Raw genomic sequence first — 144,179 nt, forward strand, 5'->3', positions numbered from 1 at the left:
GGGTTATGGGGAGAAGGCAGGAGAATGGGGATGAGAAAAATATCAGCCATGATTGAATGGCGGAGCAGACTCGATGGGCCGAGTGGCCTGATTCTGCTCCTCCGTCTTATGGTCTTATCAGGGGTCACAGACACTTTGTGGCGTACAGAGTTCAATTCTGGTCACCAGGCTACCAGAAGGATGTGGAGGCTTTAGAGAGGGTGCAGAAGAGATTTACCAGGATGTTGCCTGGTATGGAGGGCATTAGCTATGAGGAGCGGTTGAATAAACTCGGTTTGTTCTCACTGGAACGACGGAGGTTGAGGGGCGACCTGATAGAGGTCTACAAAATTATGAGGGGCATAGACAGAGTGGATAGTCAGAGGCTTTTCCCCGGGGTAGGGGGGTCAAATACTAGGGGGCATAGGTTTAAGGTGCAAGGGGCAAGGTTTAGAGTAGATGTACGAGGCAAGTTTTTTACGCAGAGGGTAGTGGGTGCCTGGAACTCACTACCGGAGGAGGTGGTGGAAGCAGGGACGATAGTGACGTTTAAGGGGCATCTTGACAAATACGTGAATGGGATGGGAATAGAGGGATACGGACCCCGGAAGTGTAGAAGATTTTTGTTTAGACGGGCAGCATGGTCGGCACGGGCTTGGAGGGCCGAAGGGCCTGTTCCTGCTCCTATTCTCTATGTTTCTATTCTCAAGAGAAGAAATCCTTCCTCATCGCAGAGTCAAAGGAAAAATAAATGTTAGGTGGAGCAGGAGGAAGTCATTTTGCCCCTGTTATGGGCCAGGGTTTAGAGAACCCCCAAAGTGTATCATGGAATTCCCCTGACCCACAACGTTTAATAGATTGTGGTACGGGGAGCACACGGCCCACTCTACAGGTGTGGGACAGCAGAAATGGAAAAGTATTTTTTAAAAGCAAAACAATGTTTATTCCATGAACTCAAGTTAACCTTTTTTAAAACAAACAGTGAACATCTTAGCAACCATCAATTCAAATACAACCCCCAAAGAATACAACACTAAGTAATCCTTTAAGCTTCCCTTTTAACATCCACAAGACTTAAAACACCTTTTACCAGAAGCACATCAGGTTAAAGTCACGACTGTTATCAGTTCTAAATCACCAAGATTGATTTACAGTCTTTAGATTACAGAGAGGGATTCATACCCCTTCTGGCTGTGACTGCAGCTATCCAGCTCTGAAAACTAAACTAAAACACACCCTGCAGCAGTGTGGATGAGCAGAGAGATCTCGGTGTCCATGTACATAGATCCCTGAAAGTTGCCACTCAGGTTGAGAGGGTTGTTAAGAAGGCGTACGGTGTGTTAGCTTTTATTGGTAGAGGGATTGAGTTTAGGAGCCATGAGGTCATGTTGCAGCTGTACCAAACTCTGGTGCGGCCGCATTTGGAGTATTGCGTGCAATTCTGGTCGCCGCATTATGGGAAGGATGTGGAAGCATTGGAAAGGGTGCAGAGGAGATTGACCAGAATGTTGCCTGGTATGGAGGGAAGATCTCATGAGGAAAGGGTGAGGGACGTGAGGCTGTTTTCATTAGAGAGAAGAAGGTTAAGAGGTGACTTAATAGAGGCATACAAGATGATCAGAGGATTGGATAGGGTGGACAGTGAGACCCTTTTTCCTCGGATGGTGATGTCTAGCACGAGGGGACATAGCTTTAAATTGAGGGGAGATAGATATAAGGCAGATGTCAGAGGTAGATTCTTTACTCAGAGAGTAGTAAGGGCGTGGAATGCCCTGCCTGCAACAGTAGTGGACTCGCCAACACTCAGGGTATTCAAATGGTCATTGGATAGACATATGGACGATAAGGGAATAGTGTAGATGGGCTTTCAAGTGGTTTCACAGGTCGGCGCAACATCGAGGGCCGAAGGGCCTGTACTGCGCTGGAATGTTCTATGTTCTAAAAGTAAAAAGCTGACAGAGAACCCAGCTCCACCCACTCTCTGACATCACTGCAGTAGCAAACACCCATTTCTTAAAGGTACTCTCACTACAGATATTTATATACACACCCATTTATAAACACTCATTTCTTAACGGTCCTCTCACATGACAGGCCTTCGAGCCTGCTCCGCCAAGATCGTCATGGCTCATCATCTACCTCGGCGTCACATTCCCAGCGCTCTCCCCGCACCCTTTAGAGTCTAGAAATGTATCTCGGGCCGAAGTCTTGCACACTGGTGAGTTTTCAAGTGCTCATTTAGACGCCTCGCCCACCCTCTGAGGCAGCGGGTCCCCGATTCCCACCACCCCTCTGGGTGGAAAAATGTGCCCTCAAATCCTCCGCTAATCCTCCTGCCCCCTGACCGTAAATCTACAGCCGCTGGGTTGTTCACCTGTCCACTAGGCGTCCACGCTATCTAGGTCCCTCATAATTTTGTGCATCTCAATCAGGTTCCCCCCCCCCCCACCCCCACCCCCACCCCCACCCCCCCCCCACCCCCACCCACCCCCACCCCCCACCCCCCCTCAGCCTTCTCCGCTACAACGCCAGCCTAGCCAGCCTCTCTTCACAGCTGAAACGTTCCAGTCCTGGAAACAATCTGGTGAATCTCCTCTGCACCCTCTTTCTCTCTCTCGTACACCCTCGAAGCACCTACAGAATCTCCCTTTCTCTTTCTCGCTGTCCTAAAAAGGGCTCGTATCCAGAGAATGTGACCCCCCCCCCCCACCCCACCCCCCACAACCTCGTTCTGGGGGGGGCCACTGTAGCACAGTGGTTAGCACCGTTCCTTCACAGCTCCAGGGTCCCAGGTTCGATTCCCGGCTCGGATCACTGTCTGGTGCGGAGTCTGCACGTCCTCCCCGTGTCTGTGCGTGGGTTTCCTCCGGGTGCTCCGGTTTCCTCCCACAGTCCAAAGATGTGCAGGTTAGGTGGATTGGCCGCGCTAAATTGCCCTTTAAGTGTCCAAAACAGGTCGGGTGGGGCGACTGGGGTACGGGGATAGGGAGGGTGGGCTTTCGGTAGGGCACCCTTTCCAAGGGCCGGTGCAGACTCGATGGGCCGAATGGCCTCCTTCTGCACTGTAAATTCTATTCTATGATTCTAGTTGCCCCCCCCCCCCCCCCCCCCGCTTCCACCTACCCCAGTCAGAGGAAGCAACTGTCCCTGCATCCGGCCCTTGTTAAGAATGAAAAATGAAAATGGCTTGTCACAAGTAGGCTGCAATGAAGTTACTGCGAAAAGCCCCTAGTCGCCACATTCCGGCGCCTGTTCGGGGAGGCTGGTACGGGAATTGAACCGTGCTGCTGGCCTGCCTTGGTCTGCTTTCAAAGCCAGCGATTTAGCAGTGTGCTAAACCAGCCCGTCGTAGAGTCCCTACAGCCCATCGAGTGTGCGCTGACCCTCTGAAAGAGCGCGCTATCTCTCCGCACTATCCATTCAATTTGCAACCCCCACCCCAAGATACTCACGTGAGAGAAGAAGTGATGGGGATAGAGAGACTGGTGGTGGGTGGGGTGGAGGCTTGTTCCTGTTGCCTTCCTCTGCAAAGTTAAAGAGAGACACACACAGAGAGGTCAGGCAGTGTTGCTTTTGGGACAGCAATGCATGTCAACTGGGCAAAAGCAGCCTGGTGCATGGGGGTTGCATGGTGGGGTTAGTCCCCTGCACCATTTGCAGGATTGCAAGAGCCTTACCTGCACCCAGCCCCCCTCCCTCTGCGGCTGGCACCCTCTCAGGGACAATGCAGGCAGGGGCCTCTGCAAAACTGGCCTGCAAAATTGGGCTGCTTTGCTACACAGCTGCAGCCCCGCCCCCCCCTCCCTGAATGGCTGGAGGACTACCCGGTCCTCCAAAACGCCTCATTGGCGGGGAGGCCTGTCAATCAGGCAGAAGTGGGAGGCGGGTAACGATGGGAACAATGGGCTCGACGCTGATTGGCCAGAGGACCGGGTGGTCCTCTCAGCTCCCGGGTCCTCCCGCCGATCCGATTGGTCGGGTGACAACAATCGGGTCGATGGCGATTGGTGGGATGACCGCGTGGTCCTCCGGCCGCGCCCCCAACCCGTGTCACCCCTGGGTTCAGATTGGTCGCGGCCCACGTCAGTCGCGTCCATGGGGGAGGAGGCCAACAATGGGCTCGACGCTGATTGATAGGAGGACCCTGTGGTCCTCCAGGCCCGCCCCCTCAGCTGGGTCCTCCGATTGGCGCTGGCCGCCCGTCAATCAAATGCCCCCCTATGACGGGCACACAAACACAACAACAACAATTTAGGCCAACCTTTGATCGTCCAGGAAGCGACCGCCCGCACGATTTGAAAAGTTCACCCGCAGGTAATTTTATGCAAGGAAAAAAAAAACCGCTCGCGCATTCTTTCGAATGGAATTAAAAACCGTTTGGAGGGAGAAGCGCGCCTGCGCGTTGGGGTCCACCCCTCCCCCCCCCGGGGGCGCATGCGCCGGACCCGGTGCGTCAACTGTCAAAGGCGCGCGGCGTCCGCCCTCCCGTTTCCCCGCCCCGCCTCTCCCATTGTTCCCTCCGCCAATCGCGGCGCGGAGGAGAGGCCATCGGGCCCCGCCCATTGTCAGCGGTTCCCGCCCCCTGATCCGCGCGCATGCGCGATGGGCGGCCCATCAGTATGTCTGCTAAATCTGTAATTAAGGCGTCGTAAATGTAAGTTCATCGTTGATTTTCTTTTTAAACCCATTGACTGGTTTACAGAGAAATGGCTGCTGGGATGGGCGTTGTTGCTTCACTCCCCAGGTTCGATACCCGGCTTATAGAATCGTAGAATTTACAGTGCAGAAGGCCATTCGGCCCATCGAGCCCTTGGAAAGAGCGCCCTATCTAAGCCCACACGTCTACTCTATCCCAGTAACCCCACCCAACCTTTTTTTGGACACTAAGGGGGCAATTTATCATGGCCAATCCACCTAACCTGCACATCTTTGGACTTGTGGGAGCACCCCCCCGGAGGAAACCCACGCAGACACGGGGAGAACGTGCAGGCTCTCCGCGCAGGCGGTGACAGACAGTGGCTTGGGTCACTGTCTGTGCGGAGTCTGCACGTTCTCCACGTGTCTGCTTGGGTTTCCTCCGGGTGCTCCGGTTTCCTCCCACAAGTCCCGAAAGACGTGCTTGTTAGGTGAATTGGACTTTCTGAATTCTCCGTCCGTGTACCCGAACAGGCGCCGGAGTATGGCGACTAGGGGCTTTTCACAGTAACTTCATTGCAGTGTTAATGTAAGCCTACTTGTGACAATAATAAAGATTATGCTCCGGTTGCGGCGATGACCAGCTAAGCCGCACGTTTCGGCGGCTCCAGCTTAGACGGATCTTTTAAGAGCCCCAACGGGAATTTTTTTTCCGATGAAACCCGGTGTGGGATGAGGCAACAGGGAGTCGTCCCCCCCCCCCCCCCCCCCCAGTGGAAAAGAAAAATATCGGCGGCGGTGGCCAGATCTCGGAGAATCCTCGAGGACAGCGGCAGAAGAAAGAAAGAAGCAAGATGGCGTCGGAGGGCGCCCAGGCGACATGGGGACCGGACCAGGACGAATTTTTAAGACGGTGTGTGGAGCTGCTAAAAAAGGAGGTGCTGGCCCTGATGCTACAGGCAATCGAGGGGCTTAAAGAGGCTAAAAGGCCCAGGAGATAGAGCTCCGTGTGGTGGAGCAGAAGGTAAGGGACAACGAGAACGAGATCCTGGGCCTAGCGGTCAAAATGCAGACGCACGAGGCGCTCCATAAGAAGCGCATCGAATGGATTGAAGTCCTGGAAAATAGATCAAGGAGAAAGAACCTCCGGATCCTGGGTCTCCCCGAGGGAGTGGAAGGAGCTGACGGCGGGGCTTACGCGAGCACGATGCTACGCTCGCTAATGGGAGCTGAGGCCCCCCTCGGGCCCCTTGGAAGTGGAAGGGGCCCACCGGGTCCCTGAGAGGAGACGAAAGGCTGGAGAACCACCTAGGGCGATGGTCGTGCGATTTCACCGCTTCAATGACAGAGAGGTGGTTCTGAGATGGGCCAAGAAGGTACGAAGTAGCAGATGGGAGAATGCGGTGATACGAGTGTATCAGGATTGGAGTGCGGAGGTGGCGAGAAGGAGGGCGAGTTTCAATCGAGCCAAGGAGGTGCTGCATAAGAAGAAAGTGAAGTTCGGGATGTTGCAGCCGGCGCGATTGTGGGTCACGCACCAGGATAGACATTACTATTTTGAAACGGCGGAAGAAGCATGGACCTTCATTCAAAAAGAGAAACTCGACCAGAACTGAGGGACTGATGTTGGAGGGGAACCGACAATGCTGATGTATAGAGGTGTAAATAGGGGAGGGGGGGACACTGAGAAATGTGGGCGCCGGTGGGGGGGAAGAAGAGACACAGGCGGGGGATGGGGAACGGGGCGGTAGGGGGAGCTGCGCCATGGGGGGGCGGGATGGTTCTAGAAAGTGCGGGGTTTCTTTTTCTTTTCCCGCTCCAGAGAGATGATGGCGGGAAGGTAGGCGCAAGGAGGATGGGAGTTCCTCACACGGGGGGGGGTCAAGGAGAGAGCGGGAGAAGCCGGGGTCAGTTGACGTCAGCTGACTTTCGGAAGCAATATGGGGGGAGTAACCATGCTAGATGGGGATCTAGCGGGGTGGGGGGGGGGGGAGAGGGAGGTGGGGGACAACTGGGTTGCTGCTGCGGAGATCGAAAGGGAGCTGATAAGAGAAAAGGTGGTCGAGGCGGGAATGCGCCGACTGGGGGACGGGTGGGTGCCCGGAACCGGGACGTGGGACTGGCCCAGAGAGGGTGATGGCTAGTCGACAGGGGAGGGGGGCGGGCAGCCCCCCCAGTCCGGCTGATCACGTGGAACGTGAGAGGCTTAAATGGGCCGATTAAGAGGGCCCGAGTGTTCGCGCACTTAAAGGGACTGAAGGCAGAGGTGGCCATGCTTCAAGAGACGCATCTGAAGGTGGCGGACCAGGTTAGGTTAAGGAAAGGATGGGTGGGACAGGTGTTCCACTCAGGGCTGGACGCAAAGAATAGAGGGGTGGCCATATTGGTGGGGAAACGGGTGTCGTTCGAGGCTAGGAACATTGTAGCGGACAGCGGTGGCAGATATGTGATGGTGAGTGGCAGACTGCAGGGAATGGAGGTTGTGCTGGTCAATGTATATGCCCCGAACTGGGGTGATGCGGGATTTATGAAGCGGATGCTGGGACGCATCCCGGACCTGGAGGTAGGAAACCTGGTAATGGGGGGGGGGACTTCAACACCGTGCTAGACCCAGGGTTAGATAGATCTAGATCCAGGACCGGAAGAAGGCCGGCAGCGGCCAAGGTGCTTAGGGGGTTTATGGACCAGATGGGGGGAGTGGATCCGTGGAGATTTGCTAGGCCGCTGGCCAAAGAGTTCTCCTTTTTCTCCCATGTCCATAAGGTATACTCCCGGATGGATTTCTTCGTTTTGGGAAGGTCACTGATTTCGAGGGTGGAAGGAACGGAGTACTCAGCCATAGCTGTTTCAGATCATGCCCCACACTGGGTGGATCTGGAACTAGGAGAGGAGAGGGAGCAGCGCCCACTCTGGCGACTGGATGTGGGATTATTGGCGGATGAGGGAGTCTGCGGAAGAGTGCGGGGATGTATCGAAAGGTACCTGGAGGCCAACGATGATGGGGAGGTCCGAGTGGGGTTAGTATGGGAAGCGCTGAAGGCGGTGGTCAGGGGAGAGTTGATCTCCATCAGGGCTCACAAGGGGAAAACAGAGGCCAAAGGAAGGGAAAGATTACTGGGGGAGATTTTGAGTGTGGATAAAAAATATGCGGAGGCCCCGGACGAAGGACTATACAGGGAGAGGCGACGCCTCCAGACGGAGTTCGACCTGCTGACCACAGGGAGGGCAGAGGCACAGTGGAGGAAGGCACAGGGGATGAGATATGAATATGGGGAAAAGGCGAGTCGCCTGTTGGCCCACCAGCTTCGAAAGAGGACAGCGGCGAGGGAAATAGGGGGAGTTAGGGATGAAACGGGAGCCACGGTGCGGAGAGCAGGGAAGGTAAATGAGGTGAGAGGTTATATGGGTCCCAACCCCCGGAGGGAAAAGAGGGGATGCAGCAGTTTCTGGACCAACTAAGGTTCCCGAGGGTGGAGGAGCAGGAGGTGGCAGGCCTGGGGGCGCCAATTGGGGTGGACGAGGTTACCAAAGGGCTGGGGAACATGCAGGCAGGGAAGGTCCCGGGACCTGACGGGTTCCCGTTGGAATTTTATAGGAAATATGTGGACTTGTTGGCCCCGCTGCTGGTAAGAACCTTTAACGAGGCCAGAGAAGGGGGGACCCTACCCCCGACAATGTCGGAGGCGACGATATCACTAATTCTGAAGCGAGATAAAGACCCGCTGCAATGCGGGTCTTATAGGCCTATCTCACTCCTAAATGTGGACGCCAAGTTGCTGGCAAAAGTGCTGGCGATGAGGATCGAGGTATGTGTCCCAGGGGTGGTGCACGAAGATCAGACAGGGTTCGTAAAGGGGAGACAATTGAATGTCAACGTGCGACGGCTATTGGGGGTGATAATGATGCCCCCAGCAGAGGGGGAGGCAGAGATAGTGGCGGCAATGGATGCAGAGAAGGCATTTGATAGGTAGAGTGGGAGTATCTATGGGAGGTGCTGAGGAGGTTCGGGTTCGCGGAGGGGTTTGTCAGCTGGGTTAAACTCCTCTATGGGGCCCCAATGGCAAGTGTAGTCACAAATCGGCAAAGGTCGGAGTATTTTCGACTACAAAGGGGAACAAGACAGGGGTGCCCTCTGTCCCCATTACTGTTCGCGCTGGCAATTGAACCACTGACCATAGCACTGAGAGACTCTAAGAAATGGCGAGGGGTGGTTAGAGGGGGAGAGGAACACCGAGTGTCACTCTACGCAGATGACCTACTGCTGTATGTGGCGGATCCAGTGGGGGGGGGAATGACAGAGGTTATGCAGATATTGAGGGAGTTTGGAGATTTCTCGGGATATAGGCTTAACATGGGGAAGAGTGAGCTTTTCGTAATACACCCTGGGGACCAGAGGAGAGGGATAGGTGGCCTGCCGCTAAGGAGAGTGGAAAGAAACTTCCGATACCTGGGGATTCAGATAGCCAGGAGCTGGGGAACCTTACACAGACTCAATCTGACTCGGCTGGTGGAGCAAATGGAAGAGGATTTCAAAAGGTGGGATATGCAGCCGCTGTCACTGGCGGGCAGAGTGCAGGCAATTAAGATGATGGTCCTCCCGAGGTTCCTATTTGTGTTTCAATGTCTCCCTATACTGATCACTAAGGCCTTTTTCAAAAAAATAGATAGGAGCATCATGAGCTTTGTGTCGGCAGGGAAGGCCCCGAGGGTAAGGAGGGGGTTCCTGCAACGTAGCAGAGACAGAGGGGGACTGGCGTTGCCGAATTTGGGCAACTATTACTGGGCCGCCAACGTGGCGATGATCCGTAAGTGGATGATAGAGGGAGAGGGGGAGGCGTGGAAAAGGCTGGAGATGGCGTCCTGTAAAGGAACGAGCTTAAAAGCGCTGGTGACGGCGCCACTACCGCTCTCCCCGAAAAGGTTTACCACGAACCCAGTGGTGGCGGCAACATTAAGTATCTGGGGGCAATGGAGGCGACAGAGGGGTGTGTTGGGAGCCTCGGTGTGGTCCCCGATCAGGAACAACCATAGGTTGATTAGTAAGTTTGCAGACGACACAAAGGTTGCCTGATTAGTAACTTTGCAGACGACACAAAGGTTGGTGGAATTGTGGATAGCGATGAGGACTGTCAGAGGATACAGCAGGATTTAGATTGTTTGGAGACTTGGGCGGAGAGATGGCAGATGTAGTTTAATCCGGACAAATGTGAGGTAACGCATTTTGGAAGGTCTAATGCAGGTAGGGAATATACAGTGAATGGTAGAACCCTCAAGAGTATTGACAGTCAGAGACATCTAGGTGTACAGGTCCACAGGTCACTGAAAGGGGCAACACAGGTGGAGAAGGTAGTCAAGAAGGCATACGGCATGCTTGCCTTCATTGGCTGGGGCATTGAGTATAAGAATTGGCAAGTCATGTTGCAGCTGCATAGAACCTTAGTTAGGCCACACTTGGAGTATAGTGTTCAATTCTGGTCGCCACACTACCAGAAGGATGTGGAGGCTTTAGAGAGGGTGCAGAAGAGATTTACCAGAATGTTGCCTGGTATGGAGGGCATTAGCTATGAGGAGCGGTTGAATAAACTCGGTTTGTTCTCACTGGAACGAAGGAGGTTGAGGGGCGACCTGATAAGAGGTCTACAAAATTATGAGGTGCATAGACAGAGTGGATAGTCAGAGGCTTTTCCCCAGGGTAGAGGGGTCAATTACTAGGGGGCTTAGGTTTAAGGTGAGAGGGGCAAGGTTTAGAGTAGATGTACGAGGCAAGTTTTTTACGCAGAGGGTAGTGGGTGCCTGGAACTCGCTGCCGGAGGAGGTGGTGGAAGCAGGGACGATAGTGACATTTAAGGGGCATCTTGACAAATATATGAATAGGATGGGAATAGAGGGATACGGACCCAGGAAGTGTAGAAGATTGTAGTTCAGACGGGCAGCATGGTCGGCACGGGCTTGGAGGGCCGAAGGGCCTGTTCCTGTGCTGTACATTTCTTTGTTCTTTGTTTGCCCCAGGGAGGTTGGACGGAGGGTTCCAGAGCTGGCACCGGGCAGGAATTAGGAGAGTGGGAGACTTATTTATAGATGGGACGTTTGCGAGCTTGGGAGCGCTAGAGGAAAAGTATGAGCTGCCCCCGGGGAATATCTTTAGGTATATGCAGGTGAGGGCGTTCACGAGACAACAGGTGAGGGAATTTCCACTGCTCCCGACACAAGGGATCCAGGATAGAGTGCTTTCGGGGGGGGGGGGGGGGGGGGGGGGTCGGGGGGGGCAAAGTGTCCGAAATATACCGGGAGATGAGAGAAGAGGGGGAGGAGCTGGTAGAAGAACTGAAGGGAAAATGGGAAGAAGAGCTCGGGGAGGAGATTGAGGAAGTTTGTGGGCTGATGCCCTAAGTAGGGTAAATTTGTCTTCCTCGTGCGCCAGGCTTAGCCTGATCCAATTTAAGGTGCTACATAGAGCACCCATAACGGGAGCGAGGTTGAGCAGGTTCTTCGGAGTGGAGGACAAGTGCGGGAGGTGCGGGGGAAGCCCGGCGAACCACACACATATGTTTTGGTTGTGCCTGGCACTGGAGGAGTATTGGAGGGAAGTGGCGGGAGTGATCTCGAAGGTGGTGAAGGTCCGGGTCAAGCCAAGCTGGGGGTTAGCTTTATTTGGGGTAGCGGATGAGCCGGGAGTGCAGGAGGCGAAAGAGGCCGACATTGTGGCCTTTGCGTCCCTAGTAGCCCGGCGCAGGATCCTACTCATGTGGAAGGAAGCGAAACCCCCCGGCGTGGAGGCCTGGATAAACGATATGGCAGGGTTCATAAAACTGGAGCGGATGAAGTTTGCGCTGAGAGGATTGGCTCAAGGGTTCACCAGGCGGTGGCAACCGTTCCTCGACTATCTAGCGGAACGTTAGGGGGGGGGGGAAATAGATAGCCAGCAGCAGCAGCCCAGAGGGGAGGGGGGGGAGGGAGGGAGGGAAGGGGGGGGTAAATTGTTTGTTTTCTAGATGGGGTGAGGGGCCGGGGGGGGGGGGGAGCACTATTTTGTGTTATTTTGTTAGTTCACTATTTTATTTAATCAATGTTATCTACCAGTTATCATGTTACCGTTTTTGTTGATTTGTAAGGGGGAAAAATTGTGTTTGAAAACTTTAATAAAATATATTTAAAAAGAAAAAAATAATAAAGATTATCATTCTATTGTTAATGGAAAGGAAGTTCACCGGAGGGTAGATCATTAATGAGGGATGGTGTTTAGTTATGGCTGAGCAGGTTAAGGGACATCTTAGTGGGATACAGATGATTATTGGGAGGAGCCAGGTTTGTCTGTATGTTTTGGCAGTTTTGCCATAGACAAGACAGGCGGATTTTCAGATTATTTCTGAATGGGTTTCTCTCTGAAATGAAATGAAAATTGCTTATTGTCACAAGTAGGCTTCAAATGAAGTGAAAAGCCCCTAGTCGCCACATTCCGGTGCCTGTTCGGGGAGGCTGGTACGGGAATTGAACCGTGCTGCTGGCCTGCCTTGGTCTGCTTTCAAAGCCAGTGATTTAGCCCTGTGCTAAACAGCCCCTGAAGGACCTCTGAAGGTCTGCACAGAGTGCACCAAGTAACCCCGACTGCTAACTTTATTCACGAGTGCATTTTGAACAGTATCGGGGGTTGCTTTGTTGGAATGTATATTGTGGTACGCTGATAGATCTACCACGCGGTTTCAGTAGCACTTTGCGATTACTGGAACTCAGTAGAAATTTAAGTTAAAACTTCTCAGGTGCAAATAAGTATTGTTTTATTTGTCTTCCATTGGTTGCAATTAAAAGCCATTTAAAAGGCAATTCGTAGACAATTTGAAGCTGTCAAAGAATCACTGAAATGATCTTCTTGCTTCGGCAAACACCTCGCAGTAACTTTAGAAGTCAAAGTCTGAAAATGAAATGTGAAGACAGGGAGACAGTGAATAGTTCAGATCAAAGTATAGATGATTCATGAATAAAGTTGGCCGTACGGACCCGCACAGTTATACTAAATCATATCAGTCTTTCGTCATCTATCTACACCTCTAAGTCATCCTAATTGGTTTGGGTTAGAATCAAATGAGTTTGATTTGACGGGTAGCCGTCCATCTTTAACATGCAACATTAGTTCTAATTGTTACATGTCAGCATACTTGTGTATGTTAAGGAATGCGATATTGTGCTGTTCTCAAGACCAGTTTGAACTGGCCTTTTGCTGACTTAGCTGTTATAACAATAGAGCCTTCATGTTACTGTGTCGTTGCTCTGCTGTTGCTATGGAGCCTGCCCTGTCCTTGGACACGGTCTTGAAAAATGTATTCATTAGTTCAGTTAAAGTGTTTGTTTTAATCTAGACTGCTTTTGCATGTATCAGGTTCCTTTTGTGTTTCTGTTGTTTTTTTATGTTGTTCTGTCTTGCTAGAATAATGGAACTTAGTAAAGTGAATTATGCTGTGTTATGCTGTTTTGTAAGCTGTTATGTTTTGAGATGACCTGAGGCTATGAGAGTGTTGAAATCCTTAATTTAAAATGTGTAAAACTGGGGCTTAATATTTATCCGAAATAGCTATCTTTTACCGATCAGGTGCGTTGGGAAATAGTTGACTTCTACATACGTGTAGACAGTGAGATGAAGTTTATCTTTTTCTGCTTGAGAGCTGTTTTATTGTCAATTGCAAAGTGGTTCAGAGGTGGTTTACTGGATCGATACCGCGACTGAGCGGGGTGTCTTACGAAGAAAGGTTGGACATACTGGGCTTGTCTCCGCTGGAGTTCGGGAGAGTGAGGAAGGCGGGGGTGGGTTGGGGGTGGGGGGTGGACTCTGCCTCAGGAGGGCGGTGGAGGCCAGGAAGAGGGGGGGGGGGGGGATGGTGGCGGTCACTGAATATTTCAGGTGGGAGACGATAGATTCTCGTTCGGCAGGTCAGGGGGGAGGTTTGAAGGTCATTGGGGGGGGGGGGAGGGGGTGTAGATGGGGAACGAAGAATTTGAAATGGAAACGGAACGGCCGTGATCTTATCGACATGGTGGAGGCGAACAGAGGGGCTGAATGGCCTCCTCCTGCTCGTATTCTTTGTCGGAATGGAACAAAAGTGTGAGGGGGGAGGGGTGTCTTCTCCACGGCAATGTATCGACCCTCTTGCTGTGCTGTCTTTCACTTTGTCTTTTCTGTGGCTCTGTTCCAATTATGGCAATCAGTGAATTGGCCCTTCTTTCTGTGTCATCTATATTCTAATGCTCAGAGTCGCCAGGTAGCAAACGATACCACCACAAGGTTCAACCGGCTATCGATCAAAGGGCCAAACACCAGTTAGTTAGTTCAAGGTCAAGGGTACTTTATTTACACACAATTAGTCATGCAACATAAACACAACTAGTTAACTACACCTATCGACTAAGACAAGCTGTTTTTGAATCTGTTCGTGCGTGATCTCAGACTTCTGTATCTCCTGCCCGATGGAAGAAGTTGGAAGAGTGAGTAAGCCGGGTGGGGAGAGGCTCTTTGACTATGCTGCCCGCTTTCCCCAGGCAGCGGGAGGTGTCGACGGAGTCAATGGGTGGGAGGCGGGTTCGTGTGTCGGGACTGGGCGGTGTTCACGACTCGCTGAAGTTCTGAAGGAACTTCTGAATTCACCCGCTGGATCCACTGGTGACACTGGAAAGCTTCACGATCCTGGACCTCTCTCCCTAACAGCACGGCGGGTGTACCTACACCACACGGGACAGCGGCGGGTTCAGGATGGAGGCTCGGCCACCGCCTCCTCGTGGGGCAATTAGGGATGGGTGTCAATGACTCCCATCCCAGGAACAAACAAAACAAATAAAGCAGTAGGCATTCGCTCTTTCCAAGAGCCGGTGCAGACTCGATGGGCCGAATGGCCTCCTTCTGCACTGTAAATTCAATGATAATCTATGATTAATCGAGGACAAAGGTTCGGCACAACATCGTGGGCCGAAGGGCCTGTTCTGTGCTGTATTTTTCTATGTTCTATATTCTGTTCGGCTACCAGGGCAGGTCAGAGGCTGGGAATCCTGCGGAGAGCAACTCACCTCCTGACCCCGCTCCCAAAGCCTGTCCACCATCACCAAGGAGACAAGTCAGGAGTGCGATGGGAGACTCTCCACTTGCCTGGATGGGCGCGGCTCCCAACAACACTCGGGAAGCTCGACACCATCCAGGACAAAGCAGCCCCGCTCGATCGACACGCTGGCCACCGACATTCACCCCTCCACCCCCTGACGCACAGCCGTGTGTGCACCGTCTACAAGACGCCCCGCGGGAACTCGCCGAGGTGCCTTCGGCAGAGCGCAACACACAGGAGCAGAAGTAGGCCATTCGGCCCATTGAGCCCAGTCCCGCCTCATTCCCCCATTGCGGTAAAATGGTCAACAGCCTGAAACTTAGGCCCGATACCAAATTGGACATTTTAAATTGAGAATGGGAGGTTTTAAGTTGCAAGCGCAGGCAGGCCTGAGGGGGACGTCAAGCAGCCAAACCCGAATCCAGTGGAAAGAGAAGACTTAATGGCGGACCAGAGGGCAAATGGAAGAGATGTGCGAGACACAGCTTCGCCAAAGAGGGCCCTGGGACATTAAAGGCTCAGTCGATTGGACACAGAGCTCATTCAAGTTTATCGGCAAGGCTGGTTTGAGAATCTTGAGCAGAGAATATTTGGGAGAATAAATGTTTCATTGTCTTTGTGAATAAATTTTGGAGTGAATTTGTCTTGTGTAAAATGTTTTAAAAATAGCCTGGTTGAACCGTCTGATAATTTACAGAGGCCCTCGATCCACTCACTGACCAAACATGTCCCTCGGCCTTGAACAGACTTAACGGCCCAGCCTCTACAGCTGTCTGCGGGAAGGGGTTCCACAGATTCACTCACCTCTGAGAGAGGAAATTCCTCCTCATCTCTGTCTGAAATGGCTGACTCCTCACTCTGAGATTGCGCCCTCTGGGCCTAGACTCTCCCACGCGGGGAAACATCCTGTCTGCATCGACCCTGTCCAAGCCCCTGAGAATCGGATACGTCTCAGAATCTGAGGGAGCTCCACACTGTCAAAGGGTCATACTGAGGGAGTGCCGCACTGTCGGAGGGTCAGTACTGAGGGAGTGCTGCACTGTCAGTGGGTCAGTACTGAGGGAGTGCGCACTGTCAGAGAGTCAGTACTGAGGGAGTGCCGCACTGTCAGAGGGTCAGTACCGAGGGAGTGCCGCACTGTCAGAGGGTCAGTACTGAGGGAGCGCTGCACTGTCAGTGGGTCAGTACTGAGGGAGTGCTGCTCTGTCAAAGGGTCATACTGAGGGAGTGCCGCACTGTCGGAGGGTCAGTACTGAGGGAGTGCCGCACTGTCAGAGGGTCAGTACTGAGGGAGTGCCGCACTGTCAGAGGGTCAGTACTGAGGGAGTGCCGCACTGTCGGAGGGTCAGTACTGAGGGAGTGCCGCACTGTCAGAGGGTCAGTACTGAGGGAGCGCCGCACTGTCAGAGGGACAGTACTGAGGGAGTGTCGCACTGTCGGAGGGTCAGTACTGAGGGAGTGCCGCACTGTTAGAGGGTCAGTACTGAGGGAGTGCCGCACTGTCCGAGGGTCAGTACTGAGGGAGCACCGCACCGTCAGAGGGTCAGTACTGAGGGAGCGCCGCACTGTCAGAGAGTCAGTACTGAGGGAGTGCCACACTGTCAGAGGGTCAGTACTGAGCGAATGTCGCACTGTCAGAGCGTCAGTACTGAGGGAGCGCCGCACTGTCAGAGGGTCAGTACTGAGGGAGTGCCACACTGTCAGATGGTCAGTACTGAGGGAGTGCTGCACTGTCAGAGGGTCAGTACTGAGGGAGTGCCGCACTGTCAGAGGGTCAGTACTGAGGGAGTGCCGCACTGTCAGAGGGTCAGTACTGAGGGAGTGCCACACTGTCAGAGGGTCAGTACTGAGGGAGTGCTGCACTGTCAGAGGGTCAGTACTGAGGGAGTGCCGCACTGTCAGAGGGTCAGTACTGAGGTAGCGCCGCACTGTCAGAGGGTCAGTACTGAGGGAGTGCCGCACTGTCAGAGGGTCAGTACTGAGCGAATGTCGCACTGTCAGAGCGTCAGTACTGAGGGAGTGCCGCACTGTCAGAGGGTCAGTACTGAGGGAGTGCCGCACTGTCAGAGGGTCAGTACTGAGTTTAGCTGGTTTACACACACAATAGTTGTGGCCAGGCCAGGATGGTGAACAGCCTTATCTGGTGTGAGCTCCCTGAGCTTTGGAGCGTGAAGAGTGAGCGATGGACGTAACCCTTGACTGATGGAGAAGGTGTGTTCTCTGCTTGGCTATCGAAATGAAATGAAATTAAAATCGCTTATTGTCGCAAGTAGGCTTCGAATGAAGTTACTGTGAAAAGCCCCTAGTCGCCACATTCCGGCGCCTGTTCGGGGAGGCCGGTACGGGAATTGAACCCTGCTGCTGGCCTGCCTTGGTCTTGTTTTTCAAAGCCAGCGATTTAGCCCAGTGTGCTAAACCGGCCCCTATTGCAAGGGTGTATGGGTGCATGTGTTGACCCTCAGGTTAAACCGCTGTCTGACATCACTCCGCCTCAACGTGCAAAGCATCCTCGAGGACTATGGTGACTCACCTTGCCTTAAGTTTAAGGTAAGGGAAGTGGGGGGAACGGGACGTAAGGGGAGGGGGGGTGTGACATGAGATTCAGAGGGAGTTTGACTAAAACCCTTTTGACCCAGCAGGCGGTGCGGACGCGGAATTCGCTGTCTGGAAGGAGCAGGAACTCTCACAACAATTGATAGGTGTGTGCATGAGTACTGGGAGCGCACGACGACGCACCAAGCTCCCACACACACACACAGTGTCCCTGCTGGGAAACGCCCCCTTCCCCCCACACCCAGTACCCCTGCTGGGAAACGCCCCCCTCCCCCCACACACCCAGTACCCCTGTTGGGAAACGTCCCCCCTCCCCAATGTAGCCACCTAAAATGGCTGATTCCCGATTAATTTGGCCAAAACCCGATATAAAATGGCTAACCGAAAAGGCTGATGGGAAAAGCAGCCAACAGGACACAAACGGACAGCTGCAGACAGAATAGCGTATTCAGCTCTGGGGAAGTCGGCCCAGATCGATACTCAAGACTATTAGCAGCACATCAACCCAGACATCTGCAGTTTAATCGGCTATCCCCGGGAACAATTGCAACATATCAGCAATTGAATGCCGGGCCAGACCTCTCGGCGCCAGCAGTGGCCGAGACAAAGAAAGGTGAACGACCATCCCCCGATCAAGGAATCGCCCCATTATTGGACGTATCGAACCCAGTGATTGGGAACAAGTCCAATCACTTGGGACTCAGGTTCAAGGTCCGCCCAGAGAGGCGGGAAGCCCCTGGGTCCTATAAAGATAGGGGCCAAGTTCAGATCGACCCTTCTCTCCCTTCTTCTCCTGCTCGCAACCATCGCAAGAACCATCGACAAGAAACCGTAAGTTTGACTCCAGCGATCGCTACCCGATAGAGACTCCTAGCCATCGACCCGTATCAGCCTTTTGAATCCCGCAGGCAATTCGATAAACCATTCGTTTCCCTGACCTGGTGGGCCATCCCCAAAAGTTAAGTATTGGCCGGTAGTGGTAGGTAGTGATATAGAAAGTAGGATTATTGTGGAAGTATTTATTGATTTATTGCTGTACATAATAAATGACCGTTGATTTCAATCTTACTAAGCGGTGTGCTGACTTATTAATCATAACTCGAGCTTGAACCACGTGGCGGTATCAGAAAGATACCTGGCGACTCGTGAGCAAAGGTGACAGAATTAGAGCTAATAAAACTAAGGCTAATAAGAGCAACACCTCACACACCCAGTACCCCTGCTGGGAAACACTCCCCTCCCCCCACACACCCAGTACCCCTGCTGGTAAACGCCCCCTTCCCCCCACAACCCAGTACCCCTGCTGGTAAACGCCCCCTTCCCCCCCACACACCCAGTATTCCTGCTGGGAAACGCCCCTCACCCCCAGTACCCCTGCTGGGAAACATCCCCCTCCCCCCACACACCCAGTACGCCTGCTGGGAAACGTCCCCCCTCCCCCCACACACCCAGTATCCCTGCTGGGAAAGTCCTCCCCTCTCCCACACACCCAGTATCCCTGCTGGGAAACACCCCCACTCCCCCTGCTGGGAGAGTCCTCCCCTCCCGAGGTGCGAGGTGATGCATTTTGAAAGATTTAATTCAAGAGCGGACTATACGGTCAGTGGAAGAGTCCTGGGGAAGATTGATGTACCGAGAGATCTGGGAGTTCAGGTCCATTGTACCCTGAAGGTGGCAACGCAGGTCGATAGAGTGGTCAAGAAGGCATACGGCATGCTTGCCTTCATCGGACGGGGTATTGAGTACAAGAGTCGGCAGGTCATGTTACAGTTGTATAGGACTTCGGTTCGGCCACATTTGGAATACTGCGTGCAGTTCTGGTCGCCACATTACCAGAAGGATGTGGATGCTTTCGAGAGGGTGCAGAGGAGGTTCACCAGGATGTTGCCTGGTATGGAGGGTGCTAGCTATGAAGAGAGGTTGAGTAGATTAGGATTGTTTTCGTTGGAAAGACGGAGGTTGAGGGGGGGACCTGATTGAGGTCGACAAAATTGAGAGGTATGGACAGGGTGGATAGCAACAAGCTTTTTCCAAGAGTGGGGGTGTCAATTACAAGGGGTCACGATTTCAATGTGAGAGGGGGAAAGTTTAAGGGAGATGTGCGTGGAAAGTTTTTTACGCAGAGGGTGGTGGGTGCCTGGAACGCTTTGCCAGCGGACGTGGCAGAGGTGGGCACAATAGCGTCATTTAAGATGCATCTAGACAGATCTATGAACGGGCAGGGAACAGAGGGAAGTAGATCCTTGGAAAATAGGCGACAGGTTTAGATAAAGGATCTGGATCGGCGCAGGCTTGGAGGGCCGAAGGGCCTGTTCCTGTGCTGTCATTTTCTTTGTTCTTTCCCCCCCACACACACAGTACCCCTGCTGGGAAACGGCCCCCTTCCTGCACACACACAGTACCCCTGCTGGGAAGCACCTCCCCCTCCCCCCCACACACACACACACAGTACCCCTGCTGGGAAAGTCCCACCCAGTCTCCCTTCTGGGAAAGTCCTCCGCTCCCCCCCACACACCCAGTACCCCTGCTGGGAAAGTCCCCCCTCTCCCACACACCCAGTACCCCTGCTGGGAAACACCTTCCCTCGCTTCCCCACACCCAGTACCCCTGCTGGGAAAGTCCCCCTCTCCCCCAAACACCCAGAACCCCTGCTGGGAAACACCTCCCCCTCTCCCCCACACCCAGTACCTCTGCTGGGAAAGTCCCCCCTCCCCCACACACCTAGTACCCCTGCTGGGAAACACCATCGCTCACTCCCCAAACCCAGTACCCCTGCTGGGAAACCTTCCCCCCTCTCCCACACACCCAGTACCTCTGCTGGGAAACCTTCCCCCCTCCCCCACACACCCAGTACCCCTGCTGGGAAAGTCCTCCCCTCCCCCACACACCCAGTACCCCTGCTGGGAAAGTCCTCCCCTCCCCCCACACACCCAGTTCCCCTGCTGGGAAAGTCCTCCCCTCCCCCCCCCCCCCAACAAACGCTCCTATCAATCACAGGCCCAGCCCCGCCCCCCATTGTCCGAGGATGACGCGCCCCGCCGAGCCTTCGGCCCCGCCCCCTCCCTGTCAGTCACACATCACCGGCCCCGCCCTCCATTGTCTTCGGACGACGCGTCCCGCCGAGCGGCCCGCTCGGGGCCCCGCCCCCCCCTTTGTCCTGGGATGACGTGTCCAGCCGAGCGGCCCGCCCCCTCGGATGACGTGCTCGGCCGAGCGTCCCCGCCCCCTCGCATGACGTGTCCGGCCGAGCGGCCCCGCCCTGTCCCGCTCAGGTCACGTGTGTTGCCGAAGCAAAAGCGGGCGGCCGGCCTCCGAGGAGCGCTTTTTTTAAACTCACGCTCCCTACGCCGGGACTCCACTGGCAGGTTGGTCATTTTTATTTTTCCTTTTTGCATCTCTCCTTCCCGGGCCAAAAACTCACTCACTTCCCGTCCACCGTTATCGACCCACGACCGTTATCGGGCCCCACGGCGGGGGCGATCACTGCGCAGACGCACCGGCTGCCGGCGCCCGGCCGTTACGCTCCGAGCATGCGCGGTAGGGCGGCCGGCACCCGAGACGCTTGCGTGTCGGGCATGCGTAATGGAGGCGGTCACCCCGGGCATGCGCAGTGGCAGATGGTACCTCGAGCATGCGCAGTGGCAGATGGTACCTCGAGCATGCGCAGTTTGTATCCCAGGCAGTGTTGACCCAGGGACAGTCAGACAGGATGTTTTTTTTTAAAAAACAAACACCTCAGAGCGAGGCCCTTCGGCGGTCCCTGCCGGCCACCAAGTACCTATCCGCACCCATCCCGCTTTCCAGCCCTCCGTCTGCAGCCTTTGGGCACTGCGGCGTTTCCAGTGCTGATCCAGACACTACTTAATTGTTGTGAGAGATCCCGTCTTTCCGGCAACGAGTTCCAGATTCCCCGCCACCCTCTTGGGGTAGGGTTTCCTCAAGTCCCCTCCAAATCAGCTGACCCATCCATCCCGGCAACATCCTGGTGAATCTCCTCTGCACCCCCTCCAGTGCAATCACATCCTTCCTACAATGTGGCGACGAGAACTGCACTCAGTACGCTAGCTGCGGCCTAACCAACATTTTAGACAGCTCCATCATAACCTCCCCGCTCTTATATTCTATCCCTCGGCTCATAAAGACCAACCACCTTATCTCCCTGTCATAGAATAGAATCATAAAAGTTTACAGCATGGAAACAGGCCCTTCGGCCCAACCAGTCCATGCCCAGTTTTTACCATTAAGCTAGTCCCAGTTGCCCGCACTTGGCCCATAACCCTCTATACCCATCTTACCCATGTAACTATCTAAATGCTTTTTAAAAGACACAATTGTACCCGCCTCTACTACTACCTCTGGCAGCCCATTCCAGACACTCACTACCCTCTGAGTGAAGAAATTGCCCCTCTGGGCCCTTCTGAATCTCTCCCCTCTCACCTTAAACCTATGCCCTCTAGTTTTAGACTCCCCTACCTTTGGGAAAAGATGTTGACTATCTACCTTATCTATGCCCCTCATTATTTTATAGACCTCTATAAGATCACCCCTAAGCCTCCTACGCTCCAGGGAAAAAAGTCCCAGTCTATCCAGCCTCTCCTTATAACAAGAACCATCAAGTCCCGGTAACATCCTAGTAAATCTTTTCTGCACTCTTTCTAGTTTAATAATATCCTTTCTATAATAGGGTGACCAGAACTGCACACAGTATTCCAAGTGTGGCCGTACCAATGTCTTGTACAACTTCAACAAGACATCCCAACTCCTGTATTCAATGTTCTGACCAATGAAACCAAGCATGCCGAATGCCTTCTTCACCACCCTGTCCACCTGCGACTCCACCTTCAAGGAGCTATGAACCTGTACTCCTAGATCTCTTTGTTCTATAACTCTCCCCAACGCCATACCATTAACTGAGTAGGTCCTGGCCTGATTCGATCTGCCAAAATGCATCACCTCACATTTATCTAAATTAAACTCCATCTGCCATTCGTCGGCCCACTGGCCTAATTGATCAAGATCCTGTTGCAATCCTAGATAACCTTCTTCACTATCCACTGTGCCACCAATCTTGGTGTCATCTGCAAACTGTCTTCAGGCAGCTTTGTTATGGACCAGGGTTTAGAGACCCCCAAAGTGTATCATGGAGTTCCCCTGACCCACAACTTTTAATAGATTGTGGTATGGGGAGCACACGGCCCACTCCACAGGTGTGGTACAGCAGAAATGGAAAAGTATTTTCTAAAGCAAAACAATGTTTATTCTATGAATTCAAGTTAACCTTTTTAAAACATCCAGTGAACATCTTAGCAACCATCAATTCAAATACAACCCCCAAAGAATCCAACACTAAGTAAACCTTTAAACTTTCCTTCTTAACACCCATACGACTTAAAAACAAAACCTTTATCAGAAGCACATCAGGTTAAAGTCATGACTGAAAAGATTTATAATTCTGAATTCGCCAAATGATCAAGAGATAGTCTTTTGATGGCAGAGAGAACAGCAGTACACCGGCTCTGTCTGGCTTCAGCTCCAACACGGAAAACAAAACGAAAAACACACCCTGCAGCCTGCTCAAAAACGAAAGTAAAAAGCTGACAGAGAACCCAGCTCCACCCACTCTCTGACATCACTGCAGTAGTAAAGACCCATTTCTTAAAGGTACTCTCACTACAGATAGTTATAGACACACCCAGTGTTGTTAAGAAGGCGTACGGTGTGTCAGCTTTTATTGGTAGAGGGACTGAGTTTCGGAGCCATGAGGTCCTATTGCAGCTGTACAAAACTCTGGTGCGGCCGCATTTGGAGTATTACGTGCAATTCTGGTCGCCGCATTATAGGAAGGGATGTGGAAGCATTGGAAAGGGTGCAGAGGAGATTTACCAGAATGTTGCCTGGTAGGGAGGGAAGATCTCATGAGGAAAGGCTGAGGGACTTGAGGCTGTTTTCGTTAAGAGAGAAGAAGGTTAAGAGGTGACTTAATTGAAGCATACAAGATGATCAGAGGATTGGATAGGGTGGACAGTGAGAGCCTTTTTCCTCGGATGGTGATGTCTAGCCCGAGGGGACATAGCTTTAAATTGAGGGGAGATAGATATAGGACAGATGTCAGAGGTAGGTTCTTTACTCAGAGAGTAGTAAGGGCGTGGAATGCTCTGCCTGCAACAGTAGTGGACTCGCCAACACTAAGGGCATTCAAATGGTCATTGGATAGACATATGGACGATAAGGGAATAGTGTAGATGGGCTTTAGAGTGGTTTCACAGGTCGGCGCAACATCGAGGGCCGAAGGGCCTGTACTGCGCTGGAATGTTCTATGTATAAACACCCATTTCTTAAAGGACTCTCACATGACACTATGAACATGCACCCTGAGGTTCCTCCGGTCTCTGTACTTCCGAGCGTCCTACTATTCATTGTGTATCCCCCTTTGCCTTGTTAGTCCTCCCGAATTGCGTCACCTCACAGTTGTCTGGGCTAAATTCTATTTGCCAGTCATCTGCCCATCTGAGCAGCCCAGTCAATATCCTCCTGTAATCTGACTGAGGCTTTCCTTCCTCCCTCGCTATTTACCACGCCGCCGATGCCCGTGGCGCCTGCGAACGTCCCGATCGCCCCGCCCCCCCCTCGCCGGCAGGATCACTAATCTGGCAGGCAGGTCCCTCCAAAAAAAAACCCCCATAAACGTCTGGAAATCTAAATTCGCCAACTCCCTTCTCCCAAGGAGTGAGAGGCGGGCGAGGGGGGGGGGGGTGTCTCCCGTTGAAGAGGGAGATGAATTTGCCGTGATCAGCCACGGTGCTATTGAATGGCGACAGAGGCCTCGAAGGGCCGAATGGCCTCCTCCTGCCCCTAGTCTCTAAATGAGGAGGAATTTCTTCTCTTGGGGGAGGGGGGGGGGAGGGTTAATCTGTGCTTTGTGTGTGGGGGGGGGGAGGGGGGAGGAGAGGGTTAGTCTGTGCTTTGTGTGTGTGTGGGTGGGGGGGGGGGGGTGAATCCCTAATGGGGCGTCCCAGCAATATCCCCGCTCCCTGTTCCTGCCAGCCGCAAATTCAAACCCCCTCCGGGTGCCCAGTAACGTGGGGTGGTGCGTGGGTAAGAAATCTCCCCCTTACCCGCTCTGGGCTAATTCTACAGGGTTTAAAATAATAAAGAGGAAGATCTGATAGGACAGCAGGAGGCGTCGCACAGAAGGCCTGGCCAATCAAACGCGAGGGAGTCTTCTCCACTGGTGACTGCCCCCCACCCCCCCCATGTTCCTTATCCCCCCCCCCAACCACAGGATCCCAGAGGATCGGTGGCCTCTTGCACATGGAAGGAGGGAGCGGCGGCGGCGAGGAAGGACCGCCGCCCACGTCCTGGGTGTGCGGCCAGCGGTTCAGCCGAGCGTCCGGCCTGCAGAGCCACATGGGCCGCCACAGCGGGGAGCGGCGCCACGCGTGCCAGGACTGCGGCGAGGTCTACATGTCCAGGCACCGGCTTGACCACGCCACCGAGCGCCCGCGCCGGGACTGCGGCAAGCGCTTCGCCTACCCCCACCAGCTGGGGGGCGCGCCCACGCCGGCCAGCTGCCGCACCGCTGCCCGGACTGTGCCAAGTGCTTCGCCTACCCGTCGCAGCTGGCGGCGCGCCGGGGGTGGGGGGGGGGGAGTGGCGCTACGAGTAAAGCTCCCTCGACACTGTCCCCATCAAACGCTCCCAGGACAGGTACAGCACGGGGTTAGATACAGAGTAAAGCTCCCTCTACACTGTCCCCCATCAAACACTCCCAGGACAGGTACAGCACGGGGTTAGATACAGAGTAAAGCTCCCTCTACACTGTCCCCATCAAACACTCCCAGGACAGGTACAGCACGGGGTTAGATACAGAGTAAAGCTCCCTCTACACTGTCCCCATCAAACACTCCCAGGGCAGGTACAGCACAGGGTTAGATACAGAGTAAAGCTCCCTCTACACAGTCCCCATCAAACACTCCTAGGACAGGTACAGCACGGGGTTAGATACAGAGTAAAGCTCCCTCTACACTGTCCCCATCAAACACTCCCAGGACAGGTACAGCACGGGGTTAGATACAGAGTAAAGCTCCCTCTAGACTGTCCCCATCAAACACTCCCAGGACAGGTACAGCATGGGGTTAGATACAGAGTAATGCTCCCTCTACACTGTCCCCATCAAACACTCCCAGGACAGGTACAGCACGGGGTTAGATACAGAGTAAAGCTCCCTCTACACTGTCCCCATCAAACACTCCCAGGACAGGTACAGCACGGGGTTAGATACAGAGTAAAGCTCCCTCTGCACTGTCCCCATCAAACACTCCCAGGACAGGTACAGCACGGGGTTAGATACAGAGTAATGCTCCCTCTACACTGTCCCCATCAAACACTCCCAGGACATGTACAGCACGGGGTTAGATACAGAGTAAAGCTCCCTCTGCACTGTCCCCATCAAACACTCCCAGGACAGGTACAGCACGGGGTTAGATACAGAGTAAAGCTCCCTCTACACTGTCCCCATCAAACTCTCCCAGGACAGGTACAGCACGGGGTTAGATACAGAGTAAAGCTCCCTCTGCACTGTCCCCATCAAACACTCCCAGGACAGGTACAGCACGGGGTTAGATACAGAGTAAAGCTCCCTCTGCACTGTCCCCATCAAACACTCCCAGGACAGGTACAGCACAGGGTTAGATACAGAGTAAAGCTCCCTCTACACTGTCCCCATCAAACACTCCCAGGACAGGTACAGCATGGGGTTCGATACAGAGTAAAGCTCCCTCTACACTGTTCCCATCAAACACTCCCAGGACAGGTACAGCACGGGGTTAGATACAGAGTAAAGCCCCCTCTCGAGTCGGGATTACGGGGACATGGCTGCAGGGTGACCAGGGATGGGAACTGAATGTCTCGGGATATTCAATATTTATGAGGGACAGACAATAAGGGAAAGGTTGTGGAGAAGCAGTGCTGGTTAAAGGAAAATTAATGCGATAGTGAGAAAGGGTATTCGCTCCGACAATGTGGAAACTACATGGGTCGAGCTGAGAAACACCGTTCCGACCAGATTGTCGGCGATAAAGAACAGGAGGAGATCATTCTGTCCTTCAATACGTATCCCGTCACCACTCCGATTGTGGCTTTATTCTGCTGCATCTATTGTACCCCGGAGGCGTCAGGAAGTAGGGACATGAGATCGCCTCCCATAAATTCCAACGAGTAGAGTCCCGACCCTGTTTAGCCTTCGCTCCTGAGGCAACCCCACCCGACCGGGCATCATCCTTGGGCGCCTTCTCTGAACACCCTCCAATCCAACAATACCTTTCTAGAAATAAGGAGACCAAATCTGCTCACAGTGCTCCAGGTGTGATCTCACCTGTACCTTGTACAGTTTCAGCAAGACCTCCCGACTCTTATACTCCAACCCCCTTGAAATAACGTTCGACTACCCTTCCCGATTACCTGCTGCCCCTGGGAGAGAGCTCTCTGTTTCGTGCACAAGTCCCAGCTTTCTCCGTTTAAATAATACCCCCCCCCCCCCGAATTGTCCCCTCGAGGAGGTGGGTGGCGAGCCCGCCTGCTCGGTCCCGGGTTGGGGGGAGCGGCGGAGACGGTGCAGTGTCTTAATACAGCAGCACGTTCCCGGGCGAATCAGGCGGCACGGGACGGGTCAGTCGCTCTGGGGACCCGCTCCGGGTTCCTGTTTGAGGAACTGCGTCGACTCCATTTCCTTCTGCCAAACCCCCACCCACCCCCTTGCCAGCTGCGCCTGTGAGCCGAGCTGCAGGATGTCGCGATTCCTGGCTGCAATTCCTTGTCAGCACATCGGAGAACAATGGGCCCAAAACTGCGAGGGGAAGTGCAGCAGAGAGACACAGGAAACAGGGTCGGGAGGAGGTGAAACGGCCCTTCGAGCCTGCTCCGCCATTAGTCACCATCATGGCTGATCAGCTCAATCTCCCCACCCCCCACATTTCCTTTGATCCCTGAAGTGCTTAATCTAACTGTTTCCTGAAAACATTCGACACAACTACTTCCTGTGGTAATGAATTCCACAGGCTCACCACTCTCTGCCCGAAATGGTCTCCCCGCATCCTCAGACTGTGACCCCTGGTTTCGGACCCCCCCCCCCCCCCCCCCCCCCCCCCCCCCAGCATCGGGAACATCCTCCCTGCATCTGTCCAGGGTGGCTCAGTGGTTAGCACTGCTGCCTCACAGCGGCAGGAACCCAAATCCAATTTCAGCCTTGGGCGTCTGTGCGGAGTCTGCACGTTCTCCCCGTGTGTGCGTGGGTTTCCTCCGGGTGCTCCGGTTTCCTCCCACAGTCCAAAGATGTGCAGGTTAGGTGGATTGGCCGTGCTAAATTGTCCCTTAGTGTCCAAAGATGTGCAGGTTAGGTGGATTGGCCATGCTAAATTGTCCCTTAGTGTCCAAAGATGTGCAGGTTAGGTGGATTGGCCGTGCTAAATTGTCCCTTAGTGTCCAAAGATGTGCCGTTTAGGTGGATTGGCCGTGCTAAATTGTCCCTTAGTGTCCAAAGATGTGCAGGTTAGGTGGATTGGCCGTGCTAAAATTGCCTTAAGTGTCCAAAGATGTGCAGGTTAGGTGGATTGGCCGTGCTGAATTGTCCCTTAGTGTCCAAAGATGTGCAGGTCAGATGGATTGGCCGTGCTAAATTGTCCTTTAATGTCCAAAGATGTGCAGGTTAGGTGGATTGGCCATGCTAAATTGACCCTTAGTGTCCAAAGATGTGCAGGTTAGGTGGATTGGCCGTGCTAAATTGTCCCTTAGTGTCCAAAGATGTGCAGGTTAGGTGGATTGGCCGTGCTAAATTGCCCTGAGTGTCCAAACATGTGCAGGTTAGGTGAATTGGCCGTGCTAAAATTCCCTCTTAGTGTCCAAAGATGTGCAGGTTAGGTGGATTGGCCGTGTTAAATTGTCCCTTAGTGTCCAAAGATGTGCAGGTTAGGTGGATTGGCCGTGCAAAATTGACCCTTAGTGTCCAAAGATGTCCCGGATGGTTGGGGTTACAGGGATCGAATTTACAGTGCAAAAGGAGGCCATTCAGCCCATCGAGTCTGGGGGATAGGGCGGGGGGAGTGGGCCGAGGGCGAATGCTCTCTCAGAGGGTCGGTGCAGACTTCATAGGTCGAATGGCCTTCTGCGTGGTAAGCACGCAGGTGCAGCAGGCGGTAAAGAAGGCTAATGGTGTGTTGGCCTTCATTGCGAGAGGTTTCGCGTATAGAAGCAGGGATGTGTTGCTGCAATTATACAGGGCCATGGTGAGGCCACACTTGGAGAATGGTGTGCAGTTTTGGTCTCCTTCTCTGAGGAAGGATGTTCTTGCTCTCGAGGGAGAGCAGTGAAGGTTTACCAGACTGATTCGTGGGATGGCAGGACTGACGTACGAGGAGAGAGTGAATCGGTTAGGATTGTAGTCACTGGGGTGAAGAAGAATGAGGGGGAGAATCTCCTAGACACCTATCAAATTCTAACAGGACTGGACAGGGTAGATGCAGGAAGGATGTTCCCGATGTTGGGGGTTGTCCAGAACCAGGGGTCACAGTCTGGGGATACGGGGTAGACCACTTCGGACAGAGATGAGAAATTATTTCACCTAGAGAGTGGTGAGCCTGTGGGATTCATTACCACAGGAAGTAGTTGAGTCCAAAACGTTGCATGTTCACAAGAAGCAGATAGATATCACACTGAGGGCGAAGGGGATCAAAGTGGGGGAAGGTGGGGACAGACGATTGAGTTGGATGATCTATGTTTCGATTCCCCCTCTCCTAATATATAGCCAGTCAGATAATAACCTGCCTTCCAGTTTTTGCGACCTCGCTTCCATCCACACTAAACTGTGTCTGCCATTCATCTGCCCACTCGCTCAACTTGTCCAAATCCCACTGAAGCGTCTCTGTGTCCTCCTCACAGCTCCCCCTCCCACCCAGCTTTGAATCGTCTGCAAATTTGGAGATATTCCATTTAGTTCCCTCGTCTAAATCATGAATATGATTGGTCTAGAATTCCCTGTTTACTATCGGCCTCCCTTTTAATAATAATAAGCTTTATTGTCACAAGTAGGCTTACAGTGGACACAGAACTGGCTAGGTCATAGAAGGCAGAGAGTAGCAATCGAAGGGTGCTTCTCTGATTGGAGGGCTGTGACCAGTGGTGTCCCGCGGGGATCAGTGCTGGGACCTTTGCTGTTTGTAGTCTATATAAATGATTTGGAGGAAAATGTAACTGGTCTGATTAGTAAGTTTGCGGACGACACAAAGGTTGGTGGAATTGCGAATAGCAATGAGGCCTGTCAGGATACTTCAGGATTTAGCACACTGGGCTAAATCGCTGGCTTTTAAAGCAGACCAAGGCAGGCCAGCAGCACGGTTCAATTCCCGTACCAGCCTCCCCAAACAGGCGCCGGAATGTAGCAACTAGGGGCTTTTCACAGTAACTTAATTGAAGCCTACTTGTGACAAGCGATTTTCATTTCATTTAGATCGTTTGGAGACTTGGGCGGAGAGATGGCAGATGGAGTTTAATCCGGACAAATGTGAGGTGATGCATTTTGGAAGGTCTAATACAGGTCGGGAATATACAGTGAATGGTAGACCCCTCAAGAGTATTGACAGTCAGAGAGATCTAGGTGTACAGGTCCACAGGTCACTGAAAGGGGCGACACAGGTGGAGACGGTAGTCAAGAAGGCAAATGGCATGCTTGCCTTCATTGGCCGGGGCATTGAGTATAAGAATTGGCAAGTCATGTTGCAGCTGTATAGAACCTTAGTTAGGCCACACTTGGAGTATAGTGTTCAATTCTGGTCGCCAAACTACCAGAAGGATGTGGAGGCTTTAGAGAGGGTGCAGAAGAGATTTACCAGGATGTTGCCTGGTGTGGAGGCATTAGCTATGAGGAGCGGTTGAATAAACTCGGTTTGTTCTTACTGGAACGACGGAGGTTGAGGGGCGACCTGATAGAGGTCTACAAAGTTATGAGGGGAGTAGACAGAATGGATAGTCATAGACTTTTTCCCAGGGTAGAGAGGTCAATTACTAGGGGGCATAGGTTTAAGGTGCGAGGGGCAAGGTTTAGAGGAGATGTACGAGGCAAGTTTTTTACACAGAGGGCAGTGGGTGCCTGGAACTCGCTACCGGAGGAGGTGGTGGAAGCAGGGACGATAGGGACATTTAAGGGGCATCTTGACAAATATATGAGTAGGATGGGAATAGAGGGATACGGACCCCGGAAGTGTAGACGATATTAGTTTAGACGGGCAGCATGGTCGGCACGGGCTTGGAGGGCCGAAGGGCCTGATCATGTGCTGTACTTTTCTTTGTTATTAACTCTGCAATGACGTTACTGTGAAAATCCCCCAGTCGCCACATTCCGGCGCCTGTTCGGGTACACTTGAGGGAGAACTTGCAAAGTCCAATTCACCTAACAGCATGTCTTTCGGGACTCGTGGGAGGAAACCGGAGCACCCGGAGGAAACCCGCGCAGACACGGGGAGAACGTGCAGACTCCGCACAGACAGTGGCCCAAGCCGGGAATCGAACCTGGAACCCTGGCGCTGTGAAGCAACAGTGCTAACCACTGTGCTACCGTGCCACCCATTTAAATAGTGGAGTGACATTAGCTACCCTCCAATCTGCAGGGACAGCTCCAGAGTCTATAGAATCCCGGAAGATGACCACCAATGCATCCACTATTTCCAGAGACACCTCCTTAAGCACTCTGGGATGCAGATTCTCAGGCCCTGGGGATTTATCCGCCTTCAATCCCATCAGTTTTCCCAGCACCATTTCTCTACTGATATTGATCTCCCTCAGTTCTTCCCTCTCAGTAAACCCTGTGTTCCCTAACACCTCTGGTATCTGATTTGTGTCCTCATTGTGAAGACAACCAAAGTACGTGCTCCACCATTTCTTTGTCCCCAATAATACGTTCCCCTGTTTCTGACTGCAAGGGACCTACATTTATCTTCACCAATCTTTTTCTATTCACCCACCTATAGAAACTTTTACTGTCAGTTTTTATGTTCTTTGCAAGCTCACTCTCGTACTGTACAATCCCTTCGTCCTGCTTGACTGAATTCTAAACTGCTCCCAATCCTCAGACCTGTTGTTTTTCTTGGCCAATCTGTATGCATCTTCTTTGGATCGAATACTAGCCCTAATTTCCCTCGTAAGCCATGGATTGGCCCTCTTACCCCCTCTGCTTTAGTGCCAGACAGGAATGAACAGTTGCTGCAGCTCCCCCCCGTGCGACCTTTGAATGTTTGCCATTGGCAATGATCCCCTTCTCATTACACAGTACCCAGTCTAGGACGCCCCCCTCTCTAGTTGGTTCCTCAACATATTGATCCTCAAAACCATCCCGTACACACTCCAGGAATCCCTCCTCTGTAGTAGTGTGGCTAATTTGATTTGCCCAATCTATATGCGGATTACGGCCCAGTGGTTAGCACTGCTGCCTCACAGCGCCAGGGACATGGGTTCGATTCTGTCCTTGGGTCACTGTCTGTGCAGAGTCTGCACGTTCGCCCCATGCCTGCGTGGGTTTCCTGCGGGTGCTCCGGTTTCCTCCCACAGTCCAAAGATGTGCAGGTCAGGTGGATTGGCCGTGATAAATTGCCCTTGGTGTCCAAAACTTCGAAGGGGTTACAAGAATAGGGTGGGGAGATGGCCTCGGCAGGGAACTCTTTCAGAGGTTCGGTATAGCCTCGATGGGCCGAATGGCCTCCGACACTGATTCTATTAAAGTCACTCATAATTACAGATGTTCCTTTATCACATGTGGCAGCTTTGGAAAAGGTGCAAAGGAGATTTACCAGGATGTTGCCTGGAATGGAGAGTAGGTCTTACGAGGAAAGGTTGAGGGTGCTAGGCCTTTTCTCATTAGAACGGAGAAGGATGAGGGGCGACTTGATAGAGGTTTATAAGATGAATAGGGGAATAGATAGAGTAGATAGTCAGGGACTTTTTCCCCGGGTGGAACAAACCATTACAAGGGGACATGAATTTAAGGTGAATGGTGGAAGATATCGGAGGGATATCAGAGGTAAATTCTTTACCCAGAGAGTAGTGGGGGCATGGAATGCACTGCCTGTGGAAGTAGTTGAGTCGGAAACATTAGGGACCTTCAAGCAGCGATTGGATAGGTACATGGATTACGGTAAAATGATATAGTGTAGATTTATTTGTTCTTAAGGGCAGCACGGTAGCATTGTGGATAGCACAATTGCTTCACAGCTCCAGGGTCCCAGGTTCGATTCCCGGCTTGGGTCACTGTCTGTGCGGAGTCTGCACGTTCTCCCCTTGTCTGCGTGGGTTTCCTCCGGGTGCTCCGGTTTCCTCCCACAGTCCAAAGATGTGCGGGTTAGGTGAATTGGCCAATGATAAATTGCCCTTAGTGTCCAAAATTGCCCTTAGTGTTGGGTGGAGGTGTTGACTATGGGTAGGGTACTCTTTCCAAGAGCCGGTGCAGACTCAATGGGCCGAATGGCCTCCTTCTGCACTGTAAATTCAATGATAATCTATGATTAATCTAGGACAAAGGTTCGGCACAACATTGTGGGCCGAAGGGCCTGTTCTGTGCTGTATTTTTCTATGTTCTATGTGTCTCTAATTTCCTGTTTAATGCCATTCCCAACCTCACCACTCCAGTTTGGGCGTCCACTAATGCTTTTTTGCCCCTTGCTGTTTCTCAGTTCTACCCGTACAGACTCCACATTGTCAGAGCTAATATCCTCCCTCACTATTGTGTTAATTTTCTCTTTAACCAGCAATGTGGCAGAAAGGACGTTTGATGAGGACTCGTCTACTGAGGTAGTATGGGCTGAGGTTAGAAACAGGAAAGGAGAGGTCACCCTGTTAGGGGTTTTCTATCGGCCTCCGAAAGGTTCCAGAGATGTAGAGGAGAGGATTGCAAAGATGATTCTGGATAGGAGCGCAAGCAACAGGGTAGTTGTTATGGGGGACTTTAACTTTCCAAATATTGACTGGAAACGCTATAGTTCGAGTACATTAGATGGGTCCGTTTTTGTCCAATGTGCGCAGGGGGGTTTCCTGACACAGTATGTAGATAGGCCAACGAGAGGCGAGGCCATATTGGATTTGGTACTGGGTAATGAACCAGGACAGGTGTTAGATTTGGAGGTAGGTGAGCACTTTGGTGATAGTGACCACAATTCGATTACGTTTACTTTAGTGATGGAAAGGGATAGGTATATACCGCAGGGCAAGAGTTATATCTGGGGGAAAGGCAATTATGATGAGATGAGGCAAGACTTAGGATACATCGGATGGAGAGGAAAACTGCAGGGGATGGGCACAATGGAAATGTGGAGCTTGTTCAAGGAACAGCTACTGCGTGTCCTTGATAAGTATGTACCTGTCAGGCAGGGAGGAAGTGGTCGAGTGAGGGAACCGTGGTTTACTAAAGCAGTCGAAACACTTGTCAAGAGGAGGAAGGAGACTTATGTAAAGATGAGACATGAAGGTTCAGTTAGGGCGCTCAAGAGTTACAAGTTAGCTAGGAAGGACCTAAAGAGAGAGCTAAGAAGAGCCAGGCGGCGACATGAGCAGTCTTTTGCAGGTATGATAGACGGCCCTAAAGCTTTCTATAGATATGTCAGGAATAAAAGAATTACTAGGGTAAGAGTAGGGCCAGTCAAGGACAGCAGTGGGAAGTTGTGCTTGGAGTCCGAGGAGATAGGAGAGATACCAAATGAATATTTTTCGTCAGTATTCACACAGGAAAAAGACAATGTTGTCGAGGAGAATACTGAGATTCAGGCTACTAGACTAGAAGGGCTTGAGGTTCATAAGGAGGTGTTAACAATTCTGGAAAATGTGAAAATAGATAAGTCCCCTGGGCCGGATGGGATTTATCCTAGGATTCGCTGGGAAGCTAGGGAGGAGATTGCTGAGCCATTGGCTTTGATCTTTAAGTCATCTTTGTCTACAGGAATAGTGCCAGAAGACTGGAGGATAGAAAATGTTGTCCCCTTGTTCAAGAAGGGGAGTAGAGATAACCCCGGTAACTATAGACCAGTGAGCCTTACTTCTGTTGTGGGAAAAATCTTGGAAAGGTTTATAAGAGATAGGATGTATAATCATCTGGAAAGGAATAATTTGATTAGAGATAGTCAACACGGTTTAGTGAAGGGTAGGTCGTGCCTCACAAACCTTATAGAGTTCTTTGAGAAGGTGACCAAACAGGTGGATGAGGGTAAAGCAGTTGATGTGGTGTATATGGATTTCAGTAAAGCGTTTGATAAGGTTTCCCACGGTAGGCTATTGCAGAAAATACGGAAGCATGGGATTCAGGGAGATTTAGCAGTTTGGATCAGAAATTGGCTAGCTGGAAGAAGACAAAGGGTGGTGGTTGATGGGAAATGTTCAGACTGGAGTCCAGTTACTAGTGGTGTACCACAAGGATCTGTATTGGGGCCACTGCTGTTTGTCATTTTTATAAATGACCTGGAGGAGGGCGTAGAAGGATGGGTGAGTAAATTTGCAGATGACACTAAAGTCGGTGGAGTTGTGGACAGTGCGGACGGATGTTACAAGTTACAGAGGGACATAGATAAGCTGCAGCGCTGGGCTGAGAGGTGGCAAATGGAGTTTGAAGCAGAAAAGTGTGAGGTGATTCATTTTGGAAGGAATAACAGGAAGACAGAGTACTGGGCTAATGGTAAGATTCTTGGCAGTGTGGATGAGCAGAGAGATCTCGGTGTCCATGTACATAGATCCCTGAAAGTTGCCACCCAGGTTGAGAGGGTTAAGAAGGCGTTACGGTGTGTTAGCTTTTATTGGTAGAGGGATTGAGTTTAAGAGCCATGAGGTCATGTTGCAGCTGTACAAAACTCTGGTGCGGCCGCATTTGGAGTATTGCGTGCAATTCTGGTCGCCGCATTATAGGAAGGATGTGGAAGCATTGGAAAGGGTGCAGAGGAGATTTAGCAGAATGTTGCCTGGTATGGAGGGAAGATCTTATGAGGAAAGGCTGAGGGACTTGAGGCTGTTTTCGTTAGAGAGAAGAAGGTTAAGAGGTGACTTAATTGAGGCATACAAGATGATCAGAGGATTGGATAGGGTGGACAGTGAGAGCCTTTTTCCTCGGATGGTGATGTCTAGCACGAGGGGACATAGCTTTAAATTGAGTGGAGATAGATATAGGACAGATGTCAGAGGTAGGTTCTTTACTCAGCGAGTAGTAAGGGCGTGGAATGCCCTGCCTGCAACAGTAGTGGACTCGCCAACACTAAGGACATTCAAATGGTCATTGGATAGGCATATGGGCGATAAGGGAATAGTGTAGATGGGCTTTAGAGTGGTTTCACAGGTCGGCGCAACATCGAGGGCCGAAGGGCCTGTACTGCGCTGTAATGTTCTATGTTCATCGGACGGGGCATTGAGTACAAGAGTCGGCAGGTCATGTTACAGTTGTGTAGGACTTTGGTTAGGCCACATTTGGAATACTGCGTGCAGTTCTGGTCGCCACAGTACCAGAAGGATGTGGATGCTTTCGAGAGGGTGCAGAGGAGGTTCACCAGGATGTTGCCTGGTATGGAGGGTGCTAGCTATGAAGAGAGGTTGAGTAGATTGGGATTGTTTTCGTTGGAAAGACGGAGGTTGAGGGGGGACCTGATTGAGGTCTGCAAAATTATGAGAGGTATGGACAGGGTGGATAGCAACAAGCTTTTTCCAAGAGTGGGGGTGTCAATGACAAGGGGTCACGATTTCAAGGTGAGAGGGGGAAAGTTTAAGGGAGATGTGCGTGGAAAGGTTTTTACGCAGAGGGTGGTGGGTGCCTGGAACGCTTTGCCAGCGGAGGTGGTAGAGGCGGGCACGATAGCAGCATTTAAGAGGTATCTAGACAGATACATGAATGGGCAGGGAACAGAGGGAAGTAGATCCTTGGAAAATAGGCGACAGGTTTAGATAAAGGATCTGGATCGACGCAGGCTGGGAGGGCCGAAGGGCCTGTTCCTGTGCTGTCATTTTCTTTGTTCTTTGAGGTTCGATACTGTTGCTATGCTGTTGGACTGCACTTTATCTTGCAAATGTATTTGTTACAACAATGGGACTCCGTAGAGTGAGTTTAGCTGAAATGACTTATGCTTAATATGTGTTTTGAAATGACCTGAGGTGCTGAGAGTGCTGAAATTCTTAATTGTAAATGGGTAAACTCGGGTTTAATAGACATGGGCCTTAATGTTTTTCCTCTCAGATGTATTCGAAATAGTTGGCTTGTACACCAACGCATCAAAAGCATTAGTTCCAGTGGACTGGCCAAACTTCCCCAGACATTAAACAGCTTCCAAATAGTCTTTAAATGACCGGATTTGCACGATGTTGCAACTTTGTGACGTGAGGAACGATTCGAAAACCAGAGGATGAGGTCCCAGGTGTCGAGTAAAATTAATGTTTATTAAACCAGGAAATAAACATCAATAAAGTCAACACTAACTTATTAGCCGTACGCCGTATCGCCATATTAGAACATAGAACATAGAACAATACAGCGCAGTACAGGCCCTTCGGCCCACGATGTTGCACCGAAACAAAAGCCATCCAACCTACACTATACCATTATCATCCATATGTTTATCCAATAAACTTTTAAATGCCCTCAATGTTGGCGAGTTCACTACTGTAGCAGGTAGGGCATTCCACGGCCACACTACTCTTTGCGTAAAGAACCTACCTCTGACCTCTGTCCTATATCTATTACCCCTCAGTTTAAAGTTATGTCCCCTCGTGCCAGCCATATCCATCCGCGGGAGAAGGCTCTCACTGTCCACCCTATCCAACCCCCTGATCATTTTGTATGCCTCTATTAAGTCTCCTCTTAACCTTCTTCTCTCCAACGAAAACAACCTCAAGTCCATCAGCCTTTCCTCATAAGATTTTCCCTCCATACCAGGCAACATCCTGGTAAATCTCCTCTGCACCCGCTCCAAAGCCTCCACGTCCTTCCTATAATGCGGTGACCAGAACTGTACGCAATACTCCAAATGCGGCCGTACCAGAGTTCTGTACAGCTGCAATATGACCTCCCGACTCCGGAACTCAATCCCTCTACCAATAAAGGCCAACACTCCATAGGCCTTCTTCACAACCCTATCAACCTGGGTGGCAACTTTCAGGGATCTATGTACATGGACACCTAGATCCCTCTGCTCATCCACACTTTCAAGAACTTTACCATTAGCCAAATATTCCGCATTCCTGTTATTCCTTCCAAAGTGAATCACCTCACACTTCTCTACATTAAACTCCATTTGCCACCTCTCGGCCCAGCTCTTCAGCTTATCTATATCCCTCTGTAATCTGCTACATCCTTCCACACTATCGACAACACCACCGACTTTAGTATCGTCTGCAAATTTACTCACCCACCCTTCTGCGCCTTCCTCTAGGTCATTGATAAAAATGACAAACAGCAACGGCCCCAGAACAGATCCTTGTGGTACTCCACTTGTGACTGTACTCCATTCTGAACATTTCCCATCAACCACCACCCTCTGTCTTCTTTCAGCTAGCCAATTTCTGATCCACATCTCTAAATCACCCTCAATCCCCAGCCTCCGTATTTTTTGCAATAGCCTACCGTGGGGAACCTTATCAAACGCTTTGCTGAAATCCATATACACCACATCAACTGCTCTACCCTCGTCTACCTGTTCAGACACCTTCTCAAATAACTCAATAAGGTTTGTGAGGCATGACCTCCCCTTCACAAAGCCATGCTGACTATCCCTGATCATATTATTCCTATCTAGATGATTATAAATCTTGTCTCTTATAATCCCCTCCAAGACTTTACCCACTACAGACGTGAGGCTCACCGGCCTATAGTTGCCGGGGTTGTCTCTGCTCCCCTTTTTGAACAAAGGGACCACATTTGCTGTCCTCCAGTCCTCTGGCACTATTCCTGTAGCCAATGATGACATAAAAATCAAAGCCAAAGGTCCAGCAATCTCTTCCCTGGCCTCCCATAGAATCCTAGGATATTAACCCAGGTCCTCTCGTTCCCTAACCTCAAAGCTAATTCTTCCCTCAAACAACATCTTCCAGGCTATCTTTTTAAAACTCGAAAACAAAAATCCAGTAATCGTTACCACAACAGGCAGTTGTACCGTTCGGGGTTATTACTCCCTTTCCTTTTGTTATTTCGGGCACGTTTGCGTCACTGGGAGGCCCAACCTTTGTCGCTGAACCCCAGCTACGGGGTAACAACCCCAGTTGGGCAGCACAGTGGTTAGCACAGTTGCTTCACAGCTCCAGGGTCCCAGGTTCGATTCCCGGCTTGGGTCACTGTCTGTGCGGAGTCTGCATGTTCTCCCCCGTGCGTGCGTGGGTCTCCTCCGGGTGCTCCGGTTTCCTCCCACAGTCCAAAGATGTGCGGGTTAGGTGGATTGGCCGTGCGAAATTGCCTTTCGTGTCCAAAATTGCCCTTCGTGTTGGGTGGGTGTGGGCTTGGGAAGGGCGCTCGTTCCGAGAGCCGGCGCAGGCTCAATGGGCCGAATGGCCTCCTTCACTGTAAATTCTATGATGTTGCCCCCCGAACTGATTGGCTCGCTCGGCCATTTTCTGGGCGGTTTCGGGCTGCGTGGGGTCTGAAGTCGCGTGTAGGCCAGAGCGGGTAACGGCGGCAGATTTGCCCTCCCTGAAGGGCACATCGGTGAACCCGATGGGTCTTCGCATCTATCGGCGGCGGCTGTCCTAGAGTTTTTTTTTACAGCGAGGAACGAGGCTCTTCAGCCCATTGCTGAGACTATCTTGACCGTCCCGGATTTTATTCGTTGAATTTAAATTGTCAATGGAGTCGCGTTCATCCAGGCAAGTGGGGAGTATTCCGTTATGCTCCTGACTTGTGTCCTTGTAGGCGGTGGTGGTCAGGCTGTGAGACTGCGGTGGTGGGGGGGCGGGGGGGGTGTGAAGGGAGGGAGTGAGGAGGTGAAAGAAAGATAAATTGAAAGGCTCCGTTGAGGCGGCAGGAATGAGAGAATGGCGGGCAGTTTGGACGCCCTGACATTCTTCTTCCTGCTAGAAAGCCTTTTTCTGAATTCAAATTGTCGCTCGGTGGCACGGAATTCGAGTATTGCTGATGAAAGAAAAAGGCCGTCAAAGTTTTTCATCTTGCACTTATCAGGCGAAAGAATGGCCAGTCTCAAAGGGAGCAATAGATTATCCTGCCTAAGGAAAGGGTGCCAATTGGTTGGCAAGGCGACTCTAATTGGTCAAGACGTTGCCATGGAGAATGCACCAATGTTTTCCCCCCCCCCCACACCGTGTTTTGCGAATGCTTCAAAAAAAAGGCGCGACGCCTGGACCTGTCCCTTTTGCCTGCAGAGGACAGGTCTCAGTTGATGAATATAGGTAGCTTCTCGACTTAATACCCTTAAATTAGTTGTTGGGTGTAAATCATAGCACACTTAGGATTGTTCAGCAAGTACCGTCCAGAGGTGGAATGGCATCTAAAGTTAGTTATTATGCTCTCGGCGTTGCCTGTATGGTCAAATATACTCCGGGTTTTGCAAGCATGGTCAGTACTGTGGACAGCAACGCCTCGACCTGTCCGTCAACTTGCTAACCGATCAGCGCCCTTTTCTCAGGCTGTCTGAAGTGTTGCTCCCTCTGATCGGAGATTGTCATCGACTTCAGGAAGCGTAGTGGAGAACATGCCCCTGTCTACATCAATGAGAACGAAGTAGAAAGGGTCGAGAGCTTCAAGTTTTTAGATGTCCAGATCACCAACAGCCTGTCCTGGTCCCCCCCCCCCATGCCGACACTATAGTTAGGAAAGGCCACCAACGACTCTACTTTCTCAGAAGACAAAGGAAATTCGGCCCGTCAGCCACGACTCTCGCCAACTTTTACAGATGCACCATGGAAAGCATTCTTTCTGGTTGTATCACAGCTTGTTCCTGCTCTGCCCAAGACCGCAGGAAACTACAAAAGGTCGTGAATGTAGCCCAGTCCATCACGCAAACCAGCCTCCCGTCCATTGACTCTGTCGATAATTCCCGCTGCCTCGGAAAGGCCGCCAGCATAATTAAGGACCTCACGCACCCCGGACATACTCTCTTCCACCTCCTTCCGCCAGGAAAAAGATGCCAAAGTTTGAGGTCACGTACCAACCGACTCGAGGAATTTCATCCCTGCTGCAATCAGACCTTTGAATGGACCGACCTCGCATTAAGTTGGTCATTTCTCAGCCTCCTAGTTATGACTGACATTACATTCTGCAGTCTCTCCTTCCCTATGTATGGCATGCGTTGAGTTTATAGCGTGCCAGAAACTACTTTTCACTGCATACTAATACATGTGACAACAATAATAAATCAAATCAAATCAAAAATGTGGTATTCAGGCCTGATGAGTGCAAGTGAAAAGCTTCGACAGCCCATTTCTTTTTTACAAAATTTCTTTGAATGAAGGCTGTTGTTTGCTCGGCTCCCTCGTAACCCTTTCTCGACTCATTTCCATTTCAGAGCGTCGAGAGACGATGCCTCAGTTAACGGCAGGAAGCTCGAAGGCGGCGTCGCGCCGCGCCTCCCCGGGACCCCAGCCCTGCCGCCCGGCGCGGAGGGAAGGGGAGGCGAGGCACGAGTGCGACGTCTGCGGGAAGACCTTCGCCTACACGTCGTCGCTGTCGCGGCACAAGAGCAGTCACGGCGGCGAGGCGTGGCACGAGTGCGGGGACTGCGGGAAAGGCTTCGCCTACCTGGCCAAGCTCAACACGCACCGGCGGACGCACGACCAGCGGCGGCTGTACCAGTGCGGGGACTGCGGCAAGGGTTACCTCCACCCCTCAGTGCTGGAGGCACACCGCCGGGTCCACACCGGCGAGCGGCCTTTCACCTGTCCGGTGTGCGGGAAGGGCTTTGCCCAGTCCTCCGCCCTCTGGTCCCACCGCCGTGTCCACAGCGAGGAGCGGCCCTTCGGGTGCGGCGAGTGCGGCAAGAGTTTCAAGAGTGCCCAGTGCCTGATGAAGCACCAGCGGGTGCACACCGGGGAGCGCCCCTTCGCCTGCCCCCTCTGCCTCAAGCGTTTTGTCAGCGCCGGGGGGCTGCTGACCCATCAGCGGGTGCACACCGGGGAGCGACCCTTCGCCTGCGCCGCCTGCGGGAAGCGGTTCGCCCACGCCTTCAGCCTGCGCACCCACCAGCGGGTCCACACCGGGGAGCGGCCCTACCCCTGCCCCGTCTGCGGGAAGCGCTTCACCCAGTCCTTCAGCCTGCGCACCCACCGCAGGGTCCACACCGGCGAGCGGCCCTTCACCTGCGCCGAGTGCGGCAAAGGGTTCACCTACTCCTCCAGCCTCCTGGGGCACCGGCGCACCCACACCGGCGAGCGGCCCTTCACCTGCTCCCAGTGCGGCAAAGGGTTCACCTACCTCTCCAACCTCCTGGCCCACCGGCGCACCCACACCAGCGAGCGGCCCTTCACCTGCCCCGTCTGCGGGAGAGGGTTCAGCCAGTCCTCCAAGCTCCTCAGCCACCAGCAAGCTCACGGCGGGCAGTAAACCAAGTCCCGAGGGAGCCCGCGGCCAGAGAACCCGGCAGACCAAGGCTGCACGGTTCAATTCCCGTACCAGCCTCCCCCGAACAGGCGCCGGAATGTGGCGACTAGGGGCTTTTCACAGTAACTTCATTTGAAGCCTACTTATGACGAGCGGTTTTCATTTCAGTTCATGGGCGAAAGAATTCCAAAGACTCGCAACTCTCTGGGAGAAGAAATTCTCAAAGGAGCCCCCCCCCTCCCTTGTCCCACGACTCTGCCCTCTGACCCTACACTCTCTCAACCCCCCCCCCAACCAACATTTACCCGATCGAAACCCCCCTGAGAATCTTCCCTTTCAATCAGATCACCTTCTCAATGCCCAATGAGTACAGACCCAACCTTTCCTCGTGTGGCTCACCCTTCCATCTGAGTAAACCTCCTCTGCCCTGCCTCCGATGATAATATTTCTTTATCTAAATAAGGGGACCAAAACTGTATGCAGTATTCCAGGGAAACTATCGGGGGGGGGGGGGGGGGGGGGGGGTGCAAAATTCTGGAGGAAACCAATCTCCACGTGGAGAGGCAAGGGAGGAATTAGGTTCTTTTTGCGAAGGTGATCGGGTGTGTAGATGAGGGGAGTGCAGTTGATGTAGTTTATCTGGATTTCAGCAAAGCTTTCGACAAGGTTCCACACGGGAGACTGATTAAGAGGGTGAAGGCACGTTCGGCAATTCCGGATCCAAAAGCAGATTGCTTCCGGGCGAAGAAAGGGTTGACGTATGAGGAGAGATTAAACAGTTTGGGCTCAAACTCGCTGGAGTTTAGAAGGATGAGATTAGTAAATTCGCAGACGACACAGAAATTGGTGGAGTTGCGGAGAGCGAAGAGGATTGTCAGAGGATACAGCAGGATGTAAACTGGTTGGCGTCCTGGGCGGAGAGATGGCAGATGACGTTTAATCCGGACAAGTGTGAGGTCATGCACTTTGGAAGGTCCAATGCATGTAGGATTGACACAATAAATGGTCGAACTCTTGCGAGTACTGACTGGCAGAGAGATCTGGACGTGCATGTCCACCGATCACTGAACGTGGCAACGCACGTAGATAAGGTGGTCAAGAAGACTTCATCGGTCGGGGCATTGAATATAAAAATTGGCAAGTCATGTTGCAGCTGTAGAGGACCTTAGTTAGGCCTCATTTGGAATACTGTGTACAATTCTGGCTACATGACCAGAAGGATGTGGAGGCTTTAGAGAGGGTGCAGAAGAGATTTACCAGAATGCTGCCTGGTCTGGAGGGCATTAGCTATGAGGAGCGGTTGAATAAACTCGGTTTGTTCTCACTGGAACGACGGAGGTTGAGGGGCGACCTGATAGAGGTCTACAAGATTATGAGGGGCATGGACAGAGTGGCAAGTCAGAGGCTTTTCCCCAGGGTAGGAGAGTCAAGTACGAGGGGACGTAGGTTTGCAGTGCGCGGGGAAAAGTTTAGAACAGATGTGCGGGGTAAGTTTTTTACTCGGAGGGTGGTAAATATATGGACCACGCTGCCTGGGGAGGTGATGGGAGTGGGTACGATAGCGGCATTTAAGGGACGTCTGGACAAATATATGAATAGGGTGGGAATGGAAAGATACGGACTCCGTAAGTGCAGACGGTTTTAGTTTAGGCAGGCACCATGGTCAGCACAGGCTTGGAGGGCCGAAGGGCCTGTTCCTGTGCTTTGTTCTTTGAGAGGGGATCTGATCGAGGTATATAATCGTGGCATTGATTTCGGAGCTGGACAGGACTTTGGTGGGGCCGCAGCTGGAGTGCTGCATGCAGTTCTCGTCGCCACATTATAGGAAGGATGTGCTTGCACTGGAGAGGGTGCAGGGGAGATTCACCGGGATGTTGCTTGGGATGGAGCGTTTCTGCGATGAAGAAAGGCTGGACCCATTCTCCCCAGACTCACTCCCCCCCCCCCCCCCCCCTGATAGACATATGGACGATAAGGGAATAATGTAGATGGGCTTTAGAGTGGTTTCACAGGTCGGCGCAACATCGAGGGCCGAAGGGCCTGTACTGCGCTGTCATATTCTATCCCCGTAACCCTGCAACCCCACCCAGCCTTTACGACACCAAGGGCCAATCCACCGAACCTGCCCATCTTTGGACCGTGGGGGGAAACCGGAACGCCCGGAGGGAAACCCACGCAGACGCGGGGAGAACGTACAGTTCTCACATTTTCCCCACAACGAATTTGTCAATTTCCTGCCCACTCCCTTAACCCGTCAACGTCTCTCTCTCTCTCTCTCTCTGTAAAATATTTATCTCCTCCTTAGAACCCCAAAACTCTGCCCATCCCGAGACTCAAATGCGCTCGATGATGGAGCTTTCGCGAACCCCCCCCCCCACCCCCCGAATGTCAGGGATTCACGACCCTTTGAGCGAAGAAACATCTCCTTCTCCCGATCCAAAATGGCCGACTCCTTATTCCGATACTGTCGTGTCCCCCCCCCCCCCCCGCCGCCGGTCTCCTCCCTTCCCCGAGCTGTGGAATCACCCAGCTCCACCCTGTCCGAATCCTGCAGGCCCCAACGAGATGGCCTCCCCGTTCGTCCAAACCCGACGTCTGGCATCGCCGGCAGCTCGCACCTCGGGATGTGGGTCAGAGGTCACCGAGCGAGACGTTCGTCCGCCTAGCCGAGCCTCCGACGGCGGCGGATCGAGAGGCCGGCTCACCGCCAGCGGATCGCAACGCGTCCAGATCCGGGACCGCCCGGCACCTTGATCCCTGAAGTTCTTAACGAATCACCGAGAGAAGGCATGCGTCCCCGCGAACTCCAGCAACGCGAGCAGAGTGTGTACATGGTAACAGGAGGAGAAAGGGATCCCGCCACTGCGTCTAATCGCTTCCAGGACTGAACCGTGCTAATATCAACCCACGAGGCCTCGGGGCTGCTGGAGCCTCAACTCCAGGGTCGGATGTCAATATCCTGCATACAATAAATCCGCTTTGTTTTAAACACACGTGGCTCCTCGTTTCTAAGATAATCTGAGAATTGATTGATGATATATTTGTGATATTCCACCTCCTGTTAATTTCTGTACTCTGGAAGGGGTCTGGATGGGTCAGGCACAGATTCGGTTAGGTACAGAGTAGAGCTACATCGACACCATCCCCATCAAACACTCCCAGGACAGGTACAGCACGGGGTTAGATACAGAGTAAAGCTCCCTCTACACTGTCCCCATCAAACACTCCCAGGACAGGTACAGCACGGGGTTAGATACAGAGTAAAGCTCCCTCTACACTGTCCCCATCAAACACTCCCAGGACAGGTACAGCACTGGGTTAGATACAGAGTAAAGTTCCCTCTACACTGTCCCCATCAAACACTCCCAGGACAGGTACAGCACGGGGTTAGATACAGAGTAAAGCTCCCTCTACACTTTCCCCATCAAACACTCACAGGACAGGTACAGCACGGGGTTAGATACAGAGTAAAGCTTCCTCTACACTGTCCCCATCAAACACTCCCAGGACAGGTACAGCACAGGGTTAGATACAGAGTAAAGCTCCCTCTACACTGTCGCCATCAAACACTCCCAGGACAGGTACAGCACGGGGTTAGATACAGAGTAAAGCTCCCTCTACACTGTCCCCATCAAACACTCCCAGGACAGGTACAGCACGGGGTTAGATACAGAGTAAAGCTCCCTCTACACTGTCCCCATCAAACACTCCCAGGACAGGTACAGCACTGGGTTAGATACAGAGTAAAGCTCCCTCTACACTGTCCCCATCAAACACTCCCAGGACAGGTACAGCACGGGGTTAGATACAGAGTAAAGCTCCCTCTACACTGTCCCCATCAAACACTCCCAGGACAGGTACAGCACGGGGTTAGATACAGAGTAAAGCTCCCTCTACACTGTCCCCATCAAACACTCCCAGGACAGGTACAGCACGGGGTTAGATACAGAGTAAAGCTCCCTCGACACTGTCCCCATCAAACACTCCCAGGACAGGTACAGCACGGGGTTAGATACAGAGTAAAGCTCCCTCGACACTGTCCCCATCAAACACTCCCAGGACAGGTACAGCACGGCGTTAGATACAGAATAAAGCTCCCTCGACACTGTCCCCATCAAACACTCCCAGGACAGGTACAGCACGGGGTTAGATACAGAGTAAAGCTCCCTCTACACTGTCCCCATCAAACACTCCCAGGACAGGTACAGCACTGGGTTAGATACAGAGTAAAGCTCCCTCTACACTGTCCCCATCAAACACTCCCAGGACAGGTACAGCACGGGGTTAGATACAGAGTAAAGCTCCCTCTACAGTCATAGATCATAGAATTTACAGTGCAGAAGGAGGCCATTCGGCCCATCGAGTCTGCACCGAGTCAACACCTCCACAACACAATATGATGTGAAGTTCTCTATATAGACATATATACAATATGAGTGAAGTTCTCTCTATATGGACACATATACAATATGAGTGAAGTTCTCTCTATATGGACACATATACAATATGATGTGAAGTTCTCTCTATATGGACACATATACAATATGATGTGAAGTTCTCTCTCTATATGGACACATATACAATATGATGTGAAGTTCTCTCTCTATATGGAAACATATACAATATGATGTGAAGTTCTCTCTATATATCGACACATATACAATATGATGTGAAGTTCTCTCTCTATATGGACACATACACAATATGATGTGAAGTTCTCTCTCTATAGACACATATACAAAATGATGTGAAGTTCTCTCTATATGGAAACATATACAATATGATGTGAAGTTCTCTCTCAATATAGACACATATACAATATGATGTGAAGTTCTCTCTATATATGGACACATATACAATATGATGTGAAGTTCTCTCTATATATAGACACATATACAATATGATGTGAAGTTCTCTATATGGACACATACACAATATGATGTGAAGTTCTCTCTATATAGACACGTATACAATATGATGTGAAGTTCTCTCTCTATAGACACATATACAATATGATGTGAAGTTCTCTCTCTATATGGAAACATATACAATATGATGTGAAGTTCTCTCTATATATCGACACATATACAATATGATGTGAAGTTCTCTCTCTATATGGAAACATATACAATATGATGTGAAGTTCTCTCTCTATAGACACATATACAATATGATGTGAAGTTCTCTCTCTATATGGAAACATATACAATATGATGTGAAGTTCTCTCTATATATCGACACATATACAATATGATGTGAAGTTCTCTCTCTATATGGAAACATATACAATATGATGTGAAGTTCTCTCTCTATATCGACACATATACAATATGATGTGAAGTTCTCTCTATATGGACACATATACAATATGATGTGAAGTTCTCTCTCTATAGACACATATACAATATGATGTGAAGTTCTCTCTATATAGACACATATACAATATGATGTGAAGTTCTCTCTCTATAGACACATATACAATATGATGTGAAGTTCTCTATATGGACACATATACAATATGATGTGAAGTTCTCTCTATATGGACACATATGCAATATGATGTGAAGTTCTCTCTATATAGACACATATACAATATGATGTGAAGTTCTCTCTCTATATCGACACATATACAATATGATGTGAAGTTCTCTCTATATAGACACATATACAATATGATGTGACATTCTCTCTATATCGACACATATACAATATGATGTGAAGTTCTCTCTATATGGACACATATACAATATGATGTGAAGTTCTCTCTCTATATATGGACACATATACAATATGATGTGAAGTTCTCTCTGTATATGGACACATATACAATATGATGTGAAGTTCTCTCTATATATCGACACATATACAATATGATGTGAAGTTCTCTCTATATGGACACATATACAATATGATGTGAAGTTCTCTCTCTATATATGGACACATATACAATATGATGTGAAGTTCTCTCTATATATAGACACATATACAATATGATGTGGCATTCTCTCTATATGGACACATATACAATATGATGTGAAGTTCTCTCTATATCGACACAAATACAATATGATGTGAAGTTCTCTCTCTATATGGACACATATACAATATGATGTGAAGTTCTCTCTCTATAGACACATATACAATATGATGTGAAGTTCTCTCTATATATCGACACATATACAATATGATGTGGCATTCTCTCTATATGGACACATATACAATATGATGTGAAGTTCTCTCTATATCGACACATATACAATATGATGTGAAGTTCTCTCTCTATATGGACACATATACAATATGATGTGAAGTTCTCTCTCTATATGGACACATATACAATATGATGTGAAGTTCTCTCTATATATAGACACATATACAATATGATGTGGCATTCTCTCTATATGGACACATATACAATATGATGTGAAGTTCTCTCTATATAGACACATATACAATATGATGTGAAGTTCTCTCTCTATATGGACACATATACAATATGATGTGAAGTTCTCTCTCTATAGACACATATACAATATGATGTGAAGTTCTCTCTATATAGACACATATACAATATGATGTGAAGTTCTCTCTATATGGACACATACACAATATGATGTGAAGTTCTCTCTATATAGACACATATACAATATGATGTGAAGTTCTCTCTCTATATGGAAACATATACAATATGATGTGAAGTTCTCTCTATATATCGACACATATACAATATGATGTGAAGTTCTCTCTCTATATGGACACATATACAATATGATGTGAAGTTCTCTCTCTATAGACACATATACAATATGATGTGAAGTTCTCTCTCTATATAGACATATATACAATATGATGTGAAGTTCTCTCTATATAGACACATATACAATATGATGTGAAGTTCTCTCTCTATATAGACACATATACAATATGATGTGGCATTCTCTCTATATGGAAACATATACAATATGATGTGAAGTTCTCTCTATATATCGACACATATACAATATGATGTGAAGTTCTCTCTCTATATGGACACATATACAATATGATGTGAAGTTCTCTCTCTATAGACACATATACAATATGATGTGAAGTTCTCTCTCTATATAGACATATATACAATATGATGTGAAGTTCTCTCTATATAGACACATATACAATATGATGTGAAGTTCTCTCTCTATAGACACATATACAATATGATGTGAAGTTCTCTCTATATGGACACATATACAATATGATGTGAAGTTCTCTCTATATAGACACATATACAATATGATGTGAAGTTCTCTCTATATGGACACATATACAATATGATGTGAAGTTCTCTCTATATAGACACATATACAATATGATGTGAAGTTCTCTCTATATGGACACATATACAATATGATGTGAAGTTCTCTCTATATAGACACATATACAATATGATGTGAAGTTCTCTCTCTATAGACACATATACAATATGATGTGAAGTTCTCTCTCTATATGGACACATATACAATATGATGTGAAGTTCTCTCTCTATATGGACACATATACAATATGATGTGAAGTTCTCTCTCTATAGACACATATACAATATGATGTGAAGTTCTCTCTCTATATGGACACATATACAATATGATGTGAAGTTCTCTCTCTATATATGGACACATATACAATATGATGTGAAGTTCTCTCTGTATATGGACACATATACAATATGATGTGAAGTTCTCTCTATATATCGACACATATACAATATGATGTGAAGTTCTCTCTATATGGACACATATACAATATGATGTGAAGTTCTCTCTCTATATATGGACACATATACAATATGATGTGAAGTTCTCTCTATATATAGACACATATACAATATGATGTGGCATTCTCTCTATATGGACACATATACAATATGATGTGAAGTTCTCTCTATATCGACACATATACAATATGATGTGAAGTTCTCTCTCTATATGGACACATATACAATATGATGTGAAGTTCTCTCTCTATAGACACATATACAATATGATGTGAAGTTCTCTCTATATATCGACACATATACAATATGATGTGGCATTCTCTCTATATGGACACATATACAATATGATGTGAAGTTCTCTCTATATCGACACATATACAATATGATGTGAAGTTCTCTCTCTATATGGACACATATACAATATGATGTGAAGTTCTCTCTCTATATGGACACATATACAATATGATGTGAAGTTCTCTCTATATATAGACACATATACAATATGATGTGGCATTCTCTCTATATGGACACATATACAATATGATGTGAAGTTCTCTCTATATAGACACATATACAATATGATGTGAAGTTCTCTCTCTATATGGACACATATACAATATGATGTGAAGTTCTCTCTCTATAGACACATATACAATATGATGTGAAGTTCTCTCTATATAGACACATATACAATATGATGTGAAGTTCTCTCTATATGGACACATACACAATATGATGTGAAGTTCTCTCTATATAGACACATATACAATATGATGTGAAGTTCTCTCTCTATATGGAAACATATACAATATGATGTGAAGTTCTCTCTATATATCGACACATATACAATATGATGTGAAGTTCTCTCTCTATATGGACACATATACAATATGATGTGAAGTTCTCTCTCTATAGACACATATACAATATGATGTGAAGTTCTCTCTCTATATAGACATATATACAATATGATGTGAAGTTCTCTCTATATAGACACATATACAATATGATGTGAAGTTCTCTCTCTATATAGACACATATACAATATGATGTGGCATTCTCTCTATATGGAAACATATACAATATGATGTGAAGTTCTCTCTATATATCGACACATATACAATATGATGTGAAGTTCTCTCTCTATATGGACACATATACAATATGATGTGAAGTTCTCTCTCTATAGACACATATACAATATGATGTGAAGTTCTCTCTCTATATAGACATATATACAATATGATGTGAAGTTCTCTCTATATAGACACATATACAATATGATGTGAAGTTCTCTCTCTATAGACACATATACAATATGATGTGAAGTTCTCTCTATATGGACACATATACAATATGATGTGAAGTTCTCTCTATATAGACACATATACAATATGATGTGAAGTTCTCTCTATATGGACACATATACAATATGATGTGAAGTTCTCTCTATATAGACACATATACAATATGATGTGAAGTTCTCTCTCTATAGACACATATACAATATGATGTGAAGTTCTCTCTCTATATGGACACATATACAATATGATGTGAAGTTCTCTCTCTATATGGACACATATACAATATGATGTGAAGTTCTCTCTCTATAGACACATATACAATATGATGTGAAGTTCTCTCTCTATATGGACACATATACAATATGATGTGAAGTTCTCTCTCTATAGACACATATACAATATGATGTGAAGTTCTCTCTCTATATAGACACATATACAATATGATGTGAAGTTCTCTATATAGACACATATACAATATGATGTGAAGTTCTCTCTATATAGACACATATACAATATGATGTGAAGTTCTCTCTATATAGACACATATACAATATGATGTGACATTCTCTCTATATGGACACATATACAATATGATGTGAAGTTCTCTCTCTATAGACACATATACAATATGATGTGAAGTTCTCTCTCTATATCGACACATATACAATATGATGTGAATTTCTCTCTCTATGGACACATATACAATATGATGTGAAGTTCTCTCTCTATATGGACACATATACAATATGATGTGAAGTTCTCTCTATATAGACACATATACAATATGATGTGAAGTTCTCTCTATATATGGAAACATATACAATATGATGTGAAGTTCTCTCTATATAGACACATATACAAAATGATGTGAAGTTCTCTCTCTATAGACACATATACAATATGATGTGAAGTTCTCTATGTAGACATATATACAATATGATGTGAAGTTCTCTCTCTATATGGACACATATACACTATGATGTGAAGTTCTTTCTATATATAGACACACATACAATATGATGTGAAGTTCTCTCTCTATATCGACACATATACAATATGATGTGAAGTTCTTTCTATATATAGACACACATACAATATGATGTGAAGTTCTCTCTCTATATCGACACATATACAATATGATGTGAAGTTCTCTCTCTATAGACACATATACAATATGATGTGAAGTTCTCTCTCTATAGACACATATACAATATGATGTGAAGTTCTCTATATGGACACATACAAAATGATGTGAAGTTCTCTCTCTATATGTACTCAGAGACCCTGCTGGGAGCCGGACGCAGCGCCGTCTGTGGCCGGGAGGGGGAGGTGCAGCATGGGCGACGGACCCGCCCCGGACCGGAGTCCTCCCGGTTGCGGGGGCGGGGCCGGAGGACCACCTCCTGATTGGCCGGTCGAGGGTCAGGTGGGTCGGGGAGGAGGTGCCGCCCGGTGAAGAAGAGGAGGAGGACGGAGCCGCCGCCGCTTCTCTCCCTCCGCCGCCGTCCCCGGGTTGGTATCGGTTCGTGTCGGTGAGCCCGAAATGGCGGATCCCCCCACCGCTGGGACAGTACTGCGCAGGCGCTGCCGGTAGCCCTCCTTCAGACTGCGCAGGCGCTGCCGGTAGCCCTTCAGACTGCGCAGGCGCTGCCGGCAAACCCGTCGCATGGTTAATACTGCGCAAGCGCTGCCGGCAGCTCATCCTGGACAGTACTGCGCAGACGCTGCCGGCAGCTCACTCCCCTGGACAGCACTGCGCAGGCGCTGCCAGCAGCTGACTCCCTGGACAGTACTGCGCAGGCGCCGCTGGCAGCCTCGTCCCAGGGATAGGGCGCTCTCCCGCGCCCGGGGCATTCTGGGTGGGGCAGTCCACCATGTGCCTCGCAGGACGTTCCCACTGGTGACAACTCCAATCAAAAGCACAGCATACAGTGCAGGACGGTGGTACCCTACCCAGACTCACTCCTCCCCCCCCCCAATTCAACCCCCTAGACATCCGCTCCCCCACAGGGGCTGGTTTAGCACAGGGCTAAATCGCTGGCTTTGAAAGCAGACCAAGGCAGGCCAGCAGCACGGTTCAATTCCCGTAACAGCCTCCCCGAAACAGGCGCCGGAATGTGGCGACTAGGGGCTTTTCACAGTAACTTCATTTGAAGCCTACTTGTGACAATAAGCGATTTTCTTTTTTTTTCCACAGTGCAGAAAGGAGGCTATTCGGCCAATCGAGTCTGCACCAACTCTCCAAAAGTGCGCCCTGCCCAGACCCACTCCGTCACCCACCCTCACCCCTGCCTAGCACGGCTGCCTCACCCTCAACCCTCCAGGATCAATTGCCTCTAACAATAAAATAATCTTTATTGTCACAAGTAGGCTTACATTAACACTGCAATAAAGTTACTGTGAAAGTTACTAGAACTAAGCCATTCGGCCCATCGACCCACTTAAGCCCTCCCTTCCACCCCATCCCCGTAACCCAATAACCCCTCCTAACCTTTTTGGTCACAAAGGGCAATTTATCAAGGCCAATCCACCTAAACTGCACGTCTTTGAACTGTGGGAGGAAACCGGAGCACCCGGAGGAAACCCACGCAGAGACGGGGAGAACGTGCAGAATCCGCACAGACAGTGACCCAAGCCGAGAATCGAACCTGTGACCCTGGCGCTGTGAGGCAGCAGTGCTAACCACTGTGCTGCCCAGTGGGGGCTATGGGAAAGCAACTGGAAACTATAGGCTCCCAATGCTCCTGGGCAATAAAAAATAGGCGCAAGGCTCCTTTTGTTGGCGGAGAAGGGGCTCAACAGATCATCTTTAATTTGTCGTTATTGTGGCTGTTACGGCACTCAGGATTGTTCAGCGGGCGCTGCCCAATTGGGGAATAGTTTGATTTGAATTATTAGCTGTGTAACCGGAGGGACATGTTGTTTGATTCCCTCTCCACTCGCTTTGCAGGGACGTCGATGCGGGACACTCGCCGGTGGGGATCTCCGAACGGACGTCGTGCCAAGATCTGACGGAAGTTGCTCGATTCGTCGTGACCCAAACGCCATCGGCCCCGTCGCGGATGGAAGCCGCGAGCGGCGGCGCGGAAGAACAGCACGCCTGCTCCTGGTGTGGACTCTCCGACCGGCAGCCAACCTCCCCGGAGGGACACGCATGCGAGCAGGACCCTGGGGGGGGCGCGGAACCCAGCACGGCCGGGCGGGGGGCGAGCCCCTTCCGCTGCTCGGTGTGCGGCAAGGGCTTTGCCTACCCCTCCTGCCTGCGCGTCCACCAGCTGGCCCACACTGACGAGAGGCCCTGCCAGTGCGCCGACTGCGGCAAGCGCTTCAAGAGCCCCCAGGAACTGCGACGGCACGGGCGCCTCCACTCGGGCGAGCGGCCCTACGTCTGCTCCGCCTGCGGGAAGCGCTTCGCCCAGTCCTCCAACCTGCTGGCCCACCAGCGGGTCCACACGGGCGAGCGGCCCTTCACCTGCCCCGTGTGTGGCCACGACTTCGCCCGCTCCTCCCACCTGCTGCGCCACCGCCTGGTCCACACGGACGAGACGCCCTACGAGTGCTTCGACTGCGCGAGGACCTTCAAGAGCTCGCAGGAGCTGAAGCGGCACCTGCAGGAGAAAGTGGGCGAGAGGCCGTTCAGCTGCGCCGTTTGCGGGCGGGGCTTCATCCGCTTGTCCAACCTGCAGGCGCACCGGCGGCTGCACACCGATGCCCGGCCCTTCCAGTGCGGGGCCTGCGGCAAGAGCTTCAAGCTGGCCAAGTACCTGTCCAGGCACCAGGTCAACCACGGCGGGCGGCCCTGCGTTTGCTCGGTGTGTGGCAAGGCCTTCGCCCTGCCCTCTTCCCTGCTGGCCCACCGGGAGATCCACACCGACGAGACGCCCTTCCCCTGCCGCGCCTGTGGCAAGAGCTTCAAGCTGGCCAAGTACCTGAATAGACACCTGTCCAGCCACCGCTGCGGCGGCGGGGGGGCTCGCTCGCTCCGTCTGCGGGCAGGAGTCGCCCGCCCTGCGCGGGCACCGGCGCGCCAGGGAGACCGCCGCAGAACCCAAGTAGCTCGCGACCCCCCCCTCCTCCACCCCGTGAACCACCTCTGGAAAGGTCGACTCCAGCGAGATCTCCAAACTCCAGAAACTCCATTAATTTGGCCTCTCACCCCTCAGGACCCCCCTGGGACCAATCTTCGCCGATCCGCCTTCCCAGGCGAGTTGATCCTTCAATGTGGGGGCTGAAAACCGGATGCGGGTGTCCCAAATGTGCTCTCAGCAGAATGTCCAACCGCAGCGAGATTTATTTATGCCTGTGCTCCAATCCCCACCCTGGCAATAAAGGCCAACTGGCCATTTTCCTTCCTTATCTCTTGCCGTATCTGCATGCTCACTTTTTGCGTTCTTTAGTCCATCCAGATCTCTGAACTTCAGCCACTCACAACCTTTTCAGAAGGTATTCTGTATTCCCAGTGAATAAATTTGCAGATGATACAAAGATCTGTAGAGGGACAGGTAGTACTGAGGGAGCAAGGGGGCTGCAGAAGGACTTGGACAGGCTAGGAGAGCGGGCAATGAAGTGGCAGATGGAATACATTGTGGAAAAGTGTGAGGTTACGCACTTTGGAAGCAGGAATTTAGGCACAGACTATTTTCTAAATGGGGAAATGCTTCGGAAATCAGAAGCACAAAGGGACTTGGGAGTCCTTGTTCACGATTCTCTTAAGGTTAATGTGCAGGTTCAGTCAGCAGTTAGGAAGGCAAATGCAATGTTAGCATTCACGTCGAGAGGGCTAGAATACAAGACCAGGGATGTACTTCTGAGGCTGTATAAGGCTCTGGTCAGACCCCATTTGGAGTATTGTGAGCAGTTTTGGACCCCGTATCTAAGGAAGGATGTGCTGGCCTTGGAAAGGGTCCAGCGGAGGTTCACAAGAACGATCCCTGGAATGAAGAGCTTGTCGTACGAGGAATGGTTGAGGACACTGGGTCTCTACTCGTTGGAGTTTAGAAGGATGAGGGGGGGATCTTATTGACACACGATACTGCGAGGCCTGGATAGAGTGGACGTGGAGAGGATGTTTCCACTTGTAGGAAAAACTAGAAACAGAGGACACAGCCTCAGACTAAAGGGACGATCCTTTAAAACAGAGATGAGGAGGAATTTCTTCAGCCAGAGGGTGGTGAATCTGTGGAACTCTTTGCCCCAGAAGGCTGTGGGGGCCAAATCACTGAGTGTCTTTAAGACAGAGATAGATAGGCTCTTGATTAATAAGGGGATCAGGGGTTATGGGGAGAAGGCAGGAGAATGGGGATGAGAAAAATATCAGCCATGATTGAATGGCGGAGCAGACTCGATGGGCCGAGTGGCCTAATTGTGCTCCTATGTCTTATGGTCTTACAAATAACTTCCGTGTTGCACTTTGAGACACCTTATTCTGCCGTTAACACATTCTGATCGCTTAATGCACCACCATCCTCGTCAGCCTACCCACCCGCCCTAACTTGGTGTGACGCCTGGACAAGTCCAGTCCCAAAATGGAAGCTGGCTTGATCGGTCCGCTGTTTATTCCATTTTAAACCCTGGGGAGTACTGAACATAGTCAGAGGAATCTGCTGTACATTTTTCGCACAGATTAAACAAGAAACTTCAGTTGTGTTACACCGCAGAGCATAGTAGTCTATAGGCCACAAAATAGTAACAGGATGGTAGGGCAGGCAATAAGCAAAGAAATAATGGATGCATGTAGAAATGGTACAGCGGTTATCATGGGAGATTTTAATCTACATATCGATTGGTTTAACCAGGTTGGTAAAGGCAGCCTTGAGGAGGAGTTTATAGAATGTGCCCGGGATAATTTCCTGGAACAGTATGTAATGGAACCTACAAGGGAACAAGCGGTCCTAGATCTGGTCCTGTGTAATGAGGCAGGATTGATTAATGATCTCATAGTTCGGGATCCTCTTGGAAGGAGCGACCACAATATGGTGGAATTTAAAATACAGTTGGAGGATGACAAGGTAAAATCAAACACTAGTGTTTTGTGCTTAAACAAAGGCGATTACAATGGGATGAGAGAAGAACTAGCTAAGGTAGACTGGGAGCAAAGACTTCATGGTGAAGCAGTTGAGTAACAGTGGAGAACCTTCCGAGCGATCTTTCGGTGTTCAGAAAAGGTTCATACCGACAAAAAAGAAAGACGGTACAAAGGGGGAAAAATCGACCGTGGATATCTAAGGAGGTGAGGGAGAGTATCAAATTGAAGGAAAAAACATACAAAGTGGCAAAAATTAGTGGGAGACTAGAGGACTGGGAAGTCTTTAGGGGACAATAGAAAGCTACTAAAAAAGCTATAAAGAAGAGTAAGGTAGACTATGAAAGTAAACTGGCTCAGAACATAAAAGCAGATAGTAAAAGCTTCTACAAATATATAAGACAAAAAAGAGTGGCTCAGGTAAATATTGGTCCTTTGGAAGATGAGAAGGGAGATTTAATAATAGGAGACGGGGAAATGGCTGAGGAGCTGAACAGGTTTTTTGGGTCAGTCTTCACAGTGGAGGACACAAATAACATGCCAGTGACTGATGGAAATAAAGATATGATAGGTGAGGACCTTGAGATGATTGTAATCACTAAGGAGGCAGTATTGGGCAAGCTAATGGGGCTAAAGGTAGACAAGTCTCCTGGCCCTGATGGGATGCATCCCAGAGTGTTAAAAGAGATGGCTAGGGAAATTGTAAACGCACTAGTGATAATTTATCAAAATCCACTAGACTCTGGGGTGGTCCCAGAGGATTGGAAAGTAGCAAACGTGACACCACTGTTTAAAAAAGGTCGGCAGAAAGCGGGTAATTATAGGCCGGTAAGCTTAACTTCGGTTGTAGGGAAAATGCTGGAATCTATCATTAAGGAGGAAATAGCGGGGCACCTGGAGGGAAATTGTCCCATTGGGCAGACGCAACATGGGTTCACAAAGGGTAGGTCGTGTCTGATTAATTTGGTAGAATTTTGTGAGGACGTTACCAGTGCAGTAGATAACGGGGAGCCAATGGATGTGGTATATCTGGATTTCCAGAAAGCTTTTGACAAGGTGCCACGCAAAAGGTTGCTGCATAAACTATAGATGCATGGCATTGAGGGTAAAGTGGTAGCATGGGTAGAGGATTGGTTAACTAACAGAAAGCAGAGAGTGGAGATAAATGGGTGTTTCTCTGGTTGGCAACCTGTAACTAGTGGGGTCCCTCAAGGATCAGTGTTGGGCCCGCAGTTGTTCACAATTTACATAGACGATTTGGAGTTGGGGACCAAGTGAAATGTGTCAAAGTTTGCAGACGACACTAAGATGAGTGGTAAAGCAAAAAGTGCAGAGGATACCGGAAGTCTGCAGAAGGATTTGGATAGGTTAGGTGAATGGGCTAGGATCTGGTAGATGGAATTCAATGTTGCCAAGTGTGAGGCTATCCATTTTGGGAGGAATAACAGCAGAATGGATTATTATTGAAACGGTAAGATGTTAAAACATGCTGCTGTGCAGAGAGACCTGAGTGTGCTGGTGCACGAGTCGCAAAAAGTTGGTGTGCAGGTGCAGCAGGTGATTAAGAAGGCGAATCGAATTTTGTCTTTCATTGCTAGAGGGATGGAGTTCAAGACTAGTGAGGTTATGCTGCAATTGTATAGAGTGTTGGTGAGGCCGCATCTGGAGTATTGTGTTCAGTTTTGGTCTCCTTACCTGAGAAAGGACATATTGGCACTGGAGGGGGTGCAGAGGAGATTCACTAGGTTGATCCCAGAGTTGAGGGGATTAGATTATGACGAGAGCTTGAGTAGACTGGGACTGTACTCATTGGAGTCTAGAAGAATGCGGGGGGATCTTATTGAGACATATAAAGTTATGAAGGGAATAGATAGGATAGATGCGGGCAGGTTGTTTCCACTGGTCGGGGAAAGCAGAACTAGGGGGCATAGCCTCAAAATAAGGGGAAGTAGATTTAGGACGGAGTGTAGGAGGAACTTCTTCACCCAAAGGGTTGTGAATCTCTGGAATTCCTTGCCCAGTGAAGCAGTTGAGGCTCCTTCTTTAAACGTTTTTAAGAAAAAGATAGATGCCTTTCTAAAGAATAAAGGGATTCGGGGATATGGTTTATGGCCGGAGAGTGGAGCTGAGTCCACAAAGTTCAGCCATGATCTCAATAAACGGCGGAGCAGGCTCGAGGGGCCAGATGGCCGACTCCTGCTCCTAGTTCTTATGTTCTTATGAAATAGGTTGGAACAGATTTCAGCGCAGAGGACAAATCATAGAATTTACAGTGCAGAAGGAGGCCTTTCGGCCCATCGAGTCTGCACCGGCTCTTGGAAAGAGCACCCTACCCAATGTCAACACCCCAACCCTATCCCCATAACCCAGTAACCCCACCCAACACTAAGGGCAATTTTGGACACGAAGGGCAATTTATCACGGCCAATCCACCTAACCTGCACATCTTTGGACAGTGGGAGGAAACCGGAGCACCCGGAGGAAACCCACGCACACACGGGGAGGACGTGCAGACTCCGCACAGACAGTGACCCAAGCCGGAATCGAACCTGGGACCCCGGAGCTGTGAAGCAACTGTGCTATCCACAATGCTACCGTGCTGCCCTCAATGATTGCATTAGAATTCCTGCAGTGCTGAAGGAGGCCATTCGGCCCATTGTCTCTGCCTCTCCCCCCCCCGGCTCTCCAAGCGAGCGTCGTGATTCGGTTCCATTCCCATCTTTTCCCCCGCATCCCTGTTCTGTTCAAATAATCATGTAGCGCCCTCCTGAAGGCCTCGATTGAACCTGACTCCACCACACTCACAGACAGTGCGTCCCAGCCCAGAACCGCTCGCCGTGTGAACAAGCTCTCTCTCACGTCCCGTTTGCCCCTTTTACAAATCACTTGCAACCTGCCCCCTCTCGTTCTCCTTTTACAAGGGGGGGGGGGGGGAACAGCATCGCCCTGTCTACTCCATCCAGCCGTGATTTAGAACTTCTCGAACAAATCTCCTCCGTCTTCTCTCCCAGATCCTCATAGAATTTAAGGTGCAGAAGGAGGCCATTCGGCCCAGCGAGTTTGCCCTCGGGAAGAGCATCCTACTTAAACCCACGCCTCCACACTATTCCAGTAACCCCACCACCCACCTAACCTATCGGACATTAAGGGGCAATTGAACCTTAAATTGTATCAGGCTAAGCCTGGCGCAAGAGGAGGAAGAATTAACCCTACCCAGGGCATTAGCCCACAGACCCTCATCTATCTCCACCCCAAGCTCCTCCTCCCATTTACCCTTTAGCTCCTCCACCGAGGTCTCCTCCTCCCCCTGCATCTCCTGATAGATCACTGAGACCTTGCCTTCTCCAACCCACCCCCCCAAGAGCACCCTATCCTGGATCCTACGTGCTGGAAGCAACGGGAACTCCCTCACCTGCCGTCTCACGAATGCAGTTATCTGCATGTACCTGAAGGCGTTTCCGGGGGGGGCGGGGGGGCAGCCCAAATTTCTCCACGAGCGCCCCAGGGCTCGCAAACGTCCCATCTAAAAACAGGTCCCCATCCTTCTAATACCTGCCCTGTGCCAGCTCAGGAACCCTCCATCCATTCTCCCCGGGACGAACCGATGGTTCTCCCGGATCGGGGACCAAACCGAGGCCTCTACCTCACCCTGTGGCGCCTCCGCTGCCCCCAAATTTTCAGAGTCGCCCCCACCACACCACCACTGGGCTCGTGGTGTACCTAGTCGGCGGGATGGGCAGCGGTGCTGTCACCAGCGCTCCCGGACTCGTGCCCACACAGGACGCCATCTGCAGCCTCTTCCACGCCACCCCCTCCCCCTCCATTATCCACTTCCGGACCATCGCCACATTGGCAGCCCAGTAGTATCCACATAGATTGGGCAACGCTAGCCCTCCTCTGTCCCTGCTACGCTCCAGAAACACCCTTCTCACCCTCGGGGTCTTATTCGCCCACACAAATCCCATGATGCTCCTACTGACCCGCTTAAAAAAGGCCTTAGGGATCAGGATAGGAAGGCACTGGAACACAAAGAGGAACCTCGGAATGACCGTCATTTTCACCGACTGCACCCTACCCGCCAACGCCAGTGGCAACATATCCCACCTTTTAAACTCCTCCTCCATCAGCTCCACCAGCCGCGTCAAATTGAGCTCGTGTAGGGCCCCCATCTCCTGGCCACCTGAATCCCCAGGTACCGAAAGCTCCTTTCCGCCCTCTTCAGCGGAAGCTCGGCTATCTCCCTTCCCTGGTCCCCTGGGTGTATGACGAAGAGCTCACTCTTCCCTACGTTAAACTTATATCCGGAAAAGTCCCCGAACTCCCTGAGGATCCGCATAACCTCCGGCATCCCGTCCACTGGGTCCGCCACATACAATAACAGGTCATCGGCATACAGCGACACCCGGTGTTCCTCTTCCCGCCCCCCCCCCCCCCCCCCCCCCCCACCGAACCAGCCCCCTCCAGTTCCTGGACTCCCACTGTGCCATGGCCAGAGGCTCAATTGCCAATGCGAACAACAAGGGGGATAGGGGACACTTCGAACAACAGGCCCTTCGGCCCTCCAAGCCCACGTCGACCATGCTGCCCGTCTAAAACCCCGTACAGCACAGTGTTAGATACAGAGTAAAGCTCCCGCTACACTGTCCCCATCAAACACTCCCAGGACAGGTACAGCACAGTGTTAGATACAGAGTAAAGCTCCCTCTACACTGTCCCCATCAAACACTCCCAGGACAGGTACAGCACAGGGTTAGATACAGAGTAAAGCTCCCTCTACACTGTCCCCATCAAACTCTCCCAGGACAGGTACAGCACGGGGTTAGATACAGAGTAAAGCTCCCTCTACACTGTCCCCATCAAACACTCCCAGGACAGGTACAGCACGGGGTTAGATACAGAGTAAAGCTCCCGCTACACTGACCCCATCAAACACTCCCAGGACAGGTACAGCACGGGGTTAGATACAGAGTAAAGCTCCCTCTACACTGTCCCCATCAAACACTCCCAGGACAGGTACAGCACGGGGTTAGATACAGAGTAAAGCTCCCTCTACACTGTCCCCATCAAACAATCCCCGGACAGGTACAGCACGGGGTTAGATACAGAGTAAAGCTCCCTCTGCACTGTCCCCATCAAACACTCCCAGGGCAGGTATAGCATGGGGTTAGATACAGAGTAAAGCTCCCTCTACACTGTCCCCATCAAACACTCCCAGGACAGGTACAGCACGGCGTTAGATACAGAGTAAAGCTCCCTCTACACGGTCCCCATCAAACAGTCCCAGGACAGGCACAGCACGGGGTTAGGTACAGAGTAAAGCTCCCTCTACACTGTCCCCATCAAACACTCCCAGGACAGGCACAGCACGGGGTTAGATACAGAGTAAAGCTCCCTCTACACTGTCCCCATCAAACAATCCCCGGACAGGTACAGCACGGGGTTAGATACAGAGTAAAGCTCCCTCTACACTGTCCCCATCAAACACTCCCAGGACAGGTACAGCACGGGGTTAGATACAGAGTAAAGCTCCCTCTACACTGTCCCCATCAAACACTCCCAGGACAGGTACAGCACGGGGTTAGATACAGAGTAAAGCTCCCTCTACACTGTCCCCATCAAACACTCCCAGGACAGGCACAGCACGGGGTTAGATACAGAGTAAAGCTCCCTCTACACTGTCCCCATCAAACAATCCCCGGACAGGTACAGCACGGGGTTAGATACAGAGTAAAGCTCCCTTTACACTGTCCCCATCAAACACTCCCAGGACAGGTACAGCACGGGGTTAGATACAGAGTAAAGCTCCCTCTGCACTTTCCCCATCAAACACTCCCAGGACAGGTACAGCACGGGGTTAGATACAGAGTAAAGCTCCCTCTACACTGTCCCCATCAAACACTCCCAGGACAGGCACAGCACGGGGTTAGATACAGAGTAAAGCTCCCTCTACACTGTCCCCATCAAACAATCCCCGGACAGGTACAGCACGGGGTTAGATACAGAGTAAAGCTCCCTCTACACTGTCCCCATCAAACACTCCCAGGACAGGTACAGCACGGGGTTAGATACAGAGTAAAGCTCCCTCTACACTGTCCCCATCAAACACTGCCAGGACAGGTACAGCACAGGGTTAGATACAGAGTAAAGCTCCCTCTACACTGTCCCCATCAAACACTCCCAGGACAGGTACAGCACGGGGTTAGATACAGAGTAAAGCTTCCTCTACACTGTCCCCATCAAACACTCCCAGGACAGGCACAGCACGGGGTTAGATACAGAGTAAAGCTCCCTCTACACTGTCCCCATCAAACACTCCCAGGACAGGTACAGCACGGGGTTAGATACAGAGTAAAGCTCCCTCTACACGGTCCCCATCAAACAGTCCCAGGACAGGCACAGCACGGGGTTAGGTACAGAGTAAAGCTCCCTCTACACTGTCCCCATCAAACACTCCCAGGACAGGCACAGCACGGGGTTAGATACAGAGTAAAGCTCCCTCTACACTGTCCCCATCAAACAATCCCCGGACAGGTACAGCACGGGGTTAGATACAGAGTAAAGCTCCCTCTACACTGTCCCCATCAAACACTCCCAGGACAGGTACAGCACGGGGTTAGATACAGAGTAAAGCTCCCTCTACACTGTCCCCATCAAACACTCCCAGGACAGGTACAGCACGGGGTTAGATACAGAGTAAAGCTCCCTCTACACTGTCCCCATCAAACACTCCCAGGACAGGCACAGCACGGGGTTAGATACAGAGTAAAGCTCCCTCTACACTGTCCCCATCAAACAATCCCCGGACAGGTACAGCACGGGGTTAGATACAGAGTAAAGCTCCCTCTACACTGTCCCCATCAAACACTCCCAGGACAGGTACAGCACGGGGTTAGATACAGAGTAAAGCTCCCTCTGCACTTTCCCCATCAAACACTCCCAGGACAGGTACAGCACGGGGTTAGATACAGAGTAAAGCTCCCTCTACACTGTCCCCATCAAACACTCCCAGGACAGGTACAGCATGGGGTTAGATACAGAGTAAAGCTCCCTCTACACTGTCCCCATCAAACACTCCCAGGACAGGTACAGCACGGGGTTAGATACAGAGTAAAGCTCCCTCTACACTGTCCCCATCAAACACTCCCAGGACAGGCACAGCACAGTGTTAGATACAGAGTAAAGCTCCCTCGACACTGTCCCCATCAAACACTCCCAGGACAAGTACAGCACGGGGTTAGATACAGAGTAAAGCTCCCTCTGCACTGTCCCCATCAAACACTCCCAGGACAGGTACAGCACGGGGTTAGATACAGAGTAAAGCTCTCTCTGCACTGATACTGTCTGAGGGCGGCTGCAGCGCTAATTGGCCAGGGCGCGGCCACCCTTTGTCTCTCCGAGGCCAATCAGAGACAATAGGAGTGGGCGGGACATCAGTCTGGGCCGGCGCAGCCTCTGATTGGTTGGAGGACCGTTGTGAGGAGCGAAGCTCCCGTTGACGCCCTTTCTCCCAGCGCCGTCGCCGGTTGGTCAGCGCCGCCGTCAATTAGCGCCTGTCTCCGCCCCCCTCCGTCATCACGTGGTGCGGTTGGAGGCGGGGAGAAATCGGCCGTTGACGGCGGCGGAAAACCCGGTGAGTGTCTTTAACCGGTGCGCACCCCCTAATCCCGGCCAACCGCCCTTTACCAATTTGAGGGAGATTTGTCATCTTACCCTCTCCCCGGCGGTTGGGTGCGTTGCTCTGAGCGCGCAGGCGCGGTATTGGGGGGGGGGGAGAGGGGCGCGTCGATGTTTGGGCATGCGCGGCTGCCGGCTGTCGTGTGCGGAGCATGCGCGGCGCGCCGTTTCGGGGCTGGGGTGTCGGGAAGGCGCATGCGCGGGTTGGTCTCGGTCGGCCCTTGGGGGTGACCCGCGTGCGCAGCTGCCGAAGGGGGCGGGGACTGCTGGGCCATTGTTGGGGGCGCGCGTGCGCAGCTGCCGAAGGGGGCGGGGCCCGCTGGGCCATTGTTGGGGGCGCGCGAGCGCACCTGCCGAAGGGGGCGGGGCCCGCTGAGCCATTGTTGTGGCCGCGCGAGCGCAACCACCTGGGGGGCTGGCCCCAGCCAGAGCCCAGGGAGACCATTCAGCCCGTCATTGGCGCCCTGCTGCCCCCTTCAATCACATTCTAGCCCATCCGAGGCGCTCAGAGCCCCCAGACATGGCGGAAAGGGGGCCATTCTGCCCGCCTTGCCCATGCCGCCCACCCCAGCATCCCCGTGTTGCGTGTACAGCCCTGGTCCGCCGCGGCATGCCTAGTGCTCATCTCAACGCTTCTCAATCGTTGTGAGAGTTTTGCCTCTGAGGCAGGAATTCCCCATTCCCGCCAGCGTCTAGGTGAAAAAAGATTTTCGCCAAACCCTCCCCCTTCCTCTAAATCCCGTACCACCCCCTTACCTCAAATACGAGAACTCTGGGTCTGTACTCAATGGAGTTTAGAAGGATGACATGGTCAAATTCCTTTCTAAAGTCCATGTATGCTACCCTCATCGATCCTCCTTGTCACTTCCTCAAAGAATTCGATCAAATTTGTAATGCATGACCTACCATTAACAGCACGGTAGCCTTGTGGATAGCACAAATGCTTCACAGCTCCAGGGTCCCAGGTTCGATTCCGGCTTGGGTCACTGTCTGCGCGGAGTCTGCACATCCTCCCCGTGTGTGCGTGGGTTTCCTCCGGGTGCTCCGGTTTCCTCCCACAGTCCAAAGATGTGCGGGTTAGGTGGATTGGCCATGCTAAATTGCCCATAGTGTCCAAAATTGCCCTTAGTCTAAGGTGGGGTTACTGGGTTATGGGGATAGGGTGGAGGTGTGGACCTTGGGTAGGGTGCTCTTTCCAAGAGCCGGTGCAGACTCGATGGGCCGAATGGCCTCCTTCTGCACTGTAAATTCTATGAAACAAAGCCATACTGACTCTCCCTTAGTCCATGCCTTTCTAAGTTACAGTTAATGCGATCACTCAGGATTGATTCCAACAAGGATGTACTTCTGAGGCTGTATAAGGCTCCCATTTGGAGTGTTGTGAGCAGTTTTGGGCCCCGTATCTAAGGAAGGATGTGCTGGCCTTGGAAAGGGTCCAGAGGAGATTCACAAGAACGATCCCTGGAATGAGGAGCTTGTCGTATGAGGAACGGTTGAGGACTCTGGGTCTGTACTCGTTGGAGTTTAGAAGGATGAGGGGGGATCTTATTGACACTTACAGGATACTGCGAGGCCTGGATAGAGTGGACGTGGAGAGGATGTTTCCACTTGTAGGAAAAACTAGAAGCAGAGGACACCATCTCAGACTAAAGGGACGATCCTTTACAACAGAGATGAGGAGGAATTTCTTCAGCCAGAGGGTGGTGAATCTGTGGAACTCTTTGCCGCAGAAGGCTGTGGAGGCCAAATCACTGAGTGTCTTTAAGACAGAGATAGATCGGTTCTTGATTAATAAGGGGATCAGGGGTTATGGGGAGAAGGCAGGAGAATGGGGGGTGAGAAAATATCAGCCATGATTGAATGGTGGAGCAGACTCGATGGGCCGAGTAGCCTAATTCTGCTCCTGTGTCATTTGGTCTTAAATCTGCGACTTGCTCGCTTTCTCTGAGATTTGCCGATATATCTGCCCTTCTGCCTCTCCCTGAAATTGTTTGGGGGTCTCTAGTGCACTCCCAGCAAAGCGATTGCCCCCTTTTCGTTTTTATGTTCTGCCCATGTAGCCTGAGTTGAGGAGCCATCTGAACAAACGTATCGTTTTCCCCCCCCGACTGAAATAATTGACTCCTTGACCTGTCATGCGACACCACTTCTTCTGTGTCGCGACCTCACCTGCACCACCCACGGTGCCGTCAACATGGCTGCGTTCCCCCGAGCCACCGTCGCTCTCACCGTTTTCCGACGCGGCAAAGTGCTTTTTCTGGGCGGCACGCCAGCACAGTGGTTAGCACTGCTGCTCCGCCGCGCCAGGGACCCGGGTTCGATTCCCGGCTTGGGTCACTGTCTGTGCGGAGTCTGCACGTTCTCCCCGTGTCTGTGCGTGGGTTTCCTCCGGGCGCCCCGGTTTCCTCCCACAAGTCCCGGAAGACGGGCTTGTTTGGCAAATTGGACATTCTGAATTCTCCCTCCGTGTACCCGAACAGAATCGCCGGAATGTGGCGACGAGGGGATTTTCACAGTAACTTCATAATTCATAGAATTTACAGTGCAGAAGGAGACCATTCGGCCCATCGAGTCTGCACCGGCCCTTGGAAACAGCACCCAAGCCCACACCCCCACCCTATCCCCATAACCCAGTAACCCCACCCAACACTAAGGGCAATTTTGGACACTAAGGGCCAATCCACCTAACCTGCCCATCTTTGGACTGTGGGAGGAAACCGGAGCACCCGGAGGAAACCCACGCACACACGGGGAGGATGTGCAGACTCCGCACAGACAGTGACCCAAGCCAGGGCGGAAATGGCTGTCACGGGGGATATAATTTTCAAATGATTGGAGGAAGATTAGAGGGCAGATGTCGGAGGTTGGTTCTTTACGGAACTAAATTGAGAGTACCCAATTCATTTTTTCCAATTAAGAGGCAATTTAGCGTGGCCAATCCACCTCCCCTGCACATCTTTGGGTTGTGGGGGCAAAACCCACGCAGACACGGGGAGAATGTGCAAACTCCACACGGACAGTGACCCAGGGCCGGGATCGAACCTGGGACCTCAGCGCCGTGAGGCAGCAGTGCTAACCCACTGCGCCACCGTGCGGCCCTGTTTACACCGAGTGTGCTGGGTGCGTGGAATGCACTGCCAGCGGAGGTGGTGGAGTCAGAGGCATTAGGGACATTTTTTTTTTATTAAATATTTTATTGAAAATTTTTGGTCAACCAACACAGTACATTGTGCATCCTTTACACAATATTATAACAACACAAATAACAATGACCTATTTTATAAACAAAAAATGAATAAATAATAAATAACAAAAATGAAAACTAGCCCTAATTGGCAACTGCCTTGTCACAAGTAACACTCTCCAAAAATATAATTTAACAGTCCAATATATAATTATCTGTAGCAACGACCTATACATACTATACAGCATATATTAACAACCCTGAGAGTCCTTCTGGTTCCTCCCCCCCCCCCCCCCCCCCCCCGATCCTGGGCTGCTGCTGCTGCCTTCTTTTTCCCATTCCGTCTATCTTTCTGCGAGGTATTCGACGAACGGTTGCCACCGCCTGGTGAACCCTTGAGCCGACCCCCTTAGGACGAACTTAATCCGCTCTAGCTTTATAAACCCCGCCATGTCATTTATCCAGGTCTCCACCCCCGGGGGCTTGGCTTCTTTCCACATTAGCAATATCCTGCGCCGGGCTACTAGGGACGCAAAGGCCAAAACATCGGCCTCTCTCGCCTCCTGCACTCCTGGCTCTTGTGCAACCCCAAATATAGCCAACCCCCAGCTTGGTTCGACCCGGACTCCTACTACTTTTGAAAGCACCTTTGTCACCCCCATCCAAAACCCCTGTAGTGCCGGGCATGACCAAAACATATGGGTATGATTCGCTGGGCTTCTCGAGCACCTCGCACACCTATCCTCCACCCCAAAAAATTTACTGAGTCGTGCTCCAGTCATATGTGCCCTGTGTAATACCTTAAACTGAATCAGGCTTAGCCTGGCACACGAGGACGACGAGTTTACCCTGCTTAGGGCATCTGCCCACAGCCCCTCCTCGATCTCCTCCCCCAGCTCTTCTTCCCATTTCCCTTTTAGTTCATCTACCATAGTCTCCCCTTCGTCCCTCATTTCCCTATATATATCTGACACCTTACCATCCCCCACCCATGTCTTTGAGATCACTCTGTCCTGCACCTCTTGTGTCGGGAGCTGCGGGAATTCCCTCACCTGTTGCCTCGCAAAAGCCCTCAGTTGCATATACCTGAATGCATTCCCTTGGGGCAACCCATATTTCTCGGTCAGCGCTCCCAGACTCGCGAACTTCCCATCCACAAACAGATCTTTCAGTTGCGTTATTCCTGCTCTTTGCCACATTCCATATCCCCCATCCATTCCCTCCGGGGCAAACCTATGGTTGTTTCTTATCGGGGACCCCCCCAAGGCTCCAGTCTTTCCCCTATGCCGTCTCCACTGTCCCCAAATCTTCAGTGTAGCCACCACCACCGGGCTTGTGGTGTAGTTCCTCGGTGAGAACGGCAATGGGGCTGTCACCATAGCCTGTAGGCTAGTCCCCCTACAGGACGCCCTCTCTAATCTCTTCCACGCCGCTCCCTCCTCCTCTCCCATCCACTTACTCACCATTGAAATATTAGCGGCCCAATAATACTCACTTAGGCTCGGTAGTGCCAGCCCCCCCCTATCCCTGCTACGCTGTAAGAATCCCTTCCTCACTCTCGGGGTCTTCCCGGCCCACACAAAACCCATGATGCTCTTTTCAATCCTTTTAAAAAAAGCCTTCGTGATCACCACCGGGAGGCATTGAAACACAAAGAGGAATCTCGGGAGGACCACCATCTTAACCGCCTGCACCCTCCCTGCCATTGACAGGGATACCATATCCCATCTCTTGAAATCCTCCTCCATCTGTTCCACCAACCGCGTTAAATTTAACCTATGCAATGTGCCCCAATTCTTAGCTATCTGGATCCCCAGGTAACGAAAGTCCCTTGTTACCTTCCTCAACGGTAGGTCCTCTATTTCTCTACTCTGCTCCCCTGGATGCACCACAAACAACTCACTTTTCCCCATGTTCAATTTATACCCTGAAAAATCCCCAAACTCCCCAAGTATCCGCATTATTTCTGGCATCCCCTCCGCCGGGTCCGCCACGTATAGTAGCAAATCGTCCGCATACAAAGATACCCGGTGCTCTTCTCCTCCCCTAAGTACTCCCCTCCACTTCTTGGAACCCCTCAACGCTATCGCCAGGGGCTCAATCGCCAGTGCAAACAATAATGGGGACAGAGGGCATCCCTGCCTTGTCCCTCTATGGAGCCGAAAATATGCAGTTCCCCGTCCATTCGTGACCACGCTCGCCACTGGGGCCCTATACAACAGCTGCACCCATCTAACATACCCCTCTCCAAAACCAAATCTCCTCAACACCTCCCACAAATAATCCCACTCCACTCTATCAAATGCTTTCTCGGCATCCATCGCCACTACTATCTCCGTTTCTCCCTCTGGTGGGGCCATCATCATTACCCCTAACAACCTCCGTATATTCGTGTTCAGCTGTCTCCCCTTCACAAACCCAGTTTGGTCCTCGTGGACCACCCCCGGGACACATTCCTCTATTCTCATTGCCATTACCTTGGCCAGGACCTTGGCATCTACATTTAGGAGGGAAATAGGTCTATAGGACCCGCATTGTAACGGGTCCTTTTCCTTCTTTAAGAGAAGCGATATCGTTGCTTCAGACATAGTCGGGGGCAGTTGTCCCCTTTCCTTTGCCTCATTAAAGGTCCTCGTCAGTACCGGGGCGAGCAAGTCCACATATTTTCTATAGAATTCGACTGGGAATCCATCCGGTCCCGGGGCCTTTCCCGCCTGCATGCTCCTAATTCCTTTCACCACTTCTTCTACCTCGATCTGTGCTCCCAGTCCCACCCTTTCCTGCTCTTCCACCTTGGGAAATTCCAGCCGATCCAAGAAGCCCATCATTCTCTCCCTCCCATCCGGGGGTTGAGCTTCATATAATTTTTTATAAAATGTCTTGAACACTCCATTCACTCTCTCCGCTCCCCGCTCCATCTCTCCTTCCTCATCCCTCACTCCCCCTATTTCCCTCGCTGCTCCCCTTTTCCTCAATTGGTGTGCCAGCAACCTGCTCGCCTTCTCCCCATATTCGTACTGTACACCCTGTGCCTTCCTCCATTGTGCCTCTGCAGTGCCTGTAGTCAGCAAGTCAAATTCTACATGTAGCCTTTGCCTTTCCCTGTACAGTCCCTCCTCCGGTGCTTCCGCATATTGTCTGTCCACCCTCAAAAGTTCTTGCAGCAACCGCTCCCGTTCCTTACTCCCCTGCTTCCCTTTATGTGCCCTTATTGATATCAGCTCCCCTCTAACCACCGCCTTCAACGGCTCCCAGACCACTCCCACCTGGACCTCCCCATTATCATTGAGTTCCAAGTACTTTTCAATGCACCCCCTCACCCTTAGACACACCCCCTCATCTGCCATTAGTCCCATGTCCATTCTCCAGGGTGGGCGCCCTCCTGTTTCCTCCCCTATCTCCAAGTCCACCCAGTGTGGAGCGTGATCCGAAATGGCTATAGCCGTATACTCCGTTCCCCTCACCTTCGGGATCAATGCCCTACCCAGCACAAAAAAGTCTATTCGCGAGTAGACTTCGAGTAGACTTTATGGACATAGGAGAAAAACGAGAACTCCTTACTCCTAGGTCTGCTAAATCTCCACGGGTCTACACCTCCCATCTGCTCCATAAAATCTTTAAGTACCTTGGCTGCTGCCGGCCTCCTTCCAGTCCTGGACTTCGACCTATCCAGCCCTGGTTCCAACACCGTATTAAAATCTCCCCCCATTATCAGCTTTCCCATCTCTAGGTCCGGAATGCGTCCTAGCATCCGCCTCATAAAATTGGCATCATCCCAGTTCGGGGCATATACGTTTACCAAAACCACCGTCTCCCCCTGTAGTTTGCCACTCACCATCACGTATCTGCCCCCGTTATCCGCCACTATAGTCTTTGCCTCGAACATTACCCGCTTCCCCACTAATATAGCCACCCCCCTGTTTTTCGCATCTAGCCCCGAATGGAACACCTGCCCCACCCATCCTTTGCGTAGCCTAACCTGGTCTATCAGTTTCAGGTGCGTTTCCTGTAACATAACCACATCTGCCTTAAGTTTCTTAAGGTGTGCGAGTACCCGTGCCCTCTTTATCGGCCCGTTCAGCCCTCTCGCGTTCCACGTGATCAGCCGAGTTGGGGGGCTTCCTACCCCCCCCCCCCTTGTCGATTAGCCATCACCTTTTTCCAGCTCCTCACCCGGTTCCCACGCAGCTGTATCTCCCCCAGGCGGTGCCCCCCCGCCCATCCTCTCCCATACCAGCTCCCCCCTCTCCCCAGCAGCAGCAACCCAGTAATTCCCCCCTCCCACCCCCCCCGCTAGATCCCCCGCTAGCGTAATTACTCCCCCCATGTTGCTCCCAGAAGTCAGCAAACTCTGGCTGACCTCGGCTTCCCCCCGTGACCTCGGCTCGCACCGTGCGACGCCCCCTCCTTCCTCCTTCTCTATTCCCGCCATGATTATCATAGCGCGGGAACCAAGCCCGCGCTTCTCCCTTGGCCCCGCCCCCAATGGCCAACGCCCCATCTCCTCCACCTCCCCTCCTCCCCCCATCACCACCTGTGGGAGAGAGAAAAGTTACCACATCGCAGGATTAGTACATAAAACCCCTCTTTGCCCCCCACATTCGCCCCACCACTTTGTTCGAACGTTCTTTTTAATAACCCGCTCATTCCAGTTTTTCTTCCACAATAAAAGTCCACGCCTCATCCGCCGTCTCAAAGTAGTGGTGCCTCCCTCGATATGTGACCCACAGTCTTGCCGGTTGCAGCATTCCAAATTTTATCTTCTTTTTATGAAGCACCGCCTTGGCCCGATTAAAGCTCGCCCTCCTTCTCGCCACCTCCGCACTCCAGTCTTGATAAACGCGGATCACCGCGTTCTCCCATTTACTGCTCCGAGTTTTCTTCGCCCATCTAAGGACCATTTCTCTATCCTTAAAACAGAGGAATCTCACCACTATGGCTCTGGGAATTTCTCCTGCTCTCGGTCCTCGCGCCATCACTCGGTATGCTCCCTCCACCTCCAACGGACCCGCCGGGGCCTCCGCTCCCATTAACGAGTGCAGCATCGTGCTCACATATGCCCCGACGTCCGCTCCCTCCACACCTTCAGGAAGACCAAGAATCCTCAGGTTGTTCCTCCTTGCGTTGTTTTCCAGTGCCTCCAACCTTTCCACACATCGTTTCTGATGTGCCTCCTGCGTCTCCGTCTTCACCACCAGGCCCTGTATGTCGTCCTCATTCTCGGCAGCCTTTGCCTTCACGACCCGAAGCTCCCGCTCCTGGGTCTTTTGTTCCTCCTTTAGCCCTTCGATCACCTGTAGTATCGGGGCCAACAGCTCTTTCTTCATTTCCTTTTTAAGCTCTTCCACACAGCATTTCAAGAACTCTTGTTGTTCAGGGCCCCATGTTAAACTGCCACCTTCCGACGCCATCTTGGTTTTTGCTTGCCTTCCTTGCCGCTGTTCTAAAGGATCCACTGCTATCTGGCCACTCTCTCCTCCTTTTTCCATCCGTATCCAGGGGGGATTCCCTTCTGGTTTACCGCACAGTGTTTTTAGCCGTCAAAATTGCCGTTGGGGCTCCTATCAAGAGCCCAAAAGTCCGTTTCACAGGGAGCTGCCGAAACGTGCGACTCAGCTGGTCATCGCCGCACCCGGAAGTCACATTAGGGACATTTAAGCGACTCTTAGACAGGGACATGGACAGCGGTAAATTGAAAGGGTGTAGGTTAGGTTGATCTTCAATGAGGATAAATGGTCGGCACAACATCGTGGGCCGAAGGGCCTGCACTGTGCTGGACTGTTCTATGTTCTAATATTCCACTTCCCTTTCCGATGACCTGCTAAACTTACACGCTGACTTTTTGTAATTTATACACGAGGATCCCCAGATCCCTCTGTGCCACGACTTTCTGCATCCTGTTGCCATTTAACTACCAGAGGCTGGTTTAGCACAGGGCTAAATCGCTGGCTTTGAAAGCAGGCCAGCAGCAGGGTTCAATTCCCGTACCAGCCTTCCCGAACAGGCGCCGGAATGTGGCGACTAGGGGCTTTTCGCAGTAACTTCATTCGAAGCCTACTTGTGACAAGCGATTTTCATTTCATTTCAAATAATACTCAGCTCCTTTATTCTCCCTACCAAAGTGACTAACTTCACATTTCCCTCCATTTTATTCCATCTGCCAAGTTCTTGCCCGCTCACCTAACCCCTGTCCACATCCCTCTGTTGACTCTGTCACCCTCGCCCCTCGCCTTCCCGGCTATTTTTGTGTCACCTGCAAACTTGGTAATGGTGCATTCACTTGTCCGAGTCATTGATACGTGTTGTGAATAATTGTGGCCCCAGCATTGATCCCTGTGGAACCCCACGAGTTACAGGTTGCCATCCTGAAAATGCGCCTCTTATCCCAACTCTCTGTCCTCTATCAGTCAGCCAGTCCTCTATCCGTGCTAACATACTGCCCCCAACACCATGGCCTCTTATTAAGTAGCCTTTTGTGTGTCACCTTCTCAAACGCTTTTTGGAACTCTGAGTATATTACATCTACTAGTTCCCCTTCATCTATCCCCCTCAAAGAATTCCAATAAATATGTCTGGCGCGATTCCCCCTCCATGTAACCGCACTGACTCAGCTCGATTCTATTGTGCATTTCGCAATGCTCCACGATTACAGGTAGGGAATATACAGTGAATGGTAGAACCCTCAAGAGTATTGACAGCCAGAGAGATCTAGGTGTACAGGTCCACAGGTCACTGAAAGGGGCAACACAGGAGAAGGTAGTCAAGAAGGCATATGGCATGCTTGCCTTCATTGGCCGGGGCATTGAGTATAAAAATTGGCAAGTCATGTTGCAGCTGTATAGAACCTTAGTTAGGCCACACTTGGAGTATAGTGTTCAATTCTGGTTGCCACACTACCAGAAGGATGTGGAGGCTTGAGAGAGGGTGTAGAAGAGATTTACCAGGATGTTGCCTGGTGTGGAGGGCATTAGCTATGAGGAGCGGTTGAATAAACTCGGTTTGTTCTCACTGGAACGACGGAGGTTGAGGGGCGACCTGATAGAGGTCTACAAAATTATGAGGGGCATAGACAGAGTGGATAGTCAGAGGCTTTTCCCCAGGGTAGGGGGGTCAAATACTAGGGGGCATAGGTTTAAGGTGTGAGGGGCAAGGTTTAGAGTAGATGTACGAGGCAAGTTTTTTACACAGAGGGTAGTGGGTGCCTGGAACTCGCTACCGGAGGAGGTGGTGGAAGCAGGGACGATCGGGACATTTAAGGGGCATCTTGACAAATACATGAATAGGATGGGACTAGAGGGATACGGACCCCGGAAGCGTAGACGATTTTAGTTGAGACGGACCAGGCTTGGAGGGCCGAAGGGCCTGTTCCTGTGCTGGACTTTTCTTTGTGCTTTGTACATCTTCGAGAATGGAACTCTCACTATTTTCCCAGCTGTTAAGCTAACCGGCCTCGAGGGGGCGCGGAGTCTGCTGGAGGGTGGGGGGTGTCAGGGCCAATGGGTCGTTGTTGCAGCGTGAGGGTTCGTCTAGGGACGCATGGCTGTCGGCATGGAGCGAGGGATCAGTCACGGTTCGGGACAGCGTCAACTGTGGTCAATCGGAGGAGGACACTTGGCCCTTCGCCTGCCTGCTAGCCACTTTGAGAAAACCTCTTTGATTGGTTTCCCCGCCCCCATCGTGCGCTTTTCCTCACGCCCCCCCCCCCCCCAAAACCCGAGAACTCTCCTCCTCGTAACGCCTCCCCGTCCCTTATGTTTTGTCCTGATTTTTCCTTGTCCGTCACAGGCAATTCCGAGATGGAGGACTCGGCGCAGACGGGACGCTCGGGGGAGGCGGCGGAGCTCGAGGATCCGGCGGGGCAGCCTGACGCGCCGGGAGGACGGAGCGCCGATTCCTGCGGAGGAGGAGGGGGCAGGGCCTACACCTGCCCGGTCTGCGGCCGCAGCTTCACCCAGTCGTCCAACCTGTCCAGGCACAAGAGGAGCCACGGCGCCGAGCGGCCCTGCCCCTGCTCGGTCTGCGGGAAGGGCTTCCTGTACCCGTCGCAGCTGAAGATCCACATGCTGGCCCACAGCGGCGAGAAGCCTCACGTCTGCCCCCGCTGCGGGAAAGCCTTCGCCCGCATGTCGGGCCTCCTGACCCACCAGTGGGTGCACACGGGCGAGAGGCCCTACAGCTGCCCGGTCTGTGGCAACGGCTTCACCGACCCGTCCAGCCTGAGCGTCCACCAGCGGGGCCACACGGGCGAGCGGCCCTACGTCTGCGCCGAGTGCGGCAAGGCCTTCGCCCACTCCTCCACCCTGCTGGCCCACCAGCGCGTGCACACGGGCGAGCGGCCCTACAGCTGCCCCGACTGCGGCAAGGGCTTCACCCAGTCCTCGGTGCTGGTGGCTCACCGCCGGCTCCACAGCGACGAGCGGCCCTACGTCTGCGCCATGTGCGGCCGGGCCTTCACCCAGTCCTCCTCGCTGCTCACCCACCAGCGGGTGCACACGGACGAGCGCCCCTTCGCCTGCCCGCTGTGCGGCAAGCGCTTCCGCTGGCTCTGCAACCTGCGCACGCACCGCCGCACCCACACGGGCGAGCGCCCTTTCGCCTGCGCGCTGTGCGGCAAGCGCTTCGTGGACTCGGGCAACCTGCAGGCCCATCGCCGGCTGCACACCGGCGCCAAGGACTTCGCCTGCACGGTGTGCGGCAAGGCCTTCGTCCAGCAGGCGGCCCTCCTGGTGCACCACCGGGTCCACACCGGCGAGAAGCCCTACCTCTGCCCCACGTGCGGCCGGGGTTTCGCCCTGTCCTCCACCCTCGCCATCCACCAGCGCGTCCACACGGGCGAAAGACCCTTCGCCTGCAACGTCTGCGGAAAGGGGTTCTCCCAGTCCTCCGCCCGCCTCAAACACCAGCGGGTCCACACTGCCGAGGGGACGGCCCAGGAGCCCGCCTCCTGACCTTTCTCCCCCCCCAAAAAAAAATACGATACCAACATTCCCCCCGCCCCCCGCCCCACCTCCATGGGTTTCACTTGCTGCCGACGCGAATGGCCCTCTTGACCGCACAGACTAGCGGTAGACCAGGCCTACGTAGCTGGGCTTGTGCGCATCAAGAGGCGGGCCTGGAATAAAGAGACATCTGGGGCAGGTGGGGGGGATTGAGAGCGAGAGAGAGATGGAAAGAGGTCATTAAGATGACGTAAGGGGGGTTTTCCAATAGGGTAGACGTAGAGAAGATGTTCCCGCTCGTGGGGGGAGACCCGAATTAGGGGCCACTAATAAATCCAGTTGGGTGTTCAGGTGGACCGTCTTTACCCAGTGAGTAGGGGGGGGGGGAAATGTGGAACTCGTTCCCGGAGAGAGTGGAGAGTGTCGCCATGTTTGAGGCGGATGGGGGGTGGGACTCGGAGGAAGGTGGGTGGTGGGAGGAGGCTAGGGGGGGGGGGCGTGGGGGAGGGGGAGCTCAAACCCCCGAACTGAGCAGACGGCGTGCTCGACATAATCCAGCAATCGATAAGCCTTTCATATCAAGAGAGAGGATGACACTCTGGGACCAGGCATTCTCAAGGAAAGCTGGCACCAGGCGCACTTCCAGATGTGTACATTTCTTTTTTTTAGTAATCATCCCGCGTAGCTGAGTGTCGCTGACGAGGCCGGCGTTGAATGCCCACCCCCAACTGCACCCCCCCCCCCCCCCCCCCCCGCAAAGGTTCAGGGGGGGGGGGCGTCAACATTGCTGTGACACCTAGCCCGGACTGGGTGAAGGAGGCAGATTTTCTTCCCTAAATTGGCGACCCCGGGCGGACCATTTCCCCGACATTCTGCCAGTTATGGCAAGCTTTCTGAGGAAGACATTGAGCAATCGAAACTACCGTTCTCTGAAGAAGCAACAGAGTGGGTGGGTGTGAGGACGGTGGGGGGGGTAGATATGGGTGATGTGGTAGATGTAATATATTTGGATCGACTTTCAGAACGGGTGTGTAAATTGGTGCATGAACACCCAGTGTGAGGTGGTGAATTTTGACAGAAATTCGACGGAATATTCAGAGGGAAAGGGACCACGGAACAGGGAAGCAGGTGTGGGCGGAGAAACCGTATGGCGCAGCTGAAGGCCGAGGACTCGATCTCAAAATGGAGACCGATGGGAGCGGCGGGGGGGAATGTTCCTGTGTGTGAGACGGGGGAACGTGAGCACGCAAGGCGTTTCTGTCGTCCGATTACCCAGTCCTTGTTCAAGAGGAAGATTTGTGTTTTTATACAGTACCGATTGTTGTGGTGGTACATGCGTGGAGGAGGATGAGAGGTGACATAATAGAGGCTTATAAGACGATGAGGGGGATAGATAGAGCGGACGTTCAGAGACTATTTCCTCGGGTGGATGTAGCTGTTACAAGGGGGCATACCTATAAGGTTCGGGGTGGGAGATATTGGAGGGATGTCCGAGCTAGGTTCTTTACTCAGAGAGTGGTTAGGGTGTGGACTGGACTGCCTGCTGTGATAGTGGAGTCGGACACTTTGGGAACTTTCAAGCGGTTATTGGATAGGCACATGGAGCACACCAGAATGACGGGCTGGGCTAGCTTGATCTTGGACAAGGCTCGGCACAACATCGAGGGCCGAAGGGCCTGTTCTGTGCTGTACTGTTCTATGCGTGGGTTTTTAGAAATATCTTGTGGGACCGCGAGGAACGGTTTCGGGATCTTTTACCAGAACAAAGGCTTTCGATTTGAGGACAGGCAAGGGGGCCGAGGGATAGATTTAGCACGGTTACTGCACTATGTAACTACAAGTGAGTGTAGGTGCATAGCAGGTGCAATCGTGTGGCAAGTTTAGACAGCAAACTCAGAGCTCTGGCTCCCCCCTTGGCAGCTGTAAGCTCTGCTGTCAACGGTGGAGCGATGGGAATCAAGGGCCTGCTCGAGAACTGGCGAGACCTCAGAGGGTTGGGAGAATGGAGCAGGTGACAAAGATAGGGTTGTAGGGGCTGGAGGAGATTACAGAGATAGGGAGGGTTGTAGGGGCTGGAGGAGTTGACAGAGATAGGGAGTGTTGTAGGGGCTGGAGGAGGTTTCAGAGATAGGGAGGGGTGTTGGGGCTGGAGGAGGTTACAGAGATAGGGAGGGTTGTAGGGGCTGGAGGAGATTACAGAGATAGGGAGGGGTGTAGGGGCTGGAGGAGGTTACAGAGATAGGGAGGGTTGTAGGGGCTGGAGGAGATTACAGAGATAGGGAGGGGTGTAGGGGCTGGAGGATGTGAACAGAGAGGGTTGTAGAGGCTGGAGGAGGTTACAGACATAGGGAGGGGTGTAGGGGCTGGAGGATGTGAACAGAGATCGGGAGGGTTGTAGAGGCTGGAGGAGGTCACAGAGATAGGGAGGGGTGTAGGGGCTGGAGGAGATTACAGAGATAGGGAGGGGTGTAGGGGCTGGAGGATGTGAACAGAGATCGGGAGGGTTGTAGAGGCTGGAGGAGGTCACAGAGATAGGGAGGGGTGTAGGGGCTGGAGGATGTTACAGAGATAGGGAGAGTTGTAGGGGCTATAGGTTACAGAGATGGGGAGAGTTGTAGGGGCTGGAGGAGGTTACAGAGATAGGGAGGGGTGTAGGGGCTGGAGGCGGTTACAGAGATAGGGAGGGTTGTAGAGGCTGGAGGAGGTTACAGAGATAGGGGCTGGAGGAGGTTACAGAGATAGGGAGGGTTGTAGGGGCGCGAGGAGGTTATAGAGATAGGGAGGGTTGTAGGCGCGAGGAGGTTACAGAGATGGGGAGGGTTGTTGGGGCGCGAGGAGGTTACAGAGATAGGGAGGGTTGTTGGGGCTGGAGAGAGGTTACAGTGATAGAGAGGGTTGTAGGGGCACGAGGAGGTTACAGAGATACGGAGGGTTATCGGGACTGGAGGAGGTTCCAGAGATAGTGAGGATTGTAGGGGCTGGAGGAGGTTACAGAGACAGCGAGGGTTGTAGGGGCTGGAGGAGGTTACAGAGATAGGGAGGGTTGTAGGGGCTGGATATGGTTATAGAGATAAGAACAAAGAAAATTACAGCACAGGAACAGGCCCTTCGGCCCTCCCAGCCTGCGCCGATCCAAATCCTTTATCTAAACCTGTCGCCTATTTTCCAAAAATCTACCTACCTCTGTTCCCCGCCCGTTCATATATCTGTCTAGATGCATCTTGAATGATGCTATCGTGCCCGCCTCTACCACTCCGCTGGCAAGGAGATGGGGAGGGGGGGAGGGGCTGGAGGAGGTTACAGAGATAGGGAGGGTTACAGAGGCTGGAGGAGGTTACAGAGATAGGGAGGGGTGTAGGGGCTGGAGGAGGTTTCAGAGATAGGGAGGGTTGTAGGGGCTGGAGGACGTTAACAGAGAGAGGCAGGGTTGCGGGGCTGGAGGACGTTACAGAGATCGGGAGGATTGTCGGGGCTGGAGGAGGTTACAGAGATAGGATGGGGATGTAGGGGCTGGAGACGGATACAGAGAGACGGAGGGTTGTAGGAGCTTGAGGTTACAGAGATAGGGAGAGTAGTAGGGGCTGGAGGAGGTTACAGAGATAGAAAGGGTTGTAGGGGCGCGAGGAGGTTACAGAGATAGGATGGGGATGTAGGGGCTGGAGAAGGATGCAGATAGGGAGGGATGTAGGAGCTGGAGGAGGTTATAGAGATAGGGAGCGTTGTAGGGGCTGGAGGAGGTTAAAGAGATAGGGTTATAGGGGGTCACACTGTTGGGTCATTATTGAGCGTCGCACTGTTGCAGGGTCAGTACTGAGGGAGTGCTGTACTGTCAGAGGGTCAGTACTGAGGGAGAGCTGTACTGTCAGAGGGTCAGTACTGCGGGAGTGCTACACTGTCAGAGGGTCAGTACTGAGCGAGTGCTGCACTGTCAGATGGTCAGTACTGAGGAACTGCCGCACTGTCAGAGGGTCAGTACTGAGGGAGTGCCGCACTGTCAGAGGGTCAGTACTGAGGGAGAGCCGCACTGTCAGAGGGTCAGTACTGAGGGAGTGCTGCACTGTCAGAGGGTCAGTACTGAGGGAGTGTCGCACTGTCAGAGGGTCAGTACTGAGGGAGTGCCGCACTGTCAGAGGGTCAGTACTGAGGGAGTGCCGCACTGTCAGAGGGTCAGTACTGAGGGAGTGCCGCACTGTCAGAGGGTCAGCACTGAGGGAGTGCTGCACTGTCAGAGGGTCAGTACTGAGCGAGTGCAGCACTGTCAGATGGTCAGTACTGAGGGAGCGCCGCACTGTCAGAGAGTCAGTTCTGAGGGAGTGCCGCACTGTCAGAGGGTCAGTACTGAGGGAGTGCAGCACTGTCAGAGGGTCATAGATTATCATAGAATCATAGAATTTACAGTGCAGAAGGAGGCCATTCGGCCTATCGACTCTGCACCGGCTCTTGGAAAGAGCACCGTACCCAAAGTCAACACCTCCACCCTATCCCCATAACCCACTAACCTCACCCAACACTAAGGGCAATTTTGGACACTAAATGCAATTTAGCATGGCCAATCCACCTAACCTGCACATCTTTGGACTGTGGGAGGAAACCGGAGCACCCGGAGGAAACCCACGCACACACGGGGAGGATGTGCAGACTCCGCACAGACAGTGGCCCAAGCTGGTATCGAACCTGGGACCCTGGAGCTGTGAAGCAATTGTGCTATCCACAATGCTACCTGAGCTGCCGGTCAGTACTGAGGGAGCGCTGCACTGTCAGAGGGTCAATACTGAGGGAGTGCCGCATTGTCAGAGGGTCAGTACTGAGAGAGTGCCGCACTGTCAGAGGATCAGTACTGAGGGAGTGCCGCACTGTCAGAGGGTCAGTACTGAGGGAGCGCTGCACTGGTAGAGGGTCAGTACTGAGGGAGCGTGCACTGTCAAGAAGGTCAGTACAGAGGGAGCTCCGCACTGTCAGAGAGTCAGTACTGAGGGAGTGCCGCACTGTCAGAGAGTCAGTACAGTGGGAGTGCCGCACTGTCGGAGGGCCAGTACTAAGGGAGTGCCGCACTGTTGGAGGGTCAGTACTGAGGGAGTGCCGCACTGTCGGAGGGTCAGTACTGAGGGAGTGCCGCACTGTCAGGGTCAGTACTGAAGTAGCGCCGCTCTGTCAGAGGGTCAGTACTGAGGGAGCACTGCACTGTCGGAGGGTCAGTACTGAGGGAGTGCTGCACTGTCAGAGGATCAGGACTGAGGGAGTGCTGCACTGTCAGAGGGTCAGTACTGAGGGAGTGCCGCACTGTCAGAGGGTCAGTACTGAGGGAGCGGCGCACTGTCAGAGGGTCAGTACTGAGGGAGAGCCGCACTGTCAGAGGGTCAGTACTGAGGGAGTTCCGCACTGTCAGAGGGTCAGTACTGAGGGAGTGCTGCACTGTCAGAGGGTCAGTACTGAGGGAGTGTCGCACTGTCAGAGGGTCAGTACTGAGGGAGCGCCGCACTGTCAGGGTCAGTACTGAGGGAGTCCCGCACTGTCACAGGGTCAGTACTGAGGGATGCTGCACTGTCAGAGGCTCAGTACTGAGGGAGTGCCGCACAGTCTGAGGGTCAGTACTGAGGGAGTGCCGCACAGTCAGACGGTCAGTACTGAAGGAGTGCCGCACAGTCAGCGGGTCAGTACTGAGTGAGTGCCGCACTGTCAGAGGGTCAGTACTGAGGGAGTGCCGCTCTGTCAGAGGGTCAGTACTGAGGGAGTGCCGCACAGTCAGATGGTCAGTACTGAAGGAGTGCCGCACAGTCAGCGGGTCAGTCCTGAGGGAGTGCCGCACTGTCAGAGGGTCAGTCCTGAGGGAGTGCCGCACTGTCCGACGGTCAGTATCTGAGGGAGTGCCGCAGTGTCAGAGGATCAGTACTGAGGGAGTGCCGCACTGTCAGAGGGTCAGTACTGAGGAAGTGCAGCACTGTCAGAGGGTCAGTACTGAGGAAGTGCAGCACTGTCAGAGGGTCAGTACTGAGGGAGTGCCGCACTGTCAGAGGGTCAGTACTGAGGGAGTGCCGCACTGTCAGAGGGTCAGTACTGAGGGAGTGCAGCACTGTCAGAGGGTCAGTACTGAGGGAGTGCCACACTGGTAGAGGGTCAGTACTGAGGGAGCGTGCACTGTCAAGAGGGTCAGTACAGAGGGAGCGCCGCACTGTCAGAGGGTCAGTACTGAGGGAGCGCTGCACTGTCAGAGGGTCAGTACTGAGGGAGTGCCGCACTGTCAGAGGGTCAGTACTGAGGGAGCACTGCACTGTCAGGGGGTCAGTACTGAGGGAGCTACGCACTGTCAGAGGATCAGTACTGAGGGAGTGCTGCACTGTCAGAGGTTCAGTACTGAGGGTGTGCTGCACTGTCAGAGGTTCAGTACTGAGGGAGTGCTGCATTGTCAGTGGGTCAGTAATGAGGGAGTGCTGCATTGTCAGAGGGTCAGTACTGAGGGAGTGCTGCACTGTCAGAGGGTCAGTACTGAGGGAGTGCCGCACTGTCAGAGGGTCAGTACTGAGGGAGTGCTGCTCTGTCAGAGGGTCAGTACTGATAGTGCGCTGCACTTTCAGAGGGTCAGTACTGAGGGAGTGCTGCTCTGTCAGTGTGTCAGTACTGAGGGACTCCGGCACTGTCAGAGAGTCAGTACTGAGGGAGTGCCGCACTGTCAAAGAGTCAGTACTGCGGGAGTGCTGCACTGTCAGAGGGTCAGTTCTGAGGAGCGCTGCACTGTAAGAGGGTCAGTACTGAGGGAGTGCCGCACTGTCAGCGGGTCAGTACTGAGGGAGCGCCGCACTGTCAGAGGGTCAGTACTGAGGGAGTGCCGCACTGTCAGAGGATCAGTGCTAAGGGAGCGCCGCACTGTCAGAGGATCAGTGCTGAGGGAGTGCCGCACTGTCAGAGGGTCAGTACTGAGGGAGTGCCGCACTGTCAGAGTCAGTACTGAGGGAGCGCCGCACTGTCAGAGGGTCAGTACTGAGGGAGTGCCGCACTGTCAGAGAGTCAGTACTGAGGGAGCGCCGCACTGTCAGAGGGTCACTACTGAGGGAGTGGCGCACTGTCAGAGGGTCAGTACTGAGGGAGTGCCGCGCTGTCAGAGGGTCACTACTGAGGGAGTGATGCACTGTCAGAGGGTCAGTACTGAGGGAGCGCCGCACTGTCAGAGGGTCAGTGCTGAGGGAGTGCCGCACTGTCAGAGGGTCAGTACTGAGGGAGTGCCGCACTGTCAGAGGGTCAGTACTGAGGGAGTGCCGCACTGTCAGAGGGTCAGTACTGAGGGAGTGCCGCACTGTCAGAGGGTCAGTACTGAGGGAGTGCCGCACTGTCAGAGGGTCAGTACTGAGGGAGTGCCGCACTGTCAGAGGGTCAGTACTGAGGGAGCGCCGCACTGTCAGAGGGTCAGTACTAAGGGAGTGCTGCACTGTCAGAGGGTCAGTACTGAGGGAGTGCCGCACTGTCAGAGGGTCAGTACTGAGGGAGTGCCGCACTGTCAGAGGGTCAGTACTGAGGGAGTGCCGCACTGTCAGAGGGTCAGTACTGAGGGAGTGCCGCACTGTCAGAGGGTCAGTACTGAGGTAGTGCCGCACTGTCAGAGGGTCAGTACTGAGGGAGTGCCACACTGTCAGAGGGTCAGTACTGAGGGAGTGCCACACTGTCAGAGTTGTCGTCTCTCAGAAGCGATTTTGAAACAAACTCCCTGTGTTATCCCAGTCGACTGCGAAGGATCGCCGTGCACTGTTCTGGAGCAGAATTCTCCAGTTTCCATCCCTCAACTGACAGTAATAAAGTCTCAGACTGATACTCTCCTGGCGTTCCAGAGGCTTGTGCAAATTGAAGTTGTCCTTGCCACGTGGTAACATTTCAAAAGAGGATGTGAGACCCTTTGGGGCACTGTGTAAGTGACCAGCCACGCCGTCGATAGTCCTGCCTGTACCGAATCTGTGAAGCCTGTGTTGACGTCAGGAGGAAGATTCGTGCGGCTCAGTACTGACCCATCGACCGCTCCAGGTCGGATAGCAGAAGTTAAAGAGTTTTCGGAAGCAGCCAGCGGCGTGGCCTGAGATGTACAGTGAGACGCACACAGGGACGCCCTCCGGGAGAGAGATGGAAGGGTGGGAGTGGACAAGGGAGAGAGAGAGAAAGAAGGAGTAGCTACTACCCTCACGGTCGCCTCCAAATGTCCAGGGGACGCGGGGGGGAAGTAACATGGGTCTTTTGTAATCATTGTTGACACATACTTGTCCTTATTAAAGTGTACTGACCCCCCCCAAACAGTTTGGATCTCTTGCCTAATTGATTTCTAGGATCCGGCTTCGACAGACTGCAGGATTTGTGACCAGAGAGAGGCAATTGGATTTGCCCTTCACTGCCAATTTCCAGTTTAGTTCCCGTTTCGACAGCCTAAGCGGTCCGATCTTTCCTCACGCGACACCCCGCCCATTCGTGGTACTTCTCATCGGATTCCCGCCGTGCCATTCGGTCCATCGAGTCAGCACCGGCCCTTCGAAAGAGCACCACACTCCGGCCCCACCCCTATCCCGGTAAACCAACCAGACCTTTTGCACAAGGGGCAATTATCTATCCCAGACAGTCCACCTAACAATGAAAAGTACAGAGCAGGCCCCCCAAGCCTGTGCCGCAACGTCTAAACTAAAATCTTCTACACTTCCGGGGTCCGTATCCCTCTATTCCCATCCTATTCATGTATTTGTCAAGATGTCCATTAAACATCAATATCGTCCCTGCTTCCACCACCTTCTCCGGCATTGAGTTCCAGGCACCCATATCCCTCTGTGTAAAAAAACTTGCCTCATACATCTCCTCTAAACCTTGCCCCTCAAACCTGTGCCCTCTAGTATTTGACCCCTCTACCCTGGGGAAAACCCTCTGACTATCCACACTGTCTATGCCCCTCATTATTTTGTAGACCTCTATCAGGTCGCCCCTCAACCTCCGTCGTTCCAGTGAGAACAAACCGAGTTTATTCAACCGCTCCTCATAGCTAATTCCCTCCATACCAGGCAACATCCTGGTAAATCTCTTCTGCACCCTCTCTAAAGCCTCCACATCCTTCTGGTAGTGTGGCGACCAGAATTGAACACTATACTCCAAGTGTGGCCTAACTAAGGTTCTATGCAGCTGCAACATGACTTGCCAATTCTTATACTCAATGCCCCGGCCAATGAAGGCAAGCATGCCGTTTGCCTTCTTGACTACCTTCTCCACCTGTGTCGCCCCTTTCAGTGACCTGTGGACCTGTACACCTAGATCTCTCTGACTGTCAATACTCTTGAGGGTTCTACCATTCACTGTATATTCCCTACCTGCATTAGACCTTCCAAAATGCATTACCTCACATTTGTCCGGATTAAACTCCATCTGCCATCTCTCCGCCCAAGTCTCCAAAGAATCTAAATCCTGCTGTATCCTCTGACAGTCCTCATCGCTATCCGCAATTCCACCAACCTTTGTGTCGTCTGCAAACTTACTAATCAGTACATTCCACACAGACAGCCATCCGAGGTCGGAATCAAACCGGGGTCCCCGGCACTGTGAGGCAGCAATGCAAACCGCCGTGCATTAGTCTAGTCAGTCCCTGAACTGCTTACAGTGCAATCACATTCTTCCTTAAATAAAGAGACCCCAGACTGTACACAGTGCATTTCCCCGCGTTACGCTCTGTCTGCCAAATCTTTGCCCATTCGGTTAACCGGACAGTATCGCTTTTCAGACGCTTTGTATCCTCCTCGCAACTTACTTTCCTGCCTACCATTGTGCCTTCAGCAAATCTGGCGACAATGCAGCCCTTAGATCTTCAACCAAGTCATCACGATTGAGTTGATCCGGTGCAGGTCCCCTGTGGCGCTCTGCTGGTGGCGGTTACCAAATGTAAATAACCCATTTATCCCGACCCTTGTTTCCTGCTGCTTAGCCAATCCTCTCTCTCAGCTAATATATCACCCCCAACACCGTGAGCTCTTGTGTCGTCGCCTTTTGTGCGGCACCTTATCAAAATTCAAATACACCACATCTGCAGGTCCCCCTTTTATCCCACCTGGCCTGTCATATCCTCAAATAAATCGGTCAAGGCAGGATCCAATCTCCACCTGGTACTGGGCCGAATACAGCCTTTTGGCCAATTCATTGATCACCAATCAATCGATTGATTAAAGATCCATGTCCATTAATCACCCATGGATCAAAAATGATAACGCCAAAATCCTCAAAAGAAATATCACGGCATTGCCGTTCCATTATAAGATATGCCAGACACAATCTCTTACAGAGCCACATAGGCCGTGCCTGATTGTAATTCGACTTTTTTTTCCCAATGAAGGAGCAATTTAGCGTGGCCAAACCATCTACCCTGCACATCTTTGGGTTGTTGGGGTGAGACCCAGGTAGACATGGGGAGAATGTGGAAATGATAATCCACATGGACCGTGACCCGGGATCAAACCCGGTGCCGTGAGTGCTAACTACTGTGCCACCACCCTAGGGTGCAGGCCATCAGGTCCAAGGAACGTTCGAGCTTAAGTCCCATTAATAATTAATTTGCTTGTTCCCAAAAGATTCTTAAGTTCCTTTGCCGCTTGAGTTTCACCTTCCCTTTGGAAGTTTTTTGTGTCTCCTTTTGTGAGAAAGTATACAAGATATTTGTTCAAAGTCTCTGCTATTTGCCCATTTCCCATGATTAATTCCCCAAGCTCGCCCTCCAAGGGACCAATACTCACTTTAGCTACTGTCATCCTTTTTATATATTTGTGGAAGATATCACTGTCTGCTTTTACATTTCTTGCTAGTTTTCTTTCTGCTCCAATCTCTTATTCTTTGCAGCACTGTACGTCCTTTATTCCAATTTGATACCAACCTCATCTTCCTTAGATAGCCGCAGATGGTCGAATCTTCCAGTTACAGCATTTCTCCCTCAGTCAAATTTTTAAGGGCCATGAAATATCTCCTCAAATGTCTGCCACTGCATCCGTACTTTCTCACCGTTCAATCTATTTTCCCAGTCCACTGACTATCTCTGTCTTCATACATTGTAGTGGCCTTTATTTAAGTTTGACACCAGGTAGGGACCCACATTTCTCACTCTGAAATTGAATGTGAAATTCTATCATGTTATGATCACTCTTGCTGAGGGGCTCCTTTATTATGAGGTCCTCGATTAATCCTGTCTCATCACCAGCTCCAAAATAGCCTACTCGCTAGTAGATTACAGAACATATTACTGAATTGATTAAAGTCACCAATCAATATTTACAGTAACTTGCTTGAAAGCCCTAATATTTCTTGCATATCATCTGTCCTACAGATATTAGATTTAGATTTAATATCAGGTGTACCGAGGGACAGTGGAAACTATTGTTCTGCGTTCAGTCCAGGCAGATTGTTCCATACATGAAAAACGGGTGCACGTGATGGACTGGGCTGTGTTCACGACTCTCTGAAGTTTCTTGCAGCCTTGGGCCGAGCAGTTGCCATACCGGGCTGTGATGCAGCCCGATAGGATGCTTTCAATGCTTCATCTGTAAAAATTGGTAAGAGTCAACGTGGACACGTTGAATTTCCTGAGGAGGTATCGGCGCTGTTGTGCTTTATTGGTCGTCGCGACGACGTGGCTGGACCAAGAGAGATTATTGGTGGTGTGCACACCCAGGAATTTGTCAACGATCTCCACCAGAGTAACTAGCGTACGGGGGGGGGGGGGGGGCTATAAACCACTCCCAGAGGACTTCTTGCCTCCACTATTTCCTATCTCCACCCAAACCGAACCGATGACATCTTGGCCTTCTGCGCCAAGATCATTTCTCACTATTGTGTAGCTCTCATCGTTCATTAACGAGGCTCCCCCCCCCCCCCCCCCGCCCCCCAATCTCCATTTCCACTCTCCTTGACCTCCCGATGTGTCCAGAAATAAAATCCCCGCGAACATTCATGCCCGAGCCTTGACCACATTGCAACAGCAGCATCTCCATAGCGGCCTAAACACAGCCATTTGGCTCTATTTGTGCGCTCAATTCATCCGCCTCTGATGAATGCGGTGAAATAAAGATGATGATTTAGGTATGAATGTTGGAGCGTTGCTCAGTAAGGTCAGAACGCTGTATAGGCTGATTGTTGGTGGACCAGTCGTCCTCCGGGCAACGCCCCCTCCTCCTCCCCATCGCTGATTGTTGGAGGACCGGTGGTCCTCCAGGCAACGCCCCCTCCTCCCCATCGCTGATTGTTGGAGGACCACCGGTCCTCCAGGCAACGCCCCCTCCTCCTCCCTCTCGCTGATTGTAAGAGAACCGGTGGTGCTCCAGGCACTGATCCCTCCTCCCCTTCGCTGATTGTTGGAGGACCGGTGGTCCTCCAGGCAACGGCCCCTCCACCTCCTCAGCAAACTACCCAGTCTTCAGAACAGTGACCACGACACCACACAACCCTGCCATGGCAATCTCTGCAAGACGTGCCAGATCATCGACATGGATACCACCATTACACGTGAGAACACCACCCACCAGGTACGCGGTACATACGCGTGCGACTCGGCCAACGTTGTCTACCTCATACGCTGCAGGAAAGGATGTCCCGAAGCGTGGTACATTGGCGAGACCATGCAGACGCTGCGACAACGAATGAACGGACATCGCGCGACAATCGCCAGGCAGGAATGTTCCCTTCCAGTCGGGGAACACTTCAGCAGTCAAGGGCATTCAGCCTCTGATCTCCGGTAAGCGTTCTCCAAGGCGGCCTTCAGGACGCGCGACAACGCAGAATCGCCGAGCAGAAACTTATAGCCAAGTTCCGTACACATGAGTGTGGCCTCAACCGGGACCTGGGATTCATGTCGCATTACATTCATCCCCCACCATCTGGCCTGCGAAATCCTACCAACTGTCCTGGCTTGAGACAATTCACACCTCTTTAATCTGGGGTTACCCCATCTCTGGATCTGTAAAGATTTAATCACATGCTAATGCTCACCTTCCAAGCATTGTCTGGCATCTTTGAATTTGTCGATATATATGTTTCTGGAACAGACCTCTTCATTCACCTGAGGAAGGAGCAGCGCTCCGAAAGCTAGTGACATCGAAACAAACCTGTTGGACTTTAACCAGGTGTTGTAAGACTTCGTACTGTGCTCACCCCAGTCCAACGCCGGCATCTCCACATCATCCCTGAATGTTGGAGGACCCGCGGTCCTCCAAGCGCGGTGATTGGTGGGAGGACAAGTGGTCCTCCAGTCACCGCTGATTGGTCGCCTGCTCCCGTCCATCAAAGGCGCAGGCCTTGGACACGTCAGGTGACCCTCCGCCGTGTCCCGGGGCTCGGCCCCGCCCAGAGGGGGATGTGCGCAGGCGCGCACTCCCGAGCCGCGCGTGCGCTGTGAGAGCTGGGTTGTCTGACAATGCTGCGCATGCGCGGGCCCTGTTCTGGCTGTCAATCATCCTTGGGTCACTGGGACATATCAGTGTCTCTCAGTGAATCCACAGTGCAGAAGGAGGCCATTCAGCCCATCGAGGCTGCACCGGCCCTTGGAAAGAGCACCCTACTCAAGCCCCACAACTCCAATCTATCCCCGTAACCCCACCTAATCTAAGGGGCAATTTATTGTGGCCAATCCACCTAACCTGCACATCTTTGGACTGTGGGAGGATACCGGAGCACCCGGAGGAAACCCACGCACACACGGGGAGTATGTGCCTCCGCACAGACAGTGACCCAGCGGGGAATCAAACCTGGGACCCTGGAGCTGTGAGGCAGCAGTGCTAACCACTGTGCTACCGTGCTGCCACTCTTTCTCTGTCACTCTCTCTGTCTCTCTCTCCGTCTCTCTCTCTCTCTCCCTCTCTGTCTCTCTCCCTCTCTGTTTCTGTCTGTCTCTCTGTCTCTCTCTCCCTACTATCTCTCTCCTTGTCTCTCTCTCTCTGTCTCTATCTGTCGGTCTTTGTCTCTGTCATCTCTCTCTCTCTGACTATCTCGCTGTGTCTATCTCGTACCAGCCGCCCCGAACAGGCGCCGGAATGTGGCGACTAGGGGCTTTTCACAGGAACTTCAATTGAAGCCTACTTGTGACAACAAGTGATTTTCATTCATTTATCTCTGTCTCGCTCTCTCTCTGTCTGTCTCCCTCTCTGTCATCTCTCTCGATGTCTCTCTCTCTCTCTCTCTGTCTCCCTCTCTCCCCCTCTCTCTCTCTGTCCCTCTCTCACAGTCTCTCTTTTTCTGTCGCTCTCTCTCTCGGTCTCTCTCTCTGTCTCTCTCTCTGTCTCTCTCACTCCCTCCCTCTGTGTTTCTCTCTCCCCCTCTCTCTCCTTCTCCCTCGCTCTGTCTCTTTCTCTCTGTTTCTCTCTCACTCCCTTCCTCTCTGTCTCTCTCTCTCTGTCTCTCCCCCTCTTTCTATCTCTGTCTCTCTCCCTCTCTCTGCCTCTCTGTCTCTCTCTCTCTGTCTCTCTCACTCTCTCTCTCTGTCTCCCTCTCTCTGTCTCTCCCTCATCTGTCCCTTTCTCTCTATCTCTATCTCTCTCTCCCTCCCTCTCTCTCTGTCTCTCCCTCTCTGTCTCCCTCTCTCTCTCTGTCTCTCTCCCTCTCTCTCACTCCCTCTCTCTCTCTCTCACTCCCTCCCTCCCTCTGTCTCTCTCTCTCTGTCTCTCCCCTCTCTCTCTCCCTGTCCCGCCCTTCTCTCGGTCTCTCTCTGCCTCTCGCTCCCTCTCTCTGTCTGTCTCTCTCTCTCTCTCTCCCCCCGCTCTAACGCTCTCTCTGTGTCTCTCTCTGTCTCCCTATCTCTCTCTCACTCCCTCCCTCTCTGTCTCTCTCACGCTCTCTCTCTCTCTGTCTCTCCCTGTCTCTCTCTCTCTCTCTCCAGGCTGAGAGCTCCTGTTCAAACAGTCACTGTTTGCTGCATAGGCCTCAGTGTCAACAGCCTCCTGAGCAGAGTGAAGCCGGCCCTGCCCCCCCCCAAGCCCCCAGGCCGTGTCCAGTGCAGTGTGGCTGGACACAGAGACCTCGCAGTCGGGAGGGAGGGGGTTGGGGGGTGAGAAGATTCAGCAGGGGTGAGGGTGGGTATCGCGGCTGGCAGGGCGGGGACACAGTAACCGCACTGGGGGAGGGGGGGCATCCCCTCTGCCGGCTATTCGACAACGAAAGCCGATTAAATATCGGGCTGGAATAGAGACCGGCAATTTACAAATCCGGATCCGAAAGAACCCGCCCCCCCAACTTTCCCGCACAAGTCCCCATCTCCTTAACGTCGCCCGGCTTCAACCCCCTGTCTCGGCTCTTCAGCAGCGGGAGCCCTCGCCCGTGCCCAAGGTCCCTCCAAACTAGTCTATACTAGCCCCTACAACCCTCCCTATCTCTGTAACCTCCTCCAGCCCCTACAACCCTCCCTATCTCTGTAACCTCCTTCAGCCCCTACAACCTTCCCTATCTCTGTAACCTCCTCCAGCCCCTACAACCCTCCCTATCTCTGTAACCTCCTCCAGCCCCTACAACCCTCCCTATCTCTGTAACCTCCTCCAGCCCCTACAGCCCTCCCTATCTCTGTAACCTCCTCCAGCCCCTACAACCCTCCCTATCTCTGTAACCTCCTCCAGTCCCCTACAACCCTCCCTAGCTCTGTAACCTCCTCCAGCCCCTACAACCCTCCCTATCTCTGTAACCTCCTCCAGCACCCTACACCCCTCCCTATCTCTGTAACCTCCTCCAGTCCCCTACGACCCTCCCTATCTCTGTAACCTCCTCCAGTCCCCTACAACCCACCCTATCTCTGTAACCTCCTCCAGCCCCTACAACCCTCCCTATCTCTGTAACCTCCTCCAGCACCTACAACCCTCCCTCTCTCTGCAACCTCCTCCAGCCCCGACACCTCTCCCTAAATCTGTAACCTCCTCCAGCCCCTTACAACCCACCCTATCTCTGTAACCTCCGCCAGCCCCCTACACCCCTCCCTATCTCTGTAACCTCCTCCAGTCCCCTACAACCCACCCTATCTCTGTAACCTCCTCCAGCCGCTACAACACTCCCCATCAATGTAACCTCCTCCAGCCCCTACAACCCTCCCTATCTCTGTAACATCCTCCAGCCCCTACAACCCTCACTATCTCTGTAAACTCCTCCAGCCCCTACACCCCTCCCCATCTCTGTAACCTCCTCCATCCCCTACAACCCTCCCTATCTCTGTAACCTCCAGCCCCTACACTCCTCCCTATCTCTGTAACCGCCTCCAGCCCCTACAACCCTCCCTATCTCTGTAACCTCCTCAAGTCCCTACAACCCTCCCTATCTCTGTAACCTCCAGCCCCTACACTCCTGCCTATCTCTGTAACCGCCTCCAGCCCCTACAACCCTCCCTATCTCTGTAACCTCCAGCCCCTACACTCCTCCCTATCTCTGTAACCTCCTCCAGCCCCTACAACCCTCCCTATCTCTGTAACCTCCTCCAGTCCCCTACAACCCACCCTATCTCTGTAACCTCCTCCAGCCGCTACAACACTCCCCATCAATGTAACCTCCTCCAGCCCCTACAACCCTCCCTATCTCTGTAACATCCTCCAGCCCCTACAACCCTCACTATCTCTGTAAACTCCTCCAGCCCCTACACCCCTCCCCATCTCTGTAACCTCCTCCATCCCCTACAACCCCCCCTATCTCTGTAACCTCCAGCCCCTACACTCCTCCCTATCTCTGTAACCGCCTCCAGCCCCTACAACCCTCCCTATCTCTGTAACCTCCTCAAGTCCCTACAACCCTCCCTATCTCTGTAACCTCCAGCCCCTACACTCCTGCCTATCTCTGTAACCGCCTCCAGCCCCTACAACCCTCCCTATCTCTGTAACCTCCAGCCCCTACACTCCTCCCTATCTCTGTAACCTCCTCCAGCCCCTACAACCCTCCCTATCTCTGTAACCTCCTCCAGTCCCTCCAACCCTCCCTATCTCTGTAACCTCCTCCAGGCCCTACAACCCTCCCTACCTCTGTAACCTCCTCCAGCCCCTACAACCCTCCCTATCTCTGTAACCTCCTTCAGCCCCTACAACCCTCCCTATCTCTGTAACCTCCTCCAGCCCCTACAACCCTCCCTATCTCCTAACCTCCTCCAGCCCCTACAACCCTCCCTATCTCTGTAACCTCCTCCAGCCCCTACAACCCTCCCTATCTCTGTAACCTCCTCCAGCCCCTACAACCCTCCCTATCACTGTACACTCCTCCAGCCCCTACAACCCTCCCTATCTCTGTAACCTCCTCCAGCCCCTACAACCCTCCCTATCTCTGTAACCTCCTCCAGCCCCTACAACCCTCCCTATCTCTGTAACCTACACCCCACCCTATCTCTGGAACCTCCTCCAGCCCCTACAACGCTCCCTATCTCTGTAACCTCCTCCAGCCCCTACAACACTCCCTCTCTCTGTAACCTCCACCAGCCCCCTACAATCCTCCCTATCTCTGCAACCTCCTCCACCACCTACACCCGTCCCGATCTCTGTAACCTCCTCCAGCCCCTACAACCCTCCCTATCTCTGTAACCTCCCCCAGCCCCTATAACCCTCCCTGTTTCAGTAACCTCCTCCAGCCCCCTAAAACACTCCCTATTTCTGTAACCTCCTCCAGCCCCTATACCCCTACCTATCTCTGTAACCTTCTCCAGCCCCTACACCCCTCGCTGTCTCTGTAACCTCCTCCAGCCCCTACAACCCTCCCTCTCTCTGTAACATCCTCCAGCCCCCTCCAACTCTCCCTATCTCTGTAACATCCTCCAGCCCCCTCCAACTCTCCCTATCTCTGTAACCTCCTCCAGTCCCTACACCCCTCCCTATCTCTGTAAGATCCTCTAGCCCCCTACAACTCTCCCTATCTCTGTAACCTCCTCCAGTCCCAACAACCCTTCCTATCCCTGCAAACTCCTCCAGGCCCTACAACCCTCCCAATCTCTGCAACCTCCTCCAGCCCCTACACCCCTCCCTATCTCTGTAACCTCCTCCAGCCCTCACAACCCTCCCTAACTCGGTAACCTCCTCCAGCCCCCTACAACCCTTCCTACCTCTGTAAACTCCTCCAGTCCCCTACGACCCTCCATATTTCTGGAACCTCCTTCAGCCCCCAGAACTCTCCCTATCTCTGTAACCTCCTCCATCCCCCTACACCCCTCCCTATCTCTGTAACCTCCTCCAGCCCCGACAACCCTCTCTATCTCTGTAACCTCCTCCAGCCCCCACAACCCTCCCTATCTATGTAACCTCCTCCATCCCCCTACACCCCTCCCTATCTCTGTAACCTCCTCCATCCCCCTACACCCCTCTCTGTCTCTGTAAGCTCCTCCAGCCCCGACAACCCTCTCTATCTCTGTAACCTCCTCCAGCCCCCACAACCCTCCCTATCTATGTAACCTCCTCCATCCCCCTACACCCCTCTCTATCTCTGTAAACTCCTCCAGCCCCTACACCCCTCTCCATCTCTGTAACCTCCTCCATCCCCTACAACCCCCCCTATCTCTGTAACCTCCAGCCCCTACAACACTCCCTATCTCTGGAACCTCCTCAAGTCCCTACAACCCTCCCTATCTCTGTAACCTCCTCCAGTCCCTACAATCCTCCCTATCTCTGTAACCTCCTCCAGCCCCTAAACTCCTCCCTTTCTCTGTAACCTCCTCCAGCCCCCTACTACCCTCCCCATCTCTGCAACCTCCTCCAGCCCCTACAACCCTCCCTATCTCTGTAACCTCCCCCAGCCCCTATAACCCTCCCTGTTTCAGTAACCTCCTCCAGCCCCCTAAAACACTCCCTATTTCTGTAACCTCCTCCAGCCCCTATACCCCTACCTATCTCTGTAACCTCCTCCAGCCCCTACACCCCTCGCTGTCTCTGTAACCTCCTCCAGCCCCTACAACCCTCCCTCTCTCTGTAACATCCTCCAGCCCCCTCCAACTCTCCCTATCTCTGTAACATCCTCCAGCCCCCTCCAACTCTCCCTATCTCTGTAACCTCCTCCTGTCCCTACACCCCTCCCTATCTCTGTAAGATCCTCTAGCCCCCTACAACTCTCCCTATCTCTGTAACCTCCTCCAGTCCCAACAACCCTTCCTATCCCTGCAAACTCCTCCAGGCCCTACAACCCTCCCAATCTCTGCAACCTCCTCCAGCCCCTACACCCCTCCCTATCTCTGTAACCTCCTCCAGCCCTCACAACCCTCCCTAACTCGGTAACCTCCTCCAGTCCCAACAACCCTTCCTATCCCTGCAAACTCCTCCAGGCCCTACAACCCTCCCAATCTCTGCAACCTCCTCCAGCCCCTACACCCCTCCCCATCTCTGTAACCTCCTCCATCCCCTACAACCCCCCCTATCTCTGTAACCTCCAGCCCCTACACTCCTCCCTATCTCTGTAACCGCCTCCAGCCCCTACAACCCTCCCTATCTCTGTAACCTCCTCAAGTCCCTACAACCCTCCCTATCTCTGTAACCTCCAGCCCCTACACTCCTGCCTATCTCTGTAACCGCCTCCAGCCCCTACAACCCTCCCTATCTCTGTAACCTCCAGCCCCTACACTCCTCCCTATCTCTGTAACCTCCTCCAGCCCCTACAACCCTCCCTATTTCTGTAACCTCCTCCAGTCCCCTACAACCCACCCTATCTCTGTAACCTCCTCCAGCCGCTACAACACTCCCCATCAATGTAACCTCCTCCAGCCCCTACAACCCTCCCTATCTCTGTAACATCCTCCAGCCCCTACAACCCTCACTATCTCTGTAAACTCCTCCAGCCCCTACACCCCTCCCCATCTCTGTAACCTCCTCCATCCCCTACAACCCCCCCTATCTCTGTAACCTCCAGCCCCTACACTCCTCCCTATCTCTGTAACCGCCTCCAGCCCCTACAACCCTCCCTATCTCTGTAACCTCCTCAAGTCCCTACAACCCTCCCTATCTCTGTAACCTCCAGCCCCTACACTCCTGCCTATCTCTGTAACCGCCTCCAGCCCCTACAACCCTCCCTATCTCTGTAACCTCCAGCCCCTACACTCCTCCCTATCTCTGTAACCTCCTCCAGCCCCTACAACCCTCCCTATCTCTGTAACCTCCTCCAGTCCCTACAACCCTCCCTATCTCTGTAACCTCCTCCAGGCCCTACAACCCTCCCTACCTCTGTAACCTCCTCCAGCCCCTACAACCCTCCCTATCTCTGTAACCTCCTTCAGCCCCTACAACCCTCCCTATCTCTGTAACCTCCTCCAGCCCCTACAACCCTCCCTATCTCCTAACCTCCTCCAGCCCCTACAACCCTCCCTATCTCTGTAACCTCCTCCAGCCCCTACAACCCTCCCTATCTCTGTAACCTCCTCCAGCCCCTACAACCCTCCCTATCACTGTACACTCCTCCAGCCCCTACAACCCTCCCTATCTCTGTAACCTCCTCCAGCCCCTACAACCCTCCCTATCTCTGTAACCTCCTCCAGCCCCTACAACCCTCCCTATCTCTGTAACCTACACCCCACCCTATCTCTGGAACCTCCTCCAGCCCCTACAACGCTCCCTATCTCTGTAACCTCCTCCAGCCCCTACAACACTCCCTCTCTCTGTAACCTCCACCAGCCCCCTACAATCCTCCCTATCTCTGCAACCTCCTCCACCACCTACACCCGTCCCGATCTCTGTAACCTCCTCCAGCCCCTACAACCCTCCCTATCTCTGTAACCTCCCCCAGCCCCTATAACCCTCCCTGTTTCAGTAACCTCCTCCAGCCCCCTAAAACACTCCCTATTTCTGTAACCTCCTCCAGCCCCTATACCCCTACCTATCTCTGTAACCTTCTCCAGCCCCTACACCCCTCGCTGTCTCTGTAACCTCCTCCAGCCCCTACAACCCTCCCTCTCTCTGTAACATCCTCCAGCCCCCTCCAACTCTCCCTATCTCTGTAACATCCTCCAGCCCCCTCCAACTCTCCCTATCTCTGTAACCTCCTCCAGTCCCTACACCCCTCCCTATCTCTGTAAGATCCTCTAGCCCCCTACAACTCTCCCTATCTCTGTAACCTCCTCCAGTCCCAACAACCCTTCCTATCCCTGCAAACTCCTCCAGGCCCTACAACCCTCCCAATCTCTGCAACCTCCTCCAGCCCCTACACCCCTCCCTATCTCTGTAACCTCCTCCAGCCCTCACAACCCTCTCTAACTCGGTAACCTCCTCCAGCCCCCTACAACCCTTCCTACCTCTGTAAACTCCTCCAGTCCCCTACGACCCTCCATATTTCTGGAACCTCCTTCAGCCCCCAGAACTCTCCCTATCTCTGTAACCTCCTCCATCCCCCTACACCCCTCCCTATCTCTGTAACCTCCTCCAGCCCCGACAACCCTCTCTATCTCTGTAACCTCCTCCAGCCCCCACAACCCTCCCTATCTATGTAACCTCCTCCATCCCCCTACACCCCTCCCTATCTCTGTAACCTCCTCCATCCCCCTACACCCCTCTCTGTCTCTGTAAGCTCCTCCAGCCCCGACAACCCTCTCTATCTCTGTAACCTCCTCCAGCCCCCACAACCCTCCCTATCTATGTAACCTCCTCCATCCCCCTACACCCCTCTCTATCTCTGTAAACTCCTCCAGCCCCTACACCCCTCTCCATCTCTGTAACCTCCTCCATCCCCTACAACCCCCCCTATCTCTGTAACCTCCAGCCCCTACAACACTCCCTATCTCTGGAACCTCCTCAAGTCCCTACAACCCTCCCTATCTCTGTAACCTCCTCCAGTCCCTACAATCCTCCCTATCTCTGTAACCTCCTCCAGCCCCTACACTCCTCCCTTTCTCTGTAACCTCCTCCAGCCCCCTACTACCCTCCCCATCTCTGCAACCTCCTCCAGCCCCTACAACCCTCCCTATCTCTGTAACATCCTCCAGCCCCTACAACCCTCCCTATCTCTGTAACCTCCCCCAGCCCCTATAACCCTCCCTGTTTCAGTAACCTCCTCCAGCCCCCTAAAACACTCCCTATTTCTGTAACCTCCTCCAGCCCCTATACCCCTACCTATCTCTGTAACCTCCTCCAGCCCCTACACCCCTCGCTGTCTCTGTAACCTCCTCCAGCCCCTACAACCCTCCCTCTCTCTGTAACATCCTCCAGCCCCCTCCAACTCTCCCTATCTCTGTAACATCCTCCAGCCCCCTCCAACTCTCCCTATCTCTGTAACCTCCTCCTGTCCCTACACCCCTCCCTATCTCTGTAAGATCCTCTAGCCCCCTACAACTCTCCCTATCTCTGTAACCTCCTCCAGTCCCAACAACCCTTCCTATCCCTGCAAACTCCTCCAGGCCCTACAACCCTCCCAATCTCTGCAACCTCCTCCAGCCCCTACACCCCTCCCTATCTCTGTAACCTCCTCCAGCCCTCACAACCCTCCCTAACTCGGTAACCTCCTCCAGCCCCCTACAACCCTTCCTACCTCTGTAAACTCCTCCAGTCCCCTACGACCCTCCATATTTCTGGAACCTCCTTCAGCCCCCAGAACTCTCCCTATCTCTGTAACCTCCTCCAGTCCCTACACCCCTCCCTATCTCTGTAAGATCCTCTAGCCCCCTACAACTCTCCCTATCTCTGTAACCTCCTCCAGTCCCAACAACCCTTCCTATCCCTGCAAACTCCTCCAGGCCCTACAACCCTCCCAATCTCTGCAACCTCCTCCAGCCCCTACACCCCTCCCTATCTCTGTAACCTCCTCCAGCCCTCACAACCCTCCCTAACTCGGTAACCTCCTCCAGCCCCCTACAACCCTTCCTACCTCTGTAAACTCCTCCAGTCCCCTACGACCCTCCATATTTCTGGAACCTCCTTCAGCCCCCAGAACTCTCCCTATCTCTGTAACCTCCTCCATCCCCCTACACCCCTCCCTATCTCTGTAACCTCCTCCAGCCCCGACAACCCTCTCTATCTCTGTAACCTCCTCCAGCCCCCACAACCCTCCCTATCTATGTAACCTCCTCCATCCCCCTACACCCCTCCCTATCTCTGTAACCTCCTCCATCCCCCTACACCCCTCTCTGTCTCTGTAAGCTCCTCCAGCCCCGACAACCCTCTCTATCTCTGTAACCTCCTCCAGCCCCCACAACCCTCCCTATCTATGTAACCTCCTCCATCCCCCTACACCCCTCTCTATCTCTGTAAACTCCTCCAGCCCCTACACCCCTCTCCATCTCTGTAACCTCCTCCATCCCCTACAACCCCCCCTATCTCTGTAACCTCCAGCCCCTACAACACTCCCTATCTCTGGAACCTCCTCAAGTCCCTACAACCCTCCCTATCTCTGTAACCTCCTCCAGTCCCTACAATCCTCCCTATCTCTGTAACCTCCTCCAGCCCCTACACTCCTCCCTTTCTCTGTAACCTCCTCCAGCCCCCTACTACCCTCCCCATCTCTGCAACCTCCTCCAGCCCCTACAACCCTCCCTATCTCTGTAACATCCTCCAGCCCCTACAACCCTCCCTATCTCTGTAACCTCCCCCAGCCCCTATAACCCTCCCTGTTTCAGTAACCTCCTCCAGCCCCCTAAAACACTCCCTATTTCTGTAACCTCCTCCAGCCCCTATACCCCTACCTATCTCTGTAACCTCCTCCAGCCCCTACACCCCTCGCTGTCTCTGTAACCTCCTCCAGCCCCTACAACCCTCCCTCTCTCTGTAACATCCTCCAGCCCCCTCCAACTCTCCCTATCTCTGTAACATCCTCCAGCCCCCTCCAACTCTCCCTATCTCTGTAACCTCCTCCTGTCCCTACACCCCTCCCTATCTCTGTAAGATCCTCTAGCCCCCTACAACTCTCCCTATCTCTGTAACCTCCTCCAGTCCCAACAACCCTTCCTATCCCTGCAAACTCCTCCAGGCCCTACAACCCTCCCAATCTCTGCAACCTCCTCCAGCCCCTACACCCCTCCCTATCTCTGTAACCTCCTCCAGCCCTCACAACCCTCCCTAACTCGGTAACCTCCTCCAGCCCCCTACAACCCTTCCTACCTCTGTAAACTCCTCCAGTCCCCTACGACCCTCCATATTTCTGGAACCTCCTTCAGCCCCCAGAACTCTCCCTATCTCTGTAACCTCCTCCATCCCCCTACACCCCTCCCTATCTCTGTAACCTCCTCCAGCCCCGACAACCCTCTCTATCTCTGTAACCTCCTCCAGCCCCCACAACCCTCCCTATCTATGTAACCTCCTCCATCCCCCTACACCCCTCTCTGTCTCTGTAAGCTCCTCCAGCCCCTACACCCCTCTCCATCTCTGTAACCTCCTCCATCCCCTACAACCCCCCCTATCTCTGTAACCTCCAGCCCCTACAACACTCCCTATCTCTGGAACCTCCTCAAGTCCCTACAACCCTCCCTATCTCTGTAACCTCCTCCAGTCCCTACAATCCTCCCTATCTCTGTAACCTCCTCCAGCCCCTACACTCCTCCCTTTCTCTGTAACCTCCTCCAGCCCCCTACTACCCTCCCCATCTCTGCAACCTCCTCCAGCCCCTACAACCCTCCCTATCTCTGTAACCGCCTCCAGTCCCTACAACCCTCCCTATCTCTGTAACCTCCAGCCCCTACATTCCTCCCTATCTCTGTCAACTCCTCCAGCCCCTACAACCCTCCCTATCTCTGTAACCTCCAGCCCCTACACTCCTCCCCATTCTCTGTAACCTCCTCCAGTCCCTAAAACCCTCCCTATCTCTGTAACCTACTCCAGTTCCTACAACCCTCCCTATCTCTGTAACCTCCTCCAGCCCCTACAACCCTCCTATCTCTGTAACCTCCAGCCCGTACAACCTTCCCTATCTCTGTAACCTCCTCCAGCCCCTACAACCCTCCCTATCTCTGGAACCTCCTCCAGCCCCTACAACGCTCCCTATCTCTGTGACCTCCTCCAGCCCCCACAACCCTCCATATCTCTGTAACCTCCTCCAGTCCCTACAATCCTTCCTATCTCTGCAACCTCCTCCAGGCCCTACAACCCTCCCAATCTCTGCAACCTCCTCCAGCCCCTACACCCCTCACTATCTCTGTAACCTCCTCCAGCCCCCTCAACCCTCCCTATCTCTGTAACCTCCTCCAGCCCCGACAACCCTCTCTATCTCTGTAACCTCCTCCAGCCCCCACAACCCTCCCTATCTCTGTAACCTCCTCCATCCCCCTACACACATCTCTATCTCTGTAAACTCCTCCAGCCCCTACACCCCTCCCCATCTCTGTAACCTCCTCCATCCCCTACAACCCTCCCTATCTCTGTAACCTCCTCCAGTCCTTACAATCCTCCCTATCTCTGTAACCTCCTCCAGCCCGTACACTCCTCCCTATCTCTGTCAACTCCTCCAGCCCCTACAACCCTCCCTATCTCTGTAACCTCCTCCATCCCCGACAACCCTCCCTATATCTGTAACCTCCTCCAGTCCCTACAACCCTCCCTAACTCGGTAACCTCCTCCAGCCCCCTACAACCCTCTCTATCTCTGTAAGCTCTTCCAGCCCATACAACCCTCCCTATCTCTGTAACCTCCTCCAGCCCCCTACAACCCTTCCTACCTCTGTAAACTCCTCCAGTCCCCTACAACCCTCCATATTTCTGTAACCTCCTTCAGCACCCACAACTCTCCCTATCTCTGTAACCTCCTCCATCCCCCTACACACCTCCCTATCTCTGTAACCTCCTCCAGCCCCGACAACCCTCTCAACTCTGTAACCTCCTCCAGCCTCCACAACCCTCCCTATCTCTGTAACCTCCTCCATCCCCCTACACCCCTCTCTGTCTCTGTAAGCTCCTCCAGCCCCGACAACCCTCTGTATCTCTGTAAACTCCTCCAGCCCCTACACCCCTCCCCATCTCTGTAACCTCCTCCATCCCCTACAACCCTCCCTATCTCTGTAACCGACAACCCCCCTATCTCTGGAACCTCCTCCAGCCCCTACAACGCTCCCTATCTCTGTAACCTCCTCCAGCCCCTACAACCCTCCCTATCTCTGTAACATCCCCCAGCCCCTATAACCCTCCCTGTTTCAGTAACCTCCTCCAGCCCCCTAAAACCCTCCCTATTTCTGTAACCTCCTCCAGCCCCTATACCCCTACCTATCTCTGTAACCTCCTCCAGCCCCTACACCCCTCGCTGTCTCTGTAACCTCCTCCAGCCCCTACAACCCTCCCTCTCTCTGTAACATCCTCCAGCCCCCTCCAACTCTCCCTATCTCTGTAACCTCCTCCAGTCCCTACAACCCTTCCTATCCCTGCAAACTCCTCCAGGCCCTACAACCCTCCCAATCTCTGCAACCTCCTCCAGCCCCTACACCCCTCCCTATCTCTGTAACCTCCTCCAGCCCTCACAACCCTCCCTAACTCGGTAACCTCCTCCAGCCCCCTACAACCCTTCCTACCTCTGTAAACTCCTCCAGTCCCCTACAACCCTCCATATTTCTGGAACCTCCTTCAGCCCCCAGAACTCTCCCTATCTCTGTAACCTCCTCCATCCCCCTACACCCCTCCCTATCTCTGTAACCTCCTCCAGCCCCGACAACCCTCTCTATCTCTGTAACCTCCTCCAGCCCCCACAACCCTCCCTATCTCTGTAACCTCCTCCATCCCCCTACACCCCTCTCTGTCTCTCTAAGCTCCTCCAGCCCCGACAACCCTCTCTATCTCTGTAAACTCCTCCAGCCCCTACACCCCTCCCCATCTCTGTAACCTCCAGCCCCTACAACCCTCCCTATCTCTGTAACCTCCTCCAGTCCCTACAATCCTTCCTATCTCTGTAACCTCCTCCAGTCCCTACAATCCTTCCTATCTCTGCAACCTCCTCCAGGCCCTACAACCCTCCCAATCTCTGCAACCTCCTCCAGCCCCTACACCCCTCACTATCTCTGTAACCTCCTCCAGCCCCCTACAACCCTCCCTATCTCTGTAAACTCCTCCAGCCCCTACAACCCTCCCTATCTCTGTAACCTCCTCCATACCCTACAACCCTCCCTATCTCTGTAACCTCCTCCAGTCCCTACAATCCTCCCTATCTCTGTAACCTCCTCCAGCCCCTACACTCCTCCCTTTCTCTGTAACCTCCTCCAGTCCCCACAACCCTCCCTATCTCTGTAACCTCCAGCCCCTACATTCCTCCCTATCTCTGTCAACTCCTCCAGACGCTACAACCCTCCCTATCTCTGTAACCTCCTCCATCCCCTACAACTCTCCCTATCTCTGTAACCTCCAGCCCCTACACTCCTCCCTATCTCTGTAACCTCCTCTAGTCGCTACAACCCTCCCTATCTCTGTAACCTACTCCAGTCCCTACAACCCTCCCTATCTCTGTAACCTCCTCCAGCCCCTACAATCCTCCTATCTCTGTAACCTCCAGCCCGTACAACCTTCCCTATCTCTGTAACCTCCTCCAGCCCCTTCAACCCTCCCTATCTCTGGAACCTCCTCCAGCCCCTACAACGCTCCCTATCTCTGTAACCTCCTCCAGCCCCCACAACCCTCCCTATCTCTGTAACCTCCTCCAGTCCCCACAATCCTTCCGATCTCTGCAACCTCCTCCAGGCCCTACAACCCTCCCAATCTCTGCAACCTCCTCCAGCCCCTACAGCCCTCACTATCTCTGTAACCTCCTCCAGCCCCCTACAACCCTCCCTATCTCTGTAACCTCCTCCAGCCCCGACAACCCTCTCTATCTCTGTAACCTCCTCCAGCCCCCACAACCCTCCCTATCTCTGTAACCTCCTCCATCCCCCTACACCCCTCTCTGTCTCTGTAACCTCCTCCAGCCCCGACAACCCTCTCTATCTCTGTAAACTCCTCCAGCCCCTACACCCCTCCCCATCTCTGTAACCTCCTCCATCCCCTACAACCCTCCCTATCTGTGTAACCTCCTCCAGTCCCTACAATCCTCCCTATCTCTGTAACCTCCTCCAGCCCGTACACTCCTCCCTATCTCTGTAACCTCCTCCAGTCCCCACAACCCTCCCTATCTCTGTAACCTCCAGCCCCTACACTCCTCCCTATCTCTGTCATCTCCTCCAGCCCCTACAACCCTCCCTATCTCTGTAACCTCCTCCATCCCCTACAACCCTCCCTATATCTGTAACCTCCAGCCCCTACACTCCTCCCTATCTCTGTAACCTACTCCAGTCCCTACAACCCTCCCTATCTCTGTAACCTACTCCAGTCCCTACAACCCTCCCTATCTCTGTAACCTGCTCCAGCCCCTACAACCCTCCTATCTCTGTAATCTCCAGCCCCTACAACCCTCCCTATCTCTGTAACCTCCTCAAGTCCCTACAACCCTCCCTATCTCTGTAACCTCCAGCCCCTACACTCCTCCCTATCTCTGTAACCTCCAGCCCCTACACTCCTCCCTATCTCTGTAACCTCCTCCAGCCCCTAGAACCCTCCCTATCTCTGTAACCTCCTCCAGACCCTACAACCCGTCCCGATCTCTGTAACCTACTCCAGTCCCTACAACCCTCCTATCTCTGTAACCTCCAGCCCGTACAACCCTCCCTATCTCTGTAACCTCCTCCAGCCCCTACAATCCTCCCTATCTCTGGAACCTCCTCCAGCCCCTACAACGCTCCCTATCTCTGTAACCTCCTCCAGCCCCTACAACCCTCCCTCTCTCTGTAACCTCCACCAGCCCCCTACACCCTATCTCTGCAACCTCCTCCAGCCCCTACAACTCTCCCTATCTCTGCAACCTCCTCCAGCCCCTGCACCCCTCCCAATCTCTGTAACCTCCTCCAGCCCCTACAACCCTCCCTATCTCTGTAACCTCCCCCAGCCCCTATAACCCTCCCTATTTCAGTAATCTCCTCCAGCCCCCTACAACCCTCCCTATTTCTGTAACCTCCTCCAGCCCCTACACCCCTACCTATCTCTGTAACCTCCTCCAGCCCCTACACCCCTCGCTGTCTCTGGAACCTCCTCCAGCCCCTACAACCCTCCCTCTCTCTGTAACATCCTCCATCCCCCTACAACCCTCCCTTTCTCTGCAACCTCCTCCAGCCCCTGCACCCCTCCCGATTTCTGTAACCTCCTCCAGCCCCTACAACCCTCCCTATCTCTGTAACCTCCCCCAGCCCCTATAACCCTCCCTATTTCAGTAACCTCCTCCAGCCCCCTACAACCCTCCCTATTTCTGTAACCTCCTCCAGCCCCTACACCCCTACCTATCTCTGTAACCTCCTCCAGCCCCTACACCCCTCGCTGTCTCTGTAACCTCCTCCAGCCCTTACAACCCTCCCTCTCTCTGTAACATCCTCCAGCCCCGTAGAACTCTCCCTATCTCTGTAACCTCCTCCAGTCCCTACAATCCTTCCTATCTCTGCAACCTCCTCCAGGCCCTACACCCCTCCCTATCTCTGTAACCTCCTCCTGCCCTCACAACCCTCCCTAACTCGGTAACCTCCTCCAGCCCCCTACAACCCTCTCTATCTCTGGAAGCTCCTCCAGCCCATACAACCCTCCCTATCTCTGTAACCTCCTCCAGCCCCCTACAACCCTCCCTACCTATGTAAACTCCTCCAGTCCCCTACAACCCTCCATATTTCTGTAACCTCCTTCAGCCCCCACAACTCTCCCTATCTCTGTAACCTCCTCCATCCCCCGACACCCCTCCCTATCTCTGTAACCTCCTCCAGCTCCTACAACCCTCCCTATCTCTGTAACCTCCTCCAGCCCCCACAACCCTCCCTATCTCTGTAACCTCCTCCATCCCCCTACACCCCTCCCTATCTCTGTAACCTCCTCCAGCCCCGACAACCCTCTCTATCTCTGTAACCTCCTCCAGCCCCCTACAACCCTCTCTGTCTCTATAAGCTCCTCCAGCCCATACAACCCTCCCTATCTCAAAAACTCCTCCAGCCCCCTAGAATCATCCCTATCTCTGTAACCTCCTCCATTCCCCTACAACCCTCCATATTTCTGTAACCTCCTTCAGCCCCCACAACTCTCCCTATCTCTAAAACCTCCTCCAGCCCCCTACACCCCTCCCTATCTCTGTAACCTCCTCCAGCCCCCACAACCCTCCCTATCTCTGTAACCTCCTCCAGCCCCTACAACCATCTCTATCTCTGTAACTTCCTCCAGCCCTGACAACCCCCCCTATCTCTGTAACCTCCTCCAGACCCTACAACCCTCTCTATCTCTGTAACCTCCTCCAGCCCCCACAACCCTCCCTATCTCTGTAACCTCCTCCAGCTCCCTACAACCCTCTCTGTCTCTGTAAGCTCCTCCAGCCCCGACAACCCTCCCTATCTCTGTCACCTCCAGCCCCTACAACCCTCCCTATCTCTGTAACCTCCTCAAGTCCCTACAACCCTCCCTATCCCTGTAACCTCCTCCAGCCCTTACAACCCTCCCTATCTCGGTAACCTCCTCCAGCCCCCTACAACCCTCTCTATATCTGTGAGCTCCTCCAGCCCATACAACCCTCCCTATCTCTGTAACCTCCTCCAGACCCTACAACCCTCCCTATCTCTGTAACCTCCTCCAGCCCCTACAACCCTCCCTATCTCTGTAACCTCCTCCAGTCCCTACACCTCTCCCGATCTCTGTAACCTCCTCCAGCCCCTACAACCATCCCTATCTCTGTAACCTCCCCCAGCCCCTATACCCCTCCCTATTTCAGTAATCTCCCCCAACCCCCTACAACCCTCCCTATTTCTGTAACCTCCTCCAGCCCCTACACCCCTACCTATCTCTGTAACCTCTTCCAGCCCCTACACCCCTCGCTGTCTCTGTAACCTCCTCCAGCCCCTACAACCCTCCCTCTCTCTGTAACATCCTCCAGCCCCCTACAACCCTCCCTCTCTCTGTAACCTCCACCAGCCCCTACAACCCTCCCTATCTCTGTAACCTCCTCCAGCCCCTTACAACCCTCCCTATCTCTGCAATCTCCTCCAGCCCCTACACCCCTCCCGATCTCTGTAACCTCCTCCAGCCCCTACAACCCAACCCTCCCTATCTCTGTAACCTCACCCAGCCCCTATAACCCTCCCTATTTCTGTAACCTCCTCCAGCCCCTACACCCCTGCCTATCTCTGTAACCTCCTCCAGCCCCTACACCCATCGCTGTCTCTATAACCTCCTCCAGCCGCTACAACCCTCCCTCTCTCTGTAACATCCTCCAGCCCCCTAGAACTCTCCCTATCTCTGTAACCTCCTCCAGTCCCGACAACCCTTCCTATCTCTGCAACCTCCTCCAGGCCCTACAAACCTCCCAATCTCTGAAACGTCCTCCAGCCCCTACACCCCTCCCTATCTCTGTAACCTCCTCCAGCCCCCACAACCCTCCCTATCTCTGTAACCTCCTCCATCCCCCTACACCCCTCCCTATCTCTGTAACCTCCTCCAGCCCCGACAACCCTCTCTATCTCTGTAACCTCCTCCAGCCCCCACAACCCTCCCTATCTCTGTAACCTCCTCCAGCTCCCTACAACCCTCCCTATCTCTGTAACCTCCAGGCCCTACAACCCTCCCTATCTCTGTAACCTCCTCCAGCCCATACAACCCTCCCTATCTCTGTAACCTCCAGCCCCTACAACCCTCCCTATCTCTGTAACCTCCTCCAGCCCCTACACCCCTCCCATCTCTGTAACCTCCTCCATCCCCTACAACCCTCCCTATCTCTGTAACCTCCAGCCCCTACAACCCTCCCTATCTCTGTAACCTCCTCAAGTCCCTACAACCCTCCCTATCTCTGTAACCTCCTCCAGTCCCTACAATCCTCCCTATCTCTGTAACCTCCTCCAGAGGTTAACTGACCCTCTGACAGTGCAGCAGTCCCTCAGTACTGACCCTCTGACAGTGCGGCGCTCCCTCAGTACTGACCCTCTGACAGTGCGGCACTCCCTCAGTACTGACCATCTGACAGTGCAGCGCTCCCTCAGTACTGACCCTCGAACAGTGCGGCACTCCCTCAGTACTGACCCTCTGACAGTGCGGCACTCCCTCAGTACTGACCCTCTGACAGTGCGGCACTCCCTCAGTACTGACACTCTGACAGTGCGGCGCTCCCTCAGTACTGACCCTTTGACAGTGCGGCACTCCCTCAGTACTGACCCTCTGACAGTGCGGCACTCCCTCAGTACTGACACTCTGACAGCGCGGCGCTGCCTCAGTACTGACCCTCTAACAGTGCGGCACTCCCTCAGTACTGACCCTCTGACAGTGCGGCACTCCCTCCGTACTGACCCTCTGACAGTGCAGCACTCCCTCAGTACTGACCCTCTGACAGTGCGGCACTCCCTCAGTACTGAACCTCTGACAGTGCGGCACTCCCTCAGTACTGACCCTCTGACAGTGCAGCACTCCCTCAGTACTGACCCTCTGACAGTGCAGCATTCCTTCAGTACTGACCCTCTGACAGTGCGGCACTCCCTCAGTACTGACCCTCTGACAGTGCGGCACTCTCTCAGTACTGACCCTCTGACAGTGCGGCGCTCCCTCAGTACTGACCCTCTGACAGTGCGGCACTCCCTCAGTACTGACCCTCTGACAGTGCGGCACTCCCTCAGTACTGACCCTCTGACAGTGCAGCACTCCCTCAGTACTGACCCTCTGACAGTGCGGCATTCCCTTTGCACTGACTCTCTGACAGTGCAACACTCCCTCAGTATTGACCCTCTGACAGTGCGGCACTCCCTCAGTACTGACCCTCAGACACTGCGGCACTCCCTCAGTACTGACCCTCTGATAGTGCAGAGCTCCCTCAGTACTGACCCTCTGACAGTGCGGCACTCCCTCAGTACTGACCCTCTGACAGTGCGGCACTCCCTCAGTACTGACCCTCTGACAGTGCGGCACTCCCTCAGTACTGACCCTCAGACAGTGCGGCACTCCCTCAGTACTGACCCTCTGACAGTGCAGCACTCGCTCAGTACAGACCCTCTGACAGTGCGGCGCTCCCTAATTACTGCTGATCCTCTGACAATGCGGCACTCCCTCAGGACTGACCCTCTGACAGTGTGGCACTCCCTCAATACTGACCCGCTGACAGTGCAGCACTCCCTCGGTGCTTATCCTCTGACAATGCGGCACTCCCTCAGTACTGACCGTCTGACAGTGCGGCACTCCCTCAGTACTGACCCTCTGACAGTGCAGCACTCCCTCAGTACTGACCCTCTGACAGTGCGGCACTCCCTCAGTACTGACCCTCTGACAGTGCGGCACTCCCTCAGTACTGACCGTCTGACAGTGCGGCAATCCCTCAGTACTGACCCTCTGACAGTGCGGCATTCCCTTTGCACTGACTCTCTGACAGTGCAGCACTCCCTCAGTACTGACCCTCAGACAGTGCGGCACTCCCTCAGTACTGACCCTCTGACAGTGCGGCACTCCATCAGTACTGACCCTCTGACAGTGCGGCGCTCCCTCAGTCCTGACCCTCTGACAGTGCAGCAGTTCCTCAGTACTAACCCTCTGACAGTGTGGCACTCCCTCAGTACTGACTCTCTGACAGTGCGGCCCTCCCTCAGTACTGACCCTCTGACAGTGCGGCGCTCCCTCAGTACTGACCCTCTGACAGTGCGGCGCTCCCTCAGTACTGACCCTCTGACAGTGCGGCACTCCCTCAGTACTGACCCTCTGACAGTGCGGCACTCCCTCAGTAGTGACCCTCTGACAGTGCGGCACTCCCTCAGTACTGACCCTCTGACAGTGCGGTACTCCCTCAGTAGTGACCCTCTGACAGTGCGGCACTCCCTCAGTACTGACCCTCTGACAGTGCGGCACTCCCTCAGTACTGACTCTCTGACAGTGCAGCACTCCCTCAGTGCTGACCCTCTGACAGTGCGGCACTCCCTCAGTACTGACCCTCTGACAGTGCGGCGCTCCCTCAGTAGTGACCCTCTAACAGTGCGGCGCTCCCTCAGTACTGACCCTCTGACAGTGCAGCAGTCCCTCAGTACTGACCCTCTGACAGTGCGGCACTCCCTCAGTACTGACCCTCTGACAGTGCAGCACTCCCTCAGTATTGACCCTCTGACAGTGCGGCACTCCCTCAGTACTGACCATCTGACAGTGCAGCACTCCCTCAGTACTGACCCTCTGACAGTGCGGCACTCCCTCAGTACTGACCCTCTGACAGTGCGGCACTCCCTCAGTACTGACCCTCTGACAGTGCAGCGCTCCCTCAGTACTGACCCTCGAACAGTGCGGCACTCCCTAAGTACTGACCCTCTGACAGTGCGGCACTCCCTCAGTACTGACCCTCTGATAGTGCAGAGCTCCCTCAGTACTGACCCTCTGACAGTGCGGCACTCCCTCAGTACTGACCCTCTGACAGTGCGGCACTCCCTCAGTACTGACCCTCTGACAGTGCGGCACTCCCTCAGTGCTGACCCTCAGACAGTGCGGCACTCCCTCAGTACTGACCCTCTGACAGTGCGGCATTCCCTCAGTACTGACCCTCAGACAGTGCGGCGTTCCCTCATTTCTGCAGATCCTCTGACAATGCGGCACTCCCTCAGTACTGACCCTCTGACAGTGCAGCACTCCTTCAGTACTGACCGTCTGACAGTGCGGCACTCCCTCAGTACTGACTCTCTGACAGTGCGGCACTCCCTCAGTACTGACCCTCTGACAGTGCGGCACTCCTTCAGAACTGACCCGCTGACAGTGCGTCTCTCCCTCAGTACTGATCCTCTGACAATGCGGCACTCCCTCAGTACTGACCCTCTGACAGTGCGGCACTCCCTCAGTACTGACCCTCTGACAGTGCGGCGCTCCCTCAGCACTGACCCTCTGACAGTGCAGCACTCCCTCAGTACTGACCCTCTGATATTGCAGAGCTCCCTCAGTACTGACCCTCTGACAGTGCGGCACTCCCTCAGTACTGACCCTCTGACAGTGCGGCACTCCCTCAGTACTGACCCTCTGACAGTGCGGCACTCTCGCAGCACTGACCCTCTGACAGTGCGGCACTCCCTCAGTACTGACCCTCAGACAGTGCGGTACTACCTCAGTACTGACCCTCTGACAGTGCGGCACTCCCTCAGTACTGACTCTCTGACAGTGCGGCGCTCCCTCATTTCTGCTGATCCTCTGACAATGCGGCACTCCCTCAGTACTGACCCTCAGACAGTGCGGCGCTCCCTCAGTACTGACCCTCTGACAGTGCGGCACTCCCTCAGCACTGAACCTCTGACAGTGCAGCACTCCTTCAGTACTGACCCTCTGACAGTGCAGCACTTCTTCAGTACTGACCCTCTGACAGTGCAGCACTCCTTCAGTACTGACCCTCTGACAGTGCGGCACTCCCTCAGTACTCACCCACTGACAGTGCGGCTCTCCCTCAGTACTGATCCTCTGACAATGCGGCACTCCCTCAGTACTGACCCTCTGACAGTGGGCACTCCCTCAGTACTGACCCTCTGACAGTGCGGCACTCCCTCAGTACTGACCCTCTGACAGTGCGGCACTCCCTCAGTACTGACCCTCTGACAGTGCGGCACTCCCTCAGCACTGACTCTCTGACAGTGCAGCACTCCCTCAGTACTGACCCTCTGACAGTGCAGCACTCCTTCAGTACTGACCGTCTGACAGTGCGGCACTCCCTCAGTACTGACTCTCTGACAGTGCGGCACTCTCTCAGTACTGACCCTTTGACAGTGCGGCACTCCTTCAGTACTGACCCGCTGACAGTGCGTCTCTCCCTCAGTACTGATCCTCTGACAATGCGGCACTCCCTCAGTACTGACCCTCTGACAGTGCGGCACTCCCTCAGTACTGACCCTCTGACAGTGCAGCGCTTCCTCAGTACTGATCCTCTGACAATGCGGCACTCCCTCAGTACTGACCCTCTGACAGTGCAGCACTCCTTCAGTACTGACCCTCTGACAGTGCGGCACTCCCTCAGTACTGACCCTCTGACAGTGCGGCACTCCCTCAGTATTGACCCTCTGACAGTGCGGCACTCCCTCAGTACTGACCCTCAGACACTGCGGCACTCCCTCAGCACTGACTCTCTGACAGTGCAGCACGCCCTCAGTACTGACCCTCTGACAGTGCGGCACTCCCTCAGTACTGACCCTCTAACAGTGCGGCACTCCCTCAGTACTGACCCTCTGACAGTGTGGCACTCCCTCAGTACTGACCCTCTGACAGTGCGGCACTCCCTCAGTACTGACCCTCTGACAGTGCGGTACTCCCTCAGTACTGACCCTCTGACAGTGCGGCACTCCCTCAGTACTGACTCTCTGACAGTGCGGCACTCCCTCAGTACTGACCCTCTGACAGTGCGGCACTCCCTCAGTACTGACCCTCTGACAGTGCAGCAGTCCCTCAGTACTGACCCTCTGACAGTGCGGCACTCCCTCAGTACTGACCCTCTGACAGTGCAGCACTCCCTCAGTACTGACCCTCTGACAGTGCAGCGCTCCCTCAGTACTGACCCTCGAACAGTGCGGCACTCCCTAAGTACTGACACTCTGACAGTGCGGCACTCCCTCAGTACTGACCCTCTGACAGTGCGGCACTCCCTCAGTACTGACCCTCTGACAGTGTGGCATTCCCTCAGCACTGACCCTCTGACAGTGCAGCACTCCCTCAGTACTGACCCTCTGACAGTGCGGTACTCCCTCAGTACTGACCCTCTGACAGTGCGGCACTCCCTCAGTACTGACTCTCTGACAGTGCGGCACTCCTTCAGTACTGACCCTCTGACAGTGCAGCAGTCCCTCAGTACTGACCCTCTGACAGTGCGGCACTCCCTCAGTACTGACCCTCTGACAGTGCAGCACTCCCTCAGTACTGACCCTCTTACAGTGCAGCGCTCCCTCAGTACTGACCCTCGAACAGTGCGGCACTCCCTAAGTACTGACCCTCTGACAGTGCGGCACTCACTCTGTACTGACCCTCTGACAGTGCGGCACTCCCTCAGTACTGACCCTCTGACAGTGCAGCACTCCCTCAGTACTGACCCTCTGACAGTGCGCACTCCCTCAGTACTGACACTCTGACAGTGCGGCACTCCCTCAGTACTGACCCTCTGACAGTGCGGCACTCCCTCAGTACTGACCCTCTGACAGTGTGGCATTCCCTCAGCACTGACCCTCTGACAGTGCAGCACTCCCTCAGTACTGACCCTCTGATAGTGCAGAGCTCCCTCAGTACTGACCCACTGAAGGTGCGGCACTCCCTCAGTACTGACCCTCTGACAGTGCAGCACTCCTTTAGTACTGACCGTCTGACAGTGCGGCACTCCCTCAGTACTGACCCTCAGTCAGTGCGGCACTCCCTCAGTACTGACCCTCTGACAGTGCGGCACTCCCTCAGTACTGACCGTCTGACAGTGCGGCACTCCCTCAGTACTGATCCTCTGACAGTGCAGCACTCCCTCAGTACTGACCCTCTGACAGTGCGGCACACCCTCAGTACTGACCCTCTGTCAGTGCGGTGCTCCCTCAGTACTGACCCTCTGTCAGTGCAGCACTCCCTCAGTACTGACCCTCTGACAGTGCAGCGCTCCCTCAGTACTGACCCTCTGATAGTGCAGAGCTCCCTCAGTACTGACCCTCTGACAGTGCAGCACTACCTCAGTACTAACCTTCTGACAGTGCGGCACTCCCTCAGTACTGACCCTCTGACAGTGCGGCACTCCCTCAGTACTGACCCTCTGACAGTGCGGCACTTCCTCAGTACTGACCCTCTGACAGTGCGGCACTCTCGCAGTACTGACCCTCTGACAGTGCGGCACTCCCTCAGTACTGACCCTCAGACAGTGCGGTACTACCTCAGTACTGACCCTCTGACAGTGCGGCACTCCCTCAGTACTGACTCTCTGACAGTGCGGCGCTCCCTCATTTCTGCTGATCCTCTGACAATGCGGCACTCCCTCAGTACTGACCCTCAGACAGTGCGGCGCTCCCTCAGTACTGACCCTCTGACAGTGCGGCACTCCCTCAGCACTGAACCTCTGACAGTGCAGCACTCCTTCAGTACTGACCCTCTGACAGTGCAGCACTCCTTCAGTACTGACCCTCTGACAGTGCGGTACTCCATCAGTACTGACCCTCTGACAGTGCGGCACTCCCTCAGTACTGACTCTCTGACAGTGCGGCACTCCTTCAGTACTGACCCTCTGACAGTGCAGCAGTGCCTCAGTACTGACCCTCTGACAGTGCGGCACTCCCTCAGTACTGACCCTCTGACAGTGCAGCGCTCCCTCAGTACTGACCCTCGAACAGTGCGGCACTCCCTAAGTACTGACCCTCTGACAGTGCGGCACTCCCTCAGTACTGACCCTCTGACAGTGCGGCACTCCCTCAGTACTGACCCTCTGACAGTGTGGCACTCCCTCAGCACTGACCCTCTGACAGTGCAGCACTCCCTCAGTACTGACCCTCTGATAGTGCAGAGCTCCCTCAGTACTGACCCACTGACAGTGCGGCATTCCCTCAGTACTGACCCTCAGACAGTGCGGCGTTCCCTCATTTCTGCAGATCCTCTGACAATGCGGCACTCCCTCAGTACTGACCCTCTGACAGTGCAGCACTCCTTCAGTACTGACCGTCTGACAGTGCGGCACTCCCTCAGTACTGACTCTCTGACAGTGCGGCACTCCCTCAGTACTGACCCTCTGACAGTGCGGCACTCCTTCAGAACTGACCCGCTGACAGTGCGTCTCTCCCTCAGTACTGATCCTCTGACAATGCGGCACTCCCTCAGTACTGACCCTCTGACAGTGCGGCACTCCCTCAGTACTGACCCTCTGACAGTGCGGCGCTCCCTCAGCACTGACCCTCTGACAGTGCAGCACTCCCTCAGTACTGACCCTCTGATATTGCAGAGCTCCCTCAGTACTGACCCTCTGACAGTGCGGCACTCCCTCAGTACTGACCCTCTGACAGTGCGGCACTCCCTCAGTACTGACCCTCTGACAGTGCGGCACTCTCGCAGCACTGACCCTCTGACAGTGCGGCACTCCCTCAGTACTGACCCTCAGACAGTGCGGTACTACCTCAGTACTGACCCTCTGACAGTGCGGCACTCCCTCAGTACTGACTCTCTGACAGTGCGGCGCTCCCTCATTTCTGCTGATCCTCTGACAATGCGGCACTCCCTCAGTACTGACCCTCAGACAGTGCGGCGCTCCCTCAGTACTGACCCTCTGACAGTGCGGCACTCCCTCAGCACTGAACCTCTGACAGTGCAGCACTCCTTCAGTACTGACCCTCTGACAGTGCAGCACTTCTTCAGTACTGACCCTCTGACAGTGCAGCACTCCTTCAGTACTGACCCTCTGACAGTGCGGCACTCCCTCAGTACTCACCCACTGACAGTGCGGCTCTCCCTCAGTACTGATCCTCTGACAATGCGGCACTCCCTCAGTACTGACCCTCTGACAGTGGGCACTCCCTCAGTACTGACCCTCTGACAGTGCGGCACTCCCTCAGTACTGACCCTCTGACAGTGCGGCACTCCCTCAGTACTGGCCCTCTGACAGTGCGGCACTCCCTCAGCACTGACTCTCTGACAGTGCAGCACTCCCTCAGTACTGACCCTCTGACAGTGCAGCACTCCTTCAGTACTGACCGTCTGACAGTGCGGCACTCCCTCAGTACTGACTCTCTGACAGTGCGGCACTCTCTCAGTACTGACCCTTTGACAGTGCGGCACTCCTTCAGTACTGACCCGCTGACAGTGCGTCTCTCCCTCAGTACTGATCCTCTGACAATGCGGCACTCCCTCAGTACTGACCCTCTGACAGTGCGGCACTCCCTCAGTACTGACCCTCTGACAGTGCAGCGCTTCCTCAGTACTGATCCTCTGACAATGCGGCACTCCCTCAGTACTGACCCTCTGACAGTGCAGCACTCCTTCAGTACTGACCCTCTGACAGTGCGGCACTCCCTCAGTACTGACCCTCTGACAGTGCGGCACTCCCTCAGTATTGACCCTCTGACAGTGCGGCACTCCCTCAGTACTGACCCTCAGACACTGCGGCACTCCCTCAGCACTGACTCTCTGACAGTGCAGCACGCCCTCAGTACTGACCCTCTGACAGTGCGGCACTCCCTCAGTACTGACCCTCTAACAGTGCGGCACTCCCTCAGTACTGACCCTCTGACAGTGTGGCACTCCCTCAGTACTGACCCTCTGACAGTGCGGCACTCCCTCAGTACTGACCCTCTGACAGTGCGGTACTCCCTCAGTACTGACCCTCTGACAGTGCGGCACTCCCTCAGTACTGACTCTCTGACAGTGCGGCACTCCTTCAGTACTGACCCTCTGACAGTGCAGCAGTCCCTCAGTACTGACCCTCTGACAGTGCGGCACTCCCTCAGTACTGACCCTCTGACAGTGCAGCACTCCCTCAGTACTGACCCTCTGACAGTGCAGCGCTCCCTCAGTACTGACCCTCGAACAGTGCGGCACTCCCTAAGTACTGACACTCTGACAGTGCGGCACTCCCTCAGTACTGACCCTCTGACAGTGCGGCACTCCCTCAGTACTGACCCTCTGACAGTGTGGCATTCCCTCAGCACTGACCCTCTGACAGTGCAGCACTCCCTCAGTACTGACCCTCTGACAGTGCGGTACTCCCTCAGTACTGACCCTCTGACAGTGCGGCACTCCCTCAGTACTGACTCTCTGACAGTGCGGCACTCCTTCAGTACTGACCCTCTGACAGTGCAGCAGTCCCTCAGTACTGACCCTCTGACAGTGCGGCACTCCCTCAGTACTGACCCTCTGACAGTGCAGCACTCCCTCAGTACTGACCCTCTGACAGTGCAGCGCTCCCTCAGTACTGACCCTCGAACAGTGCGGCACTCCCTAAGTACTGACCCTCTGACAGTGCGGCACTCACTCTGTACTGACCCTCTGACAGTGCGGCACTCCCTCAGTACTGACCCTCTGACAGTGCGGCACTCCCTCAGTACTGACCCACTGACAGTGCGCACTCCCTCAGTACTGACACTCTGACAGTGCGGCACTCCCTCAGTACTGACCCTCTGACAGTGCGGCACTCCCTCAGTACTGACCCTCTGACAGTGTGGCATTCCCTCAGCACTGACCCTCTGACAGTGCAGCACTCCCTCAGTACTGACCCTCTGATAGTGCAGAGCTCCCTCAGTACTGACCCACTGAAGGTGCGGCACTCCCTCAGTACTGACCCTCTGACAGTGCAGCACTCCTTTAGTACTGACCGTCTGACAGTGCGGCACTCCCTCAGTACTGACCCTCAGTCAGTGCGGCACTCCCTCAGTACTGACCCTCTGACAGTGCGGCACTCCCTCAGTACTGACCGTCTGACAGTGCGGCACTCCCTCAGTACTGATCCTCTGACAGTGCAGCACTCCCTCAGTACTGACCCTCTGACAGTGCGGCACACCCTCAGTACTGACCCTCTGTCAGTGCGGTGCTCCCTCAGTACTGACCCTCTGTCAGTGCAGCACTCCCTCAGTACTGACCCTCTGACAGTGCAGCGCTCCCTCAGTACTGACCCTCTGATAGTGCAGAGCTCCCTCAGTACTGACCCTCTGACAGTGCAGCACTACCTCAGTACTAACCTTCTGACAGTGCGGCACTCCCTCAGTACTGACCCTCTGACAGTGCGGCACTCCCTCAGTACTGACCCTCTGACAGTGCGGCACTTCCTCAGTACTGACCCTCTGACAGTGCGGCACTCTCGCAGTACTGACCCTCTGACAGTGCGGCACTCCCTCAGTACTGACCCTCAGACAGTGCGGGACTACCTCAGTACTGACCCTCTGACAGTGCGGCACTCCCTCAGTACTGACTCTCTGACAGTGCGGCGCTCCCTCATTTCTGCTGATCCTCTGACAATGCGGCACTCCCTCAGTACTGACCCTCAGACAGTGCGGCGCTCCCTCAGTACTGACCCTCTGACAGTGCGGCACTCCCTCAGCACTGAACCTCTGACAGTGCAGCACTCCTTCAGTACTGACCCTCTGACAGTGCAGCACTCCTTCAGTACTGACCCTCTGACAGTGCGGTACTCCATCAGTACTGACCCTCTGACAGTGCGGCACTCCCTCAGTACTGACTCTCTGACAGTGCGGCACTCCTTCAGTACTGACCCTCTGACAGTGCAGCAGTCCCTCAGTACTGACCCTCTGACAGTGCGGCACTCCCTCAGTACTGACCCTCTGACAGTGCAGCACTCCCTCAGTACTGACCCTCTGACAGTGCAGCGCTCCCTCAGTACTGACCCTCGAACAGTGCGGCACTCCCTAAGTACTGACCCTCTGACAGTGCGGCACTCCCTCAGTACTGACCCTCTGACAGTGCGGCACTCCCTCAGTACTGACCCTCTGACAGTGTGGCACTCCCTCAGCACTGACCCTCTGACAGTGCGGCACTCCCTCAGTACTGACCCTCTGATAGTGCAGAGCTCCCTCAGTACTGACCCACTGACAGTGCGGCACTCCCTCAGTACTGACCCTCTGACAGTGCAGCACTCCTTTAGTACTGACCGTCTGACAGTGCGGCACTCCCTCAGTACTGACCCTCTGTCAGTGCGGCACTCCCTCAGTACTGACCCTCTGACAGTGCGGCACTCCCTCAGTACTGACCGTCTGACAGTGCGGCGCTCCCTCAGTACTGACCATCTGACAGTGCGGCACTCCCTCAGTACTGACCCTCTGACAGTGCGGTGCTCCCTCAGTACTGACCCTCTGTCAGTGCAGCACTCCCTCAGTACTGACCCTCTGACAGTGCAGCGCTCCCTCAGTACTGACCCTCTGATAGTGCAGAGCTCCCTCAGTACTGACCCTCTGACAGTGCAGCACACCCTCAGTACTAAGCTTCTGACAGTGCGGCACTCCCTCAGTACTGACCCTCTGACAGTGCGGCACTCCCTCAGTACTGACCCTCCGACAGTGCGGCACTCCCTCAGTACTGACCCTCTGACAGTGCGGCACTCTCGCAGTACTGACCCTCTGACAGTGCGGCACTCCCTCAGTACTGACCCTCAGACAGTGCGGTACTACCTCAGTTCTGACCCTCTGACAGTGCGGCACTCCCTCAGTACTGACTCTCTGACAGTGCGGCGCTCCCTCATTTCTGCTGATCCTCTGACAATGCGGCACTCCCTCAGTACTGACCCTCAGACAGTGCGGCGCTCCCTCAGTACTGACCCTCTGACAGTGCGGCACTCCCTCAGCACTGAACCTCTGACAGTGCAGCACTCCTTCAGTACTGACCCTCTGACAGTGCAGCACTCCTTCAGTACTGACCCTCTGACAGTGCGGCACTCCCTCAGTACTCACCCACTGACAGTGCGGCACTCCCTCAGTACTGACCCTCTGACAGTGCGGCACTCCCTCAGTACTGACCCTCTGACAGTGCGGCAACCCTCAGTCATGACCCGCTGACAGTGTGGCGCTCCCTCAGCACTGACCCTCTGACAGTGCGGCACTCCCTCAGTACTGACCCTCTGACAGTGCAGAACTCCCTCAGTACTGACCCTCTGACAGTGCGGCACTCCCTCAGTACTGACCCTCTGACAGTGCGGCACTCCCTCAGTACTGACCCTCTGACAGTGTGGCACTCCCTCAATACTGACCCGCTGACAGTGCAACACTCCCTCAGTACTGACCCCCTGACAGTGCGGCACTCCCTCAGTACTGACCCTCTGACAGTGCAGCACTCCCTCAGTACTGACCCTCTGACAGTGCGGCACTTCCTCAGTACTGACCCTCTGACAGTGCGGCACTCCCTCAGTACTGACCCTCTGACAGTGCGGCATTCCCTTTGCACTGACCCTCTGACAGTGCGGCACTCCCTCAGCACTGACCCTCTGATAGTGCGGCACTCCCTCAGTACTGACCCTCAGACACTGCGGCACTCCCTCAGCACTGACTCTCTGACAGTGCAGCACGCCCTCAGTACTGACCCTCTGACAGTGCGGCACTCCCTCAGTACTGACCCTCTAACAGTGCGGCACTCCCTCAGTACTGACCCTCTGACAGTGCGGCACTCCCTCAGTACTGACCCTCTGACAGTGCGGCACTCCCTCAGTACTGACCCTCTGACAGTGCGGCACTCCCTCAGTACTGACCCTCTGACAGTGCGGCACTCCCTCAGTACTGACCCTCAGACACTGCGGCACTCCCTCAGCACTGACTCTCTGACAGTGCAGCACGCCCTCAGTACTGACCCTCTGACAGTGCAGCAGTCCCTCAGTACTGACCCTCTGACAGTGCGGCACTCCCTCAGTACTGACCCTCTGACAGTGCAGCACTCCCTCAGTACTGACCCTCTGACAGTGCAGCGCTCCCTCAGTACTGACCCTCGAACAGTGCGGCACTCCCTAAGTACTGACCCTCTGACAGTGCGGCACTCCCTCAGTACTGACCCTCTGACAGTGCGGCACTCCCTCAGTACTGACCCTCTGACAGTGTGGCACTCCCTCAGCACTGACCCTCTGACAGTGCAGCACTGCCTCAGTACTGACCCTCTGACAGTGCGGTACTCCCTCAGTACTGACCCTCTGACAGTGCGGCACTCCCTCAGTACTGACTCTCTGACAGTGCGGCACTCCTTCAGTACTGACCCTCTGACAGTGCAGCAGTCCCTCAGTACTGACCCTCTGACAGTGCGGCACTCCCTCAGTACTGACCCTCTGACAGTGCAGCACTCCCTCAGTACTGACCCTCTGACAGTGCAGCGCTCCCTCAGTACTGACCCTCGAACAGTGCGGCACTCCCTAAGTACTGACACTCTGACAGTGCGGCACTCCCTCAGTACTGACCCTCTGACAGTGCGGCACTCCCTCAGTACTGACCCTCTGACAGTGTGGCATTCCCTCAGCACTGACCCTCTGACAGTGCAGCACTCCCTCAGTACTGACCCTCTGACAGTGCGGTACTCCCTCAGTACTGACCCTCTGACAGTGCGGCACTCCCTCAGTACTGACTCTCTGACAGTGCGGCACTCCTTCAGTACTGACCCTCTGACAGTGCAGCAGTCCCTCAGTACTGACCCTCTGACAGTGCGGCACTCCCTCAGTACTGACCCTCTGACAGTGCAGCACTCCCTCAGTACTGACCCTCTGACAGTGCAGCGCTCCCTCAGTACTGACCCTCGAACAGTGCGGCACTCCCTAAGTACTGACCCTCTGACAGTGCGGCACTCACTCTGTACTGACCCTCTGACAGTGCGGCACTCCCTCAGTACTGACCCTCTGACAGTGCGGCACTCCCTCAGTACTGACCCACTGACAGTGCGCACTCCCTCAGTACTGACACTCTGACAGTGCGGCACTCCCTCAGTACTGACCCTCTGACAGTGCGGCACTCCCTCAGTACTGACCCTCTGACAGTGTGGCATTCCCTCAGCACTGACCCTCTGACAGTGCAGCACTCCCTCAGTACTGACCCTCTGATAGTGCAGAGCTCCCTCAGTACTGACCCACTGAAGGTGCGGCACTCCCTCAGTACTGACCCTCTGACAGTGCAGCACTCCTTTAGTACTGACCGTCTGACAGTGCGGCACTCCCTCAGTACTGACCCTCAGTCAGTGCGGCACTCCCTCAGTACTGACCCTCTGACAGTGCGGCACTCCCTCAGTACTGACCGTCTGACAGTGCGGCACTCCCTCAGTACTGATCCTCTGACAGTGCAGCACTCCCTCAGTACTGACCCTCTGACAGTGCGGCACACCCTCAGTACTGACCCTCTGTCAGTGCGGTGCTCCCTCAGTACTGACCCTCTGTCAGTGCAGCACTCCCTCAGTACTGACCCTCTGACAGTGCAGCGCTCCCTCAGTACTGACCCTCTGATAGTGCAGAGCTCCCTCAGTACTGACCCTCTGACAGTGCAGCACTACCTCAGTACTAACCTTCTGACAGTGCGGCACTCCCTCAGTACTGACCCTCTGACAGTGCGGCACTCCCTCAGTACTGACCCTCTGACAGTGCGGCACTTCCTCAGTACTGACCCTCTGACAGTGCGGCACTCTCGCAGTACTGACCCTCTGACAGTGCGGCACTCCCTCAGTACTGACCCTCAGACAGTGCGGGACTACCTCAGTACTGACCCTCTGACAGTGCGGCACTCCCTCAGTACTGACTCTCTGACAGTGCGGCGCTCCCTCATTTCTGCTGATCCTCTGACAATGCGGCACTCCCTCAGTACTGACCCTCAGACAGTGCGGCGCTCCCTCAGTACTGACCCTCTGACAGTGCGGCACTCCCTCAGCACTGAACCTCTGACAGTGCAGCACTCCTTCAGTACTGACCCTCTGACAGTGCAGCACTCCTTCAGTACTGACCCTCTGACAGTGCGGTACTCCATCAGTACTGACCCTCTGACAGTGCGGCACTCCCTCAGTACTGACTCTCTGACAGTGCGGCACTCCTTCAGTACTGACCCTCTGACAGTGCAGCAGTCCCTCAGTACTGACCCTCTGACAGTGCGGCACTCCCTCAGTACTGACCCTCTGACAGTGCAGCACTCCCTCAGTACTGACCCTCTGACAGTGCAGCGCTCCCTCAGTACTGACCCTCGAACAGTGCGGCACTCCCTAAGTACTGACCCTCTGACAGTGCGGCACTCCCTCAGTACTGACCCTCTGACAGTGCGGCACTCCCTCAGTACTGACCCTCTGACAGTGTGGCACTCCCTCAGCACTGACCCTCTGACAGTGCAGCACTCCCTCAGTACTGACCCTCTGATAGTGCAGAGCGCCCTCAGTACTGACCCACTGACAGTGCGGCACTCCCTCAGTACTGACCCTCTGACAGTGCAGCACTCCTTTAGTACTGACCGTCTGACAGTGCGGCACTCCCTCAGTACTGACCCTCTGTCAGTGCGGCACTCCCTCAGTACTGACCCTCTGACAGTGCGGCACTCCCTCAGTACTGACCGTCTGACAGTGCGGCGCTCCCTCAGTACTGACCATCTGACAGTGCGGCACTCCCTCAGTACTGACCCTCTGACAGTGCGGTGCTCCCTCAGTACTGACCCTCTGTCAGTGCAGCACTCCCTCAGTACTGACCCTCTGACAGTGCAGCGCTCCCTCAGTACTGACCCTCTGATAGTGCAGAGCTCCCTCAGTACTGACCCTCTGACAGTGCAGCACACCCTCAGTACTAAGCTTCTGACAGTGCGGCACTCCCTCAGTACTGACCCTCTGACAGTGCGGCACTCCCTCAGTACTGACCCTCCGACAGTGCGGCACTCCCTCAGTACTGACCCTCTGACAGTGCGGCACTCTCGCAGTACTGACCCTCTGACAGTGCGGCACTCCCTCAGTACTGACCCTCAGACAGTGCGGTACTACCTCAGTTCTGACCCTCTGACAGTGCGGCACTCCCTCAGTACTGACTCTCTGACAGTGCGGCGCTCCCTCATTTCTGCTGATCCTCTGACAATGCGGCACTCCCTCAGTACTGACCCTCAGACAGTGCGGCGCTCCCTCAGTACTGACCCTCTGACAGTGCGGCACTCCCTCAGCACTGAACCTCTGACAGTGCAGCACTCCTTCAGTACTGACCCTCTGACAGTGCAGCACTCCTTCAGTACTGACCCTCTGACAGTGCGGCACTCCCTCAGTACTCACCCACTGACAGTGCGGCACTCCCTCAGTACTGACCCTCTGACAGTGCGGCACTCCCTCAGTACTGACCCTCTGACAGTGCGGCAACCCTCAGTCATGACCCGCTGACAGTGTGGCGCTCCCTCAGCACTGACCCTCTGACAGTGCGGCACTCCCTCAGTACTGACCCTCTGACAGTGCAGAACTCCCTCAGTACTGACCCTCTGACAGTGCGGCACTCCCTCAGTACTGACCCTCTGACAGTGCGGCACTCCCTCAGTACTGACCCTCTGACAGTGTGGCACTCCCTCAATACTGACCCGCTGACAGTGCAACACTCCCTCAGTACTGACCCCCTGACAGTGCGGCACTCCCTCAGTACTGACCCTCTGACAGTGCAGCACTCCCTCAGTACTGACCCTCTGACAGTGCGGCACTTCCTCAGTACTGACCCTCTGACAGTGCGGCACTCCCTCAGTACTGACCCTCTGACAGTGCGGCATTCCCTTTGCACTGACCCTCTGACAGTGCGGCACTCCCTCAGCACTGACCCTCTGATAGTGCGGCACTCCCTCAGTACTGACCCTCAGACACTGCGGCACTCCCTCAGCACTGACTCTCTGACAGTGCAGCACGCCCTCAGTACTGACCCTCTGACAGTGCGGCACTCCCTCAGTACTGACCCTCTAACAGTGCGGCACTCCCTCAGTACTGACCCTCTGACAGTGCGGCACTCCCTCAGTACTGACCCTCTGACAGTGCGGCACTCCCTCAGTACTGACCCTCTGACAGTGCGGCACTCCCTCAGTACTGACCCTCTGACAGTGCGGCACTCCCTCAGTACTGACCCTCAGACACTGCGGCACTCCCTCAGCACTGACTCTCTGACAGTGCAGCACGCCCTCAGTACTGACCCTCTGACAGTGCAGCAGTCCCTCAGTACTGACCCTCTGACAGTGCGGCACTCCCTCAGTACTGACCCTCTGACAGTGCAGCACTCCCTCAGTACTGACCCTCTGACAGTGCAGCGCTCCCTCAGTACTGACCCTCGAACAGTGCGGCACTCCCTAAGTACTGACCCTCTGACAGTGCGGCACTCCCTCAGTACTGACCCTCTGACAGTGCGGCACTCCCTCAGTACTGACCCTCTGACAGTGTGGCACTCCCTCAGCACTGACCCTCTGACAGTGCAGCACTGCCTCAGTACTGACCCTCTGATAGTGCAGAGCTCCCTCAGTACTGACCCACTGACAGTGCGGCACTCCCTCAGTACTGACCCTCTGACAGTGCGGCACTCCCTCAGTACTGACCCTCTGACAGTGCGGCACTCCCTCAGTGCTGACCCTCAGACAGTGCGGCACTCCCTCAGTACTGACCCTCTGACAATGCGGCATTCCCTCAGTACTGACCCTCAGACAGTGCGGCGTTCCCTCATTTCTGCTGATCCTCTGACAATGCGGCACTCCCTCAGTACTGACCCTCTGACAGTGCAGCACTCCTTCAGTACTGACCGTCTGACAGTGCGGCACTCCCTCAGTACTGACCCTCTGTCAGTGCGGCACTCCCTCAGTACTGACCCTCTGACAGTGCGGCACTCCCTCAGTACTGACCGTCTGACAGTGCGGCACTCCCTCAGTACTGATCCTCTGACAGTGCAGCACTCCCTCAGTACTGACCCTCTGACAGTGCGGCACTCCCTCAGTACTGACCCTCTGTCAGTGCGGTGCTCCCTCAGTACTGACCCTCTGTCAGTGCAGCACTCCCTCAGTACTGACCCTCTGAAAGTGCAGCGCTCCCTCAGTACTGACCCTCTGATAGTGCAGAGCTCCCTCAGTACTGACCCTCTGACAGTGCAGCACTCCCTCAGTACTAACCTTCACACAGTGCGGCACTCCCTCAGTACTGACCCTCTGACAGTGCGGCACTCCCTCAGTACTGACCCTCCGACAGTGCGGCACTCCCTCAGTACTGACCCTCTGACAGTGCGGCACTCTCGCAGTACTGACCCTCTGACAGTGCGGCACTTCCTCAGTACTGACCCTCAGACAGTGCGGTACTACCTCAGTACTGACCCTCTGACAGTGCGGCACTCCCTCAGCACTGACTCTCTGACAGTGCAGCACGCCCTCAGTACTGACCCTCTGACAGTGCGGCACTCCCTCAGTACTGACCCTCTAACAGTGCGGCACTCCCTCAGTACTGACCCTCTGACAGTGCGGCACTCCCTCAGTACTGACCCTCTGACAGTGCGGCACTCCCTCAGTACTGACCCTCTGACAGTGCGGCACTCCCTCAGCACTGACTCTCTGACAGTGCAGCACGCCCTCAGTACTGACCCTCTGACTGTGCGGCACTCCCTCAGTACTGACCCTCTAACAGTGCGGCACTCCCTCAGTACTGACCCTCTGACAGTGCGGCACTCCCTCAGTACTGACCCTCTGACAGTGCGGCACTCCCTCAGTACTGACCCTCTGACAGTGCGGCACTCCCTCAGTACTGACCCTCTGACAGTGTGGCACTCCCTCAGTACTGACCCTCAGACACTGCGGCACTCCCTCAGCACTGACTCTCTGACAGTGCAGCCCGCCCTCCGTACTGACCCTCTGACAGTGCAGCAGTCCCTCAGTACTGACCCTCTGACAGTGCGGCACTCCCTCAGTACTGACCCTCTGACAGTGCAGCACTCCCTCAGTACTGACCCTCTGACAGTGCAGCGCTCCCTCAGTACTGACCCTCGAACAGTGCGGCACTCCCTAAGTACTGACCCTCTGACAGTGCGGCACTCCCTCAGTACTGACCCTCTGACAGTGCGGCACTCCCTCAGTACTGACCCTCTGACAGTGTGGCACTCCCTCAGCACTGACCCTCTGACAGTGCAGCACTGCCTCAGTACTGACCCTCTGATAGTGCAGAGCTCCCTCAGTACTGACCCACTGACAGTGCGGCACTCCCTCAGTACTGACCCTCTGACAGTGCGGCACTCCCTCAGTACTGACCCTCTGACAGTGCGGCACTCCCTCAGTGCTGACCCTCAGACAGTGCGGCACTCCCTCAGGACTGACCCTCTGACAATGCGGCATTCCCTCAGTACTGACCCTCAGACAGTGCGGCGTTCCCTCATTTCTGCTGATCCTCTGACAATGCGGCACTCCCTCAGTACTGACCCTCTGACAGTGCAGCACTCCTTCAGTACTGACCGTCTGACAGTGCGGCACTCCCTCAGTACTGACCCTCTGTCAGTGCGGCACTCCCTCAGTACTGACCCTCTGACAGTGCGGCACTCCCTCAGTACTGACCGTCTGACAGTGCGGCACTCCCTCAGTACTGATTCTCTGACAGTGCAGCACTCCCTCAGTACTGACCCTCTGACAGTGCGGCACTCCCTCAGTACTGACCCTCTGTCAGTGCGGTGCTCCCTCAGTACTGACCCTCTGTCAGTGCAGCACTCCCTCAGTACTGACCCTCTGACAGTGCAGCGCTCCCTCAGTACTGACCCTCTGATAGTGCAGAGCTCCCTCAGTACTGACCCTCTGACAGTGCAGCACTCCCTCAGTACTAACCTTCACACAGTGCGGCACTCCCTCAGTACTGACCCTCTGACAGTGCGGCACTCCCTCAGTACTGACCCTCCGACAGTGCGGCACTCCCTCAGTACTGACCCTCTGACAGTGCGGCACTCTCGCAGTACTGACCCTCTGACAGTGCGGCACTTCCTCAGTACTGACCCTCAGACAGTGCGGTACTACCTCAGTACTGACCCTCTGACAGTGCGGCACTCCCTCAGTACTGACTCTCTGACAGTCCGGCGCTCCCTCATTTCTGCTGAACCTCTGACAATGCGGCACTCCCTCAGTACTGACCCTCAGACAGTGCGTCGCTCCCTCAGTACTGACCCTCTGACAGTTCGGCACTCCCTCAGCACTGAACCTCTGACAGTGCAGCACTCCTTCAGTACTGACCCTCTGACAGTGCAGCACTCCTTCAGTACTGACCCTCTGACAGTGCGGGACTCCCTCAGTACTCACCCGCTGACAGTGCGGCTCTCCCTCAGTACTGATCCTCTGACAATGCGGCAGTCCCTCAGTACTGACCCTCTGACAGAGCGGCACTCCCTCAGCACTGACTTTCTGACAGTGCAGCACTCCCTCAGTACTGACCCTCTGACAGTGCAGCACTCCCTCAGTACTGACCCTCTTACAGTGCGGCACTCCCTCAGCACTGACCCTCAGACAGTGTGGCACTCCCTCAGTACTGACCCTCAGACAGTGCGGCTCTCCCTCAGTACTGACCCTCGGACAGTGCGGCACTCCCTCAGTACTGACCATCTGACAGTGCAGCGCTCCCTCAGTACTGACCCTCTGACAGTGCAGCGCTCCCTCAGTACTGACCCTCTGACAGTGCGGCACTCCCTCAGTACTGACCCTCTGACAGTGCGGCACTCCCACAGTACTGACCCTCGAACAGTGCGGCACTCCCTCAGTACTGACCCTCTGACAGTGTGGCACTCCCTCAGTACTGACCCTCTGACTGTGCGGCACTCCCTCAGTACTGACCCTGTGACAGTGCGGCACTGCCTCAGCACTGACCCTCTGACAGTGCAGCACTCCCTCAGTACTGACCCTCTGATAGTGCAGAGCTCCCTCAGTACTGACCCTCTGACAGTGCGGCACTCCCTCAGTACTGACTCTCTGACAGTGCGACACTCCCTCAGTACTGACCCTCTGACAGTGCGGCACTCCCTCAGTACTGACCCTCTGACAGTGCGGCACTCCCTCAGTACTGACCCTCGGACAGTGCGGCACTCCCTCAGTACTGACCCTCAGACAGTGCGGCACTCCCTTAGTACTGACCCTCTGACAGTGCGGCGCTCCCTCATTTCTGCTGATCCTCTGACAATGCGGCACTCCCTCAGTACTGACCCTCTGACAGTGCGGCACTTCCTCAGCACTGACCCTCTGACAGTGCAGCACTCCTTCAGTACTGACCCTCTGACAGTGCAGGACTCCTTCAGTACTGACCCTCTGACAGTGCGGCACTCCCTCAGTACTGACCCGCTGACAGTGCGGCTCTCCCTCACTACTGATCCTCTGACAATGCGGCACTCCCTCAGTACTGACCCTCTGACAGTGCGGCACTCCCTCAGTACTGACCCCCTGACAGTGCAGCACTCCCTCAGCACTGACTCTCTGACAGTGCAGCTCTCCCTCAGTACTGACCCTCTGACAGTGCGGCATCCCTCAGCACTGACTCTCTGACAGTGCAGCACTCGGTCAGTACTGACCCTCTGACAATGCGGCACTCCCTCAGTACTGACCCTCTGACAGTGCGGCACTCGCTCAGGACTGAACCTCTGACAGTGCGGGACTCCCTCAGTACTGAGCCTCTGACAGTGCGGCACTCCCTCAGTACTGAGCCTCAGTCAGTGCGGCACTCCCTCAGTACTGAACCTCTGACAGTGCGGCACTCCATTAGTACTGACCCTCTGACAGTGCAGCACTCCCTCAGTACTGACCCTCTGACAGTGCAGAGCTCCCTCAGTACTGACCCTCTGACAGTGCGGCACTCCCTCAGTACTGACCCTCTGACAGTGCGGCACTCCCTCAGTACTGACCCTCTGACAGTGCGGCACTCCCTCAGTACTGACCCTCTGACAGTGCGGCACTCCGTCAGTACTGACCCTCTGACAGTGCGGCACTCCCTCAGTACTGACCCTCTGACAGTGCAGCGCTCCCTCAGTACTGACACTCTGATAGTGCAGCACTCCCTCAGTACTGACCCTCTGACAGTGCAGCACTCCCTCAGTACTGTCCCTCTGACAGTGCAGCACTCCCTCGGTACTGACCCTCTGACTGTGCGGCACTCCCTCAGTACTGACCCTCTGACAGTGCGGCACTCCCTCAGGACTGATCCTCTAACAATGCAGCACTCCCTCAGTACTGACCCTCTGACAGTGCGGCACTCCCTCAGCACTGACCTCTGACAGTGCAGCACTCCCTCAGTACTGACCCTCTGACAGTGCAGCTCTCCCTCCGTACTGACCCTCTGACAGTGCGGCGCTCCATCAGTACTGACCCTCTGACAGTGCGGCACTCCCTCAGTACTGACCCTCTGACAGTGCGTCACTCCCTCAGTACTGACCCTCTGACAGTGCAACACTCCCTCAGTACTGATCCTCTGACAGTGCGGCACTCCCTCAGTACTGACCCTCTGACAGTGCGGCACTCCCTCAGGACTGACCCTCTGACAGTGCGGCAATCCCTCAGTCCTGACCCTCTGACAGTGCGGCACTCCCTCAGTACTGACACTCTGACAGTGCGGCACTCCCTCAGTACTGACCCTCTGACAGTGCAGCACTCCCTCAGTACTGACCCTCTGACAGTGCAGCACTCCCTCAGTACAGACCCTCTGACAGTGCGGCACTCCCTCAGTACTGACCCTCTGACAGTGCGGCACTCCCTCAGGACTGACCCTCTGACAGTGCGGCACTCCCTCAGTACTGACCCTCTGACAGTGCGGCACTCCCTCAGGACTGACCCTCTGACAGTGCGGCAATCCCTCAGTACTGACGCTCTGACAGTGCGGCACTCCCTCAGTACTGACCCTCTGACAGTCCGGCACTCCCTCAGTACTGACCCTCTGACAGTGTGGCACTCCCTCAGTACTGCCCCTCTGACAGTGCGACACTCCCTCAGTACTGACCCTCAGACAGTGCGGCACTCCCTCAGTACTGACCCTCTGACAGTGAAGCACTCCTTCAGTACTGACCCTCAGACAGTGTGGCACTCCCTCAGTACTGACCCTCAGACAGTGCGGCTCTCCCTCAGTACTGACCCTCGGACAGTGCGGCACTCCCTCAGTACTGACCATCTGACAGTGCAGCGCTCCCTCAGTACTGACCCTCGAACAGTGCGGCACTCCCTCAGTACTGACCCTCTGACAGTGCGGCACTCCCTCAGTACTGACCCTCTGACAGTGTGGCACTCCCTCAGTACTGACCCTCTGACTGTGCGGCACTCCCTCAGTACTGACCCTCTGACAGTGCGGCACTGCCTCAGCACTGACCCTCTGACAGTGCAGCACTCCCTCAGTACTGACCCTCTGATAGTGCAGAGCTCCCTCAGTACTGACCCTCTGACAGTGCGGCACTCCCTCAGTACTGACCCTCTGACAGTGCGGCACTCCCTCAGTACTGACCCTCGGACAGTGCGGCACTCCCTCAGTACTGACCCTCAGACAGTGCGGCACTCCCTTAGTACTGACCCTCTGACAGTGCGGCACTCCCTCAGTACTGACCCTCTGACAGTGCGGCGCTCCCTCATTTCTGCTGATCCTCTGACAATGCGGCACTCCCTCAGTACTGACCCTCTGACAGTGCGGCACTTCCTCAGCACTGACCCTCTGACAGTGCAGCACTCCTTCAGTACTGACCCTCTGACAGTGCAGGACTCCTTCAGTACTGACCCTCTGACAGTGCGGCACTCCCTCAGTACTGACCCGCTGACAGTGCGGCTCTCCCTCACTACTGATCCTCTGACAATGCGGCACTCCCTCAGTACTGACCCTCTGACAGTGCGGCACTCCCTCAGTACTGACCCTCTGACAGTGCAGCACTCCCTCAGCACTGACTCTCTGACAGTGCAGCTCTCCCTCAGTACTGACCCTCTGACAGTGCGGCATCCCTCAGCACTGACTCTCTGACAGTGCAGCACTCGGTCAGTACTGACCCTCTGACAATGCGGCACTCCCTCAGTACTGACCCTCTGACGGTGCGGCACTCGCTCAGGACTGAACCTCTGACAGTGCGGCACTCCCTCAGTACTGAGCCTCTGACAGTGCGGCACTCCCTCAGTACTGAGCCTCAGTCAGTGCGGCACTCGCTCAGTACTGAACCTCTGACAGTGCGGCACTCCATTAGTACTGACCCTCTGACAGTGCAGCACTCCCTCAGTACTGACCCTCTGACAGTGCAGAGCTCCCTCAGTACTGACCCTCTGACAGTGCGGCACTCCCTCAGTACTGACCCTCTGACAGTGCGGCACTCCCTCAGTACTGACCCTCTGACAGTGCGGCACTCCCTCAGTACTGACCCTCTGACAGTGCGGCACTCCCTCAGTACTGACCCTCTGACAGTGCAGCGCTCCCTCAGTACTGACACTCTGATAGTGCAGCACTCCCTCAGTACTGACCCTCTGACAGTGCAGCACTCCCTCAGTACTGACACTCTGACAGTGCAGCACTCCCTCAGTACTGTCCCTCTGACAGTGCAGCACTCCCTCGGTACTGACCCTCTGACTGTGCGGCACTCCCTCAGTACTGACCCTCTGACAGTGCGGCACTCCCTCAGGACTGATCCTCTAACAATGCAGCACTCCCTCAGTACTGACCCTCTGACAGTGCAGCTCTCCCTCCGTACTGACCCTCTGACAGTGCGGCGCTCCATCAGTACTGACCCTCTGACAGTGCGGCACTCCCTCAGTACTGACCCTCTGACAGTGCGTCACTCCCTCAGTACTGACCCTCTGACAGTGCAACACTCCCTCAGTACTGATCCTCTGACAATGCGGCACTCCCTCAGTACTGACCCTCTGACAGTGCGGCACTCCCTCAGGACTGACCCTCTGACAGTGCGGCAATCCCTCAGTCCTGACCCTCTGACAGTGCGGCACTCCCTCAGTACTGACACTCTGACAGTGCAGCACTCCCTCAGTACTGACCCTCTGACAGTGCAGCACTCCCTCAGTACAGACCCTCTGACAGTGCGGCACTCCCTCAGTACTGACCCTCTGACAGTGCGGCACTCCCTCAGGACTGACCCTCTGACAGTGCGGCACTCCCTCAGTACTGACCCTCTGACAGTGCGGCACTCCCTCAGGACTGACCCTCTGACAGTGCGGCAATCCCTCAGTACTGACGCTCTGACAGTGCGGCACTCCCTCAGTACTGACCCTCTGACAGTCCGGCACTCCCTCAGTACTGACCCTCTGACAGTGTGGCACTCCCTCAGTACTGCCCCTCTGACAGTGCGACACTCCCTCAGTACTGACCCTCAGACAGTGCGGCACTCCCTCAGTACTGACCCTCTGACAGTGCAGCACTCCTTCAGTACTGACCCTCAGACAGTGCGGCACTCCCTCAGTACTGACCCTCTGACAGTGCAGCACTCCTTCAGTACTGACCCTCTGACAGTGCGGCACTCCCTCAGTACTGACCCGCTGACAGTGCGGCACTCCCTCAGTACTGATCCTCTGACAATGCGGCACTCCCTCAGTACCTACCCTCTGACAGTGCGGCACTCCCTCAGGACTGACCCTCTGACAGTGCGGCACTCCCTCAGTACTGACCCTCTGACAGTGCAGAGCTCCCTCAGTACTGACCCTCTGACAGTGCGGCACTCCCTCAGTACTGACCCTCTGACAGTGCGGCACTCCCTCAGTACTGACCCTCTGACAGTGCAGCGCTCCATCAGTACTGACACTCTGACAGTGCGGCGCTCCCTCAGTACTGACCCTCTGACAGTGCGACACTCCCTCAGTACTGACCCTCTGACAGTGCGGCACTCCCTCAGTACTGACACTCTGACAGAGCGGCGCTCCCTCAGTACTGACCCTCTGACAGTGCAGCACTCCCTCAGTACTGACCCTCTGACTGTGCGGCACTCCCTCAGTACTGACCCTCTGACAGTGCGGAACTCCCTCAGTACTGACCCTCTGACAGTGCGGCACTCCCTCAGTACTGACTCTCTGACAGTGCAGCGCTCCCTCAGTACTGACCCTCGAACAGTGCGGCACTCCCTCAGTACTGACCCTCTGACTGTGCGGCACTCCCTCAGTACTGACCCTCTGACAGTGCGGAACTCCCTCAGTACTGACCCTCTGTCAGTGCGGCACTCCCTCAGTACTGACCCTCTGACAGTGCAGCGCTCCCTCAGTACTGACCCTCTGACAGTGCGGCACTCCCTCAGGACTGACCCTCTGACAGTGCGGCAATCCCTCAGTCCTGACCCTCTGACAGTGCGGCACTCCCTCAGTACTGACACTCTGACAGTGCGGCACTCCCTCAGTACTGACCCTCTGACAGTGCAGCACTCCCTCAGTACTGACCCTCTGACAGTGCAGCACTCCCTCAGTACAGACCCTCTGACAGTGCGGCACTCCCTCAGTACTGACCCTCTGACAGTGCGGCACTCCCTCAGGACTGACCCTCTGACAGTGCGGCACTCCCTCAGTACTGACCCTCTGACAGTGCGGCACTCCCTCAGGACTGACCCTCTGACAGTGCGGCAATCCCTCAGTACTGACGCTCTGACAGTGCGGCACTCCCTCAGTACTGACCCTCTGACAGTCCGGCACTCCCTCAGTACTGACCCTCTGACAGTGTGGCACTCCCTCAGTACTGCCCCTCTGACAGTGCGACACTCCCTCAGTACTGACCCTCAGACAGTGCGGCACTCCCTCAGTACTGACCCTCTGACAGTGCAGCACTCCTTCAGTACTGACCCTCAGACAGTGCGGCACTCCCTCAGTACTGACCCTCTGACAGTGCAGCACTCCTTCAGTACTGACCCTCTGACAGTGCGGCACTCCCTCAGTACTGACCCGCTGACAGTGCGGCACTCCCTCAGTACTGATCCTCTGACAATGCGGCACTCCCTCAGTACCTACCCTCTGACAGTGCGGCACTCCCTCAGGACTGACCCTCTGACAGTGCGGCACTCCCTCAGTACTGACCCTCTGACAGTGCAGAGCTCCCTCAGTACTGACCCTCTGACAGTGCGGCACTCCCTCAGTACTGACCCTCTGACAGTGCGGCACTCCCTCAGTACTGACCCTCTGACAGTGCAGCGCTCCATCAGTACTGACACTCTGACAGTGCGGCGCTCCCTCAGTACTGACCCTCTGACAGTGCGACACTCCCTCAGTACTGACCCTCTGACAGTGCGGCACTCCCTCAGTACTGACACTCTGACAGAGCGGCGCTCCCTCAGTACTGACCCTCTGACAGTGCAGCACTCCCTCAGTACTGACCCTCTGACTGTGCGGCACTCCCTCAGTACTGACCCTCTGACAGTGCGGAACTCCCTCAGTACTGACCCTCTGACAGTGCGGCACTCCCTCAGTACTGACTCTCTGACAGTGCAGCGCTCCCTCAGTACTGACCCTCGAACAGTGCGGCACTCCCTCAGTACTGACCCTCTGACTGTGCGGCACTCCCTCAGTACTGACCCTCTGACAGTGCGGAACTCCCTCAGTACTGACCCTCTGTCAGTGCGGCACTCCCTCAGTACTGACCCTCTGACAGTGCAGCGCTCCCTCAGTACTGACCCTCGAACAGTGCGGCACTCCCTAAGTACTGACCCTCTGACAGTGCGGCACTCCCTCAGTACTGACCCTCTGACAGTGCGGCACTCCCTCAGTACTGACCCTCTGACAGTGTGGCACTCCCTCAGCACTGACCCTCTGACAGTGCAGCACTCCCTCAGTACTGACCCTCTGATAGTGCAGAGCTCCCTCAGTACTGACCCACTGACAGTGCGGCACTCCCTCAGTACTGACCCTCTGACAGTGCGGCACTCCCTCAGTACTGACCCTCTGACAGTGCGGCACTCCCTCAGTGCTGACCCTCAGACAGTGCGGCACTCCCTCAGTACTGACCCTCTGACAATGCGGCATTCCCTCAGGACTGACCCTCAGACAGTGCGGCGTTCCCTCATTTCTGCTGATCCTCTGACAATGCGGCACTCCCTCAGTACTGACCCTCTGACAGTGCAGCACTCCTTCAGTACTGACCGTCTGACAGTGCGGCACTCCCTCAGTACTGATCCTCTGTCAGTGCGGCACTCCCTCAGTACTGACCCTCTGACAGTGCGGCACTCCCTCAGTACTGACCGTCTGACAGTGCGGCACTCCCTCAGTACTGATCCTCTGACAGTGCAGCACTCCCTCAGTACTGACCCTCTGACAGTGCGGCACTCCCTCAGTACTGACCCTCTGTCAGTGCGGTGCTCCCTCAGTACTGACCCTCTGTCAGTGCAGCACTCCCTCAGTACTGACCCTCTGACAGTGCAGCGCTCCCTCAGTACTGACCCTCTGATAGTGCAGAGCTCCCTCAGTACTGACCCTCTGACAGTGCAGCACTCCCTCAGTACTAACCTTCACACAGTGCGGCACTCCCTCAGTACTGACCCTCTGACAGTGCGGCACTCCCTCAGTACTGACCCTCCGACAGTGCGGCACTCCCTCAGTACTGACCCTCTGACAGTGCGGCACTCTCGCAGTACTGACCCTCTGACAGTGCGGCACTCCCTCAGTACTGACCCTCAGACAGTGCGGTACTACCTCAGTACTGACCCTCTGACAGTGCGGCACTCCCTCAGTACTGACTCTCTGACAGTGCGGCGCTCCCTCATTTCTGCTGATCCTCTGACAATGCGGCACTCCCTCAGTACTGACCCTCAGACAGTGCGGCGCTCCCTCAGTACTGACCCTCTGACAGTGCGGCACTCCCTCAGCACTGAACCTCTGACAGTGCAGCACTCCTTCAGTACTGACCCTCTGACAGTGCGGGACTCCCTCAGTACTCACCCGCTGACAGTGCGGCTCTCCCTCAGTACTGATCCTCTGACAATGCGGCACTCCCTCAGTACTGACCCTCTGACAGAGCGGCACTCCCTCAGTACTGACCCTCTGACAGTGCAGCACTCCCTCATTACTGACCCTCTGACAGTGCGGCACTCCCTCAGCACTGACCCTCAGACAGTGTGGCACTCCCTCAGTACTGACCCTCAGACAGTGCGGCACTCCCTCAGTACTGACCCTCGGACAGTGCGGCACTCCCTCAGTACTGACCATCTGACAGTGCAGCGCTCCCTCAGTACTGACCCTCGAACAGTGCGGCACTCCTCAGTACTGACCCTCTGACAGTGTGGCACTCCCTCAGTACTGACCCTCTGACTGTGCGGCACTCCCTCAGTACTGACCCTCTGACAGTGCGGCACTCCCTCAGCACTGACCCTCTGACAGTGCAGCACTCCCTCAGTACTGACCCTCTGATAGTGCAGAGCTCCCTCAGTACTGACCCTCTGACAGTGCGGCACTCCCTCAGTACTGACCCTCTGACAGTGCGGCACTCCCTCAGTACTGACCCTCGGACAGTGCGGCACTCCCTCAGTACTGACCCTCAGACAGTGCGGCACTCCCTTAGTACTGACCCTCTGACAGTGCGGCACTCCCTCAGTACTGACCCTCTGACAGTGCGGCGCTCCCTCATTTCTGCTGATCCTCTGACAATGCGGCACTCCCTCAGTACTGAACCTCTGACAGTGCGGCACTTCCTCAGCACTGACCCTCTGACAGTGCAGCACTCCTTCAGTACTGACCCTCTGACAGTGCAGGACTCCTTCAGTACTGACCCTCTGACAGTGCGGCACTCCCTCAGTACTGACCCGCTGACAGTGCGGCTCTCCCTCACTACTGATCCTCTGACAATGCGGCACTCCCTCAGTACTGACCCTCTGACAGTGCGGCACTCCCTCAGTACTGACCCTCTAACAGTGCGGCACTCCCTCAGTACTGACCCTTTGACAGTGCAGCACTCCCTCAGCACTGACTCTCTGACAGTGCAGCTCTCCCTCAGTACTGACCCTCTGACAGTGCGGCATCCCTCAGCACTGACTCTCTGACAGTGCAGCACTCGGTCAGTACTGACCCTCTGACAATGCGGCACTCCCTCAGTACTGACCCTCTGACAGTGCGGCACTCGCTCAGGACTGACCCTCTGACAGTGCGGCACTCCCTCAGTACTGAGCCTCTGACAGTGCGGCACTCCCTCAGTACTGAGCCTCAGTCAGTGCGGCACTCCCTCAGTACTGAACCTCTGACAGTGCGGCACTCCATTAGTACTGACCCTCTGACAGTGCAGCACTCCCTCAGTACTGACCCTCTGACAGTGCAGAGCTCCCTCAGTACTGACCCTTTGACAGTGCGGCACTCCCTCAGTACTGACCCTCTGACAGTGCGGCACTCCGTCAGTACTGACCCTCTGACAGTGCGGCACTCCCTCAGTACTGACCCTCTGACAGTGCAGCGCTCCCTCAGTACTGACACTCTGATAGTGCAGCACTCCCTCAGTACTGACCCTCTGACAGTGCAGCACTCCCTCAGTACTGTCCTTCTGACAGTGCAGCACTCCCTCGGTACTGAACCTCTGACTGTGCGGCACTCCCTCAGTACTGACCCTCTGACAGTGCGGCACTCCCTCAGGACTGATCCTCTAACAATGCAGCACTCCCTCAGTACTGACCCTCTGACAGTGCGGCACTCCCTCAGCACTGACCTCTGACAGTGCAGCACTCCCTCTGTACTGACCCTCTGACAGTGCAGCTCTCCCTCCGTACTGACCCTCTGACAGTGCGGCGCTCCATCAGTACTGACCCTCTGACAGTGCGGCACTCCCTCAGTACTGACCCTCTGACAGTGCGTCACTCCCTCAGTACTGACCCTCTGACAGTGCAACACTCCCTCAGTACTGATCCTCTGACAATGCGGCACTCCCTCAGTACTGACCATCTGACAGTGCGGCACTCCCTCAGGACTGACCCTCTGACAGTGCGGCAATCCCTCAGTACTGACCCTCTGACAGTGCGGCGCTCCCTCATTTCTGCTGATCCTCTGACAATGCGGCACTCCCTCAGTACTGACCCTCTGACAGTGCGGCACTTCCTCAGCACTGACCCTCTGACAGTGCAGCACTCCTTCAGTACTGACCCTCTGACAGTGCAGGACTCCTTCAGTACTGACCCTCTGACAGTGCGGCACTCCCTCAGTACTGACCCTCTGACAGTGCGGAACTCCCTCAGTACTGACCCTCTGACAGTGTGGCACTCCCTCAGTACTGACCCTCTGACAGTGCGGCACTCCCTCAGCACTGACTCTCTGACAGTGCAGCACTCCCTCAGTACTGACCCTCTGACAGTGCGGCACTCCCTCAGCACTGACCCTCTGTCAGTGCGGTACTCGCTCAGTACTGACCCTCTGTCAGTGCAGCACTCCCTCAGTACTGACCCTCTGACAGTGCAGCGCTGCCTCAGTACTGACCCTCTGATGGTGCAGAGCTCCCTCAGTACTGACCCTCTGACAGTGCAGCACTCCCTCAGTACGAACCTTCTGACAGTGCGGCACTCCCTCAGTACTGACCCTCTGACAGTGCGGCACTCCCTCAGTACTCACCCTCCGACAGTGCGGCACTCCCTCAGTACTGACCCTCTGACAGTGCGGCACTCTCGCAGACCTGACCCTCTGACAGTGTGGCACTCCCTCAGTACTGACCCTCAGACAGTGCGGTACTACTTCAGTACTGACCCTCTGACAGTGCGGCACTCCCTCAGTACTGATTCTCTGACAGTGCGGCGCTCCCTCATTTCTGCTGATCCTCTGACAATGCGGCACTCCCTCAGTACTGACCCTCAGACAGTGCGGCGCTCCCTCAGTACTGACCCTCTGACAGTGCGGCACTCCCTCAGCACTGAAACTCTGACAGTGTGGCACTCCCTCAGTACTGACCCTCTGACAGTGCGACACTCCCTCAGTACTGACCCTCAGACAGTGCGGCACTCCCTCAGTACTGACCCTCTGACAGTGCAGCACTCCTTCAGTACTGACCCTCAGACAGTGCGGCACTCCCTCAGTACTGACCCTCTGACACTGCAGCACTCCTTCAGTACTGACCCTCTGACAGTGCGGCACCCCCTCAGCACTGAAACTCTGACAGTGTGGCACTCCCTCAGTACTGACCCTCTGACAGTGCGACACTCCCTCAGTACTGACCCTCAGACAGTGCGGCACTCCCTCAGTACTGACCCTCTGACAGTGCAGCACTCCTTCAGTACTGACCCTCAGACAGTGCGGCACTCCCTCAGTACTGACCCTCTGACACTGCAGCACTCCTTCAGTACTGACCCTCTGACAGTGCGGCACCCCCTCAGTACTGACCCGCTGACAGTGCGGCACTCCCTCAGTACTGATCCTCTGACAATGCGGCACTCCCTCAGTACCTACCCTCTGACAGTGCGGCACTCCCTCAGGACTGACCCTCTGACAGTGCGGCACTCCCTCAGTACTGACCCTCTGACAGTGCAGAGCTCCCTCAATACTGACCCTCTGACAGTGCGGCACTCCCTCAGTACTGACCCTCTGACAGTGCGGCACTCCCTCAGTACTGACCCTCTGACAGTGCAGCGCTCCATCAGTACTGACACTCTGACAGTGCGGCGCTCCCTCAGTACTGACCCTCTGACAGTGCGACACTCCCTCAGTACTGACCCTCTGACAGTGCGGCACTCCCTCAGTACTGACACTCTGACAGAGCGGCGCTCCCTCAGTACTGATCCTCTGACAGTGCAGCACTCCCTCAGTACTGACCCTCTGACTGTGCGGCACTCCCTCAGTACTGACCCTCTGACAGTGCGGAACTCCCTCAGTACTGACCCTCTGACAGTGTGGCACTCCCTCAGTACTGACCCTCTGACAGTGCGGCACTCCCTCAGCACTGACTCTCTGACAGTGCAGCACTCCCTCAGTACTGACCCTCTGACAGTGCGGCACTCCCTCAGCACTGACCCTCTGTCAGTGCGGTACTCCCTCAGTACTGACCCTCTGTCAGTGCAGCACTCCCTCAGTACTGACCCTCTGACAGTGCAGCGCTGCCTCAGTACTGACCCTCTGATAGTGCAGAGCTCCCTCAGTACTGACCCTCTGACAGTGCAGCACTCCCTCAGTACTAACCTTCTGACAGTGCGGCACTCCCTCAGTGCTGACCCTCTGACATTGCGGCACTCCCTCAGTACTGACCCTCCGACAGTGCGGCACTCCCTCAGTACTGACCCTCTGACAGTGCGGCACTCTCACAGTACTGACCCTCTGACAGTGCGGCACTCCCTCAGTACTGACCCTCAGACAGTGCGGTACTACCTCAGTACTGACCCTCTGACAGTGCGGCACTCCCTCAGTACTGACTCTCTGACAGTGCGGCGCTCCCTCATTTCTGCTGATCCTCTGACAATGCGGCACTCCCTCAGTACTGACCCTCAGACAGTGCGGCGCTCCCTCAGTACTGACCCTCTGACAGTGCGGCACTCCCTCAGCACTGAAACTCTGACAGTGCAGCACTCCTTCAGTACTGACCCTCTGACAGTGCAGCACTCCTTCAGTACTGACCCTCTGACAGTGCGAGACTCCCTCAGTACTCACCCGCTGACAGTGCGGCTCTCCCTCAGTACTGATCCTCTGACAATGCGGCACTCCCTCAGGACTGACCCTCTGACAGTGCGGCACTCCCTCAGGACTGACCCTCTGACAGTGCGGCAATCCCTCAGTCCTGACCCTCTGACAGTGCGGCACTCCCTCAGTACTGACACTCTGACAGTGCGGCACTCCCTCAGTACTGACCCTCTGACAGTGCAGCACTCCCTCAGTACTGACCCTCTGACAGTGCAGCACTCCCTCAGTACAGACCCTCTGACAGTGCGGCACTCCCTCAGTACTGACCCTCTGACAGTGCGGCACTCCCTCAGGACTGACCCTCTGACAGTGCGGCACTCCCTCAGTACTGACCCTCTGACAGTGCGGCACTCCCTCAGGACTGACCCTCTGACAGTGCGGCAATCCCTCAGTACTGACGCTCTGACAGTGCGGCACTCCCTCAGTACTGACCCTCTGACAGTGCGGCACTCCATCAGTACTGACCCTCTGACAGTGTGGCACTCCCTCAGTACTGACCCTCTGACAGTGCGACACTCCCTCAGTACTGACCCTCAGACAGTGCGGCACTCCCTCAGTACTGACCCTCTGACAGTGCAGCACTCCTTCAGTACTGACCCTCAGACAGTGCGGCACTCCCTCAGTATTGACCCTCTGACACTGCAGCACTCCTTCAGTACTGACCCTCTGACAGTGCGGCACTCCCTCAGTACTGACCCGCTGACAGTGCGGCACTCCCTCAGTACTGATCCTCTGACAATGCGGCACTCCCTCAGTACCTACCCTCTGACAGTGCGGCACTCCCTCAGGACTGACCCTCTGACAGTGCGGCACTCCCTCAGTACTGACCCTCTGACAGTGCAGAGCTCCCTCAGTACTGACCCTCTGACAGTGCGGCACTCCCTCAGTACTGACCCTCTGACAGTGCGGCTCTCCCTCAGTACTGACCCTCTGACAGTGCAGCGCTCCATCAGTACTGACACTCTGACAGTGCGGCGCTCCCTCAGTACTGACCCTCTGACAGTGCGACACTCCCTCAGTACTGACCCTCTGACAGTGCGGCACTCCCTCAGTACTGACACTCTGACAGAGCGGCGCTCCCTCAGTACTGATCCTCTGACAGTGCAGCACTCCCTCAGTACTGACCCTCTGACAGTGCGGCACTCCCTCAGTGCTGACCCTCTGACAGTACGGCGCTCCCTCAGTACTGACCCTCTGACAGTACGGCGCTCCCTCAGTACTGACCCTCTGACTGTGCGGCACTCCCTCAGTACTGACCCTCTGACAGTGCGGAACTCCCTCAGTACTGACCCTCTGACAGTGTGGCACTCCCTCAGTACTGACCCTCTGACAGTGCGGCACTCCCTCAGCACTGACTCTCTGACAGTGCAGCACTCCCTCAGTACTGACCCTCTGACAGTGCGGCACTCCCTCAGCACTGACCCTCTGTCAGTGCGGTACTCGCTCAGTACTGACCCTCTGTCAGTGCAGCACTCCCTCAGTACTGACCCTCTGACAGTGCAGCGCTGCCTCAGTACTGACCCTCTGATGGTGCAGAGCTCCCTCAGTACTGACCCTCTGACAGTGCAGCACTCCCTCAGTACGAACCTTCTGACAGTGCGGCACTCCCTCAGTACTGACCCTCTGACAGTGCGGCACTCCCTCAGTACTCACCCTCCGACAGTGCGGCACTCCCTCAGTACTGACCCTCTGACAGTGCGGCACTCTCGCAGACCTGACCCTCTGACAGTGTGGCACTCCCTCAGTACTGACCCTCAGACAGTGCGGTACTACTTCAGTACTGACCCTCTGACAGTGCGGCACTCCCTCAGTACTGACTCTCTGACAGTGCGGCGCTCCCTCATTTCTGCTGATCCTCTGACAATGCGGCACTCCCTCAGTACTGACCCTCAGACAGTGCGGCGCTCCCTCAGTACTGACCCTCTGACAGTGCAGCACTCCTTCAGTACTGACCCTCTGACAGTGCGAGACTCCCTCAGTACTCACCCGCTGACAGTGTGGCTCTCCTTCAGTACTGACCCTCAGACAGTGCGGCACTCCCTCAGCACTGAAACTCTGACAGTGTGGCACTCCCTCAGTACTGACCCTCTGACAGTGCGACACTCCCTCAGTACTGACCCTCAGACAGTGCGGCACTCCCTCAGTACTGACCCTCTGACAGTGCAGCACTCCTTCAGTACTGACCCTCAGACAGTGCGGCACTCCCTCAGTACTGACCCTCTGACACTGCAGCACTCCTTCAGTACTGACCCTCTGACAGTGCGGCACCCCCTCAGTACTGACCCGCTGACAGTGCGGCACTCCCTCAGTACTGATCCTCTGACAATGCGGCACTCCCTCAGTACCTACCCTCTGACAGTGCGGCACTCCCTCAGGACTGACCCTCTGACAGTGCGGCACTCCCTCAGTACTGACCCTCTGACAGTGCAGAGCTCCCTCAATACTGACCCTCTGACAGTGCGGCACTCCCTCAGTACTGACCCTCTGACAGTGCGGCACTCCCTCAGTACTGACCCTCTGACAGTGCAGCGCTCCATCAGTACTGACACTCTGACAGTGCGGCGCTCCCTCAGTACTGACCCTCTGACAGTGCGACACTCCCTCAGTACTGACCCTCTGACAGTGCGGCACTCCCTCAGTACTGACACTCTGACAGAGCGGCGCTCCCTCAGTACTGATCCTCTGACAGTGCAGCACTCCCTCAGTACTGACCCTCTGACTGTGCGGCACTCCCTCAGTACTGACC

At 54.0% G+C, this 144,179-nt stretch overlaps 3 protein-coding genes and 1 long non-coding RNA gene across 8 annotated transcripts; 3 read left to right on the forward strand and 1 right to left on the reverse strand.

Moving 5' to 3' along the window:
• The first annotated feature begins 4,137 nt into the window (after nt 1-4,137).
• On the forward strand, nt 4,138-44,778 carry LOC140418162 (uncharacterized). 4 transcript variants are annotated; one of them, XM_072501586.1, is made up of 3 exons: nt 4,185-4,293; nt 29,749-29,807; nt 40,757-44,778. In XM_072501586.1, the coding sequence occupies exon 3, from the start codon at nt 40,771-40,773 to the stop codon at nt 41,788-41,790; it is 1,020 nt and encodes a 339-aa protein (XP_072357687.1). In that variant the 5' UTR covers nt 4,185-4,293; nt 29,749-29,807; nt 40,757-40,770; the 3' UTR covers nt 41,791-44,778. The 4 variants fall into 4 exon arrangements, with proteins under 4 accessions (XP_072357684.1, XP_072357687.1, XP_072357685.1 ...); XM_072501584.1 differs by lacking the exon at nt 4,185-4,293 and adding an exon at nt 20,483-20,614; XM_072501583.1 differs by lacking the exon at nt 29,749-29,807 and having other exon boundaries at nt 4,138-4,293.
• On the reverse strand, nt 12,365-20,740 carry LOC140418163 (uncharacterized). The gene is made up of 2 exons (XR_011944808.1): nt 20,587-20,740; nt 12,365-12,523 (listed from the first exon to the last, which is right to left on the reverse strand). It is a non-coding gene; the product is annotated as an uncharacterized lncRNA (long non-coding RNA).
• A 7,444-nt stretch (nt 44,779-52,222) lies between the features above and the next one.
• On the forward strand, nt 52,223-55,197 carry LOC140418159 (uncharacterized). Of its 2 annotated transcripts, none has more exons than XM_072501578.1 (2): nt 52,223-52,353; nt 53,792-55,197. In XM_072501578.1, the coding sequence occupies exon 2, from the start codon at nt 53,904-53,906 to the stop codon at nt 55,071-55,073; it is 1,170 nt and encodes a 389-aa protein (XP_072357679.1). In that variant the 5' UTR covers nt 52,223-52,353; nt 53,792-53,903; the 3' UTR covers nt 55,074-55,197. The 2 variants fall into 2 exon arrangements, with proteins under 2 accessions (XP_072357679.1, XP_072357680.1); XM_072501579.1 differs by having other exon boundaries at nt 52,247-52,373.
• A 9,240-nt stretch (nt 55,198-64,437) lies between these two features.
• LOC140418160 (uncharacterized) lies at nt 64,438-77,062 on the forward strand. Its single transcript, XM_072501580.1, has 2 exons — nt 64,438-64,493; nt 75,507-77,062. Exon 2 carries the CDS (start codon nt 75,518-75,520, stop codon nt 76,667-76,669), a length of 1,152 nt encoding a protein of 383 aa, XP_072357681.1. The 5' UTR covers nt 64,438-64,493; nt 75,507-75,517; the 3' UTR covers nt 76,670-77,062.
• The last annotated feature ends 67,117 nt before the right edge of the window (nt 77,063-144,179 follow it).

Source organism: Scyliorhinus torazame, chromosome 5 (assembly GCF_047496885.1).
Source record: "Scyliorhinus torazame isolate Kashiwa2021f chromosome 5, sScyTor2.1, whole genome shotgun sequence".
Lineage (NCBI taxonomy): Eukaryota > Metazoa > Chordata > Chondrichthyes > Carcharhiniformes > Scyliorhinidae > Scyliorhinus > Scyliorhinus torazame.

Coding starts and splice junctions, on each gene's coding strand:
- LOC140418162 (XM_072501583.1), top strand. CDS start 4,200: ATGACGGGCACACAAACACAACAACAACAATTTAGGCCAACCTTTGAT. Junction 4,294..40,756: donor TTTGAAAAGTTCACCCGCAG/GTAATTTTATGC, acceptor TTTCCATTTCAG/AGCGTCGAGAGACGATGCCT.
- LOC140418159 (XM_072501578.1), top strand. CDS start 53,904: ATGGAAGCCGCGAGCGGCGGCGCGGAAGAACAGCACGCCTGCTCCTGG.
- LOC140418160 (XM_072501580.1), top strand. CDS start 75,518: ATGGAGGACTCGGCGCAGACGGGACGCTCGGGGGAGGCGGCGGAGCTC.